General features: G+C 42.0%; 3 protein-coding genes across 5 annotated transcripts; all 3 read left to right on the top strand.

Annotated features, from left to right (window-relative positions):
* Nucleotides 1-24,295: 24,295 nt before the first annotated feature.
* On the top strand, nucleotides 24,296-40,650 carry LOC311519221 (radial spoke head protein 6 homolog A-like). 2 transcript variants are annotated; one of them, XM_084625507.1, is made up of 6 exons: nucleotides 24,296-25,219; nucleotides 26,491-26,725; nucleotides 28,483-29,241; nucleotides 32,309-32,450; nucleotides 39,629-39,746; nucleotides 40,381-40,650. In XM_084625507.1, exons 1-6 carry the CDS (start codon nucleotides 24,453-24,455, stop codon nucleotides 40,415-40,417), a joined length of 2,058 nt encoding a protein of 685 aa, XP_084481633.1. In that variant the 5' UTR covers nucleotides 24,296-24,452; the 3' UTR covers nucleotides 40,418-40,650. The 2 variants fall into 2 exon arrangements, with proteins under 2 accessions (XP_084481633.1, XP_084481632.1); XM_084625506.1 differs by having other exon boundaries at nucleotides 24,303-25,219; nucleotides 40,304-40,650.
* Nucleotides 40,651-43,343: 2,693 nt separating this feature from the next.
* CENPE (centromere protein E) lies at nucleotides 43,344-116,889 on the top strand. Of its 2 annotated transcripts, XM_084627034.1 has the most exons (46): nucleotides 43,344-43,493; nucleotides 44,871-44,965; nucleotides 45,827-45,916; nucleotides 46,001-46,119; nucleotides 47,879-47,998; nucleotides 53,160-53,241; nucleotides 53,443-53,510; nucleotides 53,593-53,661; nucleotides 55,244-55,295; nucleotides 57,241-57,328; nucleotides 57,602-57,728; nucleotides 59,089-59,208; nucleotides 66,886-67,044; nucleotides 67,708-67,852; nucleotides 68,976-69,067; nucleotides 69,397-69,453; nucleotides 69,536-69,703; nucleotides 71,117-71,191; nucleotides 71,447-71,569; nucleotides 71,981-72,115; nucleotides 72,882-73,059; nucleotides 73,621-73,775; nucleotides 75,855-76,169; nucleotides 77,830-78,141; nucleotides 78,335-78,493; nucleotides 78,973-79,185; nucleotides 82,001-82,159; nucleotides 83,528-83,749; nucleotides 85,124-85,267; nucleotides 87,712-87,933; nucleotides 89,134-89,283; nucleotides 89,974-90,195; nucleotides 93,235-93,384; nucleotides 93,654-93,875; nucleotides 99,626-99,826; nucleotides 99,913-100,059; nucleotides 105,012-105,224; nucleotides 106,638-106,847; nucleotides 107,529-107,738; nucleotides 109,092-109,313; nucleotides 110,384-110,587; nucleotides 112,006-112,118; nucleotides 112,612-112,709; nucleotides 113,711-113,873; nucleotides 114,382-114,641; nucleotides 115,965-116,889. In XM_084627034.1, exons 1-46 carry the CDS (start codon nucleotides 43,438-43,440, stop codon nucleotides 116,060-116,062), a joined length of 7,002 nt encoding a protein of 2,333 aa, XP_084483160.1. In that variant the 5' UTR covers nucleotides 43,344-43,437; the 3' UTR covers nucleotides 116,063-116,889. The 2 variants fall into 2 exon arrangements, with proteins under 2 accessions (XP_084483160.1, XP_084483161.1); XM_084627035.1 differs by lacking the exon at nucleotides 71,117-71,191 and having other exon boundaries at nucleotides 115,965-116,888.
* A 4,363-nt stretch (nucleotides 116,890-121,252) lies between these two features.
* On the top strand, nucleotides 121,253-140,372 carry BDH2 (3-hydroxybutyrate dehydrogenase 2). The gene is made up of 10 exons (XM_084627036.1): nucleotides 121,253-121,399; nucleotides 124,317-124,396; nucleotides 126,470-126,548; nucleotides 129,132-129,228; nucleotides 129,996-130,104; nucleotides 133,197-133,257; nucleotides 134,778-134,891; nucleotides 137,763-137,821; nucleotides 138,694-138,786; nucleotides 140,163-140,372. The coding sequence occupies exons 2-10, from the start codon at nucleotides 124,325-124,327 to the stop codon at nucleotides 140,214-140,216; spliced, it is 738 nt and encodes a 245-aa protein (XP_084483162.1). The 5' UTR covers nucleotides 121,253-121,399; nucleotides 124,317-124,324; the 3' UTR covers nucleotides 140,217-140,372.
* The last annotated feature ends 3,807 nt before the right edge of the window (nucleotides 140,373-144,179 follow it).

Here is a 144,179-nt window from a genome sequence, read left to right as displayed (position 1 = left end):
ACACTGCTCACGCATGCCTCTTGGAGCTGTAGATCCCAGTCAAGGCTTTTCTGAACCCTGCTATTTTCCACACCATGGTCTTGTTCTGGTCAATGAGAAGGCAGAAACAGTCTTGTGTCACTGGAGCTGGGCCTCCTCTTTCACCAGGACTGGGACCAAGTGCTGGACTTTGTGGCTTCCCAGGCCCATCTGGGGCTCAGGACAGGACCAGCCTAAATTCTGGTGGCGTTGTGTGTTGCTGGGGGAGCTGTCTCTGCAGTCCCCCAACAGTAATGGTTCACTTACCAGATCTGTAGAGGTGAGGACAGCAAGGAGGAGGAGGGAGGGAGCTGCTCAAAGACAGGGTTGCAAGGGAAACAGCAGAGGAAGAGGATGGTGCAGGGGTTGTGCCGGATGGTGCTGGTGTGGACTATGGTGTTCCAGGGAGCGTGCTCTGTTTTACTTGAGCACATGCATTCAGGGTTCCAGATGTAGATGGTGAGGTGCCAGGTCGTGCATAAAGGGATGAAGCTGAGGCCACAGAGGTTCCAGAGTTGGGGAGGCCATACATAGAGTTGGGGAGGCCATACATAGGAAGAAGGCGGTGAAAGGCTCCGATTCTGTGCTGCTGGGGAGGCTCATTGTCCTGGAGAGAGGGTGTCTCCTGATGATGTGCTGCCTGGGAAACAGGAATCCACTAGACTGTGTACTTGCTTGCTTGCTTTCCGTGGTGTGGACCTCTATCAGACACCCTAGAGTGTGCAACCACAAGACCAACACTGGGGTGACCTATGGATACACTTAACGTCTTTCTCGACCTGCTCTTCCAAGACAGGGAACGGGAGGTGGGATGGGTGGTGTAGGAGGAGAGTGGAAGGTGAGTGTGCAGGGGCTAATAGGAAATGGAATGATAATGCTGCTTTGTGGCTATGGTTCCTCTCTGGACAGTGGGACACATGTGGTTCCTCTTTCATATTGTTCCTCTTTCATAATATGTCACACACATTCTAGATGTTCTGATTAATGTCTCATGGCTCTTACATAATTTTTCTGAATAATGAATTCCATTTTACAAGACATACCTATTTCATAGTTCAGTCCACACCACTGCAGAAGCTTTAACAAGAACTTTCCCAATATCTCTATTAAGCATCAGGACTCTTCTTCCATGAATAGCATTTTTCCATTTTTGTCATGTTCAGTGCTAGACGTCAGATAGGTGAAGACAGAGCCAATGGGGGTCAGTAGATTCATTACTGGTTTTGCCTGTTCAAGGATAGTGCTCAGATCACAAAATTACAAACTATACTGTTAGGGTTAAAATCTGGCTAAATGTACAAAGCAATAGGGATTAAATTAATTCCTGTAGAGAGGGGCAGCACAAGGCCTATGTACCACGAAAATGTCTCTTGAGTCCTATATTTTGGGTTTAAGTGGAATTTGAGTGGTGTATAAACCTTGTGCTGGCCCTCTGAACCAGGCTGAATTTCACCATCTGTCTGTCTAATGGACACAGCACTTACAAAGTTGGTGGATGCTAATAAAAGTTCCAGGAAGCTTATCATAAAATAGATGTTAACATCACTATAGAAAGAGGAATGTTAACAGGATGTTATCTCTTGTGAGTGAGGGGAAGAAATAAGGCTGATCTCCCAAATAGTACATAAGTTAAACCAAATAATTAGCTGGAGATTCCACAGCCAGGGAAACCTTTTAAATACCAGTGACATGAATGAATTAAATCATTACACTAATGTTTTCTCTACTCCTTTCTAAGCAGCAGCCATTGCAGCACCATACAGCAATTTTGAGTTGAATGAGTTAATATGCTTCCAGTGTCATCCCTCATGATTTATAGAAGCTATTGTTAGTTGCAAGGTTGGGAGATTAGTAATGGTATATAGTTTGGGCATGATAAGCTTGCTGACCTCTTTTCCTATTCATGTAGTTAAGTTTCAACCTGTAAACATCCTATTTTGGTGGCAATAGATTTTAAGGCACAAGGCCAGATTCTCTATTGCTTTGCACCTTGTGTAATTATTTATACCTGTGCAAAAGTGGATATGAAACTACCATTCTAGTTTTTAATAGCTTTGATAGTTACACCCATGTATGGGATATAACTAATATGAGATTGTTTCATGCTGACTGATAAGAACTGAGAATTCTGAGCTAGATCCTCAACTGCTCAAAGTTATGGATACATCACTGACTCCTGTAGAACTTCACTGATTAACTAACATCAGATAAGGAAATGTCAGTCTGGAGAAGGCTATGTTAACTTGGTGAGGCATAATGCAATAGCTGATCAACTGAAGATTCATTGTTTGGACTAAAAGAAAAGGAGTACTTGTGGCACCTTAGAGACTAACCAATTTATTTGAGCATGAGCTTTCGTGAGCTACAGCTCACTTCATCGGATGCATACCGTGGAAACTGCAGCAGACATTATATACACACAGAGATCATGAAACAATACCTCCTCCCACCCCACTGTCCTGCTGATAATAGCTTATTTATTTAATATTTATTTATTTATTTAATAATAAATAATAATTATTATTATTATTTATAATAATTATTTATTTATTTAATAATAGCTTATTATTATTATAGCTTGTTTGGACTGAGATTCTTCAAAGGTAAATCTCAAAGACATCATCAAATATTAAGGCATTTTGGCTTTTTCCCTCTTAGTTTGCTTTCAGCAATAATTTTGTATTAGAGATGAGTGATGGCTTTAACTAATTATCTTCATTAGTGCACTGACGCTTAAGAAAGAATGCTTGCACCAACATTCCAGGATCTTCCATCTTCTCACTTAGTATTGCTGAAGCTATATCTGAGAAACTGAATTTTGAAATAGGTGTCTCCTATTAATTTGAAAAAAAAACAAACAAATCATGTCACAGGCTAAGCAGCACTGAAAGTTTAAGGGGGTAGCATTAAATAGATGGCAGTGAGTTACATATGACAGGGGTTCTCAACCTTTTTCTTTCTGAGCCCCGTTTCCCCCCACCTCCCTCCCCCCAACATGCTATAAAAACTCCACGGACCACCAGTGCCACCACAACTGTTTTTCTGCATATAAAAGCCAGGGCACACATTAGGGGAAGCAAGCAGGGCAATTGCCCAGGGCCCCATGCCACAGGGGGACCCACAAAGCTAAGTTGCTTAGGCTTTGGCTTTAGCTCTGGATGGTGGGGTTCGGGGCCCTGGGCTTCAGCCCCATGTGTTGGAGCTTTGGCTTTCCGCCCTAGGCCCCAGCAAGTCTAATGTCAGCCCTGCTTGGTAGACCCCCTGAAACCTGCTCATGGCCCCCCAGGGGCCCCTTGTTGAGAACCACTGACATATGATATAGCTCTTATGTATTTGTTGCTGGACAAATCAACGGTACTATCAGAACTATAGTCAATGGGTTCCTACATCTGAGTTGTACCATTGCATTCAGTCTGTTAAAAGATGGGGGGGTTCCAATTCTCCATTACAGTGTTTCTGTTTTTGGTGCAGAAACGGGAGTAGAGAATGGGGCAGGAACACCTTTTAAAGCACCTTCTTGACTGACAGTATGTATTTGCTTTTATGGAAAATATAAGAAACTGTTGATAAAGATGGGACTATAGAAACACAGAGCTCAGACTAAATGAAGGTATGAACAGGGCTTCTATTTTAAAAAACTGAAAAGAAAATTTTGGTTTAGATTGAAGACCTGTGAGTGCTCTTTTCCAGAAGACCTCTGCTCTTTCTTTTTGGAGGCCTGGTCTACACATAGAAGGGCTTTATATCCATTGGAAGTGAAGACATGAGACATTAAGGAGGAAGATTTTTAAAGGCACATATGGGAGTTGGTCACCTTGCTGACTTTCACAGAAATGTAGGGCTAGAAGAGATCTTGAGAGGTCAACTCTAGTCCCCTGTGCCAAGGCAGGACCAAGTATACCTAGACCATCCCTAACATGGGTTTGTCTTACCTATTCTTCAAAACCTCCACTGATAGGGATTTCATAACCTCCCTTAGAAGCCTGTTCCAGCACTTAACTATCCTTATAGTTAGAAACTTTTTCCTAATATCTAGCCTAAGTCTCCCTTGCTACAGATTAAGTAATTACTTCTTGTCCCACCCTCGGTGGACCTGGAGAATAATTGTTCACCACCCCCTTTACAGCAGCCTTTAACAATATTTGAAGACTTTCATGGTCTCCACTCTCCCTCCATATTTTTTTATCAAGACTACACATGCCTACTTTTAAAAAAAACCCTTTCCTCGTAGGTCAGGTTTTCTATACCTTTTGTCATTTTGTCACTCTTCTCTGGAGTCTTTCCAACTATATCCAGAAATGGATATAGTACTCCAGGTCTCACGAGTGCTGAGTAGAGCAGGACAGTTACCTCCCATGTCTTACATATGACACTTCTGTTAATACTGCCCAGAATATCAGCCTTTTCTGCACCTGCATCACATTGTTAACTCTCATTCTATTGTGATCCACTATAACCCCCAGATCCTTCTCAGCCGTACTACCGCCTAGCCACTTTTCCCCCCATTTTCTAGTTGTGCATTTAATTTTTCCTTCCTAAGTGTAGTACTTTGCACTTGTCTTTAGTGAATTTCATCTTGTTGATTTCAGACCAAGTCTCCAATTTGTCAAGATCGTTTTTGAATTCTAATCCTGTCCATTTGCTGGATCAGGAAGAAAGCCCTGCATCAGTTTAAAATGCAGGCTTTTATCCAAAGTCCTCTCTTTTTCCGTTGGTCTCTAGAGAATCCAGTTTGAACTAGTATTTGCGTATCTCTCCAGTGGCTTCAAAGGCTGATGACAAAGGAAGTACATTAGCATCCCACCTCCCTCCTAGAAAAGATACACATAATGTCACAACACCACATACATAATTGCATTTTTAATACAATGTACCCCCAATGTATTAACCCTAATTCAATAAGGGTAAACTTAATTTCATAAGATTTGTTCAGGATATTGTTAATCTGTCACAGCATCCTCCCAGTTTGACAGCAAACTATTGATAACTTCTCTTTAAGTGGTCTTCCAACCAACTGTGCATCCACCTTATATTAATTTCATCTAGACCACATTTTCCTAGTTTGCTTATGAGAATGTCATGTGTGACTGTGTCAAAAGCCTTACTAAAATGAAGGTATTCTAAGTCTACATCTTCCCTCTCCCCATCCACTAGCCAATATCCCTGTCAAAGAAGGAAATTAGGTTGGTTGGCATTTGTTCTTGACAAATCCATGTGGGCTATTCCTTATAACCCTATTTGTCAGGCTTTGGGTTCTAGTCAGTCATCCCTGGTGGTTGGAGCAAGCCATAGAGTCAGGAGCAGGCCGAGGGCAGCACTTAATCCAGGGAATAGGCAGTGGGTCAGGACAGAGGTAAGAGTCCATAGTCAAGCCAAATCAGGGATCTTAGTTGGAGTCTGGATGCAGGCTGAAAGTCGAAGCTGGGTGGGAGTCAGTCCAAGGGTCAGCAGGCAGATGCAGGGCTGGAGCAAAGTCAGAGTAGGACTCGCACAAGGCTAATGTGGGTTGGAACAAGGCTCGGGCAAGGCTGCAGCAGGAACAGGAACCAGATCAAGGGCAAGCTGGAAACCTAGGGAGTCTATAACACTGCAAGGCATCAGGAAGGTTTCTGGCCAATTACTGCTGTTGCAAAGACTAACTTGCAGCTCTGGTGGGGGTCAGTGAAATACCTGTGCCTGGGGGTCCTCTAAATTTAGACCTTGCGCAGGGATAGGTGCTGCAGCATGCCTGAGGGATGAATAAGGAGACCAGATGTCCCCATTTTATAGGGACAGTCCCAATATTCTGGTCTTTTTGTATATATGTATGCGCCTATTACCCCCAACTCCTGTCCCAATTTTTCACAGTTTCTATCTGGTCACCCTACGGCTGAGTCAATATAGGCTGTGTTGGAGGGATGTGTCGTGGCAGTTGAGTGAGCAGCCCTGGTCTGGCTGTGGGTATGCCTTGCACTATTATCCTCTAGCTGCTTACAAATTGTTTATTAAATTTGTTCCTATAGCTTTCCAGGTATCAGTTAGGCTGACTGGTTTCATAATTCCATGGCTCCTCTCTGTTTCCCTTTTTAAAGATAGATAATATGTTTGCCCTTTTCCAATCCTCTGGGACGGAGTGGGCAAACCGCGGCCCAGGGGCCGCATCCGGCCCTTCAGATGTTTTAATCCAGCCCTCGAGCTCCTGCCAGGGAACAGGGTCCGGGGCTTGCCCCACTCCAGTGCTTCAGCCGGGGGTTGCCCCACTCTGCGTGTGCTGTGGCTCCACATGGCTCCCAGAAGCAGCAGCATGTCCCCCCTCTGGCTCCTATGAGTAGGGGCAGCCAGGCGGCTCTGCATGCTGCCCTCGCCCTAAGCACCACCCCCACAGTTCCCATTGGCCGGGAACCACGGTCAATGGGAGCTGCAGAGGTGGTGCCTGCGGACAGGGCAGTGTGCAGAGTCACCTGGCTGTGCCTCCATGTAGAAGCCAGAGAGGGGACATGCCGCTGCTTCCAGAAGCTGCTTGAGGTAAGTGCTGCCTGGAGCCTGCACTCCTGACCTCTTCCCACACTCCAACCCCCTGCCCCAGCCCTGATCCCCCCTCCCACCCTCTCAACCATAGAATCATAGAATCATAGAATATCAGGGTTGGAAGGGACCTCAGGAGGTCATCTAGTCCAACCCCCTGCTCAAAGCAGGACCAATCCCCAATTAAATCATCCCAGCCAGGGCTTTGTCAAGCCTGACCTTAAAAACTTCTAAGGAAGGAGATTCTACCACCTCCCTAGGTAACGCATTTCAGTGTTTCACCACCCTCCTAGAGAAAAAAGTTTTTCCTAATATCCAACCTAAACCTCCCCCACTGCAACTTGAGACCATTACTCCTTGTCCTGTCCTCTTCTACCACTGAGAATAGTCTAGAACCATCCTCTCTGGAACCACCTCTCGGGTAGTTGAAAGCAGCTATCAAATTCCCCCTCATTCTTCTCTTCTGCAGACTAAACAATCCCAGTTCCCTCAGCCTCTCCTCATAAGTCATGTGTTCCAGACCCCTAAACATTTTTGTTGCCCTTCACTGGACTCTCTCCAATTTATCCACATCCTTCTTGTAGTGTGGGGCCCAAAACTGGACACAGTACTCCAGATGAGGCCTCACCAATGTCAAATAGAGGGGGACGATCACGTCCCTCGATCTGCTCGCTATGCCCCTACTTATTCATCCCAAAATGCCATTGGCCTTCTTGGCAACAAGGGCACACTGCTGACTCATATCCAGCTTCTCATCCACTGTCACCCCTAGGTCCTTTTCCACAGAACTGCTGCCTAGCCATTCGGTCCCTAGTCTGTAGCTGTGCATTGGGTTCTTCCATCCTAAGTGCAGGACCCTGCACTTATCCTTATTGAACCTCATCAGATTTCTTTTGGCCCAATCCTCCAATTTGTCTAGGTCTCTCTGTATCCTATCCCTGCCCTCCAGTGTATCTACCACTCCTCTCAGTTTAGTATCATCCGCAAATTTGCTGAGAGTGCAATCCACACCATCCTCCAGATCATTTATGAAGATATTGAACAAAACCAGCCCCAGGACCGACCCCTGGGGCACTCTACTTGACACCGGCTGCCAACTAGACATGGAGCCATTGATCACTACCCGTTGAGCCTGACAATCTAGCCAACTTTCTACCCACTTTATAGTGCATTCATCCAGCCCATACTTCTTTAACTTGCTGACAAGAATACCAAGAAAACCCCTTGGTCCCAGCCCAGAGCACCCTCTGCACCCCCAACCTCTCATCCCCAGCCCCACCCCCGAACCCATACCCCCAGCCGGAGCCCTCACCCCCTCCTGCACCTCAAAACCCAATTTTGTGAGCATTCATGGTCTGCCATACAATTTCCATTCCCAGATGTGGTCCTCGGCCCAAATAGTTTGCCCAACCCTGCTCTGGGACCTCACCCATCCTCCAGCAGTTCTCAAAGATAATAACTAATGGTTCCATGATTGCTTCAGGTAGCTTCCTGAGTACCCTGGATGGTATTTCATTAGGCCTTGCTGACATGAATATAATATTCATTTAATATTAATATTCTTTAACCTGTTCTTTCCCTATTTTGTCTTGCATTTCTTTCCCCACAATATTGATTGTGTTTAATTATCTGGTCAGTGTCAACCTTTTTAGTGAAGACTGGAGCAAAATAAGCACTGAACACCTCAGCTGTCTTGATGTCATCAGTTATTAGCTCTCCTTCCCTGGTAAGTAGAGGACCTACACTTTCCTTCTTCTTTCTCTTGCTCCTAAGGTATTTAAAGAACCTCTTCTTACTGTCTTTTAGGTCCCTTGCTATATGTAACTCATTTTGTGCCTTAGCCTTTCTGATTTTGTCCCTACATGTTTGTGCTATCCTTTTGTGCAGATCCTTAGCAATTTGTTCATGTTTCCACTTTTTGTAGGATGCCCTTTTTAATTTCTGGAAGAGTTGGATGCCTGCCTTTTGCCTTTGAAAATCTTCCCCTCAGAAAATGTTTGAACCCCCAAATGCTTCATAAACTAATAGAGATAAAGCTAGATTTCTCTTCTGTTTGTTGTTTCTCACTCACACCATGAGATACATAAAATGGCTGCTATTACCGTTATGTCCTTCAGTGATTATCTCATAAACATAGTGCAATTAAATTATAAATTCTGTAGATGACTCTAGACAGAATATAAATGTACTGCACTCAAAGGCACTTGAAATTCTCACAATAAACAAGGCAACTACTACAAAACAATGATGACATCTTCTCCTTCATATTATATATGTGCCTGGATTTGCCATTTTGATCTCCTAATTACTTTGACAGTGTCTTTCACAGTTAAGGATAAATGTCACCATCAGTATCTTGTGTTTCTGTACAAAAATCATTGTACGCTATTTTAAATCTAAATTCCTGTACATAAATGCTTTTTGTTTTTGGAAAAAAGTAATGCTTAAGGTGAAAATTCACGTCTATGATGGTGGCATGAAGGTGAATGTGTATGGAAAGCAAGAAGAAAATGTGGCCATTTTGGAGATATCTAAGCATGAGAAGAAATACTTTTTAACTGTTCAGAAATGTTTCACATCTCTTTGTGCTCAGCAAGTGCTTCATCCAAAGTCCACTGAAGTCAACAGAGAGACTCACATTGACTACAGTGGATTTTAGACAAAAGCCATAATGCAAAAATTGTACTTTAAAGAAAAATTCATACTTGACATGATTTTGGACCTAATCATTCAAGCTCTCCGTGCATAAAAGCCTGGAGTCATCATGGACCTAATTTAAACATGTGAGTAGTCCCAGTGAAGTCAAAGAGACTATTCACTTGCTTAAAATTGGCATGTTCTTATGTACAGTGACGAATTACTGCCAAAACTCCTAATAATTTCAATAGTCCTCAGTGAGAACAAATACAATCTATATGTCTGACGGAATTTCATTTTGGAATAACAGTTTATAAACACTTGTCAGACAGCATCTTGTGCCTGCCCATTGGGATCTCTTCTTGTAATTTTAAATCATAAATATGTTGGGTTTGATTTTTCACTCCTTACATAGATACTTACCACAGTGAAAAGTGGGTGTAAAACACTACCCTCTCAAATGGTAGCATTGCACCCCAGTTTTACACAGGTGTAACTGACTATACAAGATTCGTGGGAGTGGAGAATCAGGCCCATTTTGTCTACAAAGATAAGTCTTCAAACAATAAAGATATCTTGAGGGATAACAAATTGACTGAAATTTATAATAATTCAAATAGTTGAATTTTGCTCAATATTTATATATAGTGGCTTTGAGACAATTGCCTGAGCTCTATTATAAAGAATCTGTTCAATCAGTTTCAGAACTACTCTCAAAAGACTCATCTTTCTCATTCTTTAATTTTGGAAGCTGAAAGGTTTCCCTCCACCACATAACAATTTAAAAAAAACCAAACAACAGTTTGTATTAATCTAAGTTTATCAGAAGAGAACAGAGGCAAACAACCAAGAGCAGAAACACTTTTTTACATTTATCATCTGTAATTTTAGATATACAGAAAGACAATAAACATACATTAAGAGATTAAAAGATAACACCACTCAATCTAGGGAGAAGGGATTTCATGCCTTGGTTCTCTAGCACCACTTTTAGTTGGGATGTAGGGAGTGTTTAATGAGGAAAAACCTGGAATCCAGCAGCCATTTCTTTTAAATTAACAATGTGTGGAAATGCAATGCTATGTATATACTTATGTCATGAATATCTAGAGCATCACACACTGAAATACGAAGTGAACTAGTTCAGTTGGATAAAGCTATATGCCATTAGTCTGTTTCATACAAATACCTCCAGCCATCAATCCTTGAGTCTCTTTATGTCATGCACATTTCCTTAACGTACTTATTTGGATGTTCAGTCATTAGACCACACATGCACTTCAAATTCTCACACTCTAGATCTGTACACTGCAGAAGGTACTGCTCACTCCACAGCATACAAAATTTGAAACTGCTGTGATCTAGCAGAAGGACTAGCAGGCAATACACTTTCCAATGCTATTAAAATTAATGAGTGGATGAGATTTTTATGATGACGTGGGACAGTCCCAGACTATATGAAATTTGAATAGCATGTGTGTTGTTTTGAATTATGTACAATTGCAGAATCAAATTACGCCTTTTTTTTCATGTTCTCCTTAAAAACAACAGCAAAACGCCACCAGCAGCAAAAGGCAAAAAAATTATATAGAAAAACTTGTTCGTGGAAAATTATAGTATTTCATACATGCAAAAATTAAAAAACTCTAAATCATGCTGTCCACAGCAATTATAAGTCAAACACATTATGCCCATAATGGCAGAAAGCGTATCACTACCTGCTGTAATACAAATGCTGTATACTCAATAACCAAGTTCTGGTTGCTATAGGAATAATGAATGTAATGTCCTTCATTCTGTGAGACCAAAATGTCAACCATAGCATGGTAATACATTGTTTTGACATATAATTTTAACCAGACCTTTGCACACAATTTAGGTTTTGCCTGCATGGTTCTTAAATCCAAAAATGGTGCAATATTTTTACCAATTAAAATGAAATTGGCCCTGAAGATTTGCCAGTCTCTTTGACAGCACATCTATATTTATTTATCCTGAATGTTTCTCCAAGACACTCAGTGACTATTCTCTATTATGACACAGTTGGATGCAAATTACAGGTTTTATATACATTTAAACAGAAAGTGATGCTCACCTTCACTATAGCAGAGCTGGCACTCCCCTTTAATACAGTCCTACATTTGCTTTGTTGCCTAACCTGATATATGGGGGAAACACCAGTGAAATGGTAAAGAGCCTGATACTACTACCGCTGAAATCTGTGGAAAAACTTCCATTGACTTCAATAAGAACAAAAGCCAACATTAGATCTCTAAAATGGGATTATTAATCTCTTTTCGGCAGCAGCTGTGCTTCCTGTCAGCCCCCTACAAAGGGGAGAGCTCCTTCCAGCTTTCTAATAACACTGCTTCATAGGACTGAGTTTTTGACTGCTAGCAGCAATCTATCTTCCTAAGGCCACTGAAGGACTACTATTTGCCTCAGTCACTTGAGTTAAATTAATGTAACCTAAAGTGGAGGAGAACATCAGTCCATTTGAAAAGAAGAAATAATACTGGAACAGTGACACTGATCAGTTGTTAATACCTTTCTGATTAGCTGTGATTAACAAAAAAAAAAATGTCATGCCATGTTTTAAACTGCTCCAGTATCTTCTCTTTAGATGATGTACATCTAACATTCACAGAGCACTATTTGCTTCTGTATATACGGCCACTGACTTAGACATGTAAAAGGAAAACATAGATAAGAATTATATAATCAGAGAAGAATTTGAGTCACAGGAAAAATCATCCCCTCAAAATGACAGAGAAACACATATTGATGCACCAGGCAACATTTTTGAAAAGATGCTACTGGTAAAAGTCACCGCCATGCACATAATTGGGCATGGAACTTATATGTGCCTGTTAAAGTTTTCATTGGGTGACCCTTAATGTAGGCCAGAAGAAAGAAGTCTTACCTGTTTCTGGACAGAGAGAAGAAAGTGAAAAGCTAGGTTTCTGTATACAGCATTCACATTGATTTTGGAAGGTTAGAAAGTGGTAAATAAAAAGAGAGCCTGCATTTCTAAAGCAGCTTTCACCCCAAAGTGCTTTACCAACAGATAGATCAATATCTGTGTACGCAGACATGTACTATAAAGGGATTACTTTGCCCAACTCTGAAATACAGCCTCCTCTGGAGTGAAACACAGCAACTGTTTTAACAGAGCACAACACCACGACACAACAGTTTAAAGTAAGACATTAAGAATATTTTTTCGGTTGAAACTACAGAATAATACAGCTATGCAGAATATAATTAACATAGTAGCTAGCCAGGACTTTAGGGTTAAAACCCCCACTCTTACAATGTGTGTCATGGATTCTATAATGAGAACTGATTGTCAAGACCTTAGTTTTACATTATTCAAAATGTAAAGAGTAAAATTTTCCAAGGCACATAAATGACATTGGAACCTAAGTTCCATTTTCAAAAGTGACTTAAGATATGTCCACACTGGAGATGGATGTGTAATTTCCAGCTCATGTAGACATACCCATACTAGCTCTGATCAAGCTAATACACTAAAAATAGAAGTGTAGCTATGGCAGCTTGAGCAGCTGGGAGGACCAGCCACCCTATTTGAACCCTAGATACATACCCTGAGCAGCTAGTTCATCCTTCTAGCCCGCAATTCTATGTATGTCTATCCAAACTGAAAATTATACCTCCAGATCCACTGTAGATATACCCTTATGCATTTAAACCCAGATCCACGCTTTCTGGAATGGCTGATGACTGTGAGTGCCAACCTCAGGGCATGCTGTCAAGAAGCAGGGCAAAAACTGCAAATTGGGTGTATGTCCTATAATTAGATTTCACCAACCCAGTAAAAAGTGTGAACTCCTAAAGCACTATAACAGTCTTACGGAGTCCCCTTGGCATTCCAGTCTATCCTGCCACCCAGGCAAGCTGGATTTTGTGAGAGATGGTCACTTTACACCAAGGATCACAACAATATTCGGGTTACTCCCATTCCCAAAGGACCAATCACTTAGCCTAGGTCAGCTGAAATCAGATCTCAACCCAAAGACAAGACTTGTAGCCAATCCTGTAGCAAACTAACTAAAGGTTTATTAACTAGGAAAAAGAAATTTGGGTTATTTACAAGGTTAAAGCAGGTAAATATACACAGACAAATTAGGTACAGTCTTAGGTTCTAAAAGATGACAGTAGCTGCTATAATATGCATGCTTTATAAGTCCCCATGGGGACTTAAATAGCTGGGGACTCCTCGCTTACGCTTAGAAATCCTTAACCCTCAGAATTCAAGCAGCAGAGGAATAAAGTTTCTTCCGGTCAAGCATTTTTATTCCCTTTCTCCAGAGTGAAAACTGGTAGAACAAATGTTGGTGCCTGACTCCTCTTCATGTGAGTAGTGAGGGCAATCAACCAAATTTTTGTCCTTTGATGTTACACAATGGCTCCCTGGGTTGCAGTGGACCCTCTTGTCTGCAGACCCAGCACTTTACCCTAATTAATGCTTCTTTCCCGTTTGTTGAGTTACACAATTATAGAGGTTTACAATGGAAACATTTATCATTCTGTGATACGGGGTACAGATAAGTAAGACTAAGGGCAAGTCTACACTTAAAAAAAAAGTATACCTAAGTTCCATTGGGATACAGCCACTGCAGTAATTAAATTGTGTTTTCATGTCTACACTATGCTTCTTGTGTGGGCAGTGTGCATCCTCACTAGCAGCGCTTGCATCGATGCAGAGAGCAGTCTACCATGGGTAGCTATGCCACTATCTAGTGCAGGGTGTTTTGGGTAGGTTTTGCAATGCCTCATGGGGCCAAAATGAGTCATGCAGGGGTGACTGGGAGCATGATTTCAGTGTCCCATAATGCAGAGTTCTCCATCCCATAATTTCATCAGCATCCCATAATGTTTTGCACCTCTTCTCAAAATTCCTGTGAGCCCACACGTCCCTCCTCACTCTCCACCATCTGTGTCAGAAGCATGGCTCATACACAGCTCTGCATTATTGTGATGAGCATTGAGAGCACGGGGCACCTGATCCTGTAGTGTTTTCAGAGCTGCCAGAGGAGCTGTGGGGAACATGCCAGGTCCTTGGAGGCTAGGTTGCTGTAGGACATAGAAACAATTCAAAGTTGTTGGCAGCATTCATGGAGCAGCTGCAGATGGTGAAGCGCCAGTTCTGGGCCTGAGAAATTAGTACTGACTGGTGGGATTGCATTGTCATGCGGGTTTGGGATGACATGCAGTGGGCTAGGTCCTGAACTTTCAGATACACAAGGCCACATTCTTGGATCTGTGTGCAGAGCTTGCTCCAGCCCTTCAGTGCAGTAAGACCAAAATGAGAGCTGCACTAACAGTGGAGAAGCGGGTGGTGATAGCTCCATGGAAACTTGCAACACCAGATTGCTACCTGTCAGTCGGGAATCAATTGGGAGTTGGGAAATCCACCGTGGGGGCTGTTGTGATGCAAGTGTGCGGGACCATTAGTCACATCCTGCTACAAAGGACTGTGACTCTGGGTAGTGTGCAGGAGATACTGGATGGTTTTGCAGCAATGGGATTCCCTAACTGTGGTGCAGCGAGAGATGGCATGTATATCCATATTTTGGCATCAGACCGCCTTGTCACAGAGTATATCAACAGAAAGGGCTACTTTTTATGGTAATATAAGCACTGGTGGATTACCGGGAATGCTTTACTGACATCAACGTGGGCTGGTATGGGAAGGTGTATGACACATGCATCTTTAAGAATACAGGACTGTTCAGAAAGTTGCAAGGGACTTTCTTTCCAGACTGGCGGATTACTATTGGGGATGCTGAAATGCCAATAGTGATACTGGGAGACTGTAGGGAGCCAGGGTGGCTCCCCTCCGAACCAGAGGGTAAAGAGCCACCCTCTGAGCCTGAGTGGGCGGGGCCAGGCCAAGATTCCGCCAATCCCCGGAGGGGGGAAGGGTGGGACAGGAAGTACAAAGGGCAGGGCCCTCTGCCCAGTGAGGAAAGCACCAGGGAGGGAGACAGACACAGGCTGCTGGCTGCTCCCTTGCGATCCTGCTGCTGACCCAGGCGAAGCCCTGGGCAAGGAGGAGCCTGACCGGGAGGAAGGCCTGTGGCAACCAGAGCTGCTGGCCACTGAGTACCCAGAGGACCTGGAGGGGCCTGACCGCAGCCCAGGCCAGCGTGAGTCCGATACCGAGGGGGAGCAGGGGTGGCCCGCAGCGGAATACCCGGAGGAACCGGAGCTGCCCGCAGCGGATTACCCAGAGGAGATGGAGGATCCGGAGCTGCCCGCAGGGGAATACCCGGAGGAGATGGAGGGACCGGAGCGACCCGCCTGAGAGAGACCGGGTAGGAAGTAGCCCAGGGGCCCAACTACACCGTGGGGTGGGTGTGTTTGGTCAGCCGGTGCGGATTGCCCTGCTGACCCAGAGGCGGGACCTTTGCCTCCTGCCACTGTCAGGGCCCTGGGCTGGAATGCCGTGGAGTTGGGTGGGCCTGTGTTCCCCTACCCCGGTGCTCCCCGGCCGGAGGGGCGCGCTACTGACCCTTGCCGGCGCTCCCCGGCCGGAGGGGCGCGCTACTGACCCTTGCCGGCGCTCCCCGGCCGGAGGGGCGCGCTACTGACCCTTGCCGGCGCTCCCCGGCCGGAGGGGCGCGCTACTGACCCTTGCCGGCGCTCCCCGGCCGGAGGGGCGCGCTACTGACCCTTGCCGGCGCTCCCCGGCCGGAGGGGCGCGCTACTGACCCTTGCCGGCGCTCCCCGGCCGGAGGGGCGCGCTACTGACCCTTGCCGGCGCTCCCCGGCCGGAGGGGCGCGCTACTGACCCTTGCCGGCGCTCCCCGGCCGGAGGGGCGCGCTACTGACCCTTGCCGGCGCTCCCCGGCCGGAGGGGCGCGCTACTGACCCTTGCTGACACACCTTCCCGCTAATTCCCCAATGCCCGGGAGGTGGGGCCGAGGCCTGCCACGGAGACCATTGCTCTCCATCACCCCTAGGGGCTCGGAGGACCGACCGACGCCTGTCGCAGAGACCCAGCCTACCCCTTACTCACATGGCTCATGAAGCCATATACCAGTGACTTTGACAGCACCAAGGAGCACTTCAACTACAAGCTCAGCAGATGCAGAATGACCATTGAATGTGCCTTTGGTCATTTGAAAGGTCACTGGCTCTGTCCGCTCATGAGTTTGGTCCTCAGGGAAAAAAAATCCCAATAGTTACAGATACCTGCTGTGTCCTGCGTGTCCAAAGTGGGGGAAAGTTTCAAAAGTTTCTGATTTTGAGCAGCCAGATACCAAGTCTGTAAGAAGAGCTCAACGCGGAGCCCATTTGGCTCAGAGAGCTGTGGAAGACCACTTCAATAGTGAGCTATAGTAATATATGTTGCTGAAGTGTACTCTACCTCATGGGCGCTGACTCCGTGTGTGCTCCAGGGCTGGAGCACCCATGGGGAAAAATTAGTGAGTGCTCTGCACTCAGCGGCAGCCAAGCTCCCCCCTCCTCGCCTCCTTCTCCCCACTCTCACCCCACTCCAAGCGCGAGAAAGAGGCAGGGCAGGGGCAGGGCCGCGTCAAGCACCCACCAGGCAGAGGGGAAGTCGGCGCCTATGTTCTACCCGGCATTGCTCTAAGTGTAGACACTTATCTAGTTAAAAGAAAAGGAGGACTTGTGGCACCTTAGAGACTAACCAATTTATTTGCTCATAAGCTTTCGTGAGCTACAGCTCACTTCATCGGATGCATTCCTGGGACGCCCTGCCCTATCCAACCTCCCCTGCTCCTTGTCCCCTGACTACCCCAACCCCTGTCCACACCCCTGCCCCCTCACAGACTCCCCGAGACTCCCACACCTATCCAACCCCCCTGTTCCCCGTCCCCCCAGAACTTCCACCCCATTCAACCACCCCCTGCTCTCTGTCCCCTGACTGCCCCCTGGGACCTTCCGCCCCTTATCCAATCCCCCCACTCCCCGCCCCCTTGCCACGCTGCTCAGAGCAGCATGTCTGGCAGCCGCACTGCCCGGCCGGAGCCAGCCACGCTGCCCAGCAGGAGCTCACAGCCCTGCTGCCCAGAGCACTGGCGGTGTGGTGAGCTGAGGCTCTGGGGGAGTGGGAGGGGCCGGGGGCTAGCCTCCCCGGCCGGGAGCTCAAGAGCCAGGCAGGACAGTCCCGCGGGCCGTAGTTTGCCCACCTCTGTACTAGGACATTCATATATATATATATATATATATATATATATATATATATATATATATATATATGTAGTACTGCTCTTCTCTCCTAAGTGACATGTGACTTTCACTGATGGTGACGGTAATGAATCAACTAAAATCCTTAGTTAACCCCTTTAAAGAGTTATCACCAAAGCTTGTTCTAGGGATATTCCAAAACTGCAGTTGCCCATGGCACTTTTTTGCCTATGTCACCTTTAGCCGCTAAGGAGATGGGGTTGTTTTCCCTCACCCCCTCCACTTGCTTGTTTCACCCACTTACTGTGGCCCAAATCCTGCAAAAAATTAGGCAAATATAACTTTACTCACACAAGTAGTCCTATTGACATTAATAAGACTACTCACATGAATAAAGTTAGGCACATGCTTAAATGTTTGCAAGGTCAGGGCCTTGGATCGTAAAATCACGGGAGCAAGGATCATTTCTTCCATATGTTTTACGGTACCTAGAACAATGGCCTCTGTCTACGTGGGATTTCTGGATACTACTTTAGTATTAATAATATATATAAAAGAATGAAAAGGCTATAATTAATTTACAGTACTTTCATTATATGCTATGTCACATGGTCCCTATTCACTAAATGATTTCAATGCATGCTTAAAGTCAAGCACATGATTATGTCCCATTGACTTTAGTGGGATTTAAAAACATGTTAAGTTCTCTGTTGAAATGGGCTCATAATCGGTAAAAGTCTGATCCTGCACCTATGGAAGTCTAAACAAAGTTCTTCTTGACTTCCACGGTACAGGATCAAACACTAAACAGTCCAAAACATAAGCACATAAGTCATATGTATCTTACCATCTTTAAGTAAATTTTTCATATTTTATAGTTGTACGAGGGGAGAAGAGCATAGCTAAAAAGAATGTTGTATATCTTGTCTGGACCCTTTTAGACCATTATCATAACTGACTCTGACTCAGATTATGTAATGAGGAATTAGCTCATTTTTGCATTATAGTGACATTTACTTGGTACAGAAGAAATTATTTCTGTGACACGAACTCTGCATACAGTTAGCACTGTATCACACAACACACTAGAGGGCTTCAAAGGCATATTTCACTTATTATTTTCCTATAATAAAAATGATTTTGATTATTAGATTTGCAGAACTAAACAGGCTCTCCCTCTCTATTTTGACAGCATTAGTCTTTTTCCGCTCTGCAGGGAAAGTCTAAAGCTAAGATGCAATTGCTCACACTAACGCAAGGGTCAGCAACTTTTCAGAAGTGGTGTGCCAAGTCTTCATTTATTCACTCTAATTTAAGGTTTTACGTGCCAGTAATACATTTTCACGTTTTTAGAAGGTCTCTTTCTATAAGTCTATACTATATAACTAAACTATTGTTGTATGTAAAGTAAGGTTTTTAAAATGTTCAAGAAGCTTCATTTAAAATTAAATTAAAATGCAGAGACCCCCGGACCAGTGGCCAGGACCCGGGCAGTGTGAGTGCCACTGAAAATCAGCTCGTGTGCCGCCTTCGGAACCCATGCCATAGGTTGCCTACCCCTGCACTAAGGCATAATAATAACAGCATGTTGGACTGATATAAACAAGTCATTTTCATTGATACACCCCCAATCTGGTATAATGTAGATCAGTTTTTAATTCAGGATCATATAAAGTTTTGACAGCCAGCTGATTCTCAGAAAACAATCTTTTCTTCCTCCAAAAAGAACACACTCAGTTGGTGTCTGATAGCAAGAGTATGATAAAGCACCAGTGAAGGATGATTGAATCTGCTTGGAAGATTAAACTGCATTTTCTGCTGTACCTGCTGAGAACAATGAGGGAAAATTAACGTCACACATTCCTTATTAAATCAAAGTCAAGCAGTTGATGATTTATTCTTGTGATGTCTTCATCAGAAAGATAAAATATATTTGTATCATCAATGTTCAAGACACAAAATGTTTTAACACGATCATTGGCATTATGGCTCATGATTGAAAGGTGATATACAGTGCTTGAAGATCTCACCAGAAAACCAAACAAATAAGTGAGAACTCTGTTCCTTGGGCAGCTAAACAGAGACAGGCATTCCAGTTAGCTATGTATCACAGAGTTTTCATACTATCAAATATATTAACATTTTCACACATCCAAAAGTGAAAAATATGTGAAGTGCCTATACGTGGCAGATATTAGTGTGGACCAATGATACACAAATAATAAACAGCCCAATTTTCAACCATGGACAACCAAAAAGAACATCAAAACTGCACATCTAGATGCTCATAACAGCTCCTACAATCATAAGTTCCCCTTCTTACTCAACTAAGTGCCCATTTCAGCACGAAAAGGGACAACTTGGGTGTCTAACTACTTGTCCATGTTTAAAATTGGGTGCACAGTTTTAGAGTTACAGTAGCATTTCTAGACTACAGGCCTTGTCTACGATAGGTTTCTTTGCACTACTATAAATCCCTACTGTTGACACTCTCCACTGGAGTAAAAAGTAACTTGCACCAGTATATCTTACTCCAGTTTGAGTTACACTAATGTAAATGTGGAGAGAATCAGGCCTAATGGCATTACGTCCTAATTTAAGTCACTGTGACTGAGAACAGAATTTGGCAGATAAGTGGCAGTGATTCCAATGTGAAAAATTGTACCTGTACTTATGTATTTATCATGGAACTTTGAACATTTCATCTGCTTTCTGTCCATTAATCCATATCCAGCTGTACTATTTCTAACGTACCAAATCTCTCAACACCTTCATACCGCTATCTTTGTAAAAAGCAATAAATGAATGAATAAAGAAAATCACCGTGTCAGAAAAAATAACCTTTTCCTTCAAAATGTTGAATTCCTCCATCACTAATGTGTAAGTCCCTTTGTTTTCAATTTAAACTGATTTTTACAGAAAAAACTGGGTTTTACAAAGAGTATTATTCAGTTGTTTCCGATTTTCACCCTAATTTTGTCTCATTCAAATATATTAAAAAGTACTTGTTTCATTAGGAAAATACAATACATTGCATGAGATTTATGTATTATGATAATATATTAGTCTGCATGTATATGCAAAGCTGTCTGTTGAAATAAGGCTATATGTATCAGTCTAGAAGATACACACAACAAACAGGCACACACAATCTCTGAAGTGCATGCACATCTGAATGCACTGATGAATCTCACACCCACCACATACACATTTCAAGCTGTTAGCAGATAACGCTTTAAAGATTTGACATACTAAAATGGGAAGAAAATAAAAATCTGTATCAGAATGTTTCAGAACACAAGGAAGTATTTGCAAGTTAAAAAAAACAGGAGAAAAGGATGAAGTTGATTGTATGTGCTGCAAATGGTGTGGCCCAATTATTAAATGTAAATATTTATAGGCTAATAGTTCATAGAATCATAGATTATCAGGGTTGGAAAGAACCTAAGGAGGTCATCTAGTCCAACCCCCTGCTCAAAGCAGTACCAATCCCCAACTAAATCATCCCAGCCAGGGCTCTGTCAAGCCTGACCTTAAAAACCTCTAAGGAAGGAGATTCCACCACCTCCCTACGTAACGCATTCCAGTGTTTCACCACCCTCCTAGAGAAAAAAGTTTTTCCTAATAACCAACCTAAACCTCCCCCACTGCAACTTGAGACCATTACTCCTTGTTCGGTCATCTGCTGCCACTGAGAACAGTCTAGATCCATCCTCTTTGGAATCCCCTTTCAGGTAGTTGAAAGCAGCTATCAAATCCCCCCTCATTCTTCTTTTCTGCAGACTAAACAATCCCAGTTCCCTCAGCCTCTCCTCATAAGTCATGTGCTCCAGCCCCCTAATTATTTTTGTTGCCCTCTGCTGGACTCCCTCCAATTTATCCACATCCTTCTTGTAGTGTGGGGCCCAAAGCTGGACACAGTACTCCAGATGAGGCCTCACCAATGCCAAATAGAGGGGAATGATCACGTCCTTCAATCTGCTGGCAATTCTCCTACTTATACAGCCCAAAATGCCATTGGCCTTCTTGGCAACAAGGGCACACTGTTGACTCATATCCAGCTTCTCGTCTACTGTAACCCCTAGGTCCTTTTCTGCAGAACTCCTGCCTAGCCACTCGGTCCCTAGTCTGTAGCAGTACATGGGATTCTTCTGTCCTAAGTGCAGGACTCTGCACTTGTCCTTGTCGAACCTCATCAGATTTCTTTTGGCCCAATCCTTTAATTTGTCTAGGTCCCTCTGTATCCTATCCCTACCCTTCAGCGTATCTACCACTCCTCCCAGTTTAGTGTCATCTGCAAACTTACTGAGGATGCAGTCCATGCCATCCTCCAGATCATTAATGAAGATATTGAACAAAACCAGATCAGTTCTAAGTCTCAACAGTTTACTGTTTATTCAAATGAAAAGTTTTATTTGGCGATTATTGATATATTGTTTAATTAAACTCAGAGATGGCATTGTGTTTTGAGTTCTGTTTTAGTTTTGCAGCAAACCACATTGAATTCCATTCATCAAAACATTAATCTACTGAATACTTTTTCCCCATCCTTCCATCCACCAAAATAAACCCCAATATTTACCGAGAAAAAATAATAGTTTTTCTACCGATTTTCACCCATTTTTGTTGTAGAAATAAACACCGATAAATTCCTGGGGAAAATTAAATAAAATAAAAACTAAAAATGAAGGGCCCTACTAATGTGCTATCCTGGATCAGTAACAAGTATAAGATCAGATAAATCAAAATTCCTTCAGGGCTAAATTATTGGAGTAGATCCCCTTAATAAAACATAACATTTTGTAATCTCCTACTAATCAGTTAATATTCACAAATATTACTAATCAGTTAATAGCCCACGAAAGCTTATTCCCTAATAAATTTGTTAATCTCTAAGGTGCCACAGGTACTCCTGTTATTTTTGCGCATACAGACTAACACGGCTGCTACTCTGAAACCAGTAAATATTGTTATTTATTATAATTATTTTAATTCCAGTAGTGCCCAGAGCCTCCATCCCAGATCAGGGCCTCATTATGCTAGACACTGTACCAAGATGGTCCCTGCCCCCAAAGAGTTTACTTTTGGATATATGTTTCCAAATGTTTTGAAGGCCGTGTTGACTTTGGATGGATGGGGTAAGAACAAGTGATGGAAGGTTACTTGATCGTGGGAAACTAGCTGGATCTCTTAACTATTTATTTCCAAACGTTGCAACACTCGGGCTTTTTAAAAAGGTGTATGTTTTTAAAAAGGAAAGTGTCATATTCCTTTTTGGGTATAAGCTGGACTCAACAGAAAAAAAATGGTGGGTTAATGGGGAGGCAGATCTCTCTTTTTCGTATTACAAATTTCCCGGGGATTTATTTTAAGTGAACATCCAAATTTTAAATTGAGTTAGTATATAAGGTTTGTAGGAGGAGAGCTCTGCTCTGCCAGATCTTACAAGGCGCTCCCAAGGAAGGCTCTCCTCCTACAGATGATAACATCTGTATCTGGTATGTGTAGTGAGAATTTTTACCTGATTGGGTTATGAGGGTAGTAGTGGATAATGAAAGGCAAAGGAAAAGGACACCGGTTCGTATATAGTATAGTAAAGTGCTCCTAGTGTGGACACAGTAATACTGGCAAAACTGTGCTTTTGCTTGTATAACTTATTTCCCTCCCACCCCCATCAGCAAAATAAGCTACACCCAGCAAACATGCAGTTTTGCCAGTATAACTACATCTACACTAGGTGAGAGAGGCAGGGATCAACCCTTTTCATGCCCCTGACCAACATAGCTATGCCTGCAAAAGTTTGTAATGTAGCCCTGGTCTGCCTCTTCAACAACCTGGGGGCATTTGCTTGAAACACCCTCCCTGCCACCCCTTTGAGAAATGTAGATTCTTCCTGTCTTTTGTACGTACACTGATGAGCAGTGAAATAGTTAACAATGTTGACATTTAATGTATCATATTGGTATCTTCATTAGCACTATTAAAATGAATGGTGCAGTTCAAGTCTCTGCTAGAGATTCAGGGCTTTTAACATGAAAATCTTGTACTAGTTTAATTTGAGGCTTTGAGCAGGGGCTGGACTAGATGACTTCCTGAGATCCCTTCCAACTTTGATATTCTATGATTCTAAGGTGTGCTTTTAAATCAGTTTACTTACACTGGTGCAGACCCCCTTTGGACACTCTTATTTTGGTTTAAACAAGTCCTCCCCCCCCCCTTTATTTTAAATCCAATTAGGGATCAATTTAAGAGAAACCTAAATAAACCACTTCCAAAATGAAATATCTAAACAGGCATTTGCACCAGTTTTAATCAATTTAAAACTCAGTTTAAGTAAAACTTATGCAACTTGGTCATGTAGCCCAGGCCTTTTTTTAAAATGAAATCTGAGGCTCTGTGGACAAATTGAGAGATCATTTCATGTCCTGAGGCTAGTCCTTTGTAACCCTCAGGAGGGCACAACCCACACGTTAGGAAACACTGTGCTAGGCAACTTGACAGGGATCAAGTGGAAGGGGTACCGCACAAGAGCAGAGAAGTGGCGTGATCAAAGTGCTGCTTGGCCACATCTCCGCAAACTCAGACTGTATGTGTACGTCCCTATATACGCATTCTTAGGCTGTCAACTTTTCAGGGCTAGCCCTCCCGCCATTTTGGCCTTGTATTATCAAGGCCACCCCTCCCCAAAGATGCTCAGTACATCTTGAAAAACAAACTGTAACACAAGACCACACACCCTAGCGAGCCCAGCGTGGGTGCAACCCGCAAAGACGCGCGGGGGAGACGGGGGGACACCAGCGACTGGAGTTGGCGCTGGGATTCTCCGCCCCCGCCATCGCACCCTCTCTGACAGCCAGCCTGCCCGGCTCGCCCTGGAGCCCGGCCACGCCCCGCTCCCGCGCCGAGTGGAGTCACGTGCTGCACGGGCGCCCAATCAAGTCAGCCTGGCAACGGAGTCGAGTTTACCGTGGCAACGCCCCGCCCGCGCCTCCGCTCTGGGGCTGGGAGCTGTTGCTTGGAGACAGGAGAAGCCGGGAGTCCAGGCGGCGGCGGCGGGGCTCGGCGGGACCCTGGTGCTGAGGGACCGATAGCCCCAGCCGGCAGCCAGTGGCATGGCGGATCCCTCCGGAGACCCCCCGCCCGAGGCTCAGGGGTCCCCCCCTTCGGAGCAGAGCTCCGAGCGGCTAGGCCAGGACCACCCACCCGGCCAGGGGCCCTACCAGCCCACCGAGCCCGGCCAGGAGCCCCCACCTGCCCAGGGGCCCTACCAGCCCACCCAGCCCGGCCAGGGCCCCTACCAGCCCACCGAGCCCGGCCAGGAGCCCCCACCTGCCCAGGGGCCATACCAGCCCACCCAGCCCGGCCAGGGCCCCTACCAGCTGACCCAGCCTGGTCAGGGGACCCCACCTGGCCAGGGCCCCTACCAACCCTCCCAAACAGGACAATCTCTTTATGAACCTTATGAATCTGGACAAGCCCCTTATCAACCTCACCAGCCGGGCCAGGATACCACACCAGGTCAAGCTCCCTATCAGCCTCACCAACCAGGACAATCTGCCTATGAAGCCCGTCAAGTGGGACCCTTATCACAAGAGCCGAGACGAAGCATATACCAGCCACATGCCCTGGGACAAGACCCCTATCAGCTACAGGAACCAAGAGGAAGCCTTTATCAGCAACAAGAACCTATGCTTGGTCCCTATCAGCCTTTTGTATCTGGACATGGCCCTTATCAACCACACGAACCAGGCTATGGCCTTTATCAGCCAGGATACAGCCCATATGAGGATGAAATACCTGATCCTGAACCTAGAGCACTGGCAATCCAGAATGCAAAGGCCTATCTAATGAAGAGCAGCACAAAGTCTGGCCTGAACTTGTGAGTGTGAAAAGAGGGGAATAACATGGGCAGGGGAAGGAGGTATGAGTGGAGGAGAAGACAGTGTGAGTGGAGAGGACAAAGAGGTAAGGAGGTATAGGAGGGGAGGGAAGGGAAAGCATGTGGGGAGAATCAAGGACATAAGGGTTAATCCTTTTGTAGTAGTCATAGGTTCTCAGCAGCACTCAAGATCAGACCTACCAAAAGGAATTTAGAGGGATTAAAGCAGAGGTAGGCAAACTACGGCCTACGGGCCCATCCTGCCTGGCCCCTGAGCTCCTGGCCGGGGAGGCTAGCCCCTGGCCCCTCCCCCGCTGTCCTCTCTTCCCCGCAGCCATTCTGCTGCGCGAGCAGCACAGCTTGCTCCCGCCCACCTACCTCCCAGGCTTTCCAACAAGCCTGTCCTGCCACTTTGAGAGGTGTGGTAAGGGGGGGGGGGGCAGGAGGTCCCAGGGGGCAGTCAGGGGACAGGGGGCAGATGGATGGGGTGGAGGTTTGGGGAGGAGGGCGATCAAGAGACAGGGAGCAGGGAGGGTTGGATAGGTGGTGGGTTCTGGGGGGGGCAGTTAGGGGACAAGAAGTGTGGGGGGGAGTGGATGGGTCAGGGGTCCCGGGAGGCCTGTCGGGGGCAGGGGTGTGGATAGGGGTCGGGGCGGTCAGGGGACAAGGAACAGGGGAGCTTAGATAGGGGTGGGGTCCTGGGGGGTGGTTAGGGGCGTGGGGTCCCGGGAGGGGGCGGTCAGGGGACAAGGAGCAGGGGGGTTGGATGGGTGGGGGATTCTGAGGGGGGCAGTAAGGGGGAGGGAATTGGGAGGTGGCGGGGGCCAGGCTGTTTGGGGAGGCACAGCCTTCCCTACCTGGCCCTCCATACAGTTTTGCAACCCCGATGTAGCCCTAGGGCCAAAAAGTTTGCCCACCCCTGATTAAAGGGAGATAGACCCTATTAAGAGTTCTAAATCCAGCTTCAAACTGTAAGTGGAGAAATGGTGGGAAAAGCTATAAATGGAAAATGAACATGTTATTAGACGTACTACAAACAAGCTATTCCTTATGAATATTACCAGGTATATATCTCAGGCTTAATTTCCATAACACTCAGCTGACATTTTCAATATTAGAGCTAATTACTGTAGTGGTGGCTCTGGACATTAGGAGTTATCCCAGGACATATGCCTTTATCTTTGACATAAGAAACCAACTATGCTGAGTATTTGATATAGTAGGGCAGTAATATTCTTCCTTGGAGTTTTCAATCTCTTTTGATTTGACAGATATGATCATCTTGCTCACATGCTGACCAAGATCTTGGATGAACGCCCTATAAATGCAGTAGATATCATTGAGAATATCAGTAAGGATGTGAAATGGGCTCAGTTCCAGAAAAAAATGGACACCCTCCGTGATGAGCATGAAATGCTTCCAACATATGAGCTGGCAGAGAAATATAAGGCTCTGTTCCTCAAGGGGACAGGAGAGGGAGGAGATCAAGAGCCAGAAGAGGAAATAGTGAGTGACTGTTGTAGAAACAGAGATTAAAGATGGAAAAGGCATGAGGTTATCTTGCCCATCCCCTGGCAAGTTAGGATTTTTCCCTACAGTATATTCTAATCTTCACTGCTTTGCCCCTCACAATCTTAAATGATCCCTTCAGTGGGGCTTCCACCTCTTGTCCCTCTAGAAATGAGGGATGAAAAAGAAGAGTTACAGCATTCTCTTTTCCTTACGTAATCTAGACTGACTAATTTATTTTACCTAAAATGAAATTCATATGGGGATGCATGGGGAACAGGGTTAAGAGCATTGTGTTCAGCCACTACTGTGAGACAAAGGATGGAGAATTTTTAACTCCCTTTTACTCCAGTTGCAGTTTTGGTCCGTGTCCCAGTTAGAAAAAAGTTATGGTGACATTTGGCCTAAAGAACTGAAGTGTAGAACTGAAAAGGTATTTTTCATATAAAAGCAGCAAGGTACTTTTTGTGTCCCCTTACTTCTAATATGCTGAATATTAAGTTCCCAAATGGTTTTAAGAGAGCTCTGTGGTGAAAGTTAGAACCACTACATGGTGAAAGGTAGAACCACTAGGTTGAGAAAGCAAATACGAGTTGTTTGGAGTTGACCTTCATAGCAAGTCAACATTATATGTACAAGTAAATCATTGCAACTGAACATTAAAGATAGAAAGACATTAAGCCATCTTGTCCATGCTGTACCAGTCATCTTCAGGTCAGCGATAGCCAAGAACAAAGTGGTAACATGTCCTTGTGAGAAAAAGCAATGTATTTTGGAAGAAGAAATTGCATTTTTCATATCCTCAACCTAATTGGTTGATACTTAAAAGCTTGACGGTGTCAGAGAAATTCCACATAAACCAATAGTCACTCCACCAAACTATTCACCCTATAATACAGTATACAACTTCCAGTCTTACTTTTTTTGCTCCTCTATCTGATGTAGGTGGCTGGGGATGAATCTCCAAATGGTAAAGGGGTAAAGATGGCAAGACATAGGGAGACTTTTCAGAAAGGCTTGTTCCCACTGAAGCCAATGGAAGGTTTACCACTGATTTCTGAGTGAGCAGTACTCCAATGCTGAATGATTTGGAAAATCCCACATATAATATAGTCAATCTTAAATAATGCATGCTTAGAATACCTCTATATCCAGGTATCCAAAAGAGTGACACTAATATTTGGGAGGGATTGCTGGCTATATATGGAATTTCTCTGGTTCCTTCAGGCTTTTGAAATCCAACCAAATTAGCTGAGTATGTAAAAAGATTATTCTGTTCTTGCAAAATGCACCTGTCTTGCACATGAGGAAATATAGCCTCACTGTCCCTGGTCATCGGTGGCTTCCCAGCCAATTAGTGGCATTGATGTACTAGTATATGAGTGCAAGCACTGAGATCCCTTGTATAGATTGCTCATACTGTCCACCTGTAACTAGTTCTGACCCTGAATGTTTTGAAGTAGTTAAGAGAGCACTGGGAGTTTGGAATCTTGGATTCTTTTCCAGACTCTGCTACCTGAAAGCTCCATATTGTTTAAGCTCTCTGCCTCGATTTCTCCTTCTGTTAAATGGTATATTATTATCTTCCTCAGGGGATGTTGTGAGGCTTAGTTAATTAATGTTTATAAAGCACTTTGAAAGGATGAAAGACAATATATAAATGCTAAGTATTACTTTTAGTGAGTAATATACTTAACCTTTTAAAAATACCTTTATTTATACCTCAGCTTTAACTCCGGCAATTTCTTCCCTAGACAGATAGCCCTCTACCCAATGTGATGGAGACAGCCTTCTATTTTGAACAGGCTGGAGTCGGCTTGAGCATGGAGGAAAACTACCATATATTCCTTGCCCTCAAGCAGCTCGTTAGCATGCAGCCAATCCAGACATGTCGCTTCTGGGGCAAGATCTTGGGCCTGGAGATGAACTATATCGTGGCTGAAGTGGAGTACCGTGAGGGGGAAGAGGAGGAGGAGATAGAGGAGGAAGAAGTGATTGAGGAGGGGGGGAAAGAGGGGAGTGAGGACAAAGATGAAGAAGAAGATGAAGAGAAAGAAGAAGATGAGCCACCAAAGTCCACCTATAAACCCCCACCAGTGGTCCCAAAAGAAGAAAACCGGACTGGCACCAATAAGTTTATCTATTTTGTCTGTAATGAGCCAGGCAAACCCTGGGTGAAGTTACCTCCAGTGACACCAGCGCAAATTGTGGCTTCCAGGAAAATCAAGAAGTTCTTTACTGGAAGGCTGGATGCTCCTATTGTGAGCTATCCACCTTTCCCAGGGAATGAGGCCAATTACCTGCGTGCACAGATCGCTCGGATCTCAGCAGGGACCCAGATCAGCCCACTGGGGTTCTACCAGTTTGGAGAGGAGGAAGGGGATGAAGAGGAGGAGGGGGGAGGAGGAAGAGACACATATGAAGAAAATCCTGACTTTGAGACCATTAGTGTGATGGAACTTGTGGATTCCATTTCCAACTGGGTGCACCATGTACAGAATATTCTAATGCAGGTAATGCTCTATGTAATCAGTATTGATCTTGGATACCAATTACATGGTTATCAATGGTATCTCAGAAAGTAATCTGCATAGAGTGAACTGTTCACCACATTTGGGGCTGAGCTAGAATTGTCTCCTATTGCAATATCCTAATGCATATTGGCAGCAACTTTCTAGGGTTGTGGGGTTTTTTTGCAGGGAGTGGGGGGAAGTTGCATGCCTTCCTCTGGATAAATGTGCAGGAATAACCTGTTGGGATAAGGGAGTGTATCCCTCAATAATCAATTTCCTGTGATAATATGGGGTTGAGCATTGGTGGACTTTGATCCTTTCTGTCTAGTTTCTGTTTCTTGAAAGGCCAAGACAGTTTCTTTCCTGACTTGGCAATGACTAGGTATGCCTTACTAGCTAGAGTGCTAATACCAATGTAGGCTGTTCATAACTGTACATAAAGGGAACACTGTCCAATATTTTCTCCAGTTGAATTTTTGATGTTTACACTGTAAGTAATGCCATTACAGAAGCTTGAAAATAACACTTAACTCTGTTAATGTGGTCCCTTTGTTTCTTCTGAAGGAAAAGCTGTGTGTGACATGGTGTTTATTTCCTTGTTAAAAGTTAGCAGCATTAATAATGTCAACACAGGTCTGGGAAGAGTATTTGTTAACTTGATCTTTCTTTGCTGGGTGACTGACTGCCCTCTAGCAGCCCAACAATAATACTATAGAGTCAGACATTGAGTATTGGTGAATATTTGTTTCTTTATTTCTTGGCAACAGAATGATGGCTTTAAATATAAAATCAATAGATATTTAAAATCTTAAGGACATTTTGAGTTGTTCTTTTCAGCTGTTGGCCAGACATAACAAGTAACCTATGCAAAATAATGGACAGATTCATATTTCCAAGGCCAGAAGAAACTGTTCTGATCATCTGGTCAGCCCCTCCTCCCCGTATAACACAGATCATAGAATTTCCCAAAGTAATTCTTAGAGGATATCTTTTAGAAAAACATCCAATCTTGATTTTAAAAAAATTCCCCATGACAGAGAATCCACCATGACATTTGGTAAATTTTTCTGATGGATAATTACCTTCACTGATAACAATTTACACCTTATTTCCAGTCTGAAGTAGTCTAGCTTCAACTTTCAGCCACTGCATTGTGTGATTCCTTTGCTATATTGAAGAACCTGTTATCAAATATTTGTTGCCCATATAGTACTTATAGACTGATCAAGTCACCTCTTAACTTTCTCTTTGTTCAGCTAAATTGAGCTCCTTAAGTCTACTACGATAAGGCATGTTTTCTAATCCTTAATCATTCTTGTGGTTCTTTTTTGAACCCTCTCCAATTTATCAACATCATTCTTGAACTGTGGACACCAGAACTAGACATAATATTTCAGCAGTGGTCACACCAGCGTCAAATACAGAGGTAAAACAACCTCTCTACTTTTGCTTGAGATTCCTCTGTTTATGCATCCAAGGTTTACATTAGCCCTCTCGGTGACAGTGTCACACTGGGAGCTTTTGTTCATCTGATTATCCACGATGATCCCCAAATCTTTTTCAGAGTCACTGCTTCCAAAGATAGTTTCTCCCATCCTGTAAGTATATGTTCCTTTTTCCTAGATGTATACATTTACATTTAGTCATATTAAAATGCATATTGTTTGCTTGCTCCCAGCTCACCAAGAAATCTGGATTGCTCTTATCAGTGACCTTTCCTCTTCATTATTTGCCATTCTCCCAATTTTTGTGCAAACTTTATCCATGATGATTTTATATTTTCTTCCAGGTCACTGATTAAAAATGTTAAATAGTGTAGGGCCAAGAACCAATCCCTGCACTCCCCTGCTTGATGAAGATTCCCTGTTTACAGTTAGATTTTGTGACCTGTCAGTAAGCCAACTTTTAATCCATTTAGTGTGTGTCATATTCATTTTGTATCATACAGTCTTTCTATCAAAATGTCGTGCAGTACCAAACCAAACTCCTTACATAAATGTATTACATCAACACTATTACCTTTTTTAGCCAAACTTGTAATCTTTTCAAAAAACATATCAAGTTAGTTTGACAGGATCTGTTTTTCATAATCCTATGCTGATTGGCATTAATTACATTACCTTCCTTGAATTCTTTATTAATCAAGTTCCACTTTATTAATCAATTCTGCCACTTGTATACACAGTGGAATAGTACCATCACAGTTGGCAGTATCAGCAACAAGGCCAAGGATTGACTGGACCCATCCATAGATGAACCATCCTCTCATCCATAGAAAATAGTCCCTCCTGGTCAGGATTGAGGCACTCTGGCAAAACAGTGTGGAGATACAGACATCATTGCTGCCTATGCTTTCTCTGCTCTGGATTATAATTTGGACAACATGCCTCCACAGGGGAGGATGGAGAAGTAACACTCCTTACTCAGTTGTGCAGGCAACCTGGACCGTAGGTCCAGAAATGCAGGAGTATGTGGGTGCTATGTGTCTGCTTACTTCATGCCCCTATGCAGGGAGGGATGGGTAATACAGCACAGCTGGGCCAGAAGGTATTATAATTTGCTGCTGGTATAGGCCAGCAGCAAATTATTATCCCTTCACTGGAGGAAGGTGGAAGCAGGGAGCGAATTGTGCCTCCAAGGTGTGTCTTTGATGCATGGTGCCTCCTAAAGAAGCCCCTGGGGTGGTGAAGCCCTTGCTGGGCTCTGCCTACCAACACCATCTAGCTATGAATGAATATAGAATTTTAGTCTTTCGGTTTAAGTCCAGAATCTTTCACGAACACTAAGTGCACCTTTTTAAAAAATTGAGAACTCTAAAGCAGATTGAAATCTGATGACTGAAGTATAAGGGAATGAATTCTGAAGCAGCTAATTGAAGAAGGGATGCCTGGAGACCTCTGCCAAGTATACTTGTATGTCATCTATTTATCTATTTTTCTTTTTATATGCCACCCATCACCATGGTGTTTAGGCACCGTAGTGCTTCTGAACTGAATGTTTTAACTCACATCACAGCATTTCAAAGATTGCTGCACCTGTTTTATAACTCTTGGTACGTCAATTGTAGGGCCGCTGTTCCTGGATTAACCCCTCTCAAAAGTCAGAGGAAGAAGAAGAAGAAGGTGAGGAAGAGGAAAAAGCAGAAGAGCCAGATGAACCACGGCCAGAAGTGGGACCCCCTCTTCTGACTCCACTCTCTGAAGATGCAGGTACAGGCCACTCAGACTTCTTTGAATCCTTGATCTTTTTTTTACAGTGAACATCCATCTGGAGTTTTTAGCAGCTCTCTAATAAACATTCTAGAGTTTTGGGTCCCTGGAGTTAGCTTGGGATTGTGAGATAATCGCATTAACTGTATGTTTCTCCTAACATGATCAACAGGGAAATAGTTATCAGTGTTGACATTTAAACTGTCATGTCAAGGTTCCTCCCCCACTCTGAACTCTAGGGTACAGATGTGGGGACCTGCATGAAAAACCTCCTAAGCTTATCTTTACCAGCTTAGGTCAAAACTTCCCCAAGGTACAAAATATTACACCCATTATCCTTGGACTGGCCGCTACCACCACCAAACTAATACTGGTTACTGGGGAAGAGCTGTTTGGACGCGTCCTTCCCCCCAAAATACTTCCCAAAACCTTGCACCCCACTTCCTGGACAAGGTTTGGTAAAAAGCCTCACCAATTTGCCTAGGTGACTACAGACCCAGACCCTTGGATCTTAAGAACAATGAACAATCCTCCCAACACTTGCACCCCCCCTTTCCTGGGAAATGTTGGATAAAAAGCCTCACCAATTTGCATAGGTGACCACAGACCCAAACCCTTGGATCTGAGAACAATGAAAAAGCATTCAGTGTTTTACAAGAAGACTTTTTTAATAAAAAATAGAAGTAAATAGAAATAAAGAAATCCCCCCTGTAAAATCAGGATGGTAGATATCTTACAGGGTAATTAGATTCAAAAACATAGAGAACCCCTCTAGGCAAAACCTTAAGTTACAAAAAAGATACACAGACAGAAATAGTTATTCTATTCAGCACAATTCTTTTCTCAGCCATTTAAAGAAATCATAATCTAAACACATACCTAGCTAGATTACTTACTAAAAGTTCTAAGGCTCCATTCCTGGTCTATCCCTGGCAGAAACCAGCATACAGACAGACACAGACCCTTTGTTTCTCTCCCTCCTCCCAGCTTTTGAAAGTATCTTGTCTCCTCATTGGTCATTTTGGTCAGGTGCCAGCGAGGTTACCTTTAGCTTCTTAACCCTTTACAGGTGAGAGGAGCTTTCCCCTGGCCAGGAGGGATTTCAAAGGGGTTTACCCTTCCCTTTATATTTATGACATGTCACCATTAGGTTTCAGAGTTAACAATTCCACTAAAGCTATAGAGTTTAAGGCCAGAAGGGATCACTTGTCTTCCCTCCTTTATACCACAGGGCACCAACCCCAGCCAGGATTCACATACTAAACGCAGCATCTGAAATGCGACCAATATAGTATAACCTACAGGAGACTAGACTACTATGTGCCACAGGCAGAGACTAGGAGGACCAATGGCAGGAAAATGATTAAGTGAGATATATCCAGATAATCCTGGCAAGTGACCCACACGCACATGCTGCCAAAAAACTCCCAAGGTCACAGTCAATCTGATCTGGTAGAAAATTTGTTCCTGACCCCACATATGGCAATCAGATGGACCCTCAGCATGTGAGCAAGAACTAGCCAGCCCAGCACCTGAGAGAGAGAATGCTCAGTGCCCCCCCACCCATGTCACATCTCCAGCTGTGGCCATCCCTAATACTTCAGAGAAAGGAGATTAAAAAACCCTCCCAAAATACACCGGGTAGGGGGAATCCCTTTTGATTAGGGCTGTCGAGTGATTAAAAAAATTAATTGTGATTAATCGCACTGCTAAACAATAGTAGAATACCATTTATTTAAATATTTTTGGATATTTCCTACATTTTCAAATACATTGATTTCAATTACAACACAGAATACAAAGTGTACAGTGCTCATATTATATTTATTTTTGATTACAAGTATTTACATTGTAAAAAAACAAAAGAAATAGTATTTTTCAATTCACCTAATACAAGTACTGCAGTGCAATCTCTTTATTATGAAAGTTGAACTTACAAATGTAGAATTATGTACAAAAAAACTGGATTCAAAAATAAAACAATGTAAAATTTTAGACCCTGCAAGTCCACGCAGTTCTACTTCTCGTTCAGCCAATAGCTCAGACAAACAAGTTTGTTTACATTTGCAGGAGATAATGCTGCCCGCTTCATGTTTACAATGTCCCCTGAAAGTAAGAACAGGCTTTTGCATGGCTCTGTTGTATCCAGCGTCACAAGATATTTACGTGCCAGATGTGCTAAAGATTCATATGTCCCTTCATGCTTCAACCACCATTCCAGAGGACATGCGTCCATGCTGATGATGGGTTCTGCTCGATAACTATCCAGAGCAGTGCAGACTGACGCATATTAATTTTTATTATCTGAGTCAGATGCCACCAGCAAAAGGTTGATTTCATTTGTTGGTGGTTCAGGTTCTGTAGTTTCTGCATCGGAGTGTTGATCTTTTAAGACTTCTGAAAGCATGTTCCACACCTCGTCCCTCTCAGATTTTGGAAGGCACTTCAGATTCTTAAACCTTGGGTTGAGTGCTGTAGTTATCTTTAGAAATCTTACATTGGTACCTTCTCTGAGTTTTGTGAAATCTGCAGTGAAAGTGTTCATTTTAAGAAATGAACAACATATGCTGGGTTACCATCTGAGAGTGCTATAATATGAAATATATAGCAGAGTTCAGGTAAAACAGTGCAGGGTACATACAATTCTCCCCCAAGGAGTTCAGTCACAAATTTAATTAACACATTATATTTTTAACAAGCATCATCAGCATGGAATCATGGCCTCTGGAATGGTGGCTGAAGCATGAAGGGGCATACGAATGTTTAGCATATCTGGCATGTAAATACCTTGCAATCACAGCTACAAAAGAGCTATGCAAATGCCTCACTTTCTGGTGACATTGTAAATAAGAGGGCAGCATTATCTCCTGCAAATGTAAACAAACTTGTTTGTCTTAGCAATTGGCTGAACAAGAAGTAGGGCTGAGTGGACTTGTAGACTATGAAGTTTTACATTGTTTTGTTTTTGAGTGCAGTTATGTAACAAAAATAATCTACATTTGTAAATTGCACTTTCACAGCAAAGAGATTGCACTACAGTGCTTGTATAACGTGAACTGAAAAATACTATTTCTTTTGTTTATCACTTTTACATTGCAAATATTTGTCATAAAAAATAATATAACTTTGATTTCAACTACAACACAGAATACAATATATATGAAAATGTAGAAAAACATCCAAAATATTTAATAAATTTTAATTGGTATTGTATTGTTTAACAGTGTGATTAAAAACTGCAATTAATCATGATTAATTTTTTTAATTATGATTAATTTTTCAGTTAATCACATGAGTTAACTGCAATTAATCGACAGCCCTACTTTTGACCCTTATCACCACTTCCTGGTGTGCTCTTTTCAGGGGTCTCTGCTGCTTCTCTCTGGCCCCCCTCAGTTTGCCCCCAGTCAGGGCAGTTCTTGGACCTTCATCTCTAATTGAGTCTAGCAGTCTGCTTCAGTCTCTTGGCTGTGTTTGTGGAGGCAGTCTGGTGCAGGGGCATTACCCCTGTGCTGCCCCAGGGCCCTCTGCCTCCTCTTCCTTCTCTGTACTCTTCCCTTTATAGCAGTCCTTGTTTCTTCTGTGGGCTGCAACTTTGGGTGCCTGCCTCCATGATTGGCAGCGATGGGGGGAGGGATAGCTCAGTGGTCTGAGCATTGGCCTGATAAACCCAGGGTTGTGAGTTCAATCCTTGAGGGGGCCGTTTAGGGATCTGCAGCAAAAATTGGGGATTGGTCCTACTTTGAGCAGGGGGTTGGACAAGATGATCTCCTGAGGTCCCTTCCAACCCTAATATTCTATGATGGCAACTGCACGGGGTGTGCTCAAGCTGCTTGCCTGTAAACCTGAAAAGCTCTCCTCCCACTTCTTTCTATGCTCAGTGTGGGGTTCATATACCCCATTTCACCCCTGCTTTAGGAACAAAAGACATAAACTAAAAGTGAGTCCCAGGGCTCTGAGCCCTACTCCCTACTATGACAAGCAACTCTGTCATACAACTGCATTCATAAATTTGTCCAGCTCCCTTTTAAAACTAATTAAATTGTTTGCCCCCACCGTAGGCACTGACTTTGGGGCTGGAGCACCCACGGAGAAAAATTAGTGGGTGCTCCACACCCACCGGCAGCCAATCTCTCCTCACCCCTTGCCCCACCTCCTCCTTCTCCCACCCTGAGCGCGTCGCGTCCCCGCTTCTCCGCTTACACCCCAATGCTTCCCATCCAGCCACCGCCAAACAGCTGTTGGCAGCATTAGCACGCTCCAGGAGGGATGGGGAGGAGCAGGAACGTGGCGTGCTCAGGGGAGGAGGCAGGGCCGGGGTGGGGATTTGTTGAAGGAGTTGGAATAGGGGCAGGGAGGGGGCAGAGTTGGGGCAGGGACTTTGGGGAAGGGGTTGTAATGGGGGCTGTGCAGGGTGGGAAGATGTGGGGCAGGGCCTCATGGAAGGGGTGGAGTGGGGGCGGAGACGGGGGGGGGTCAAGCACCCAGGGGAAAGAGGGGAAGTCAGCGCCCATGGCCCCCACAACTCCTATTCAGAGGTTGTTCCAGAATCTCACCCCTCTGATGGCTAGAAATCTCATAATTTCCTGCCTGAATTTGTCTACGGCCAGTTTATATCCATTTGTTCTTGTGCCAGCATTGTCCTTTATTTTAAATAGATCTTCACCCTTCCTGGTATTTACCCCCCTAATTTATTTGCAGAGAGCAATCATTATACCCTCTCAGCCTTTGTTTCGCTAGACTTAAAAAGCCAAGCTCTTCCAGTCTCATAAAATAGGCCCTCAATTCCCATGATCTTTCTAGTAGCTCTTCTCTGCACCTGTTCCAGTTTACATTCTGCTTTTTTGAACATGGGTCATCAGACCTGTAAACAGTTTTCCAAATGAGGTCTTACCAATGCCTTGTACAATGCCATTAATCTGTTTCTATCTCTACTGGAAATACCTTGCCTAATACATTCTAGGATCGTATTTGTGTTTCTCACAGCCCCATTAACTTATAGTCATCCTGTGAATGGCCCACACATCCAGGTTTCTCTCCTCCTCTGAGCCCCCAGCTTGTAGCAGAAATCCTTATTATTAGACCATAAGTGCATGATCTTACACCTTATATTATTGAATTTCATCCCATTTCTGTTACACTAGTCTTCAAGGTCATCCAGATCTTCCTATATAATATTCTGATCCTCCTCTGTATTGACAATGCTTCCCAACTCTGTATCATGAGTAAATTTCATTAGCACACTGCTACTTTTTGTGCCAAGAACATTAATAAAAATATTGAATAAGATTGGTCTAAGTCCAGGCATGTCTGGTGGGCATTGCTGAGTCACCAGGCAAGGTTGAGCAATTCCCCTGGTTTGGCCTTAAGCAGGTGAGTCTTTGAATTGTAGCTCCCTTGCTGGACAATGGCTGCTGATGGTTATTGGGGCGTTGGTTATCCCTCTGGTTATTGTCTTTGGGGAGCTAGTATCTGGGTGCTTCCCAACTTGCAGCATGTTTTAGTGACAGCCATACAACACAATCTCATAACTTCATATGCACTAATGATATACATATTTAGACAGAACAATGACTTTCGGCAGATCGTAACCTTTCCCGTGATACCTCATATGGCTTGCTTTATATGCCATATCACAGTTATATACAAATGATGAATATGGGGTTTACAGGGCACTGCCTTGGGGTACAGACTGTCACACCCATGTTGCACTACATCCCCTTTATCATATATGCATGTGAATGTAATTATTCTTTCATTCACAAATTTGTACTAAAACCTTGCTTACTACTGAGGTTAGATTAACAGGTCTGTAATTTCACATATCACTTTTTTCCCCCTTTCTTAAATATAGGTATGTAGTTAGCTGTTCTCCAGTCATGTGGTACTACCCCCAAATATATAGATATTTTAAAAGACCTTCCCTACCAGAATAGCAATCTCATGTGCCAGTTCTTTCAGTATACTAGGATGGAAATTTTCCTGTCACCTCAATTTGACTGCATTTAGATCTTTAAGTTTTTCTTCCACCTCAGGTGTGGTAATTTCCATTTCGAGACAGTGATTTCCATCAGCCTTACTGCCTTCATGCACACATTCTATGTTGTTATTGTTATTGAAAACTGAGGCAAAGTATTCATTTAGTTTTTGGGCCATACCTAGACTGTCTTTAATCTCCTTTCCGTCCACACTGCATAGCGGCCAAACTTCATCCTTCCTTATTCTCTTTTTATTTATATAACTAAAAAAACCTCTTATTATTTGTTTTAATTTCCTTGTAAAGAGCTAATTCAGCTTGACTTTTAGCAATTCTGACTTTATTCCTACATTTTCTAACCTCCATGATGTAGCTTCCATGGCATATCAATCCCTTTTTCCATTATCTGTAGACTCCCTACTTATTCCTAATAACCTTTTTGAGGTGGTTCTTCATCAAGCTGAGTCTGAAGCCTTTCCCTACAAGTTTTTCCCCTTGCTTGGGGTACAAATTTCAGATAGTTTTTTGTAAAGTTGATTTGAAGAAATTCCAAGCTTCCTCCACATTGAGAGGAAAGAGGGAATTTCACCTCTCAGAGCTACTGTCTCAGGTTCTCTGCAGGTTCAGGAAGACAACACTGCATCAGTTACATTGAGTTGATGTTTTCGTCATTATCTTATGCTAGAAAAAAAATTACATAAAAGTTTAGATCCTAGAGCACAATACTGCAGCAAGTCATGGACAATGGTACAACCAGTCCATTCTTAGATTAAGGTCATGTCTTTGTATTATTTGGATCTGGGTCTCCCAAATTTATCAGTATGGGGTCCACAGTGTTCTTTGCCTGGGGAACTGGTATTGAATTAAGTACCACTGAATTTCAGGAGCTGTGTGTGTAACCTTCTTTTCTCCTGTTCTTCTTACTACACCCTTGAATTAATAACTCTGTGACTATCAACCAGTGACTCCACACCAGACTTTATATTACAAGGCTTCCACAATATTTAAAGCTCTTGCCCCTTGTCTATCAACTCCTTTAACATCCATTTTAAAATCCCTTTTTAGGATACATCAATTGCTTGGGTTTTGAGAACAACTGTATAGAGACGAAATCCTGTCCTCTACCTAACTACCAAATATTTCATAGATGTTCATGAGTCAGGTAATTCACGTAAGTGTGTGTTGTTGGTTTTTTTGGCAGAAATTCAGAACATTCCTCCTTGGACATCTCAGTTATCCACAAACCTGGTTCCTCAATATGCCATTGCAGTCCTTCAGTCCAACCTGTGGCCTGGAGCGTACTCCTATGCTATCGGCAAGTAGGTAGCTCTTACTTATATAGCTAGACTGGTTAACCTTGGTATCTCACAATATTCACTCCTATTCCATCTTAAACTGGTTAATCACAGAAACCTATTTAATTCATTCAGTTGAAATGTTTGTTTTGGTGATTTTTAATCCACTGACTTCTCCCACTACTAAAATGTAGCCACCTCGAGAGTTGATCATGGAGGCCATTTAACAGTGCACAGCAAAAATAACAATAATTTAGGGCAAGAAGTGAAGAATACCATCTTCACTGGAACTGTAGTGGAAATCAGATTTATAGAATGTAATTATCCAATTAGTATTTGGCCAAAACTTCAGGCTTAACACCCCTATTCTTGCAAAAAAGTGCAATGAGATCTTTAATAGCCACATGATACATTCATCATTATTTACATTAGTTAAGTGCAGATGCCATTATTGAATATGCTAGCTATAGAAAATATGTCCCATATTGGTTTTTGTTCAGTGAAGTGGGGAAGCCTAATAGGCAGAGCCCTCAGGGGTTTTTTGCCAGGAAGTTGTGTGATCTCTTGCTTTTTTCCCTCAGGAAATTTGATAATATCTATCTGGGGTGGGGTCACAAATACAGTCCAGATAACTACTCACCCTCGATGCCCCCACCAGTGCAGACAGAGTACCCAAGTGGGCCAGAAATCACTGAAATGAATGACCCTACTGTGGAAGAGGAGCAGGCACTCAAGGCTGCACAGGAAGAAGCTTTGGCTGCAGCTGAGGAAATGGATGAGATAGAGGAAGAAGAAGAGGAAGATGAGGATGATTAAAATGCTACAAGAATCAGATTTGTGTAAAAGTTCTTTTAAAAAATAATACATCATTTTAATACATTTAGTATATTAACCAAGTCAATCTAAAAATAAATGTTTATTTGAACTAGATGCCTTTGTTTTTTCTGCTCTAGTAGACTCTCCGTATTTAGAATAAATACGTTGACGTTAGAAAAGTGTCTTCACTTATTAAATATTAAGGCTCGCAGCAGGGATTCTGGGGCAGAACATGTAGCTGAGAATTCAGTGGGATTAAATTGCTGCCCTTGTTAATAATCCTTTGTTTAAAATGGTAGTGGAAACCTTTGCCATTTTCTGTTAGAAAGCCCTCCCCTAGATTGGTATTTTCAATCCACTTCCTAATAGACAATTCTCATCCTCATATTCTACCACCTTGCCATACCTGGTAACAGACCCATCAGAGGGACTATGGACTGAATGGTCATGGGTATGGAAATGCCCTCACAGGAAGGCAAGGTTCCTCTAGGTCAGAATTAAAGTACTCGTTCTCTAGTACACTAAGCAAACTCGGTCTCCTTCATGTGTCTCAAAGCTAGCCTTCCATCACTACCATTCACCCTGCTCTCATGCCTCTCCTTATAGGCTTTGACGTAGCCTGCACTTAAATACCAATATAAATTATAATATCAAAGTAAAGAAAGGAAAAAAACCCACCAAAGTTGGAACTAATAAGACGGGTGCAAACTCAAAAAGCAATCATACTGGTTTTGGTGCTACATCTAGTTCTTCTCTTGTACTTTTATCTAAGTTAGTTTGTAAGCCATTTGGGACAGGTATTACATGTTACATGTGTGGACAGTACCATGTACACCAATGACATTCTATAAATAACAGCTATTAATAATATAAAATGGGGGTGGGTTTGGAGGGGAAATCATATAGTTTCCTAGAATAATATAGCAAAGTCTCCACTTTTTTGAGAAATTTAGAAATGTCATTGTGAGCTTCTTGCATCCCCATCACTCCCAATGAAAAAATCATAGATTTGTCCCTGTAAAAAATGTGTTGAGCAATGTAAATTGAGAAACATTCTAAATATTCCTTTAAAAGTCATATGCGGCAAAAAATTATATGTGTAAATCAGTCAAAATTGGATGCTTGGAGCTAAATATTTCAAGGTGCTGAGCACTCGCTGATGGTGTGTTCAGCAACCCAATGCTTGATCCACATTTGTAATAGCTATTTACCTTGATCTATGCATATATTTACAACAGTTTCAGAAAATCTCTAGTAAGTTGCATATATCCCATTTTTATTAACATGTTTCTTTATGAAAAATGGATCATAAAAGCTGATTAGGGTCTCCTGTCAAACTCTGGAAAACACTATTCCGAGACAATTTTGCTGATGTAGCAGGTTTTCTGTTTTTTCACACCACATTTTCATTAATGACAATATTCTGAAAAATCTCTGTTGTGTGAGATGTACTGGCATTTTCTTGCCGCTTATTTCTCTGTTACAGGGAACACCGGGAATTTTCAAAAGTGACTATGTTCAAAAGAAGCAGTTTTAGGGCTGCACCTACATTAGAAAAATTAGGACCTGTAATTCACTACCAGATCATCGACATCTGTATTATACATACGCTATTGAAAGGATACACTTATAGGCCTGTTCTGCATTAGGACCTGCAAACCAGTGGCAGCAAAAGTACTCTGATGTTTGTATACCAGTATCATCTAATACTGGAGGTGGTAAAAATACCTGAGCTCTGTTGACCTGAATGGCTTGCAGGATCAAATATTAAATTTGTGACATCATAATAACTGGACAGTTAATTACTAAAGACTTACTGTCTATAACAAAATTACTGCAAAAGAATTTAGGGCTCAGTTCTGCTCTTTGTGCAACCAATGGCAAAACTTACATTAACATAAATGATTACGACCCTACCAAATTCGCAGTCATTTTGGTCAATTTCAGGGCCATAGAGTATTTAAAATAGTAAATTTCATGATTTCAGCTATTTAAATCTGAAATTTCATAGCATTGTAATTGTAGGGATCCTGACCCATAAAGAAGTTGTGGGGTGGTTGCGGTGCTGCTACCCTTACTTCTGCGCTGCTGCTGGCAGTGGCTCTGCCTTCAGAGCTGGGCAGCTGGAGGGCGGCAATTGCTAAGGGGGAAATCCAGCTCTGAAGGCAGAGCCATGACCAGCACCAACGTAAGGTAAGCGTGGCACGGTAGGGTATTGCTACCCTTACTTCTGTGCTGCTGCTTGCGGGGTGCTGCCCACAGAGCTGGGTGCCTGGCCAACAGCCCCCACTCTCCAGCCACCCAGTTGTGAAGGCGGTGCAGAAGTAAGGATGGCAATACCGCAACCCCCCCCCCCACACACACACACACTAAAATAACCTTGTGGAACACCACACCACCCCCACAACTCTCTTTTGGGTCAGGACCCCCAATTTGAGAAACACTGGTCTTCCCCATGAAATCTGTACAGTATATAGAAAAAGCACGCCATAGTATAGTATATAGTAAAAGCATGCCATAGATCCCGGCTGTGGGAGGGGTCGGAATAAAGGCTGCAGCTTTGCACGTCGAGAGCCGGAGTTTCTCGAGCCACAGCCGTTTCCTGGACTGTAAGAACGTAGCTGTTTGACCCCCATGGAACGTTCCTGCCCTTTAAACCTCATAAAGGGACTGTCTAAGCGGGGCTTGTTCCACGCGCCTCCCCAGGAGCGTGGTTGACAGTGGTATAGTCCGGATTCCGGAAGTGCCTGTCAGGGAAGGACCAATAGGAAACTAGCCCGAGAGGAATTCAAACCCTGGCGGCAGTTGGAGACGCAGGCGGTAGCTGGTGGACGCGGTTGGGGTTGCGGAGCTGAGAAGGGCAGCGGTTTGTTCCAACGGCGTGAGGCACAGCGGGGCGATGGCGGACGAGGGAGCCGTGACGGTCTGCGTGCGGATGCGGCCGCTCATCGCCAGGTGACTGCAGGGAACCGGAGCCCTGGGCTCGGCCCTGCCCCGGGACCCCGCCTTGCCCCTCTCGGCGCCCGCCCCTCCGGGGACCCTTCGGTTCCCTTTGGGAAGCGGGGCTCGGCCCTGCCTAGAACTGCCCCCGGCGGGGCCTTCCCTGCCCCAGGCTCCGCTCGCCCGCAGCGGTGAGGCTCGTGCCCCGAGCCCTGCGGGCCGGGTACGCCCCGGGGAGGGGTTGGGCGCCCGTGTCAAGCGCTCCGCGATGTGCTGTGAGAAGGGCCGTGGGGGAGCCGGTGTGAGCGCTGTGGCACTGAGCAAACGCTCCCATAGGGGACGGGGGTAGTTACAGCTGGGGCTGGGGTCTATTATACGGGGCTCTCGACTGCCACTTTGCTGAGCGCTGGCTCACATCTTGAAGGGGAGCTTTTGCAACGCGACGGCGTGAAGACTTGCTAGCTGAGCTGCCAGGAGCCGGGGCTTTCCCAGCTGCTTGCCTGCTGGGTTGGCCCCTCACCTGGGCATTGCCCCAGATAAAGGGGGGGGCCCTCCTTTTAGTTTAGCTCGCTGAGTGTCTGGTGTACTCTTCAAGCCTTCTGTAAAAAGGGGTGTGAATAGATTTGGTGCCTCTTATGTGTTGGGGGCAGAAATTGATGAGATAAGGGGGGATTTGGAGACCAAGTATGATGCTTGGAGGAGAAGTGGGAGAGGCAAAACCTAGGTAAAGAGGCAAAGAAAGCAATGTGCCATGAAGCTGGAAAGGGATGTCAGGGTCTGTAGGGAGAAGAGAAAATGAGGAAGCAGACACTGACCACAAAGCAGGAAGAAAAGAGATTGTCCCGGGGGGGAGGGCAAAGTTGTGGAATAAAGAAGAGAAGATGAGACCCAAAGTATGGCAGACATAATAAAACTTCTAACAAAAGTATGAAATAGAAAGTTGACCTTGTGAATTACAGAGCATGGCTGTCTTATTCCTTAAATTACAAATTGTTAGAAATATTTTTGGCTAGTGGACTGATGTTTGGGCTCGTAGATGTTGGATAAACTTCATCTCTGAGTTTCGTTTTTTTTTTTTTTAATTTATTGAGAGAAGAGTCTGAATTGCAGCAATTTATTCATGTTATAAGCTTGTGTGCTGGAAAACAGGGTCATAGATGCGCAAAGAGTCAAATGTGGAACTTGTGTATTCTTGATTGGATGAAGTAGGTAGGTGACAATGATTTTATGCCTCTAATCTTCTGTTGATGAAAATATGTTCAGTTAAGCTGAATATTACTTACCTAGCACTAAGGGAATTTCTTTAAAAGGAAAATATATGTACAAAATGAAGTGAACATTTTTTCTGTTCTGATCTCTAATAAGATTAGTAAAACATCTCTTCCTTTTTAGAGAAAATGAAGCATCTGGAGATAAAGTACAGCTTCACTGGAAAAGTGAAAATTGTACAATTTTACAAGTGGATGGTACAAGAACTTTTAATTATGGTAAGATCTTAAGGAACATCTATTTAGGCGCTTATATGGTCCTCATCACTGTAGTATCTGAGCTCCTCACAATCGTTAATTTTATCCTCAACACCCCTCTGACTGCAGTATAGCATGCTTCTCAAGGTTGCTTGAAGATTGCTGGCCAGTGACTCTCATGTGTTGTGTTTACTATTCATAATGATGTGACTTTTTTTACGGTGTTCTGTTCTATGAAAATAATACAACCCCTGTGTTGGGAAGTATAATTGCCATGTTAGAGATGGAGAACTGTGGCATGGGCTAGAGTAATGCCTGGTCTACGCTACAGTCTTGCCAGCATATCTGTGTCTGCTAGCAATGTATGTGGGGGGGGGAGAGAATCACACCCCTTAGAGCTGACATAGCTGTTTCTGTAGATGCAGCTGTGCTGACGAGTGCTTCTGTCAGCTTAGCTAATCTCATTCAGGGAGGTGGTGTAGCTGTGCCCTAAGATTTACCCTAGGAAGTCTGGCATAACCAAGAGCTGGATCAGATATTCAAGTCTGACTTAAATGACTTCCTTCCTTGCTTCAGATCATAGTAAATAACCTAGTAATTATCATGGTTATACTATTTAACTGTTTATAGCATCTTTTCAACTCTATATCCAAGTTTCCCGCACTTTACATATTACATTGTTATATTCTATTTTGCTTCAGTTTGGTTTTAGACAATCAGTTATATCCTGCATAAAATATTTTGGCATCATCCTGCAGAAAAGTTGGTTTTGGGGCATCAAGGTCTCAGTCCTATTGGATGAAAAGCTGCCAAAATTGAGTGTGAGGGAAGTTCATTTTTCTCACTCTTTGTGCAGCTTTTAAAAAAAAATTTCTTTTTAAGATTGCGTCTTTCATTCGAATGACAGCACCCAACAAGTATATGAAGGTGTAGCTGTTCCAATTATAAAGTCTGCTGTCCAAGGATATAATGGTAAGTTTCATATTGTTTTTTACATGTACCTTATTTGTAGAAAGTGTTGGGTAGTGGTCAGTTAACACTTGTTCCTCTTTTTAGGCACTATTTTTGCCTACGGGCAGACTGCCTCAGGAAAAACGTATACAATGATGGGGAGTGACAAGTCTATGGGCATTATACCTAAAGCAGTTCAGGATGTCTTCAAAATTATTTGTGAAGTAAGTAATACAGCTAAATTATTGTCACTTGGATCCTATACAAAAATATTAAGGAGGGGACTTGATAACTTCAAACGGAAACAAGTTACATGTGGTAGCATGTGTTGCAGTACTTTGCTGTGATACGTATCCTTGCATGAAATTTGGGAAAGCCCTCCCCTCACACTAGTAGCAGGGATACGATCCATGCACATCCCGAAGCCAGCTCTATATTTCAATATCTGTTTCCCACTGAACCTTGATTAAAACTTTAAATAAAATATCAAGTTCTGTGTCTGGTAGTTATGAAGACTGGGTCTCATGAGGATCAGATTAGTACACTCTAAACTCACCTCTTTAAAGAAATTTTTTCTAAAAGATGAAAAACCAACAGTGGAAGAAGTACTCAGCGGAATCACAAACTACAGAGCTTTGCATAAGAGGTTCAGAGACTCCTAGATTGAAGGCCAGCAGGGACCATTAGTGTTGTCTGGTCTGACTTGCAGAACACAGGCCACAAGTGTGCTGGAGAGAAGGTTTGTGAGGAGGTGCAATGACTAAATAGTGAAAACTGCAGGTGTACTTCCTGTGCAGCACAGCTAGAATACCTTAGGGTGTGCATGCACTGGAAAAGCAGGCCAAGAAGAAAAACTTATAGTGCCATGTGTGCCCTTGGAAGCTAATGGGGGGTGGCCATAGTTATTTCTCACTCAGATGTGCCACACTGGCAGCCCCCCTTGTACTCATGAAGCAAACAGTACTGCTTCTTAAGCATGTACATCCAGACCTATAGCCTGCAGGCCAACAACTGCACCTGTGTGGAGTCCCATTGAAGTCAGTGGGGCCTGGACACAAGAAGCTGTTTGGATTGGGCCTCAGTGTGATGCAAGAGATTCCTGGTGCCGTTTATGGATTGTGGGAGAGGGCATTAATAAATAATGGTTTAGTCTGAATTTGACGGCATAAGAGCACCCACATTATGAGAAGTCAGGGGAAGATATAAACTAAAAAACTGGTTCCCAAAACATGATGCTTGCTTGTGGTTTGAAGAGCTAGTGGGTAACATGGTACAGGATGCTACTTCCTCACTCATTGCCAAGAGCCTTAGGGCCTGGAAAAGATGAAACTTGTCATGGGTACCAGGGCACCAGTGGGACTTAAGCTGTTAGCCATCAACAGGAGATGAATGTCTGTGGGGGAGAGCGGAAGAGGGAAGATGGCTGCTGGAAGGTACATTCAGTCAAATGGAGGAAGAGGAGGACAAGATGGCTGGAGAGAAGGGACGCAAATAACAGGGAAGGAGATGTGGAGCGGAGAGTCACTCAACATGGGATTAGGTTTAGAAGAAAGAGCAGGAGAAGGTAGTCTAGCAGCAGGGAAACATGTGAAGAGGGGAGAACGAATACCCAGCTCTTAAATAGTGTTTTTCATCAGTAGATCTCAAAGCACTTTACAAAGAAGGTTAGTATCTTTATTCCCACCTTACAGATAATGAAACCTGGCAAAAATAGAGTACCAGATCTTTTTTTTTCAAAAAGGGGTAAAATACACATTGCATTAAAGATAAAGTACCTAACTACTTCTCCTTGCAAGTGATTATGGGACTATGTACCAGAAGGGAGATGGTGTGCACATTTGCAAAGAGAAAAGGAAAAGTCAATGAAACAAGCTATGTAAAGATGTAGTCTAAGACGATGTAAAAAGCTGAGCATTTTTCCATGAAAGCACCTTTTTCCCCCCTCCAACTTCTGATCTGATGATGCTTGTCTTTAATCTTTAGATTCCAGGTAGAGAGTTTCTGTTGAGAGTTTCCTATATGGAAATATACAATGAAACCATAACAGACTTGCTCTGTGACAGCAGGAAAAACAAACCTCTAGGAATTCGAGAGGACTTTAATGTAAGTAAACCAAGGTGACATAAGACACTTTTTTTCTCTTTATTTGATGCAACAAACCACCTCTGTGGGCATGGATTCAAATCATGAGATGCTGATCTAAATGGAGTCCATGGCTGAATGTTTGCCAGATTGTGTAATCTTGATTGAGCTAGATTAAACTATAAGGATGCTGCAGAGCTGGATTTAGGTGCCCTAGCAGAGGGATGGCTCTTTGAAGTTCCTGTGGTTATTCTTATTTGGGTTGAACTGGCCAGTGCAACTCAGATGGTGGAACATTCTAGCAATGCTTGTTAGAGTGCTCACAGGCCACTTCTACTCCACCCCTCAGCCTTCCTGAACATTTTATGGGTGAGATGTGACATCTGCTGCCTCAGTTCCTTCCAACTGCAGCAGCAGATACATGTGAACCTCTCTGGATCTGGAACCCTCTAAATAATCTTAGTGCCTTTTATGAGATACTTGAAGTTATTCTTCATTCTGGCTTCCAATTTAATGGCTGATCCAAAGGTGAAGAGACCTGGTTTTAAATACTCCTGAGGGAATTCTGCACCAAAAAATTAAATTCTGTGCGCAGTATTTTAAAATTCTGCACATTTTATTTGTCAATAAATAAATGTGACTCCAGCCTGGCAATGGGGAGCATAGGCCACTGGCTGCATTGAGATTGGAGAGCACCCTGAAGCCCCCACTCCCCCAGTACAGAGACTCAGCAGTGAGGATGCACCTGCACAGTGCGAGGGCTGGGCCTACCCCAGAAACACCCTGTGGCCCTATCCTTCTACACCAGGTGTGGGTGGGCAGGCTCAGCCCAGCAGGATCCAAGTGTGGAGGGGCTTAATGTAGGGGGATCCAGGTGTGGGATGAGAGGTTTCTGTGTGGGGCATTCTGGGTGCGGGTGGCACAGGGGATCTGGGTGAAAGTGTTTGGGTCTCAGGTTTTGGGGGGTGGGGCTGGAGTGGGACTGAGGGAGTGGGGTTTGATGGGGTGAGGGTCCAGGTGCAGCTGGTTGGGGAGGGTCTGGGTGTGGCTACAGTTTTTGTTTTTTTTTCCCCCAGCATCATTACTGTGATAGCAGAAGTTCGCTGTATAGATTTGCAGTCAGGTCACATACAGGAACAATGATTCTCCCTAGCTAAAGAGGAAAGCTCCTGCAAATTACCCTTTTCTACTCCCAAGAAATGGAGAAGATTGGATGAGCTCTCTCACTGTTCTACAGAGACCTCCTTATGCACCATCAGGTTCAACAACACTAGATAATAGATGGAATTCAGTTCTAATTTAGCTCATGAAGCCTCCATTTGAACCTATGGCTGACTATTTACTATTCCATTTATCTATTAAAATTAGGGCTGTCAATTAATCGCAGTTAACTCACTCGATTAACTCACATTTTTTTTTAAAAAATTGCAAGTAATCAGTTTTAATCACACTGTTAAACAATAATAGAATAACAATTGAAATATTGTTAAAAATAAAATAAATAAAAATTAAATATTTTTGGATGTTCTACATTTTCAAATATATTGACTTCAATTACAAAACAGAATACAAAGTGTACAGTAATCGATACTTTTTTTGTTTTTCAATTCACCTCATTAGTATAGCAGCCTAATCTCTTTGTCAAAGTGCAACTTACAAATGTAGCTGTGGTTTGTTTGTTTTTTTGTTACATAACTGCACTCAAAACCAAAACAGTCTAAAACTTTAGAGCCTACAAGTCCACTCAGTTCTAGTTCTTGTTCAGCCAGTTGCTAAAACAAACTTGTTTGTTTACATTTAGGGAAGATAATGCTGCCCTCATCTTATTTACAATGTCTCCTGAAAAGGACAACAGACATTTGCATGGCACTACTGTAGCTGAAGTTGCAAGGTTTTTATGCTAAACATTCATATGCCCCTTCATATTTCAGCCACCATTCCTAAGGATATGCTTCCATGCTGATGATGCTCATTAATAAAATAATGCATTAAATTAAATTTGTGACACAATTCTTGCTGCCAAGAGTTCAATGTCTCCTGCTGTCTGTGTTACCCACATTCTGCCATATATTTCATGTTATGGCAGTTTCGGATGATGGCCTAGCACACGTTCATTTTAAGAATACTTTCACTGCAGACTTTACAAAATGCAAAGGTACCAATGTGAGATTTCTAAAGATAGCAACAGCACAGGACCCAAGGTTTAAGAATCTGAAGTGCCTTCCACAATCTGAGAGGGATGAAACATGCTTTCAGAAGTCTTAAAAGAGCAACTCTGAGGTGGAAACTACAGAAGCTGAACCACCAAAAAAGAAAATCAACCTTCTGCTGGTGGCATCTGACTGAGATGATGAAATGACTGTATCGGTCTGCACTGCTTTGAATTGTTGAGTAAAACCCATCATCAGCATCGACGCCTGTTCTCTGGAATGGTGGTTGAAGCATGAAGGAATATATGAAACTGTAGCACACCTGGCATGTAAACATCTTACAACAGAGGCTACAACAGTGCCGTGTGAACACTTGTTCTCAGTTTCAGGTGACATTGTAAACAAGAAGCAGACAGCATTATCTCCCGCAAATGTAAACAAACGTGTTTTGTCTGAGCGATTGGCTGAACAAGAAGTAGGACTTGTAAGCTCTAAAGTTTGTATGTTGTGTTGTGTTTGACTGCAGGGTTTTTTGTACATGATTCTACACCTAAGTTTAATTTTCCTGACAAAGAGATAGCACAATAGTACTTGTATTAGGTAAATTGAAATACTATTTCTTTTTTACAGTGCAAATATATGTAATAAAAAAATATGAAGTAAGCACTGTACAGTTTATATTCTGTGTTGTAATTGAAATCAATATATTTGAAAATGTAGAAAACATCCACAAATATTTAAATGGTATTCTATTATTGCTTAACAGCCCAATTAATCACGATTCATTTTTTTAATTGCTTGACAGCCCTAATTAAAACTCTTAACTGCCATAACATCAACCAGAGGAGTGAGTGAGTGAGTCACGTGTCCTGATGGCAGATTTGCGTTCACTATTTCACAAAGACAAAAGGTGGAGTTTTTCACCCTAACCCTGGAGTCTTACCCAAAGTACTATAGAGGGGGTTTTGTGTGGTTTTTTTTGCCCCAGGTTAACCAAACTATAAATTTGCCAATTATCTTCCCTCAATCACACGTTAATAAGGGTGAATGAAAGTTACATGCTCTCAACATTGTAGGGTTTGCTTCCACAGAGACTGTGTGTGGCCATCTGGTGCATAAATTGACAGCGCTCTAACTTGCTGCACACGTAACTGGCCATGATGACCCTGCTCCTGTACACTAAAAGTCCTATAGTGTGCTTTACCCTGCTGTAACAGCAGTATGTCAAAGCACAGTATAGAACTTGTAATGTACAGAGCAGGGTCTTTATGGCTAGTTAGTGTGCAGCAGGTTAGAGCGCTGTCAATTTACGCATCTGCTGGCCACATATTCAAGTCTCCTTATAGGGAAGCCCTAACAGGGCCCTAGCCTACTATCTAAACAGGGCTCAGGAATTTCACAGGTTCCTCCCCCCCCCCCCCCATCTTCTTTTTTAGGATCACCTTTGATTGTTTAATCCACCTAAGGTAATGGTTGTGAAGTGATAGGCAAACAATATATAGAAGAAAGGTATAAACTGGATGTCATTTTGGTCCTTGCTATGATTAAATCATATTCTACTGCAGCAATGTCTATCTCCATTGCATACTTTAAACATGTTCTATTCACAGCAACCTGTAGGACTGCCACTTTAAGCTCTATGTATATACTTACAAAATACAATGCTTTAGAACCTCGGGTCCAGAACAAATGCCCCGTTTCATAGGCAGTACTTCAACCCTTATTCAAGTAGGACCCTGAGTTCTAACCTCAGCTGATGAGGTATTGCTTGCCAATCTGACCCATGAGTGCTGAATACACAGAAGACTCTAAAAGAAGAAATGAAAGTTACTTACTTATAGCAGAGTCCAAGATGGCCTCTGCCTGTTTTCATGCCTCACGAGCCACCTTCTCCTTTTCCTCTGGTTCTTTTGAGTTCATGATTTTGAAGAGGTGGTGGAAGGAACTGAGATGGCATATACTATAGGGCCATGCGCCCTTTGATATTTGCCCTTGAAAAACTAAGGGAAAAGTAGGATGGGTATGTGAATGCAGTAACTGGCACTGCTAAAAGAAGGTTCCACTATCTGAGCTGCACTTGCTGTCATATCCAATGAGTATGAATATACAAAATCCCTTTTGAAGAGTGCAAGTAGAAGTAAGCAAGCTTCACGTTGTGCCTAGAACTACTGCAAAGCTGTAATCAGCCTTGTTATTTTCTCTTTCCTAAGCATTGGAATGTATTTAGTCTCTTAAAATATATAACCTTGAGCAATGTGGGAGCTTTTGGGGGTGGGGTGGGGGCTGTGAGTGTCTAAAACACTTCTACAAAATCTAACTTCACACTTTAATTTATTGTCGAGGTTGCAAAAATGCATCTGCAGTCAGCACAAAAAAGAACCTACACCATTTCCTCAGAGAGTTGCTTTAACACACTTCACCATCATAATACATTCAAAAGGGATACACCATCCACCACTTTTACACCTACATCACAGAACTATCAAATTAGAATTGTGGCCAATATGGTGTGAGCGGAAGTAGCTTGTTGCTGTCTTCAATTTCACTACGCTAAAGTTTTGCTTGTTCTTCTTGTTAATGAGCACCATTTGTTACATTAACTGCTTTAGCAAAGCTTTTGGAATGGGGGGGTTCTTCTAATCTGTGTGGGGCACAAAATGTAGATCCTCCATGAATAGTGCTTTTGGAATTTTTGTTTCTCAAACCTTTGAAAAGTACAAATTTCCTTGAAAGATCTAAAAGCCCGAGGACCTTTCCCTGCCAAATCATATACATTTTAAAATACATCATTTTGTTGGATCTCAAATGTTTGATATTGTCTCCTTAAAGTTACAGTTGAGATATGTACGTTAAAAATTTGTACTGGCAGTGTTCTGACTTTATTCCCCAGATAGATTTGTCTGTCTTCACACTGCTGTGTGGCTTTTATTAATACATTCAACTGAAACCAGTGCATAATACAGTATGCACATCTATTTCTCATTTATTTTACAGTTGGGTGAAATTTGTCTTTAATTCTGTTTCTCTTGCAGAGAAACATCTACGTGGAAGATCTGATCGAAGAGGTGGTTGTTAATCCAGAGCAAGTCATGGAATGGCTCAGAAAAGGAGAAAGTAGGATGATTAGCCTCTCCATTGTTGATGCAATTTTAAAACACATGACCACTCTTCTAAATTTAATACAAGGCTAAAACTACAATCTCATAAAAACTATTATTTTAGTTTATCAGTTAGACTACTTTTGCTTACAATCTTAATATTGTCTGGAGCATATGGGGTTTTTGGATAACAAACACCATGACTTTACTTTGACAGAAAAACGACACTATGGAGAAACAAAAATGAATGAACACAGCAGCCGTTCTCACACCATTTTCAGAATGGTAGGTGGCTGTATAGTCGTGTTTTTTGTTATGTATTAACTGAAAAGATGTGCAATAATCTTATAAGGCTTTCTTCTTTTAGATTATAGAAAGTAGGGAAAATGATCCTGCCAACACGAACTGTGATGGAGCAGTAATGGTATCTCATCTGGTAAGTTATATTTGAAAAAGGTTGTCGGGTACAAGGGAAGCATTAACGTGGAAACTTGCAATTTTAAAAACAGCTAAAATATTGGACACCACTAAAATGAAATCCTAAAATCAGAAATTCTCTCCCATCATATTGAGAATGAAACGCTCTGAATGGAAAAACTTGGGTAAAGGAGAAATATTGTACTGTTTTAAGACTATATAACAATATATATGTAAAAGTCTACTAGATATTGTGCAGACAGAGGCTGTGATGCAAAGTATCCCTGAAGGTAGTTTACTCACTACTTGGGATTTCCCTAGTGGAAGGGAAATCCCCCTAAGGGTCTTAGAACTCCTACCTAACCCCTTCTGGCTGCTGGGACAGAAAGAGGTATGACGTGGGGAAATCTGGTTGAACACACAGTTGCCATAATTCTTCATAAGAACCTCTGTCAGTTGGTGCAACATAGAGCAGATTTCAGGAGCCAGGTGTCCTCAGGACTAGAGGAACATAATGGGGGCTTGCAGCCACTCTTGCTGACAGATTCAATAGCTGCTGGCTGTGATCCCTTTTCCCCTTTGTTTGATGTATTGATATTAGCAGTATGGCAGGGATCCAAAGGAGGGAATGAATGTTTGGTCTATCGGTCTGTATTTGGGACTTTGAGAACTAGATTCTGTGTGCAATTCCTATTTAAAACCTCTCTAACATCTTGACAAACTACTGCCTGCTTTCTACTTTCTGGTAAACTGATTAACGGAGGTATTCACTAGTCATCTCTAATTTCTCCAGTATCAAACTTTGACTACTTGCATCTTGATCAGACTAGTCTGATCAGTAGTGGGCTATCTTCAGATGATAGCCTATTTCCTTCAAAGCAGTGGGTCTGTCAGCAGCCTTTGATACCTGGTGTTTATTGGTGGCTGGGTTGTACTCTTTGGTGGAGTTCGGTCAAGTATATCTTCAGTTTTTGAGCTCTCTCCTGAAATTGGAGGCCTATAAAGGTGACGGCTGGTTGCTAGGCATCAAGCAAGTCACCATCAAATGATACTGCAAGCTCATAATCCCTGTTACCTACTAGTTGCACCACATACAGGTATAAGGGATTAGGAGCAAATATTGGTATTTTGGTACTTGACCTCTTCCATTGACCTCTTAGATTGGGTAGGGGGAGATGAACAGTTGGTGTAGGCTCAGTTCAGAGGAGGATGAAGGTAATGCTTATGTATTAATGGAAACTGAGGACCTGGCAGATTGTTTGTGCACTTCTGTTATTCAGGGTGAAGAGAAGGAGGTGACTGCTTGTGAGACAAACTTGTGTTTAATGGGAATTGAAATGTTTTTTGAAGAGTACATACTTTAAAAGTTGCAATGCTAGTTTACGAATAGTGGTCGCAATATTGGTAATGGAGTCTACCGTGATATTTTAAAGCCATTTTCCCCATGCAACTTAAGAAAATATTGGTCTCACTGTGCAGTTGGTATATTACTATAGAAATGTCAAAGGCTTAACTGAACTTGGATTGAAATTAGCATTGAGAGCATTTAAAACTGACTTATCTGCAAACTGTGCCTCATGAAATCTTTAATGAATTTGCAGAACTTGGTAGATCTGGCAGGCAGTGAAAGAGCTAGCCAAACAGGATCAGAAGGTACGTACGGGGCGGCAGGTTTGTATAATTTTTGGTGGTGCCCAGAATGGGTCCAAGTCCCTCTCTTCTCCCCCCCGCCTTCCCCACCCCCCCAACTCCTGCCTAAGGCTCTGTAAGGGAGTTTGGGGTACAGGCTCTGGGAGGAAGTTTGGGTGTGGGCTCTGGGACGGAGTTTAGGTGCAGGCTCTGGACTAGGGTTGGGGGTACAGGAGGGGGTGCGGGCTCTGGGAGGGGGTTTGGGGTGCAGGCTCTGGGAGAGTGGGTGCGGGAGGGGTGCGGTCTCTGAGCTGGGACAGTGGGTTGTGGTGCAGGAGGGGGTTTAGGTGCTGGGTACAGGCTCTGGGCTGGGACAGAGGGTTAGGGTGCGGGGTGTGGGACTGGGCCAGGGATGAGGAGTTGGGGGTGCAGCAGACAAGCTTCCCTGGTGTAGGGGGCCAGAGAGGAGGATCCCCTTCCCCACCCCTCCCCCCCAGCATGACACTCACTCACCCAAGTGCCCATCTCCCTGCTATTTAAATGCTAGCTAACATTCTAACAATCGGGAGGTATTATACCATAGAAGAAATTATCTGTCCATGAAGTGCTGGGTTCTAAATTTTAAATAGAACCATTCAGGAAAAAGAAGCCAAGCACATTGTAGACAATTCAGTGTAAAACTCTGCTCACTGTGAAGTTGCAGTTAAACTAAAATCTTTATAAAGCTTAAGAATGGTATAAAGACTGTTATAATTGTTACAGTGCTATAACTAACCTAATAGTACACATTTCCCTGGAATATTGAGTGCAATCCTAGCTGGCCAGTTGAATATAAGAGCAATAGAAGGATTCAGACATACATAACAAATTATTAGAGGCATGGAGGAACTCGTAGATGAAGGGCTGAGGAGCAAATAGATTGGGATTGTTTAGAGAGGAGATGTGATTAATGCTTACAAAATAATGAATGGTATAGACCAGGTAAACAGTAGTGCCCCTCTCACAATACTAGAACAAGGGGTTTTTCAAAGAAATTAAAAGGCAAATCAATTTAAAATGTAATACTTCTTTTGTTTTTACATAACCTATAACTAACCTGTGGGATTTATCACTGCAACCAAAAACTCACTGAGATTAAGCATAATGAGAGTATTCACAGTTTGATTAGATGGGATTCAGATTTTAGCATGGGTACAAATCTTGAGGGCATCAGCCAAACACTGACTAGGGTCACAAAGAAATGTTTCCTCCTATGAGAAGCTCATTCCTTAATTGTCCATTTAGGAAACGGGGTGGGGTGTGGTAGGTTAGTTGGCTGCTTGTTGTGGGTATTTTTGTTGTTTTTTGGTGGGGGGCGTTGTTTGATATCAGGCGTCAACAACCTGCGGCATGCATGCCAAAGGCGGCACACAAGCTGATTTTTAGTGGCACTCTGCTGCCAGCTGGGGTCCCGGCCGCCGTCCCCGCTCAGCCTGCTGCCAGCCTGGATGGACGGAACCCCGGGCCAGCAGCGGGCTGAGCGGGCCAGTGGACGGAACCCCGGCCGGCAGCGGGGGCTGAGTAGCTCAGCCCCCGCTGCCGGTCTGGGGTTCTGTCCGCCAGCCCCTGCCAGCCAGAGTCCTGGTCACTGGCCCCACTCAGCTCGCTACCAGTCTGGGGTTCCGTCCACTGACCCCTGTAAATGTAAAATGTATTACTGGCACGTGAAATCTTAAATTACAGTAAATAAATGAAGACTTGGCACACCCCTTCTCCAAGGTGGCCGACCCTGTTTTATATATTCCTAAAACATCTGGTACTGACTGCTGTCAGACAGAATACTGAACTAAATGGACAACTAGTCTGCTCTGTTATGGCAATTCCTAGGTACCTAAGACTGCTTAACCTTCTCTGAACAGTTACTCTGACTATTATGTAGGATAAAAGTGAACTTTTGTGAATAAAAGCAGTGTTTTTATGTAATATCTAGGTCTTCGACTCAAAGAAGGATGTAACATAAACAGGAGTCTGTTCATCTTGGGTCAAGTGATCAAGAAACTCTGTGATGACCCATCTGGGTAAGCATTTCCAGAAAAGATACTACAAAGATAGTTGTAACTCTCTACATAGTTGACTAGTTATCAAGCCTTCAAATCCATTCATATTCTTAATATTGATTTGTCCTTATTTCCTTACATCAGACATATAAAACATGAAGAGAACTGCAATTTCATACCAGATGTTGCTAAGTCAATCTGTTTTTGCAACTGATATAGTTATATTCACCAGTACAAGAACACTAGTCTTTGCTTCATGGTTTGTTTGATGTTTTCTCTTTCCCTCCACAACAGTTTTATAAATTATAGAGACAGCAAGTTGACACGAATTCTCCAGAACTCCTTGGGAGGAAATGCTAAGACAGTTATCATTTGCACAATTACGCCAGTTTCGTTTGATGAAACTCTTAGCACCCTTCAGGTAAAATTATTCCGTTCCTTTATTTTTTCCAAGCGTTAACATGTTTTAGCTAACTAGGTCAGAAACCCAAGTTTCTCAGCTTTAACAAAATTGATTACTTCATCTTTCTTGAGGCCTCCTGTGGACTTGAGAGCCATTGAAGTGCACTGTTTGATACTGTGAGCCTTTACCCAGGCACCTTCTGACATATGTTGTATGGACTTTACTTCTTCTGACAGGCACATTTTTCATTTCTCCTTGTTTCCTCCATCTGTATAATCTGTACAGTCTCCACTTTCTCATAAATTCCCCTTTTCAGAGACTTCATATATGAAATATAGTCAACAATTTAAAAAAAAGAAAAAAGCTGACAACTTCAAATTGTTGGTGTCCCCTTTTAACATTGCTATTGGAATAATTTTCACTTCTGATTTTTTGGGGGGTTCAAAGTTAGTCTCTCTCTCTCTTTCTTTTTTTTTTTTTTTTCCCCCCCCATGCAATCTGACTTCTTCCAAAATTAAGGCACATTTGGAGGTTGGGACTACAGAACAGCAGAAAATACCTACATAGTTCTGTAGTAATATAGGAAAACCAGAACTAAACCAAATGTGAACTTCTTGCTGTGCATGTACAAAAGATAGCTGAATTTAACAAGCAACTGCTTCAGGATTCATAATATGTGAAGTTCAAACTTAAGGTCAGGCACTCTGAGCTAAGTGCAAAATGTTTTGGCTTTTTTTTTAAATTTATTTTTAATTGGAAAAGTGCTTTAGGTCTGAACCTACACCCTTACTCGAATGAGTTGTCCCATTGAAGTTATAAGACTACTCAATTTTTACTCCTCTGTAGGGTTGGGTTTGTTGTATTTCTTGTGCTCTCCAAAATCAAATTTAGTTGGATAACCTCTTTGTTTCATCTTTGGGCTGATACCAAGCAATGGAAGCTTTCAGCCCCACTCCTTCCTTTCCACACACACACACACACATCCTCCCCACCACACCTCTTCCCTCCCCAAAAAAGAACAAGTTATGAGTAAGTGGAAAATAACAAGGCTTAACGTTGAATTGCGGCCTTATCTAATTTGGCGCTTGCTACTCAAATAGTAAATATTCATTTTGCCTTCTAGTCATCCTGTTATGACTTTTCACTCTAATAGAAAACTATAAAGATTTATTTACTTATTCGCAAAAAGAAAAGGAGTACTTGTACTGTAGCTCACTTCAGCTTATGCTCAAATAAATTGGTTAGTCTCTAAGGTGCCACAAGTACTCCTTTTCTTTTTGCGAATACAGACTAACATGGCTGTTACTCTGAAACCTTTACTTATTCTGTAACTTCTGCTAATGGGAAGCTTCACTGTCTTGTATGGTCATTCTTCCAGTTTGCCAATACAGCCAAAAGAATGAGGAATACTCCAAAAGTCAATGAAGTCCTGGATGATGATGCCCTTCTGAAACGATATCGCAAGGAAATAGTGGACTTGAAAAGGCAGCTGGAAGAAGTATGTTGGAACATATTAAGCTAATCATATAGCATTTAATATAGAAAGACCAAAAATGCCAAATAAAAGGCAACTAAACTTAAAGATAAACTGCACTTGCTTTTAAAATACTTTGGACCATAGCTCACTTCTCATACAACAAGCTGAATTGTGTGAGGTTAACGTGGTATAACAACACAGCTCATGATGGTTATGGGTATGTCGTTACTTCCATATGTGAAACTTCACAGATTCAGTGCCGTTAACCTAATAAGATCCCATGTGCCCATAGGTGTATGGATAGAGGCATGCAGATCCCACTTCTAGTTCCTGTGTTTTTTCTCATTTAGCTATCACACTTCTAGAATTTTCTTCCTTTTGCATTTGAAGAATCACTAACCTAGAATTTCATAACCTACTATTATAAAAACTCCTAAGATTACCGTAACTGAGATTGGAAAATTTTCAGACATTCATGCTGCCGCCGCCACCTCCACCCCCTGTCTCCCCCGGTGCACTTGGTTCCATGTCTCCTGACTATACATGACATACACTGAAAACACAGGAAAATTTCTAAACAATAATATCACTTCTCATGCCCAGCAAATCCACTAATGCAACCCCATAATCTCTGGCTGATGGATTACCTGATACGAGAAGGCAGAATAGACATTCTCTTGATAAATTGAGGCAACAGCAAACTTTCTTCAACTGGCTTTACTCTTACAGTGTTTCTGCTGTACAATCAGTTAATTCTCATTCTGTTTTGTACACCTAATATAAGACATGCGGACTGTAAGGGCTTTTATAGGACAACTCAGATATAATTGTTGTACCTGAAACTGTTTATAATGACTATATTTCAGGTTGATAGTGTCACTCTTAAAGATTCAGATTTTATTAAAAGGCCTTGTTCCAGTCTTCTACCCTGAAAAGCCATGTAGAATGGAAGTTTGCTCTCAAATCCTGAATATGCCTTGAGAGGTTGAGAAAGAGCACAATGTTTAGCTCCACCCTGGTACTTCCTTTTTAAAATAAAGACTCTACTTCTTTGCATAGCTGTCTTAAAGAATCATTAGTTACTTTAAGATCCAAAATGTAAATCCAAAGCATTAAAAACTATACATAGAATAATAACAACATGCTATGCCTCAAAGCCTATAAAATCTATGCAGAATTTTTAGGGGAAAACAGAAGCTTGTGGTCATGTGGGAAACTTCCTACCTAAATCTACCTAAGTCCTCCGTTTTAAGAGACCCAAATTTTAAAACCCTACCCACAGACCTGCAGAAGCATACAAGTCTTGCCCACTCTCTGCTGAGATGATCAATTTCTTTTTATTCTAAATTTTGAGGAAACAGTCCTATTTTTCTGCATGGCTGTGGTATTTAGAGCAGTCATGGTAGTGCCATCACACTAATTCTCAGAGAAGAATTCTCCGGAAATGCCACTTAAAACTGTACACACTTATTCTTATGGAGCTGGAGTGATCTGGAACATCTCTCTGAATATCTGACAGTTTAATCATGGGTATGTCTTTAAGAAATGTCTAGCTTAAACTCTTGTATTCAGTGTCATATATGTCTAGCATTTGGAGGAATTTATGTTTCTTCTTTAAGTGTTGTCCCTGTGGGTGCTCCACTTTAATCACACTGTTTAATAATAGAATATTATTTATTTAAATATTTTTGATGTTTTCTACATTTTCAAATATATTTATTTAAATTAAAACATGGAATATAAAGTGTACAATGCTCATTTTATATTTATTTTTGATTACAAGTATCTGCATTGTAAAAAAAAAAAAGAAAAAGTATTTTTCAATTCACCTAATACAAGTACTGTAGTGCAATCTTTATCATGAAAGCTGAACTTAAAAATGTAGAATTATGTACATAAAATTGCACTCAAATAAAACAACGTAAAATTTTAGAGCCTGCAAGTCCATTCAGTCCTCCGACTTGTTTAGCCAATCGCTCAGACAAACAAGTTTGTTTACATTTGCAGGAGGTAATGCTGGCCACTTCTTGTTTACAGTGTCACCTGAAAGTGAGAACAGGTGTTCTAATGGCACTGTTGTAGCCGGCATTGCAAGATATTTATGTGCCAGATGTGCTAAAGCATGAAGGGGCATACAAAAATGTTTAGCATATCAGGCACTTAAATGCCTTGCAGTGCCAGCTACAAAAGTGCTATGCAAATGCCTGTTCTCACTTTATGGTGGCATTGTAAATAAGAAGAGGGCAGCATTATCTCCTGTAAATGTAAACAAACTTGTTTGTCTTCGCAATTGGCTGAACAAGAAGTAGGACTGAGTGAAACTTGTTGGCTCTGAAGTTTTACATAGTTTCATTTTTGAGTGCGGTTATGTAACAAAAAAAATCTACATTTGTAAGTTGCACTTTCATGGCAGGTTGCACTACAATACTTGTATGAGGAGAAATGAAAAATACTATTTCTTTTATAATTTTTACAGTGCAAATATTTTTAATAATAATATATATTGATTTCAATTACAACACAGAATACAATATATATGAAAATGTAGAAAACCACCCAAAATATTTAACACATTTCAATTGGTATTATTTAAGTGTGATTAAAACTGCGATTAATAGTGATTAATTTTTCTGAGTTAATCGCATGAGTTAGCTGCGATTAATCGACAGCCCCAGTTTAAATAGCTAGTTATAGTTAGCGTTACTGTTAATTTCATTATTATTATTATTTTATTATTATTATTTTTAAAATTATTTAGTTACCCTCTCCTCTGGAGACGGTTAACCATTAAGATTCCTGGCTCCCCAAGCTTCAAGCGCTGCGGCTCCTGCCACGAAGCAATGCCCGTTTTGGACGGGCATTCGTGCGTACAATGTCTTGGTGAGGTGCATATCCCCCCAAAATGCACCCATTGCAGGAATTTGAAAGCTAGAGCCCGACGTGACCGGGATCTCAGGCGAAAAATGATTTTTATGGAGAAATCCCTCCAACCTGAATTGGACACGCAGACTGCCTCTCCGAGCACTCCTCCAACAGAAAAAGGAAACTTACCATGCAAAAGATTAAGGAAGAGGGCTCAGACATCTCTGCAGAAAGCACTGCAGAAACAGCGGTGGTCTCCTGCCAGGTCACTACGCCCATTGTTGACATATGCTCAGGTGAGCACCTATGACGCTCTGGGTACCTCCAGAACCGCTGAGGCCCTAGCAAAGGAGACAGAGTCAAGGCACAGACATGCCTCCTCCATGGCACCGAGTTCACCTGTAAGGGACTCTGCACCAAGTGTCTCCTCAGGCACCATGCCTCCGCCCCCAGCACAGGCAGCTCCAGTGGAGAAAACCGTCTGTACCAATCACACCGACCAAACACAGGCAGCATCAGTTGGCTGGCACGGATGAGAGTGGACCCTGCGGCACCAACGGTTCCGACATCAGCACCGACACAGTCTCTGCCACACCAGAGAGACTTGATGATTTCGTCGGCACCACACTCCCCAATGCTTGGTACCGAGGCTCCCCCAGTAGCTCTCATGAAACGGCACTCATCTAGTGAAGATGATGATGAGATGCAGGAACAAGGCACTTTCTCACCGCACCATTCCTCAGCGAAAGAATGCCAACCACCTTGGAGCCATATGCGGCTGAGATACTATTACAAACAGATGGCTCAACTATGGTGCACACCGCTGTGCATGTACCTGCCAATGGCCTTCCCCACGGCTCATAGAGCTGAACTACTGTCCAACCCAGCATCTCCTACCCCACAGCAGCTCAGGAAGTTGGGGATGACACAGAAACGGGCACAGACCAGGAGACTACATCTCCTGCACAATTCTTCCTCCTCCCCAGGTGAGGCGATTATGCCACCGCTGCCTACTTCAGGAGGCGATTTCAAACAGTTCCAGGAACTGTTTAAATGGGTTGCCCAAAGCCAGGACATCCCTTTTGGAAGAAGTGCAGATGAACCAGCACAAGCTGGTACAAATATTACAACCATCATCTGCCTCCAAGATTGCTCTCCCCATCAATGATGCCAATTTGGAATCAGCAGAGACAGTCTGGCAGACACTGGCCTCAATTCCGCCAACATGCAGAAGGTTAGATAAAAAGTATTATGTCCCCGCAAAAGGTGGAGACTTCCTCTTTGCCCATCTACCTCCCAATTTGTTGGTAGTCGATGCCACTAACCAATGCGGCAAGCCAACCCAGTTTAGATTGACACCACAGGCTCGACCTGTTTGGGCACAAAGTTTATTCTACAGGCTCGTTACAATTTAGAGTCGCCAACTATTCCGCCTTGTTGGCAAAATAAGATTGATAACTATGGGAAATGTAGCTCGTTCACAGCAGAGCTCCCCAAGGAGAAACAGTCACATTTCAGGCCATTGTAAATGAGGGTCAACTAACTCATAGCCAAAACAGCCCTCCAAGTGTCCCTAGACATCGCAGACATGGCAGCTAGAGCCACAGCCTTAGTGATGTGCCGGACATCCTGATTGCAGGCCTCAGGCATCCCTAGAGAACTACAAACAAAAGTAGCAGACCTACCTTTTGATTGAAAAAAGTTGTTCTCGAATAAAACTGTTAAGGTGCTCCACTCAGTGAAGGACTCTCGGGCCACTCTGGGGATTTATACCCCAGCTTCAAAGAGAAGAAGGTAGCAACCTTATCAGAGACTCCAACAATCTACAGCAACAACGGCCTGACGATAATCAACGGCAACACTCACGGCGTCAGAGAGCACCTAAATCGCAAGTGCCAACTTCCCAATCGGCTCCTCCAAAACCACAATTTTGAAGATTTGGTCGAGGGTTTGAACAACCTCCCTCACCAAGCAGTGCCTATGCCCGCTCTGTTCCCATGTTTTGGTCATCACCTTTGCCCATTCTGTCAATCTGGGCCTCAGTAACATTGGGCCAATGGGTTTTATAAATAATCCGTTCGGGGTATACCATCCCGACCACCTACCCTCCCCCCCCATCCCTCTTCAGGGACCCTTCTCACGGTACCTGTTACAACAAGAAGTTGATCATCTTCTACAAAGAGGTGCCCAGGAATGAGTGCCTTCACAATACAAGGGGAAGGGATTTTACTTCCATTATTTCTTGACCCAGAAGAAGAATGCGGGAGGGAGATCTATCTTGGACCTCAGGAAGCTCAACAAGTTCATACGCTTCCAAAAGTTCAAAGTGGTCACACTTGGCACAATACTTCTAGTGCTGCAACAGGGGGACTGGTTTTCAGCCCTTGACCTCAACTATTCTTATTTCCATACCACCATTCATCTTGCTCACGGAAAATATCTGTGATTCACAGTAGGACATGAACACTTCCAGTACAGTACTATCATTCGGCTTATCTACTGCTCCAAGAGTTTTCTCCAAAACCTTATTGGTAGTTGCGGCATATTTACACAAACAGGAAATAGTGATCTTCCCTTACCTGGATGATTGCCTTCTCAAAGGACCGACTCAAAAATAAACAACGGACACAGTCCAAACCACTATCACACTATTCAGGGATCTAGGTTTACAGATAAATGAATGAAAATCCATTATAATCCCAGTCCAACAACTGGACTTAATTGGGGCACATCTCGATGCCATAGAAGCCAAGGCATCCCTGCCCCTGACCAGATTCACAACTCTGACATACATTATCTCAGAGGTATGAGTCAGCCCTCAAATACCTTCTCATACTGTCCTGCAACTGCTGGGACACGTGGCAGCCACAACGTTCATGGAGCGACACGCAAGACTACATATGTGTGCCTACGGGGCTGGTTAAGAACGATATACGTACCCAGCAAGCACAGCCTGCACAAACAGTTTACAGTACCACCCAGTGTCCTTGACTCTTTACACTGGTGGACAAGACCAGAAAATGTTTGTATGGGCATCCTGTTCCAACAGGAACCTCCATCAATTGTGATCACCGCAAATGCCTCGCTGATAGGATGGGGCACCCATATGCATCAACACACAGTTCAAGGTAAACCGTCTCCTGCAGACACTCATTTACACATCAATCTACCAGAGCTGTATGCAGTCTGCAATGTCTGCAGGCATATCCTACCTCATATAAAGAACACATTATGACAGACGTCGTTTCATGCATGTTTACATCAACCGCCAAGGAGGTGCTTGTTGATACTCGTTATGCACCAAAGCTAAGGAACTGATGCATACAACACAACATAAACATTTCAGCCTCCTACATGCCTGGCTGTCAGAATGCAACGGCGGACACACTCAGCATGTACTTCTCCCAAGACAACGAATGGGAGATGAATGGGGGAGTTTTGAGATCCATTTTCTGCTGGTGGGGCATTCCACTCATCAACTTGTTTGCATCCACAATGAACCGCAAATGTGCAATGTTCTGCTTGAAAGCAGGACAGGACCCCAATCACTGGGGGACACCTTTCTCATCAAATGGGATGCACAACTAATGTATGCATTCTCACCGATTCCACTGATATCACGTGTGATACACAAGATACAGACAGACATGGCCAAGGTTATCCTCCATAGCTCCGACGTGGCCCAGACAAGCACGGTACCCTTACCCGATGCACATGGCGATATGTGCCCCTCGAGCTCTCCCTAGTTGTCCGGAACTGCTGTCTCAGTATAACGGTCGCACTCTTCACCCAAATCCAGAGATACTCCACCTGCAAGTGTAGCTCGTATATGGTTCCATCATGATGAACTAGCCTGCTCAGAACAAGTTGGACACTGCTACCGAGCACTCGAAAGGAGACGCAATATCCACTCAGATTGTCTAAATGGATCTCCACATGCCTCCGAATTTCCATCATATTCGGAACACAGACCCTCTTGTGCACATCAGAGCACATTCTACTATCCATTTCAACCTCAATAGCGTTCCTACATAATGTTCCAATACTAGAGATTTGTAAGTTGCCACTTGGGCTTCCATCCACACATTTACTGAGCACTATGCAATCACTCATGACTCCAGGGCTGATGCCATAGTGGGCCTAACCGTACTCACCTCAATGACTCAAACGAACCCAAAGTCCCTTCTGCCTTCTATGGTGCACTGCTCTACAGTCACCTAAAGTGGAGCACTCACAGGGACATCATTTGAAGAAGAGAAGAAGGTTACTCACCTTGTGCGGTAACTGAAGTTCTTCAAGATGTGTGTCTTTGTGGGTGCTCCACTACCCGCCCTCCTCCCCTCTACTTTGGAATTTGCAGTTGGGACTCTGTGGTAGAGAAGGAACTGGAGGGCTCGGATCATGCGCACACTAGACATGGCACCAACAGGACCAGAAGATGTCTACTGTGCAGGTCATGCCTGCACAGTAGACACTGCTACCATACATCTCTGATTGTCGCTGGGATGCATCAACACCTAAAGTGAAGCACCCACAGGGACACACATCTCAAAGAACCTCAGTTACTGCACAAGGTGAGTAACCTTCTCTTCTTTGCTAGGAAACACTGGGTTTCCCTGTTCAACTCTCATAAATATGAGATTTTTAAAAGTAAACTAAAGGCTAGATTATTCCATCAGGAAAACTGACAAAGTATATGGAAAGCTGCTCCAAGTTAAAGTTTTTTAAAAAGGTGGGGAGGGGCCTTACAGGCTAATGTTATGTGTCTATATAAAATAGTTGTTACTTGAAGGAAGAAACAAAGCTAGCACTCTTTCTTTTTTTTTTTAATGGTAGGTGTCTTCAAAGACTCATCTCCACGCGATGGAGAAAGACCAACTAGCCCAGCTGTTAGAAGAAAAAAACTCTCTTCAGAAAATACAAGAAAATAGAATACTCAATCTAACTGAAATGCTTGTCACCTCCTCCTCGTTTACATCCCAGAAAGATCTTAAAGTAAGACTGAGTTACTATTCAGGGTCACACAGGACACCTGGAAAATCTTAACCTATAACTGGAGAAGGTGTTTTGTGCGTTTTTCCTTAGATCTGTGAAATATTATGAAAAGTGGCCTTTTCTGTAAAGCTTATGAAATGACTAATTTTTAGACTTTTGGTTGACACTTCACTACAGTGATAGGCTATTTAGCTGGCCTTGCAGTAAACCAGCTATAATAAGATGCAGAAGATGGCCCAGGGAGTAAAGCGTAGGACTGGGATTCAGAAGAGTTGAGTTCTAGTCTTGGCTTGGTGGCCTCTGTCATAAGAATTTATTCGAATCTGGGTGAATTACACAATCTCTTCCTAAGTTACCTAGTCTAAAATGAGGATAATTTTTTAAGTAACAGGGTTGTTGTGAGGTTCAGTCCATTGTCTGTAAAGTTCCTTGATATCTGGTGCAAAACTTAAAGCAGAAGAAGTTTTGTGGAAAACAAACTGTTCAGCTGAACCTCAATTTTGGAAAAACTGCAATACAGACAAAACCATCCCCTCTAGTTATCTGCTTATACTGTTATGGGAACAACGAGGTGTAAAATGAAGGAAAGTAACCTTTATTATTAATGCTTCACTTGACTGTTATTCTAACATGACTTCATTTGTGTCCTCTCCCCCTTTTAAGGCCAAAAGAAAAAGAAGAGTTACTTGGGCCCCTGGGAAAATAAATCAAGGGGACATCAGCTATTTTGCAAATTTTGAAAAGCTAAAGCCAACTGATGCCAAAAAAATGAAAACATTGGCAGAGAAGCTTCCAGAGATGGAGGATTGTGAGTACATGTTTGGGGGAGAAGACACTAACAAGGAAACTTGATTTAGAAGGTGCCCACTGGTTATCCAAATGAAGACCTTGAGATGGGGAGAGATCTCTCCAATATAAATGGAACATGGAGTAAAAGAATTTACTCTTAGCATAGCAGCTGTACTGGATGATACAATGCGAATGAGTTAAAATAGAGATACTGCACGTGAATAATAGCGAACTAGAAAACTTGCTTCTAGGTTTCCTGACAAAGGGGTAAAAACAGCACTCCAGTGGGGCAAATAAATGGTAAAAGTATCCAGTGATGTTCCCATACTTGGCTCAAGGAAATTCCTTAGCCCTGTCTCAGATTTTCAGTTGCTACCTATTTCAGAAAAAGGGTAAAAACCTAGACCCATGGTGTCTCGCCAAGAAAAGTCACCCCAAAATGGTCCATTTGAAGATTAGCTATATATTTCACATACTGACAAATCATTCTTTACAACAAAGGGTCCCTATCAAAATTGCTGAGTTTTTTTTTAAAAATCTAAATCTGTCAGCGAGAATGGGTGAAGCCATTGTCAAAATCAACAGAACCACAGTGGTCAAAACCCCACAAGCCTCATTAGAAGGGCAGAGGTTCACCCCTTTCTTCCAGAAGGCCTGAGCTGGGGATAAGAATACTTGGACAGAGTTGTTGTTCAATGGAACTTGTTCCCTCCTGCTTCTCCACTCCCCCCAAAATCCCTTTCTAGGATGAGCACACCATTTTAAAATTACATAATTCTTTTCCCCCTTGGGTTTCCTCTAAAGGCAATATTTTTCCTTACCTGTAATTCTTGTCACTTCATAACAGGAAAATCCAATGAATTCTCTCTCCTTATGTTAATATTTGTTAGCTTACAGGATGTTGGGTATTGAAGACTGAACTGTGTGGCATAGTTCCAGGCCATTTATAGAAGGATCACATAGGAGCGAAAATTTCTTTCCAGTTAGCAGTATTTGCAGATATGGCTACCCAGTAGTTGGTTATGGACTGATGGAAACCTTTTTGTGAGAAAACAAATTTTACCATCATGGACAAGTTGCTGTGTCTTGTTTTGTTTTTAAATGCACCTATCTTTTTTCTTGTTTTTTTTTTTTTCCCCAAGCTATGTTTTCAGAGTATTCTGAATATGATTATCTGCCTACCCCTGATGCAATCTCAGAAAGCGAATGGAATTCTGGAGCGAATATGAACTGGGTAACTTTCAAGATTGATAATTTAATACAAGATCATACACAACTGAGGGAATTTGTTTTTTATAATTTTTTCATTCTGCAATCTGCTCTGGCCAGGCTGACCTCTTGTGTGAGATCAATTATGCTTCCTATATCTCTAAACATTATACTAACCACTGGTGTTCTCTTCATCTTAGCAGCCTTCAGAGTGTGGTTGTTAAAAATAAATACATCTGAATTTGAGGGTTTATTTTATTTATTTCAACTCTGGCTACCCATACAGTACTAATTTTTTTAAACAAAGTCACTGGATCTTGTAAAATGGCTAACAGAAAGCATTTCTTTTTCTAGAGTCAAAAAGACTTTGCAGATTCTGTCCAACTCTGTGAAACACTAGCACTAGAAAAGGTAGGTCAGCTCAGTGTCCTAATAGAAATTAGCTTAAAATGCAAGTAAGCCCTGTTATAACACATCATTCTTCCTTTTTAAGGATATTGCTAGAAATGAGGTGGATGTCCTGCAAGCTAACTTTGACAACCTAGTATTAGAAAACGAACAGCTGAAATTGGAGATAAGTGAATTGAAGGAGAAACTGAAGGAAAAGATAGAAACAGATGAATTTGAGGAACTGGAAAAACAAACCCAAAAAGACTATGAGGTAAGATGTTAACATGAAAGTTACAGCCTGATAAGACTTCGGAAAACAGACTTCACCTCATTTTTCAGAGAAGTGTGTAATATAAGACCTTATTCCAAATAACAGGCATGTTTTTAGAAAGTCATATTGACTACCAAGGATCTTACAAAGTATGTCCAGACTAGTTTAGGGATTGTGGAATTTGGACGCTAGGTCATGGAGGAAAAATTTGCTTCAGTTTTCTGACGTCAATATGCAGGCAAGTTCAGGGTTGCACTCCTTAACTGAATTCCAACTAAATACGTAACTTGGATAATGTCCACAGTAAAAATTGAATTTACTAATCTGCACTTCACATTATTTTGGATTTTGTCAAGAGTGCTGTTGTCATTAAAGTTAGTAAACTGCTTTCTAAACGTTGATGATTTAATAAAGTTAAATATTTAACTCAAACATCTTAAACAGAAGATCTTGCTTTAGTGCATTTCTAAATGCACTACTTTTATAGGTCTGACATATAACTATTCAAGTCTTGTTTTATGAATTAAATGTCACTGTGAGACTCAGCAGTAATATCTGTGGGAAATTGAAATGCTTGCTTTTGCTGCATGATACTATGTCAGCAAAGAAACCTAAGAAAAATACTTCAATGTACTGGGAAATTATATAGAATTGTAAATAATATAAATTGTATAGAAGGAGCTGGCTTCCAATTCACGGCAAGTATGAAAATATAAAATCACTTATGCTAAAGGTCAAAAATAAATCTTGCTTGATTCTTGCCAGCTGACTGCTAATAAAAGCATCTTTTGACAGTTGTAAAACATGCTCTGAGGATTTTATTTATTGAGGTGAACAATTTGTGGTTGGGAGGAGGGAGTGAAGAATGAGCTGCTCATTGACAATAAACTGGTTGCTATAAAAACTGCATTTTCTCTAAAAGTTGCTGAATTAGCTTTTACTAAAAGTGTGAACCAATGCTGTAATGATAAGTTTTTTGAGGAGACAGTCTCATATCTAAAACTTTCCCTGCAGTCTTGGGAACCCAAACTCAATAGCAACTGATCTTATAAAAAAAAATTACTTAATCTTAAGGATTGAATTTCACTTTTTAAGTTTTTCCTGCATGAATCGCTTATTTTGCATCACATTGCATCCTGTGTTTGGGCTATGGCAGGTTGAGGTATGCTGAAATCCTTGTTAAACTTTTGGGAAGCTAAAGTAAAGGGCTGTGACTTTATGCAACTTTTCTTCCTGCCTTAAAGCGGATGTAATAACTTGTTTCTTAACCATAGTAAACAACAACATATTGTCTTGCCAAACCCTGGGGAAAATTTAAGGTAGATCTTGCTTATTTTCATGGTGATGGCAACTAAAATTAATGGATGGGTGCTTTCTAATATGCTCTGCAATTTTGCTTCAATTGCTCCACAGATACAACTAATACATGAAATTACCAACTTACAGAATATAGTTAAAAATGCTGAAGTATACAATGAAGATCTGGAGGTGAGCTTGGCTGATGGTCTTCTGTGTAACAAAACTGGATGACTGTATAGAATGAAATACATAATTTTGTATATATCAGATCTTAACCTTCTAACTTTTTTAATAGATAAAATAATTGGGCTCTGGTCAGTTTTACTTATGTGTATGTGTAAGTGTTTATAATTGTTTTTTGTTAGTGAGGTTACCTGTAAAACCAAATTGTATACTTAAATTGTTCACCTACTTATGCTGCTTTTCTCTAATTCTTTTTCTCAGACTGAACTAAAATCAAAATTGGAACAGCTTAAAGAAAAAGAAAATCAAGTAAAGGATTTGCAGAAATATGTGGAAGAACTACAGAAGGCAGGCACGGGGAAGAAAGATGTGTCTTTTTCAATGGTAAACTTGAGTTCTCCTCTGATTTTTAGAGCTAATTCGGTTATAATAGGAGAGCCTGAACTCCTTCCAGAGGGAAAAGACAAAAGCTTAGAAAAACTACAATATAAGAGCTGATTATTATGCTGACAACTTATTACTAGTCAACACATCTGAATTTTTGCTGGGCAAATACCGTTCATACCGCATATATCAGTAAATGTATTTAAGGACGATTACTAGATAAACTGCTATGTGTTCTATTTTTTTGCAGGAAAAATTTCCCGCTATTGTGGCACTTAAACACAACAAACTCTCCAGGACTCTTAAAACCAGTATGATAGGATTCCCACATAGCCAAATAGCTAACAAGATCATAGTTGCTTTATCATAATTTCTGATTATTTGTGTTTAATATCTGTCTCATTCTTACAGGGAGATTCTGATAAACTACTTGATGAAATTCAACAAATGAGCAAGTCTCTTGTTGATACTGAAACTGTAGCCCTGGATGCTAAGAAAGAATCTGCATTTCTCAGGAGTGAAAATCTAGAGCTAAAAGAGAAAATGGCAAGTAACTTATTATCTCAGCATAAGTGATATGCTTCTGGCATATAAGAAACTGTTATAGAGGCTCTCCTTGTTCCAGAGAGACTAGTCAAGGAACAAATCTGGAAAGATAAGACTCAGGGGAAGTTACTACTTAATCTCCCTTGTACTTGTGTTTTATAATCATGGGGCTGCTGGATAGTAAGATTTCAGGAAGGATTTGACTATGGAGGGTAGAGGCCTGGCACACTGCGGCTGGATGGGTGCTCCGTGCTTGGGAGAGGATGAAAGAAAGCAAAAGAACAGAATGGGAGATATAGGCTGGCGTTGGTGGTGGAGCAAAGGGGAGGAATAATAAGAAGGTGAAGTCAGAGGTGTGAGATTTGAAAGTGAGGATAGGGACAAGATACTGTAAGGGGCAGGATAGACAAATGGAGTGACTTTAAAGGGGATTGAGGTGGTCTGGGCCTGAAAGATCAGTTTGCTCAGAATGCTTCAGACAAAGTCGAGGGGATTGATACAGGTATCAAGCTGGAGAGGAGGCTACGGTAATCCAAATGGAAGGCAAGCATTAGTAGCTAGAACATAAAGAAAGACCTGATATTTGTTAAGAGTTGATGAAGAAGCAACAAGACTTTAATGACCAGCTAGATATGTGGGGAGGATAATACTGGGACAATTCTGAGAGATTGCAACGGCGAAAGGAGCTTTGCTTACTACTAAATTCTTAGTTTAATTTGTCACAGTACTTCTGTGACTAGAATAATCTTACTCTTTTTTCCTACAGAATGAGCTCTTAAATGGTTACAAGCAAATGGAAAAGGATGTTCAATTGTATCAATGTCAATTAGAAGCAGGAAAAGTGAGCTACAAAAAAATGCAAGTTGACTTACAGAAAGAGCTACAATCTGCTTTTCAAGAAAACACAAAGCTAACCTTGCTCTTGGAGGGTAAAGTTCCAAAAGGTACCATTACAAAAAAAAGATGTTCTGAATGACTTTGTAGATCTCCCCCTTTCATATTGTTTTGACATAGTAACCTATAAAAGTGTACGTTAATAGTTTGGGGGTTTTTGAGAGGGGAGGGGAAGGTATAGAGCAAGAGCTATTGAGCTTTACTTCATTCAAGCATTTAGAAGCTTCATTGTTCACCAGCTTGGGACCACTGTTTTTTCTGATACACATCAACTGCTTAAAACATTCTTATGTTCAGCTTTTCCCACTCACTTCATGATGGGATTTTTGTGTTACATACTGCAATAAACAGTGAAGTTAACTTTTTTTTATATTTGGGAGAAGCTGTTTTACAATAATCTGGGATTGATCCAAACAGGTAGTGATAAAATAACTAATTGGCAGCTTGACTTCCTCCTTCATTATCAACAGGTCTCATTTTAATCAGTCCAAAAAGTAAATCTGTTTAAAACCTGGTAATGTTCTCTCAACCAATGTGTGCATCTTCTACCTATTAAACAATCAAAGTGGATCTTTGGAGCTTTTTATTACTGTAAATCTTTCAAACTCTAGATTTGTTGTCTCTTGTGGAATTGGAAAGAAAGATAGCTGATTTAAAAAATGAATTGGATAAAGTGTTAGAAGAGAACACAGTTTTACGAAAGGAAGTAGATACATCATCAGAATTCAGATCTCTACCTGATAAAGTTGAGATGCTACAGAAACAGGTAAAAATTCAAAACCTCTTGCTCTAATAATATGCTGAGATTATGAAGGCCGTACACTAATTCGACAATATCTGTCTGTATGTAATCTCCCAGACAGAAAAAAGGGGTGGGGGAATGGGTGCATGCATATAGTCCATGACATGAAGGGAGAATGGGGGACAACTGGGGCATACAGACCCCCCTGCAGGAGGGGAGCTTTGGGGAAGGAGGGGACATATAGAGCCCATTGTGAGGAGTGGGGGAATGGGGAGAAGTGGAAATAAGTGTGCACAGACCTGCTGGCATTGGGGGGACCCTGGGTACGGGAAGAACGGAGAATAGGGGGGAAACAGAACCCCTGGAAGGAAGAGATGTGGGGGAGTTACAAGATGTTCCTGAAATGGAGGGGGATAGAAAGCAACACACAGGCTTGTGGGGTGGAACTGAGGGATGCAAGGAGGCTCTGTGGTGTGCAACGATCTCCTCCTATGGAAGCTATGAAGTGTGACACTCTATACCCATACACTCACCCCTTCCCATGTATATTTCTTTTAAGATCTTAAAAAAGTAACAAGTCATCTGTGCATGCATGCTGCTACTTAAATGATCTGCATATATTTTAAAAATATTAGGGATGTGCTGACTGCCTTAATATATACATTGGTGATAACTATTTGAAACTTTCTAGGGAGGCTCTTGAGCTTAAGACAAGCCTTACTTTTTTCAGATGTTCTCTTACTATTTTACACTGAATTTTAGAGGCTTGGTACATTGATGGAAGGTTACTGGATATCCAGTCATACTGTCAAAAATTGCCCAAACCTTGATTAGAACAAAGGTAAATCAAATAGATAACGTTTGGTTGTTTTTATAAAAAATTATTTAATATTTATATTTCAAAACTTAAATGTGAAGTCATCCAGTTTTTTCCAAGTTCTAAAACACATTTTAGTGACTTGTAAGTAATCCATAAAACCATTGGACTGCCCAATCCGACTTAGAGGTGACCACGCCAGGTCAGGGTTGAGGTGGGATTTGGAGCTTTGGCTTAGTACCCTAAACTTAGACATGCCATTCATGGCCCTGAACAGGATTCCACTGTCTTAGATAAGAATGAAATATTTAATTTTTGAAGTTAAAGCAAAGTCTCGGGGCAGGTTTCAATTGCTTAACCTTCCCTTAAATATAGCTCAAGGAATTTATTTTTACATGGCTTTTCTAAGGACTTCTTTATCTTCAAACGCTTACTAAAATTACATGCCAAAATATGGACTTAAAAATATCCAAGGCACATTTCCTCCGTAGAATCCTGATCACAAACACCCACCCCAAAAAGTCTTCAAACTTTAATAGCACAGTGATTACCAAAAAGTCCTCCAAATTAGAGAATAACAATAGGCTTTTGTACCTATAAAATCTGTCGTATGCATATCTCTTTAACAGAATATTTATAGAGGAGACTCTAATTAAGAATATCAGCCTAAATTTCTGAGGCCTGGTCTACACTGTGGGGGGGGATCGATCTAGGTTTCGCAACTTCAGCTATGTGAATAACGTAGCTGAAGTCAACGTACTTAGACCTACTCACTGCGGTGTCTTCACTGCGGTGAGTTGACTGTGGCCGCTCCCCCATCAACTCTGCCTGCGTCTCTCGTGGTGCTGGAGTACAGGAGCTGACGGGAGAGCGCTCGGGTTGATTTATCGGGTCTAGAATACATGTGATAAATCAACCCCCTGCTGGATCGATCGCTGCCTGCCGATCTGGTGGGTAGTATAGACGTACCCTAAGAGAGACATGTCTTAAAGATATTTAAAATATATATCTGGGGGCAGCCCAAGGAATTTATAGGGGGTTAGAGAAGGGAGTTGAAAGCAGCAGGTTTTAGACCCCATTCTTGTATTTGTTCTCACTCAGTTTTTTGTGGTTTTTTTTGTTTGTTTGTTTTGTTTTTAGTTTTGGCTGTTGCCTGGGTAAAACGTAGTCTCCTAACCACTTACGGATCTAATCCAGCTTTCATCCGCCTATTTTCATTTCTTGCCTTTGCATATGGGGATGTAGCTACTGTAGCACATGCACTAATATTCCGGTTCCCTTGGCAGATATTTGAGAAATCAGAGGAGTTGTGTTTATTAGCATCAGAAAGAGAGAAGCTGCTCTCTGAAGTGGCTGATAAGGAGGCTAGACTTCAAGGCATGACTGAAGAAATCAGAATATCAAAAGAAGACCTAGCCAGTACCCAACTGAAGTATGTAAAGGCTGATCAGGAGTACCTAGAGCTCAAAGGCCACCATGAAGAACTTGAGCAAAAATTGTTGGCTGCATCTGGAGAAAGTGAGCAACTGAAACACCAAGTAGAACATCTATCTGACGAAGCCCAAAAGCTTAAAACTATTGTGGACAATGTGAGACTAGAGGTTAGTGCCTTCCACCTTTTCTATGGAATAGTCACTGAACAACTCACTCATAGTAAAGTCCTCCTTGAGAAACTCTTAAACTGAAGTTGCACAAATATATCTGTAATAGCTTCCACAATCTGTGACAGAAGATTCTATAATAATTGGGTATTTCACAAAGGCCTTTACTGCACCTGACCTGCTGGTACTGTGGCTATTTTTGAACACTAAAATTGGATAAAATAGATGTAATAATCTGGAAAGTATTTTCTTACTAGCTGAAGGCCTACCATAGAGTATATTGTGATCAATAGACAAGATGTTTTGGTTTGAAATATGGAGTTTTTTCTTTTGTTTACCTAACAACAACTTGGATTTGTCTCCTAAACACTCTATACAGTTGTTTGGGTTTGTTTTTGTTTTGTAAATAGATCACCAGGCTTGTATACCTCTTTCTTCCTTCCCCAAACAAGTTCTTCAGATATCTGGGGAATAGGGTAAAACTTTTTGCCTTTCCTCTCCCTCACATTTGGATTTGTGCATAGCATAAGAGGCAGAAAATGAACTTAGTAAAGCTTTACTGCTACAGCCTATTACTTTATTAAACTCCTCACCTCTTAATACAAACAATTTTGCAAGGGTTTGATCCAAGCAGGATTAGCCATTGGAGCCACCTGACTGATAAACCAGCCCATCTAAACAAGGTCATGAAAAGATAAGTGTGCAATAGTGCAGCTTACCAATGCCAGTGGATGGGTGCTCACATGGATGTGTAGTAACACCATGATTTTAGCACTGTGGCAGTATTTCATGGTGAATGGATTTTTTTTTTATTTTTTTTTACTACATATTAAACACTCTGTAAGCCCTCACTACAAAGCAGTCTGTTAGTCAATATCCCGTTGAAGTTTATGGGAAGGACTGTGCAGTAGGACTATGATGTCACACAGATTGAGTGGCAGAGATGAAACATCTGCTTCCTCTTTCATATACCATACTCTTCTTCCCGTCCCTTCCCACAGTCTTTCCTTTAAAATATTTTCATCTTTAACATGATTGTGTGGACAGGCCATCTTGCAATATGCTAAGCAGTTGTCTCCCATCCTCCCTGCCTCCACCCTGACTCCCACTAAAGTTGATAAGAGTGGAGCCATCTTAGCTCCTCACAGAATTGGGCCTCTACCTGCTACACAATTGGTTTTTATTTAGTTAAAAAAAAAATAGAAACTGAGGTCTCAAACTTGAGAATGAGTGCATACTTTAGTGCCCTACATGGCTAAAATCCATAATCCTATTATACTACTAAAAGTATGCTATCGTAGAAAGAGGGGGAATTTTGCCAAAAGAATGGTCAGTGGCATAAAGATATGTATAGATGTAATTTCTATATAGCCAAAAAAAGCTCAGCAGACTAATATGTCCAGACACCATGCCCTAAATTGTGGACTTCTGGCACTGAAATTGATGCATGATGTCATGTATAGGAATGCACTTTTTTTTAATTTAGATTGGGCAAGAATGTAATCCAGGAACTAGGATGGACAGGACTCAATTGTCAGCTAATGAAAGCTATGCTTTTTATTAAAAGGCAAATACATACATGGTTGGGGAAGAATGTTTGAACACAGTATTTGACTCTCCATTATAACCTTTAATATGCTTGGACTTCCTTACATTAAAGCTCTCCAGCAAGATCCAAGAATTGCAAGAAAAGACTGCTGAGCAGGAACAACTTCTTGGTGTGAAAGAAGAGCTCAGTCAAGCTCAGCAGAAGTTGAGTGAAATGGAGCAACTGAAAGAGATATCAAAAACTAATGAATCTAGAATGGAGGCCGAGAGGATGGAGAAACTGGCAATTGCTCAGAAACTCCATGAAAGTCAAGAAGAGGTCAAAATTCTAATCCAGGAAAGAGATGACCTGAAGCAAAAACAAGAAACTCTTCAAAGTGAGACAGACCAACTCAAGGAGGATATACAGGAGACAATTGCAATGGTAAGAAACTGATGTTAATCAAAATGAATAATTGTGCAGCAGTGCGGAACGCTACAGAAATGCCTAGAAATAGTATTGAAAGATAAGGAATAGTGGAGGAAAAGGAACCTGTAATAAAACCTCTTCCATCAGAATAGTTACTGATATGTCGTGAGTTCATTTTGATGTGTATAATTCTCCTTCTGTGTGAAAGAACATCCTGGCACAGGAAGAACTGAGAAATGCGCAAAGCTCTCTCAAGCAGTACCAGAAGACTATTGAGGAGTTGGAGAAAGATATTTCAGAGAAAAGATCTGAGATTCTAAATGCTGAAGATTCTCTAGGAGAAACTGTTGGTGAGCTAGAGCTCAAGGTAAGATGTCAGATCAAATTTGAAAATAACACTGTCAATTCACAACTTGGTTTAAAATTTTAGATATGTGAAAATAGGCCGCCAATGCCTATCTTGCACAATCTCCTCATCTTAACCATTGTTCTTGAAACCTTCTAGTCAGTAACTGGGATCAAGAAGGGAGCTCCCTCTAGGAGCTGAACCTCTACTATTTGCTCCTCTGGCTCTTCCCATATTCTTCAAATCATGAGGTCTTCAAACAAGATGTAGTAGTAGTAGTAGTAGTAGGACATCTGTTAGCTAAACTGTGAGGTAAGGCTGTGGAAGGTGATTGAGCAACTGAGGTGTAAAAGAAAGGTGGTCCAGGTCTTTATATCATTCATTGGGGTCAAATTCCTGCCTTGGTATTAAATAGCAGAGTGAATAAATGTCATTCATGTTTAATTTTTTCTCTAAGTCTTTGAGTGAATGGTATTCTTTTGGATACCCTGTCTTTTTAGATTTTGCAGCTGACTGAAGAGCTAAAACAAGTCACTTTACAGAGAGACCAACTCCTTGAAGAAAAAGGCTATATTAAACACCAGGAAGAAAGTGATCAACTTCCTTTGCTACAAGAACAAATCCTGTCTCTTATCCAAGAAAAGACTGTATTGCAGCAAAAGTTGGAGAGTCTACAAGTGGAAAAGAAACAGTGTGAGGAATGCACTTCACCGGTAACTATTGAGAAGTCTGATTTCCTAATAACTATTTTCCAAATTTAGCTAATGTTTGATATTATTTAATCTCTTATTTGAAGAGTAATAACAGCATTCAAAACACAAGACCTTTTTCTCCTTCTAAAGGAGTTAACTGTTCTCCAAGTAATTGTGCACATATACATTCCAGTGTAAGTGTACATGTGCCCAATTCCATCAAGTCAGAGTTTTGCCAGCAGTTCCATTAGATTATGGAGGTGCCCCTGCTCTGCTCATGTGCTGAGCCAAGGGCATAAAAGGGGCATGTCTGCCACCTCCCTCTGTTTTTTCTCACTGCTCATAGGGAAAGTTGGTCCTCCCAGTAACTATTGGCTTTGGTTCACCAGCTTTCAATTAATCTTGTTTTTTTGTGGATAGTTAGTTCAGTGGTATAAGTTAGCAAAGTTAGTTTAGGTAGTCTGCTGGGTTTGGTGTGGAAAAAATCCCAAGTCTTTAAGCAGCATGCCTATGCGTGTGGCCTTTTGTCACAGATAAGCACAGAAGCTGCTTAATTTGTCAAGGTGAAGGGCATGGGCGGGAGATGGGCTTTATTTGTACCTCCTTCCCTACCAGAACTTAAAAACAGACGGATTTCTACCTCAAAGTTCCTCTTATGAAGTGGGCAACTCATCCCTCTTCAGAACTGGACCCTGATCATGAGAAGACTAACTCAGCAGTGCCCCTGCAGCTGCTCTGGATTCAAAGCACAAATCTGGAGACAAGTGCTGCTTTTTGTCCTCTTCAATGACCGCCTCAAAGTGTTCCAAGCATCCTTCCAACTCTGACAGGCAATTGAATCCCAGCCTTCACTTCATAAGAAGGCTTCCAGCAGGTCCTTTGGTGGAGTATCAACGCTTTCTCATAGGTGTAGTCACTCACCAATTCCACCTGGGGCAATACCATACACTTTGCCTCCTTCAGGGGGCTGTTTTAAGACTGGTGTCTTCACCTTTTATGAGGTCCCTCTTCAGCACCCCCGATTGAGAAGCTGTCAGCACAGCTAGCAATGTTGTCTGAACACCTTCTTATCTTAGTGCCTTTGACTCCATAGGCCTTACTGAATGCCGCGAATCTTCTGTGCCTTACCTTACTGGACTCTCCATGTTGCACCCACAATGGCAGCTGCAATGTGTTTGGTACTGGCAGCACCGTCAGTGCCCTCAACATTTGTAGGAACAGTTCAGTTCTTTGCTAGCACTGCCAGCTCCAATCACCTCTCTGACGTTCCAGCCACCTTGTTCATTGGTTTTGTTGGATGCTTTTGAAGTACACCCACCTTCATAAGCTTCAATGCTCGAGCTGCAATTTCAAAGCACTTGGCAAAATACAATTGAAGTTTTTCCCTTTTGAAGGGTCTTATCTCAGAAAACAGATGATACCATGCCCACCTTAAAAGCTCCCAAGTGACTCTATCCATTGGGGTCTGCACCCCAACAACAAAGAGGAAACTGTTTGGACCTCAAGCTTACTTTAGATCTTCCTTTTAGCAGAGGTCACAGGATGCTGCCACGAGACGGTCTAGGCCTCCTTGATGTCACAAGTCAGCATCATCTTCAGGAGGCAATTCTCACCAGACATTTTTTGACTATGAAGCAATAATTTTGACTGCTCAGTTGAGGATAGTACCCCAACCACATCTCTTTTCTCCCTTTGGGAAGCCCCTATCCCTCTTTGAAAGTTTGGAAAGATTGTCAGACAAGTGGATGCTCAGCACAGTAATGGAGGGTATGTTATCCAATTCACCTCCCTCTACTTTCCCGACCCACCTCCTCTATCCCTTTTGTGACGCAACTCATAAGAACATATTGCTTCACAAAGTTTGGTCTCTGAAACTGAGAGCAACAGAGGAGGTCCCCAGCCAGCTCACGGGGAAAAGATTGTATTCTGGGTACTTCTTGGATCCCAAAAGACTAGTGGGTTTTTTTGCCCTGTTCTAGACCTTAAAAAACTAAACTGTTTCATCAATAAATCCATGCTTATCACTCATCTTCTCTACAGTAAAGTATAAGTGGATGTGAATGAGATGCCATCTATATCATATCCATCTCTGGGAGATGTAAATGTGTATACAGTATTGCCAGAAATACACGACCAGCCAACCTGTTTTTAAACATTGTAATTTTAGATTTTTCCTTTATGGAACAGTTGTCATAGGAAAAACTTACCTGGTTTATGAATAAATGTCTTGACTCCATTAAGAAAAATACGTGGCAATAAAGATTTAATATCTTTAAGAGATTCAAAATGTTGATTAACTTTCATTTATGGCATTGAATGTGACAAATAGTCCATCCAATATACAAATATTATAATCTTTGACCTCTCCAAATGAGTTGTTAAAGAATTGCTTTGACTTTTCTTTTTGAATAAAACAAAAAAATCAAACAAACCCAACAGCTGCAACAAAAGTCTTCTTAGCAGGGACAAATACTTGGCTTGAAAGAAGAGTAGAGGCACTCAGAAGAGGCTGCATGAAATAGAGGAATTGAAAACCAATAAATCTGGAAAAAAGTTTTCAGAGCGCTCAAACTTCAGGAAACAAAAATTGTCAGGAAACAAAAACTGTAGCACAGGAAAGAGATGATCTGAAAACACGAGAGACTCTCCAAAGTGAGAGGGACCAGTTCAGAGAGGCTATCCAGGAATCAATTACAATAGTAAGAAATGTCCAATTTTAAAACTGTATTAAAAGAATTTAAAGTATCTTTATGAACACTGGGATAGTAAGGTTTTTTTGAACAGACACTTAATGTTCACTTACAACAAATCTTTTTTTCATGTCCTATGCTTAAAGAATGCAGAGATGCAGGAAGAACTGAGAAATGCTTACAGCTCTCTCAAACAGCATCAGGAAACTATTGAGGAGTTGAAAGGAAATATTTCCGAGAAGGAAACTCAACTCTCCAAAGTTCAAGAGACGCTAGGGAAAACAATTAATGATCTGAAGCAGAAGGTAAGATGTAACTTATATTAAAAATTTGTTTAACACTGCCTTCTGTGTTCTCTGCAGACTTGTATATAGCAAATTTATGATCTGTGGAATCCTAATTTCAGTTTGTAACTTCACTAAAATATGTCTTTTCCCAACATGGTACTTTGGGTGCTGTCCAACAAAACAAAATACTTCTGAAAAATGTAAAGGGCAGTGAAAACCTAATATAACTAACCTCACAGCTACAAATTGAGTAGGAATTGTAGTAAATAAATGTAACTAACAATTTTGGGGTGAAATTGTGGCTCCATGTGAGTCAATGTTAAAACTCCCATGGACTTCACTAAGGGCCCGGATTTCACCCTTAATATGTATGAGAAGGCTTAGATTTTTTTCTTAACTATCTGGAGGAAATCTTTTGATGTAGTTCTAGATCAATTGCCTACATATTATAAATATTCTTTAAACTATTTTAAAAAGTCCTTTTTGACCCTCAAACTCTAAGGTTATCACAGACAATCTCAAGTTTCTAGGAGCTTTTTAAATTCTGATGCATACATCTAATGTGGTAAAATGAAATCTGAAATATCTGAATATTCACTAGCATAAAGCCTGACAGTAGTGTGAAAAACTATAAATGGGCTTGGATGGATTAGATATTTATCAGTAAATGTTAGTAAACATCTATTTCACACACAACCAACAAAAAAACCTTCAATAATCAAAATTTACAGCTAAGTAAAGTAAGATGACTGTTGCCTGAGAACTTATTACTTTGATTTAAGGTTATTTACTTTGTATATATTGACGTGATGTTGGCAACTTGTTTTTAAGTTTCAAGATTTAGCTTTTTGAATCTCAACGTCTGTCATTAAATAACTGATCCTCCACACTATTGTCTGACACATACCCCACAATTTCCTGAAACTATGAAAATTTAAATCAGTAAAAACTGAAAACATGCTTAAAATACACTTCTGTCAATATAAAAAATTGAATTCTTCTAAGCCTAACCATAAACCACTTTCATGTGACCATAAAATTGGACTGTTGATTTTTCACCCATAAATTACTCAAATAAATCCTATTGAAAACTTTTATTGGGCTGTGATGAAGTCTGTCAAATGTTGCTTTATTTTACTATCAAAGGTTAATAATAAAGGAAATGTCTCATTTAATAGGGTATAAAAAACACTATTGGTAACAAGCCAGTGAACTTACCGGTAGATCATTCCTATGAAGTGTGCACCAAACATGGATTTTTCATAACAGAATCGGTATATTAGGTCGAAAAAAGCTTTTCTCACTTAAAGTAATCACAGAATTTAATGAAGCTTTTTTTGTGTGCTATACCCTTGATGATCATTCCAATTCTTGTTTTCCTTTTAGGTCATTCAGCTATCTGAAAACCTGACTTTTGTCTCTTGTGAACATGACAAACTACTAGCGGAAAAAGAACGTATAGAACAAACAATGAATGAACGTATATGTCCGCAGCTGCAGGAGGCCTCTTCAGTTACTCAAGAGAGAGATGAGTTTCAGCAAATTCTAGCATGTGTTAGAGCAGAAAGAGACCAGTTAAAGGCGGACATAGAGGAAAACAAAGAGAGGGTATGTATCAAACCTCTCTTTGGGGCTTAAATTTACTTGCAAATGTTCAGAATGGTTTAAACTGTTTTACAGTTGAATTCCTGAAACTGACTCTTGGCCAGGTTCGCTCCCACAATTACCACAGGTTGTGTTTTGCTAATGAAGATTTGACTCTGGCAGCAGTGTTTAGGCATGTTCTTCTACCTGTTAAACAAATGTTCCTAAAACTTTAGAAGTACACACTTAGTTTCTATAACAGCATATAGCAACAGTGATTCTGCATTTAACTTTGAATACAACTATGTAGAACAATCCATGTTTAACGGTAACAGGAGATTTGAGCTCCTGGATAATTCAGTCCAGGTTGAGTTGGATTAGGGGAGGTTAGTCCGAGGAAGGAAACCAATTGGCAACACATTTTCCCCCCTCTATATTAGAAGTAAAACAATGCCATGGTCTCTCAAAGCACAGCATATGTATGCAGCAGATGCCAAAGCTGATGCTCTATTTTATCTGTGATTGTGTTGTACCTGGCTTCATCAATCCTACCTTGTCTGGAAGCAGGTATTCGTGAAAGGCTTGTTATTTTGCTCCCATTAACTTCAGAATCTGATTTTCATCATTTGCAAGGTGAAGCTATTTTCTATAAGTTCAATAAACTCTGGTCAGGAATATAGGTTTTAAGTAAACTTACCAAAGACTGAACTGGAATCACTGATTATAACAGGAATGCTAGTACCCTGACTACTTGGGGAATTGGAGTATCCCAAGTATTTCAGTAGGGTAGCAGACTAGAACTCCTGATGGATCTTAATGGCTTCAAGCTTTAAAGCACTGAAATACTTTTGTACACACTACAGGTGCAAGTGCATAGACCCAAGTAATCAAATTATTCTTCCATTCAGATATTGATCTTAATAGAACAGCAATTGTAAGTACATACATACCTGTTCCATGAAGTGTACTGTGTGGGATTCTTTGCTACTTACCCAGCTTTAGAACATTGAGCTTGAGAAAATTCTTGCTGTGATCACTAAGCATGGACTCAGCAATCTCTTCTATTATATTCAGAAAACTATCTGAAAGGCAACCTCCTCATACCCAAATTTACTAGTCTGTCTTAATTGCACATCTATGTTCTTATTTGCCTTTTGAAGTTGGCAAGGATTACATTTCCAGAAAGAGAGCCACCCATGTCCTTTTGGAATGCTTAGAGGTGGGAGGTATCGATAGAGGCTAAACTGAATGTTCATGGCTTTCAAATAACAGACTTAATAGGTATGTTCTCTTTTAGAACCCTTGAACAGTTGTGATTACCGTTCCAATTTGATAGAATACAGTGAAGTCACTTTATAAGTATCATGTAATGTCTTGTGTTTGTCTGTGAAAATTCAGGCAGAAATGGAAAATCTACAGGAGGAGCTGAAATGTCAGAAACAGCAGGTTGATGCCCAGAAGAATTTGATTGTAGAGAGAGAAAAGGAGTTGTTGAAGACAGAAGAAAAACTAACAGAAGAAACAACACAACTTAAAGAGAAGGCAAGTACTGTAGCAAGACAGCAAGGACTACTTTCCAGGATAAAGAACACTTACCCAACATACCGGACAAGTAGCTTTTTGGTTATCTTTGCTAGTACTAAAAACTTCTTATGGGCGAGGTTCAAAAGTCCTTGGCATGTTTTCAGGACAATGGGAGCTGGCTGGATGCTGGACAGTCCTGAATATCTGCCTCACAACTGTCTTCATCCTGATACCTTGGCAACTCTTCCTGCTTGCTCATATAGGAAGATCCAAATCCTGAGTTTGCTGTCAGTGTGTCATGAAAATGATTGAGGTGTCACCCACAGATGACATGAACTATGGGCACTTGGTTAAGAAGCACAAAAATGAAAACTTTCATTCTTATGTTTCTTAGCCATATATAAAAATATAAATAAATCTGTTGCTTACAAGAAGTTTCAGAGAGAGGAAAAAAGTAGTGTCTAACGTTAAACCAGACAAAAGAATGGCCCTTATCCCAGGGAAAATATCTTCCTGGTGTTTAAGGACTCTCATCCTGTGTCACCTAGTAGTTTCTATTCTGACTACGTCCTCAAAGATAAGACTAAGATTGAACAAAAGCATAACAAAACTGTAATTATAGTGCAGGCAATCAGATGCCAGTGCATCAGTACTCATGCTCACAAAAGATACATCCATTCCTTCAAAAGGGAACTTTTGTTTCCAAAGGACCTTGTAGAACAAGAGATAGGAAGTACTTAGCCCTCATTCTTTTTAAAGGTAAAAATGTCATGGTGCTGAGAGTTAAAAGTGACTGTAGTGAAGTATACCTAGTTGGCAGCTTCCTACTTGGAGACTGTATCCTGCAGCAAGGGTGATATCTTCTAGTTAGCTCCTCAGAGGTCAGATGTGGTTAGGACAATGGACAGGAGAGAAACACTCCAAAAAAGATCAGTATAAAACAGTTGAACATGAACTTGGGTATCTGACTCTTTTTTCTCCTTCCTTTCGATTCTGAAACTTCATTCCTTCAGAATATGCAGTGGTGTTATATCCTGGAACCAACATGGTTACTAGAGAGAAAAGGTGGGTGAGGTGGTTACCTGAACAATTTAGAGCCCCTCTCCTTTCCGTAGGTCCAGTGGCCCTCTATGGGTTAGTGGGACCTTTTCACAATGAAAGAGCCTTCACACAGTAATACCCTTAATCTATATTTATTAGCAATTAAGCAACAGAATGCACATGCCAAGCATTCCAGTGATCACAACTCCGTAAAGCGGACGGAGTTCTCCTGATGGCCAGTCAGGATCAAATTGTCTGGGGCTCCGGCTTCTGCACAAGTGTGGTGTCATGCAGTGTATCAGAGGTCTAGCAGTTTGTTCTTGAGCTGTCTCCCAGAGTTAAATTCCAACAAACTTTTCTTCTGATTCTTGTGTAATTAAAATGAGAGTTTTTTAATCTGTACCTTAACCAATTATTTCACTCAAAACGTACCTATTAAAAAATACGAACCAATTATTTTACATAATATGACTATACAGAGGTTCACGTGCCTAGGACCTGCCTACCCATATATCTTTTGCATTTTTCAAAGTTTGTTAAAACATCTCAAGGTCTGCTTATTTTTATGACTTGTATGCTTGTTGGTGGGATGCACTCTCAGGGTAGGAATGTTTAATCAGCAGTAGATTGTGACTCCCTACTCTTTCAAATATTCTCTCTTATTTCTCAAAATAACCCCTAATGGGCTATTTCCCTAGCAACAGCTACACCTCATACTTTTTACTTATCCTCAAAAGCAACTTCCACCAAGAAACCCTCACAGATACCAGTAAAAAACTTGCTGAAACTCAAGTTGTATCTATCCCTCTTAGTAATGTTGCAGCTGGCATTTTGTTTTATCTGCCTAAGCCAAGGCCAAATTTTCGTGACTATAGATTTTTGTTTCTAATTTATAGTGGCTGAGCATACAAGATGACTGGGGGCGGGTCATGTCAAGTCCAAGTCTCTCCCAACAAGGTAATACCTTTTATTGGACTGACTTCTGAACCTGAAGGACCTGAAGAATAGCTCTGTATAAGCTCAAAAGCTTGTGTGTGTGTCTGTCTCTCCCCCCGCAAAGGAAGTCAATCCAATAAAAGATTACCTCACCAACCTTCTGTCTCCTTCAGAATATGGCAAAGACATTAAGTCACAGAAAAACGCCTTGCCCACGCCTTGCCCACTGTGTGTAAATGTTTTTGTTGGGCTATCAATACTAGTTAAATTTCAAAGGGTAATCTGGTGTAGCAACTTGATTATGTGTTTATAAAGAAAAAGAGAGGTAACATTTATTTTTAGACTTTGACTGAATGTTTACATCTGTTCACCATGCTGCTTCCTGTAACTTTTACCTGAATGGTGAAATTTGGGGGGTACTATTTATATGAAAGTTTGTAAACCAAACAAAATTACAATATGTATTCCTTGTATGTTTTTAATAGATAGAAAAGTTGAATGAAGAACTAAACTTAGTCTCTGGTGAAAGGAATCAATTGCTGAGTGAACTGAGAGAAAAGACAGAGGGCGAGAATGAACGTATTCAGCAATTGGAGGAACAAAGTTCCTCATTAACAGCAGAAAGAGACAAACTCCAGCACATGCTGGAGACTGTTAGAGCAGAGAAGAACAAACTCGAGGTGGACCTTCATGAAAGCAATCAGAAGGTACAGCAAGTGTCGAGTAAAGTGTAAAAACATTTAAGTGTGTTGTGTTTTGTTCTTGCAGCCCTCCCGATAGGCCTAGAGGCATCTGACACCAATACCTATGTTAATAGTAATTGTGCTTTTAAGAATGCAGTAGTTAGAGATGCTTTCATCTTTATCTAGGGCTCAATACCTAATTGAGAGCATTGGTGGAAACTTAAAAGGTGTGGCAGGCTTAAGGTATGTAAAATTGTGGAAAATCCTTTATAGTGAGACATAGACTGGAAAATATAGTGATACGCTAAGGTTTGTGTTGAAATGATGTTTATGAACACTTCTGCAGCTGCACAGCTTCTCTCCTTATTCATGACCAACAGGTAATGCTTCTCATCTATGCAGTTCACCCAGGGTGAAAACAGGCATGATTCTGTACATCTTTAGCATGGTAGTAAAATTTTTACCAAAAAGATCCAATAGTTCATTACATCAGTTATTTCCTGGTAGTGGACATCCATAGCCAATTGTCTCTAGCAATTGGGATTGCTGGTGCTGTGCATCAGTGCCCTATGAATGGGACTCATCAGGGTGTGTCTTCAGAATGTTCTTTTGAGGACACGCGCTCACTTGCCAGATGCAATGCAAAACTAGGTGTGTCACCCACACTTTGCGTCCAAATGTTACTTTGTGGGCAGGTATAAACAACTAACATGCTGACAGCCAATCCAATTGACTCTCCATTCCCTTCCAACTTACTATCGAAGCAAGTGTCACAGGATGGGGAGAACACCTGGAGGACTAACTTACTAAAGCTCAAGCACACATCCTTTTAGATCAGTTTAACTGCTCTCAGGTGTGTGTCTGAACAAAAACATAGACATGACCATAATCGGATAAGCAACCTCTCACCAATCATTCTTCCTACTTTAGGCATACTCTCTCCCAGTCACTATCCCTTTCCTCACTTGCCTTGCAAAATTAGCTAGGATTGTATTTGCTAGATGAGTCAATGTCCTTTTGGAATTCCTAGAGGAACTTAGGGTGGGAGGTGTCAGCTGAGAATAAACTGAATTTTCAGGGTTTCCAAACAGCAGACTTAATGAGCACGCTGACTTTTCTCTTTCAGAACCCCTAAAATGAGCACAATTGTTTATCTTTGTAGTTCCATACTGGTAGACTACAAGGAAGTCTCTTAAATATCATCATGTAATTCTTGTGTTTCAGTCTGTAAAAATTCAGGCAGAAATAGAAAATCTACATGAGGAGCTGGAAAAGCAGGTTGATACCCAGAAGAACTTGATGGTAGAGAGGGAAAGGGAGTTGCTGAAGACTGAAGAAAAACTAACAGAAGAAAGAACACAACTAAAAGAGAAGGCAAGTATGATACGAAGAAAGCAAGGACTGCTGCCTAGCTTTCTTTTCCAGGATAAAGAATATTTATCCACTAATGACAGGTTTCAGAGTAGCAGCTGTGTTAGTCTGAATTCGCAAAAAGAAAAGGAGTACTTGTGGCACCTTAGAGACTAACAAATTTATTTGAGCATATGCTTTCATGAGCTACAGCTCACTTCATCGGATGCATTCAGTGGAAAATACAGTGGGGAGATTTATATACACAGAGAACATGAAACAATGAGTGTTACCATACACACTGTAACGAGAGTGATCAGGAAAGGTGAGCTATTACTAGCAGGAGAGTGCAGGGCGGGGACCCTTTGTAGTGATGATAATCAAGGTGGGCCATTTCCACCAGTTGACAAAAACGTCTGAGGAACAGTAGGGGGGGAATAAACATGGGGAAATAGTTTTGCTTTGGTAACACCCATTGTCTCTAAGGTGCCACAAGTACTCCTTTACTTATCCACTAAGTTACTTCCTATAATTTACTAGAGATAAAACTCCTGTTCACTCTACCTATTGTTAGATGTTATGACTGAATGTTTGCCTGAATTTGTTCACAGTGCCATTTCCTGTAGCTTATTAGAGTGGTAAATTTGGGGGATACTGTAACTTGGTTTGGTTTTTACAAAGTTGTATGTATTCTTTTTTTGATGTTTTTAATAGATAGAAAAGTTGAATGAAGAACTAAACTTAGTCTCTGGTGAAAGGAATCAATTGCTGAGTGAACTGAGAGAAAAGACAGAGGGCGAGAATGAACGTATTCAGCAACTGGAGGAACAAAGTTCCTCATTAACAGCAGAAAGAGACAAACTCCAGCACATGCTGGAGACTGTTAGAGCAGAGAAGAACAAACTCGAGGTGGACCTTCATGAAAGCAATCAGAAGGTACAGCAAGTGTTGAGTAAAGTGTAAAAACATTTAAGTGTGTTGTGTTTTGTTCTTGCAGCCCTCCCGATAGGCCTAGAGGCATCTGACACCAATACCTATGTTAATAGTAATTGTGCTTTTAAGAATGCAGTAGTTAGAGATGCTTTCATCTTTATCTAGGGTTCAATACCTAATTGAAAGCATTGGTGGAAACTTAAAAGGTGTGGCAGGCTTAAGGTATGTAAAATCGTGGAAAATCCTTTATAGTGAGACATAGACTGGAAAATATAGTGATACGCTAAGGTTTGTGTTGAAATGATGTTTATGAACACTTCTGCAGCTGCACAGCTTCTCTCCTTATTCATGACCAACAGGTAATGCTTCTCATCTATGCAGTTCACCCAGGGTGAAAACAGGCATGATTCTGTACATCTTTAGCATGGTAGTAAAATTTTTACTAAAAAGATCCAATAGTTCATTACATCAGTTATTTCCTGGTAGTGGACATTCATAGCCAATTGTCTCTAGCAATTGGGATTGCTGGTGCTGTGCATCAGTGCCCTATGAATGGGACTCATCAGGGTGTGTCTTCAGAATGTTCTTTTGAGGACACGCGCTCACTTGCCAGATGCAATGCAAAACTAGGTGTGTCACCCACACTTTGCGTCCAAATGTTACTTTGTGGGCAGGTATAAACAACTAACATGCTGACAGCCAATCCAATTGACTCTCCATTCCCTTCCAACTTACTATCGAAGCAAGTGTCACAGGATGGGGAGCACGCCTGGAAGACTAACGTACAAAAGCTCAAGTACACATCCTTTCAGATCAGTTTAACTGCTCTCGGATGTGTGTATGAATAAAAACATAGACATAACCAGATGAGGTCAAACCAATGGCCAGTGGAATTCAGTATGCCGTTTGACAGTGGCCAGTACCTATTGCTTCAGAGAAAGGTACAAGAAACGATGACTTAGGGGGCAGTTATGGAATAACTTGCCTTTAGGACATGTTTGCTCCTACATTCTGTTGGAGATTAGTTTATCATATCAAAGCATGAACAGTTTATCTTCTATCCAAAACCAGGGTGTAACCACAGTTCAAAGCCTCTTGCTAGAAATGGAAATAATTTACAGGGCAAAGACAAATCTGCTGCCTTTTAAGGCAGTTCACATAAAGGATAGAGAAAAGAGAGCTGAATTCCTCCACTGGCCTAGAAGGCACTTGTTTGGGTTTGATACAGTCAAGAAACATCCATTGTACCTGCAGAAAAGATCAGATCTCTAGAAGCAGGGACCCCTTCTTCATCTGGGTCTGTGCTACCTAGTGTTAATAAAATGGGAGGTTGAACACAAGAATGTTGTTAGCTTTGGCTCACTGTTGCTTTATGCTACCTAGACAGAACTCAATCAGGAAACTTTGTTCATTGAACTGGTCGTATTTTGTTTCTAGGCTAAGGAGAAACAAATCTTTGTTTGTACAGTGCCTGGCTCAGTGGGAACCTGGCCTGTATATGTTATTGTAATAAACAAGTTCTGGTGATGTCAGCTACACTAGTTTCTCTGGGATGGTTGATTGGAGTCCCATAACCAAGAACTATAGAAGGTGGGTAACAGGCCCTAGCAGTGTTCTTTTAGGTAGGCACATCAGACTCCCCATAAAATCAGTTGTCAAGATGATGGATTAGACAAGCGTATGCCTAGCCTCTCTAGTCCTAACGGCAGGGTGTAGAATAAGTTCTATCTATATCAAAACCACACTGCTTCTGTTGTGAGGAAGATTGTCATAGCTCCAGAAATCTTTTGACCCAAAATAAATTCTTCTTTCCACAATTCCTATGAAATATTTCTCCCATTTTGTTCCAGTCCTTTGCACCCCTTTGGAAGTTTGTGGCATCAGAGGGCCTTCTTAGAGCTCCAAAAATATATATCAAACCTATTGAGCACATGTGACAATTGTAGCACGTTGATCTCATTCTATCCAAAAGGCCAGGGCCTTGGCATCGCTGCAGGTGAGAAATTGAAATCCTACACCAGTTGGTATGGATCTGTAAGCATATGGAAGAACATCCCTGGAATCAGGACTCCCTATATAGAGTCCCTAGTGGCATTTTGGAAGTAGGGGGTGTCGGAGCATGGTCCAAGAAAGACTTTACAGAGTACACTTCAATTCCTTTGTAGATGCATCCTTTGTTAGGAAGGGGCTACTGGATTCATTCACAGATTATTTCTTAAATTATAAAGGTTTTGCTATGTATGTATGTGTATGTACTTCTATTTCTACCTGTTATTCCACCATAATGCCTGTTAATCTTCCCACCCCATTTCTGGGAATCACTGCTTGCTACTTCCCATTAGTGATGAATAAAGAGAAATTGTGCATCAGAATGAGAAATTTCATATATGATTTTATCCTGCTTCTCTCCGTCAACCCAGCTGGGTGGTCTGGCAAATGTCCGGAATACAATTTGTAACAAATTCCTTTTAGATTTCAGACTTAAACATATAGATGCCATAAGGTTAGTTAATTTAATTTCAAGATGTTGCCCTACAAATGCTGGTGACTGAGTTGAAGGCCAAGACTTAGTCCTAGAGCTTCCAGTAACAACCTTCAAATTACATGTGTAAGCGGTACTATCCACTTTTGTAATGAATTTAGAGAAGCGACTAACAGAAAATTATCAAGAATTTTTTTTATCTCTTCTGATACTTACAGAGAACAATTGGATAAGTAACCTCTTATCTATCATCCTTCCTAGTCCAGGCATACTCTTTTCCAGTCACTATCCCTGTCCTCACTTGCCTTGCAAAATTAGCTAGGATTGTATTTGCAAAATGAGTCAATGTCCTTTTGGAATTCCTAGAGGAACTTAGGGTGGGAGGTGTCAGTTGAGAATAAACTGAATTTTCAGGGTTTCCAAACAGCAGACTTAATGAGTATGCTGACTTTTCTCTTTCAGAACCCCTAAAATGAGCACAATTGTTTATCTTTGTAGTTCCATACTGGTAGACTACAAGGAAGTCTCTTAAATATCATCATGTAATTCTTGTGTTTCAGTCTGTAAAAATTCAGGCAGAAATAGAAAATCTACATGAGGAGCTGGAAAAGCAGGTTGATACCCAGAAGAACTTGATGGTAGAGAGGGAAAGGGAGTTGTTGAAGACTGAAGAAAAACTAACAGAAGAAAGAACACAACTAAAAGAGAAGGCAAGTATGATGCCAAGAAAGCAAGGACTGCTGCCTAGCTTTCCTTTCCAGGATAAAGAACACTTATCCACTAAGTTACTTCCTATAATTTAATAGAGATAAAACTCCTGTTCACTCTACCTATTGTTAGATGTTATGACTGAATGTTTGCCTGAATTTGTTCACAGTGCCATTTCCTGTAGCTTATTAGAGTGGTAAATTTGGGGGATACTGTAACTTGGTTTGGTTTTTACGAAGTTGTATGTATTCTTTTTTTGATGATTTTATAGATAAAAATGTTGAATGAAGAATTAAACCTAGCCTCTGGCGAAAGGAATCAATTGCTGAATGAACTGAGAGAAAAGACAGAGGGTGAGAATGAACGTATTCAGCAACTGGAGGAACAGAGTTCCTCATTAACAGCAGAAAGAGACAAACTCCAGCACATGCTGGAAACTGTTAGAGCAGAGAAGAACAAACTCGAGGTGGACCTTCATGGAAGCATGGAGAAGGTACAGCAAGTGTTGAGTAAAGTGTAAAAATATTTCTAAATGTGTAGTGTTTGATTCTTGTAGCCCTCCTGATAGGCCTAGAGGCATCTGACACCAATACCTATGTTAATAGTAATTGTGCTTTTAAGATCACAATAGATGCTTTCATCTTTATCTAGGGCTCAATGCCTGAGTGAAAGGATTGGTGATAACTTAAATGTGTGGTAGGCTTAAGGTATGTGGAAATGTGGAGCGTCCATTACAATGAAACGTGAACTTGAAGTTTATACACTGCTATGGTAAGGTGTGTTGAAATGTGCTTATGAATAATCTTTCAGAAATACTTTGTTTGAGGCTGTATTTTCAGGTATTCACTTAAGTTGCAGAATAGGGCAATATACAGAAGTTAAATTGATTTTAAAACATCCAGTGAGTTTTATATTCACTTCATTTCTTTTCATTAAGTGAGTTTAGTGTTTATAAGTGGCAGATGTGTAGCACTAGGAGCTAAAGCACTCTTTTTCATCTACAAAACACATACTGGCCAGGCAGAAGTTTCCCATCACTGTTGTGGAGAGACCATCCTTTAAAATTAGGCTATTTCAGTTTTCGTGCGCAAACATTCATTGCGGGCCCTCTACTGAGATGGCCAATTAGAATAGTTATAGACTCAAGGAGCCCATCTATTTAGCTTAACAAAGAGGAGATTAAAGGGTGAATCAATTAGTGTATAAGGACCTACATATGGAAAAATATTTAATAATGGCCTCTTTAGTCCAGCAGTGAAAGGTGTGACATGATCTAATGGCTGGAAGCTGAAGGTAGACAAATTCAGATTGGAAATAATGCATAACTTTTTTGACAGTGAGATTTATTTATCATTGGAACAATTTACCAAGGATCCTGGTGGATTCTCTATCACTGCCAAATTTTAAATCAGGATTGGGTATTTTTCTAAAATATATACTTTGACTTATTTTGAAAGTTTAGTTATGGGCTGTGTTAAACAGGAGTTCAGACTAAATTATCGCAATGATCCTTTTTGGCTTTAATCTATGAATACAAATTGTGTGGATACTGTTTGTCCCGAATTAGGGTCATACCACTAGATAGGTGTTCAGTAATAACTTCAGATCATTAATGACATCACCTTGATTTCTGTCAATAATAGCAGGCATGCTGGAATCCTGTTTAGTCTTCTGAGCTGTCCAGTCCACCTAATGAAGTCTATTTTAAGTCAGTTGGGTTGTATTATGTAGATACTTATTTGCAGTGTCTCGGAGGATTAATTATAATACTGCACTATAAATGCCTTTTATTTTTATTAAAGTAAAGACATTTTAAAGACCACCTGGAGAGAACACATGATCAATAGGATTAATATGTGACTCGAATCAGGAACTTCAGGGTGGTACTGACTTGTTGTAGGGCCTTGGGCAACTTGCCTTGTCCCACTGCCATACATCACCCATCTGTAAAATAGTGATGAGTACTTCTCATTATATCCCTGGGATACAAGTCAGTCTTGTTTGTAGAACATTTAGCATTTGTATAATTCTTTACATTGTCTAAATATTACTTACAGCTGTTTTCCATTGGCATTTTGTTAGTTGAAGATTAAATTAAATCAAAACTGGATTCTTATTCCACTCTAAAATGGCAGGCCAGCCTAGGAAAGCAAAGTTTGAGCACTGTTCACACTCTGAGGCATGCCTGCAAAGAGTCACTGCAGACCCTCAAATCTTAGTTGCCAGACTGCTTAGAGTCCCATATTCCAGCACTTCACTGCAAGTTGCCTACCTTTTTTTCTTGGTTCAAAATCCCCTCAAAAGTTTGACACATTTTATATACTCTTCACACCCTTATGTTTAACTCAGTCATACCAAGAAGTACAAGAAATCAGTATTTGTTTATCACCTACAGTGCAAAAGGTAAAGCCATTGGTAAACTTTGACTGGCAGATGGATTGGGTGTTGTTTAGCATAAGCATACAAAGCATCAGGAAACAATGGGCAGCAAAGGCTACTGTACAAAGGACATGTAATTCAGACTTAGTGGAAATGATGCAAGGCCAGTGTGGCTGTCTGGTGCTACAAGGACAACCTTCAAACATCTGCAGGTGCTTCTTTTTTGTGAGAGGGGTTCTCTAATCAGGTGGGCCCCAATTAAATCCCTCATGGCTCTTGAGGGATCACTTTCTAGGTCTTCTTTACACCTCCTTCCACTTCCTCCTCCCTCCCCCCATCCCGCCCCCATCACTACACCCCATGCTGGAAGACTAGTGGAGTTAATATGAGTGGAAAAATTCTTACTTACTAACTTCTTGTAAAATGTGTCTACCAATCCATCTTGCCCAATGCCAGTTAACTCTCTCAATAAAAAGAAAAGGAGGACTTGTGGCACCTTAGAGACTAACAAATTTGAGCATAAATACATACAGCTCACTTCATCAGATGCTCACGAAAGCTTAAATAAATTTGTTAGTCTCTAAGGTACCAGAAGTCCTCCTTTTCTTTTTGTGGATACAGACTAACACGGCTGCTACTCTGAAAGCTGTCTCAATAAAGACTTCAAGTTAAGCTAATTCCTTTTTTCTCTGGGTGGTGTTGATACGTTGGGGGATGGGGAATCGCATTTTGAGACCTGACCTCATACTAGGAACAGACTGAAGTTTCCAATTTTTTTCCTCTGGTTTAAGAATCTTATACAGCTTTGGAATCACTTGTCAGGTTGGTAGGACTAATGTCCCCAGTGTCAACTTTCAAATATTTGAGCTGCACTCAGTAGGTGAGGAGAGGACAACCTCTCAGGGAGGTAGAGGAGACATTACTAGAAATAAGGATGCTTGCAGCTAAGAACTGTTCTAATCCAAAGCACAAGTATACAGTAACTCCTGGCTTAACGTTGTAGTTATGTTCCTGAACATATGCTACTTTAAGCGAAACAATGTTAAGTGAATCCAATTTCCCCATAAGAATTAATGTAAATAGTGGGGGGTTAGTTTCCAGGGAAAAAAACTTTTGCCAGACAAGACTATATTTTATATACACAGTATAACTTTTAAACAAACAATTTAATACTGTACACCGCAAAGATGATTGTGAAGCTTGGTTGAGGTGGTGAAGTCAGAGGATGGAAGAGGGTGGGATATTTCCCAGGGAATGCCTTACTGCTAAATGATGAGCTAGCACTTGGCTGAGCCCTCAAGGGTTAACACATTGTTGTTAATGTAGCCTCACACTTTACAAGGCAGCACAAATTGAGGGAGGGGAGACAGCATGACAGAGAGAGACACACCGAGTGTGTGAGAGACGCGCATTGCCCCTTTAAGTACGCTGACCCCACTCTGAGGACATTGCCTTTTTAAGTAGATCAGCAAGTTGAGACAGCAGCTGCTGCCAGCAAGCTCCCTCCATCGTGAGCCTTATTGTGTCCCTCCCTTGCTCGGTGAAGATGGGGTGTCCCCCTCCCACTCCTATACCCCAACATTAGCACCTCTCTCCCTGTGAGCTCCTGTGAGCATCTCCAAGGCAGTGTGGGGAGGGACAGCTGAACTGCCTGGCAACTGATAGCCTGCTTGGGCGGCTGCTGCACAGGGAATGTAGGGGAGCAGGGAGCTGATAGGGGGTCTGCCAGTCCACCCTGGTTCCAAGCCTCCACCAGCTAGCTCCAACAGGCTGCTCTTTCTGCAAGCAGTGGACAAAGCAGGCGGCTGCCAAACAACGTTATGAGGGAGCATTGCACAACTTTAAATGAGCACGTTCCCTAATTGATCATCCACATAACAATGAAACAACGTTAACCGGGACAACTTTAAGAGAGGAGTTACTGTACTTCCTTGTGAAGGCAAAACTATACCAATGTTAATGGCAGATCTATACATTTTTGTATATTTCTATATTTTTACCCATTCAAATTTAAGAAGGCACTGTGAGGAAAATGTGATTTTTTTTGTTTTTCCTCCTTCAGGCATTTCAAAAATCTATTAATCACGGTGTCTCAGTGCCTCAGTGGGTCACAACTGAGAGTGCCAGATTCAGGACAAACTGCGGAGAAATAGGGCAGACTCACCCCAAACTGGTGGTTATTTTATCATTAGTTTATTCTAAGCCAGTAACAAAAGTAAACTTCTGTCTTATCACTCTGGTTAAGAAGTCAGAAAGACAGTCTCCTTAGGCATCCCAGCCCTTGTCTCACTACCGTAACCACTGGACTTTATGATGAGTGGTTACTGAAAGCCAATTTCATCTAATATAGGGTCCTTCCAATCTCAAAAGATGAAGCACTTGGCCAGGTCGGTATATAACTCAGATCTTGCCCAATAATCATGCTGCTGCCAATCCTTTAGTAAATAAAATCAAAAGATTTATTAAGAAAAGAAAAGGAGAGTTAAAATGATTCAATAATGGCAATATCCTTACATCAGGTTTATGGCAGTGATGTTAGACTGCCGACTTGTAAAGTTGCTCTGGCAACTTCCAAAAGATTGGAAGGTCCGCAGTCCAATGTTGTAAATCCACAGTTCAAAGAATCAGGGCAGGAAAGAGGCAAAACGGAGTTATTCCTGGAGTCTTTTATACCCTTTGCCATGTGCCTGGAAACTTTCTATTTCAAACAAAGCTCACAGTCCAGTCTGTGGAAAGTTACTGGCACAAGGTGGAGTCCAGGGTCACTTGAGTATATCACATGTCCTTGCAAAGCTTGACTCTCAGGGGGTAGACACTGGCCCCTTGGAGGCTGAGGCCGTCTGCAGGAAGAGCCATCTGGGCAGAATGAGTTTCTTCTATGGCCCATTGACAGCAAGGTGTCTTTGATGGGCCATGAAACTTGAATAGTCCATTAACAATGTGCTGTCTAGACTGGATATAAACTATCTTGTGGGTGTTACCCCAGGATAAAAGACAATTGTGATGCAGGTACATAGCCAGTATTCATAACTTCAGATACAGTGATAACTGGATTTAAATAGATAATATTTAGCAAGTCATAACTTTTCTATTAACAGTTTTTATATGACATACATACTTTGTACAAGATTTGTTGCAATTGTCTAACAGTGGTAGCATCAATGATATACATGGTCTCATTTCAATCATATAACGTCACACAGGTACTCCATGGGAGGACCAAAGAGCCAGGAATAGTCAAAGCAACACTAGTATAGCTTCTCCATACACTTTTTTGCCTCTTCACTTCCATTTTGACCTGTAACATTCAAGCTATTCAACTTGTGCTATCTCCTCAGGTGACACACAGCTCACAGAATAGTTTTTCATTTGTAGTGGCTTCATTCAGTGGAATATATGGTGTAGATAGGCCAATAAAACCAACTATAAAAATCTATACAATCATCTATCCCTCCTTCTCCTTTCTTATTTCCTTTCATTATTTGTTCTGAGTTTGCAGTAGACGAAGATCCAGTACACTGAAGGTCGGTTGTTTTTGTGTTTTTTTTTAACCTCCTCTTCACTGGTGACCCAAGTCAGGATTTAAGTCTAGGTCTCCAAAGGGGAAATGCTAACCCACAAAATTGATATGATTACTTCAGCTCCAATTCTTATATCACTATGAGAAGGAGAAGGTTTAATTCTGAAATGTCTTTTGTTTCTAATTATCTTTAAATCCTACCTGGGAAGGAGCAACTTAAAAGGTGGTGTTGGATGGGTGTTTGTATGCGGTATTTGACAAAATTGAGTGAATGCTCTACTCTAATACTGAAAGTATACATAATTGGACCAACTCATAGTAATGTTGTTTAACTGTTTCTGTAGGTCAACCAGTTAACTGAGGCATTAAACAGTGTTTCACATGAAAGACACCAGTTAGTGGCTGAAAGAACTAATCACTATCTCCGACTTCAAGATCAGATTTCATCAATTAATCAAGAGAAAGATGAGCTCCAACAAATACTTGAAGGTGTAAAGTCTGAGAGAGACTTGCTCAAGACTGAACTGCAAAAAAATATTGACATGGTTTGTGTCCCAAATACTATTAGATACTAATAGAAGTCATATGACTGTAAAATTAGAGTTTTATACTTGTGCATTTATTTTTTCAGTGCACTGAAACAAATGCAAAACTTGAATGTGCTCTATATGAATTGAAACAGAAGAATCTGAATGATGTGGCAGTTCAAGCAAAACAACCAGATGTCACAGAACTGAGACATGCAGATAGCATGAAAGCAAAAGCCTTGGAAGTAAAGGTAAATATCAGTTACTTAAGTAACTGATGTGTGAAACTGTAGAACTATTCATTCCCTGGTACAATTCTAGAGCAGTATCTTTGTCTGTCTACAACATAATTAAGGTTAAGATGTTGTCACTTTTATTTTTAGTAAAAGTCAGACAGGTCGTGGACAATAAACAGAAATTCATGGGAGCCCATGACTTGTCTGACTTTACTAAAAATAACCAGAGGGTAGGATCGGGCCGGGGGGAAAGGGGTACGTGGCCCTGGCTGCAGGCACTAACAGCTGAAGCCAGAAGTCACAGAGGTCCAGTAAAGTTACTGAATCTGCAACTAAATTGTGTCCTTAAACATAACATATAATTCTTTGAGCGTTTGCACGTGTCCATTCCAATGTAAGTATGTGCATGCCCTGAGCACAGTTGCTGGAATTATTTCCCCTAGTGATATCTGTCGGTTCAGTGCCAATGCCATCTGGTGCCACATGCTCCTAGCGCCGATATAAAGGGTCCTGCTGACCTGCTACCATCTGTTCCTTCTTACTGCCCGTGATGGTTGCTGGAACTCCTCATTGCTCAGGAAATTTTCTCCTAGGGACTCTTCTATTTCTTCAGTGTAAATAGTTATAGTAGTTAGTTTTAGATGCCCCCCATGCTTAGTGGGATCATCCACATCCTGATGCCGGGGCATGCCTTGGTCACCGGGTTTCAAGTTCTGCGCTTCCTGTGATAAGTCTGTGCCTTTTAGTGACCTGCACTCGAGTTGTCTCAAGTGCTTGGGGGAATCTCGGGGGAAAGATTGTTGCCAAATCTGCAGGAACTTCAAGCCCCACACCAAAAAGGACCAAGAAGCAAAACTGAAGGTCCTCCTCATGGGCGCAACTTTAAGACCTTCCTCAGATCCAGACTCTGACTTGGCATGGGTCAGGAATCTCTGCACTAATCTTCTCCGGTGCCTAAGAAAAAGCACCGTAAACGCCAAGAGAAAAGCCAATTTCTGGTGCTGAAGGTGAGCAGACAGGGGGACCGGGAGAGAGCCAGACCCATGTCTGGCTGCTCTTCCTCCATGGCACTGCAACATCAGATGCCTTCAGCTCCAGTGCCACTGCAAGCCCCCCTGACACCAGGACAGGAGCCACCTCCTCCAGACAGACAGCATTCTAGCCAGTTTGCGGTACCTTTGACTCCAAAGGCATTTGCAGCAGCCAGGGACCTGCTTTCCATACTGGTACCAGCATCTCCAGACTGTCAGGATTTGGCACAGCTGGTGACAATGAATGGCAAACAGCTGTCGCTAGGATTTCACCCAGTACTGCGGCTGCCATCTAGAGGAAAACCCCTGTTGGCAGCCTCATCACGATCTTCCCCTCAACGTTGATTGCCAGCACTAAAGGGAATGGCACCGCGTTGGTCTCTACACCACAGTTCGTTCTCTTCATCAGACTTGGAAGTGGGATCTTACTCCCCCCGCATCACCACAGCCGCCACGCTGCTCCTCAGGCCATCCCTATGGAACCGCAGCCCCAAGTACAGGGGTGGCTCCAAACATTTGGCCACCACGTCATGGGGACCAGCACCTATGTAATGACTGTTTTGGAACCATTGGTGGTTCCCCTGCCACAGGGCACCAATGCCGGCCTCGTCCTATGTTCTCTTATTTGAACCAACGGCAACATGCTCCTGTGTTTGCTTGTCTATGAACATAGCACTTCTTGTTGCTATCACCTCTGCCTGACAGGTCAGCGAAATTGGAGCCCTTATGGCATACCCCCCTGTATGCAATTTTTCATAAAGACAAGTTACACCATGTCCGCCTCCCAAAGTACCGTCCTCTTTCCATCTTAATCAACCCATTCACCTTCCTTGCTTCTTTCGAAAGTCTCAAAGCAACCAACAGGAGGCAGCATTGCGCACCCTGGACATCAGACAGAACACATTATGCCATCACCCAGCAGGCTAGAGAAGAAGCCGGCTCTGGCTGCGCAGTCTTGCAGTCAGCCTGTCATTGAACTACAAACTCACCTCCTGTACAATTGCTTGGGAGTCGCCTACATTGGAATGGATATGTGCAAGCACTTGAAGGGGAAAAAAACAAACAACTGTTGAACAATCAGTTACAGAAAGGTTATTGAGATGTGTTTCACATGTCCATTCCAAAATGAGCCTCCGTCCCCTCTCATCGGAGGCGGTCTGTAAGAAGAAATTGAAAGGGAGCAGGTTGGCAGGGCCTTTTATACCAGCACTATGTGTGCACAGCACCAGGAGGTGCTGGAGCCAACTGATACCACGAAGAGAAAAAATGTTGGCAACTGTGCTCGGGGTGTGCACACAGCTATGTTGGAGTGGACACAGGCAACACATTTTGAACCATTACAGAAAGGTCAATAACCAGTTTATCCGAAGTGATTTTAAATTGTCCTTTTTAGCAGGGTTTTTAGCCTTATAAAAATATTGAGGGGGTACATGTGTCCTAAAATGAAGTGGTTAAAAGCTCACAAACCATTTGGGAACACTGGTAACAGCTTGTCTGCAGGTAATCTGAGAGACTCTTGAATTGAACTTTGCAGTTAAAATGTCTGATCTTAATTATGGGAACAAAACTGTTTCATAATAGTTTTTACTGAAAAGTTGATATACAAGCACTCTGACTTTGATGTTCTGTAAAACTCCTAGCTTTATTTGAAAATTATAGCTCATATTTAATGAAGCCTTTCTCCTTTCAAAACAGAATAATCTTCTAATCTCTGTAAAACCTTGCTAGTGAGAGGAGCATTTGTACAAAACCTTGGGCAGATTCTGGGGCGTTGCTGATGTGCATAGATCAGGGGTGCGAAGATGCATGGCTTAAGTGGCTTATAGCTTACCTTTGTACTTCCCTGATTCTGCTGCAACTGTGCACAGGGTTAATCTGAACTACATTAGAGAGGCCCAAAGGGCTTCTCCAATTTACACCAGATTTCAGACACTCACATGCTATTGGTCCCTGACCTTGCTTGAAACAGTTGAGTTCCAGTGACGATGCTCTCATGTTGCTGATTGCTGTTCCTTCCAGTACTGTTCTTAACGCAGCTCAACAATCCCACCTGCTGGCCAACTATGTGTCGGATGGTTTGGTTTCAGCAGTAGCACTCATGTGGTTCCTCAAACTACCATAGAACTGGCTTCTGTAAAACATGTATTTGACATAGATAACATTCAAAACCTTGAATGTGTACATGCAAGATGGTGCACATTGGAAGGAATAATTTGAACTACTCATGCACTCATGATGTTTTTCCTCAGATGTCAGTTAATTTACACCTGGGCAAAATTGTAGACAGCTCAATGAAGACCTCTCCTTTTTTGGCTGTTGCTGCACATTTAACATCATTTTAGGTTCTGTAAGGAAGAGAATGATAGATACTGAAAACTTGAGAACACATCACATAAATCAGTGGTACGAACTCTCATTAGAATACTTCATGTTCATTTTTGGTCACCCCATCTCTCAGAAAGATACAATAGAAACAAGCGCCTAAACAGGTGATGAGAATGAGGAATGGAAAAAGTTCCATATGAAGAGTGTGAGAATGAAAGACTGTGACTGTGATGAATAAGTTGGTCCAAAGAGAGAAAGTAACTAATTTATGTAAATAAAGTAAACTTGGGTACTTCTATTCATCCCATCCTTTTTCATAATACAAGAACAAGGAAACATTTAATGAAACTGAAATACAATCAATTTTTAACTGATGAGGAAAATAGGAATTGCCATACTGGGTTAGGCCAATGGTCTAGCTAGTCCAGGACCCTGACTGACCGTCTCCAGCTGTTTTGAGGAAAGGATAGCTGTAGCTCACGAAATCTTATGCTCAAATAAATTGGTTAGTCTCTAAGGTGCCACAAGTACTCCTATTCTTTTTTGCGGATACAGACTAACATAGCTGCTACTCTGAAACCTGCGGTAGGTAGTTATTGAATAACCTGACCGACAGGAGAAGCTTCTTCCTAGCATCCATGTCCTGAAGACTTTTTTGGACCCTCTTCTTCTAGAATGTTAGTAATTTTTCTACGATTACAACACTGGATATCTGATATCAGTATTGGTATACAATCTCTTTTTTGATAAAATTAACACTACATGTAATTAGCCTGTGCAATTCATTTCCACAAAATGTCATTGGGGCCAGGAGTTCATTAGTAGTCAAAGGGTTGGATGTTCGTATGGTTAGTGCAAACATCCAGTGTTAAAGTAGTAAAGATTTTTGTTTAAAGATTTGAAAGGGAAATATCCTTCATGCTTTATGACATAAACCAACATCTAACTAATAGGGATTAGGAAGAAACTTCCCTATGGGCAAGTTATTTAATAACTGCCTGCTTTAGGGTTTCTTGCACATACCACTGGAGTGTCTGATACGAGCCAGATTAGACACAGGATAATGGTCTGATATGGCAATTCCTGTTTTCTCTGGGGGATTGAAGTATTGGGGAATCTAACATCTTGTTTAAATATAACTTACAGTAACCAGAGACATGGAAGGAGACAATGCCAGTTAGTAAACTTTGATTCAGTGCACATTCTTGAAATGTTCACTGTGTACTGAAAAATATATCGAACATATTTGATAGTTCAGCATGGGGAGGGGGGGGGAGTAGAGGTATGAAGATCTTTTTGAGTCTAAGTCATGGAAACAACTTGAGCTCATTTGAAAGCATATAATTGAGTCTGGGGCTCTGGCTCTTTTTGGAGAATTACCAAACTCTCTGCCTTTGTACTGTCTAACCTAATTTGTGTCCCATTTCCTTCTGTGGTGAGTAGTGATTGGAATCTTACTCCATAGTTATTTCTCTTAACATTATAAAACCAATAAATTCCCTAAAGAACACATGGAGTCTGATGGGCTGTTAAAGCTTGATCACTTTGTAAAATATTCTTCAAGGATGCTTTATTCTTTATTGTGGCTGATTCCATTTCTCCTTATCTCAGGAGCTTCTGGAGAAATTCCTAATGATGGAGAAGAAATATGAGTGTCTCGCTACAGTGTCTCTAAATCTGAAAAGTGAACTCAGCAGTCAAAAAGCACTAATAGCTGGGATGCTGACACACCTTTCACCTGAACAGGCTAAACAAGTCAAAAGGCTTCAAACTGAAAATGAGAAAATAAGCAATCATCTCCAGAGCTTGTTGAACAAACTTAAGGTACAAATTTCAAACAGTGGTTGTGTGGAGGGCTTCATGTAGCTCTGCTTTTACATTTTATCCAACATACTAACACAAATGCTCATGGAGCACTATGGTTGTGAAGAAATTCCTAACTAATATGCAATGTTGGGTTTGAGCTTCATTCCTGAACGTGTTCTGCTGTATGCAGTTGTTGCAGAACATATATAGTGTGTGCAATGTAAACTGATATGTAATTGCTGCATAAGCCCTATATAACAGGGCCAATTAAAAACCATAGAATTGGCCTTAAACTCTGAATATAGTTCAGCTACTTTGAATAGTCTAATACCCTTAACATTTCTTTAAAATGTTGTAACTGGTTAAAGAAAACTTGATCCGTATGCTAGATGCTCCAGAAGTAGAATTGTGGATCATTATGTAAACCTCTTCAAAATACAGGTTGCTTTTGTAGCATAGCCTTGTCCCATGGCAGGTGTTGATTTGAGACCTTTATTGGGTAGCTTTAAAGTTTCTGGATACTTGCAACACTCGCCCATCTTGCAGTTGAGTGATTGACTGCATTCATTCTTAATCACTTAAAATGAAGAGGAATGGGGGAAGAGAGGAGCTCTACCATATGAGTAGATCAGGTTCTATCATGCCAATAGGTACAGTAAATGTAGTTTAACATGTTAATTCTCTTCTGGGTCTTTGTAGTTGTGATTCCAGGCAATTTTCTGTTACTGGGGACAGTAGTTCAAAGAAAACAAAATATTGACTAGGCCTGAGAATGTATAGCTGTCACTTTTTGTAAATGTTTGTTAGCTAAGAAATTAAACAAATGTTCCATAGAGTGTGATCTCATAACTTCACATCAGCATTTGCATTTTTGGAGTCGTATGTTTAAGTTCTCGTTAAATTGTTCATAATAATTGTTGGTCCTTTTTTTCTTTTATAGTCTTCCTTCGTTTATTTACTTTGGGGGGACTTTTGTGTGTATGTAGTAGTTTCAGCCATTTAAAAAATAACAAACTTTAAACCTGGCAGATTGAGGCCATACTAGATGTCATAAAATGAATACATCAGATTTTCACTTGATTGCATTGGTGCAAATCTAGAGTAAGTCCTCTGAAATCAAGGTATTTTAATTTGCTTGGGTCCAAATTCTGCTCTTTGTTGGATTGCAAGCTATGTAGTATATGTTCCCACCACTAGTTTAGTATCTCAGTCAGTCTAGTCCAAATGCCCTGAAATCTTTGAGCTTTTCTAGAGCTGTGAAAAATATATTCTTTACAAACATCATGTGGAAATAATTGAGAAGAGGGTTTTTTACGAGGCCTCTTACTATACATTGTTTTTAAATTTTTTGCGTATGCATGAAGTGCTACACAGCTGTCTACACAGCTAAATGCAAGGTATCCTTAATGCTGACCTTTTCATATTCAACAGTTTCTGTTCAGCCGTGTTTGCCAGAAGAAGGCAGAACACTATACTACCATAAACAACCATGAAATGGAATTGCTTGATGAGAAGAGAAAACAGGATGAGCTACTGTCTCAGATTCGGTGTCTCAAGAAAACTTGTTTGAAACAGGATGAAACAGCTTCCCAAGAGTTAAATGTCCACGAATTGCAGCAGAACTTGGACATCCACATCGAGGTAGCACTCGGTATATTGATTTGACTGAAATAGACATCAATATTTATATTTTGGGAAATATTTATATTTTGGGAAATATCACAACATGAATGTGCTACTTCACTGTGGAGTTGCTTTTATTTGCAGGTGACTCGCGCTTTTGTAAGCTATAGGAAAATAATTGACAGTAACCTTCACTTTTAAATATAATCTGTTTTATCTTAATTTTCTGATCTGATCAGAATTAAATTTTCAATTTATGAAGTGACACAATAAGTGAGCTTATTATATGCAAGATATTCAGCCTGGGATCTCTCTATGTTGGTCTTATAAAGCACCTACAACTCCATTTGTAAAAATCTCTTGCTTGATTATTTTAAATACTATATATATACCGTTGAATGGCACAACTGTCCATTAAGTTAAGGATATTTTTATGCTATTAACAAAGGGGGTCGAATGTAAAATAAACTTTGAATCTATACTTCAAATATAGCGTAACTAGAAGCTAAGAAATATTCCATATACAACATTTTAGTGTAAGACAACAAATACAGTGTTTACTAACAATTTTTAAAAAAATTACTATAACAATATTGCGAGTAAAGTTATTTGAGCCATTCAGTCAATGAAAACTAATGTAGTGCAATCAAATTGGTAAATTGCTTGTTTTCATTTTTTTTCTTTTTTTTTTTAATGCAGCACATTCTCAGAGACATGTCAGAAACAGAAACTGAGCTTCTCAGCATAGAGACTGAGTTACAACAGGAAGAGAATACTAGAAAAGAAGCAATGCAGTTTTTGGAAACATGTTCAGGAAATCATTGTGATGTAGAAAAACTTAAAGAAGGAATAAAGCAAGACAACGAGAGGCTTTTACAAGTGATTAAATTCTGGACACCTAAAGTAAAGGTAAAAGTTCCTGCTATAACAGTACATCATTCAACTTGTCTTTTAACACAGCTCTGAAATCTATAAACCCACCAGATTTTTTTTTCTGGGAGTCTTCATGTGTTAACAAGTACTTGTATATTGGCAAAGCATCTGATTTCCAGTAGTATCTTCATATTGTACTAAGTTGTAAAGTGAAGCTCTACTTGGAACTTTTACAGGGTTTTTGTTTCTTCCTTTTGGTTTTTCTCACACTTCTGCAAGTTCTTGGTCCACATTGACCTTCAGGCCAGATGGAGCCCTAAAGATTTTTCATTCAGAAAATTGTTTTCTCCCCTGCCTCCCATGAACGTTCTTCTCATCGTTTCTGTGCTTTTTACTCTGTAATTGGGGTGGGGAAGGGTATTTTTTAAAAAAAGTCAAATAGTCAGTGCTTGGAGCACCTGTTGTTATTTACGCCCAGGCATCTCTACGTATCAGAGATGTTTCTGTAGCTATGCACTATAAGCCCGAAATGGGGCATATGTCCGCAATACTACCAATTCTCTGTTGGAGCTAGCCTGCTGAAGACTTTTGTCAGACATCCCATCTGAACTGTCTTCTGTCTGAAACTGTAACAGACTTTGTGTCTTGAACTTGAACAACGAGTTTTTAATGCAGCATGAAAAGATGTTCTAAAAGTTGTGGTCCAGTGTAATACTATACTCTGTATAGGAGCCCAACAAAAATGAATTTACACGTAAAGCTATTTCAGCAAAATTAAACTAAAACGATGACCGTTTCATTTAGAAATATGCAATCTGTATAAATGTCATGGTTTAATATGGCTGAGACTTCAAACTCTTCACCTAGGATACTATTTTCTTGTTTCTCCAACACTACTTCAAGACTTGATACAATAATCTGGTAAAACTTTGTTCAATTTTTTCTCTTTTCCATACCTTTCCTACCTCAGAAAACTCAAACTATGTTAGTGGGAGTAAAAGTTTAAGGACAGGACGTTCTGGGTTCTCTTATGAAGCAGTTCTCTCTCTCCTTCCCCACCACGGTGCCACCCCTACTTTTTATGGTTCTTGAGGCGAATCATCCAAATCTGGAAGTCCAGTTTGTACCTCAGGAAGGTTTTCAGGACTGGCTCCCATCGTGTATATTAGAAATTAATATATTCTACATGCATACATTTAACTGCTTTTTAAAGAGTCAGTTTCCTGCATAATTATTTTGCCATTTCCATACAAGTGGATGTATGTACTCTGACAAATTAAATATTTGGGTTGGTTTCTTAGCATATATCTTTATGGTATTTTATTTGTGGCTGGGTTCTAAAAGCTAATAGTTTTACAATTACATGCATGGCACTATTTAATTTTGCAGACACTCCTTCAAACGTCATTGGAAATGGATACCAGAACTGCCAACTATTGCAAGGACTCAGAAATTGAACTGAAACAAACAAAAGGGAAAACTGAGGAGTTACTTGAGCAACTGAAGACAGTTAAGGAACAGTTGGCACCTTGTGGTGTTGCTAATCTTGCACTAGAAGAAGAAAACTATAGACTTGGTAACCAATTAAAAGCCACAGAACAAGATATAAAGGTATATAATCTGATATGTTAATCAATTTAAATCAGCAGAAATGCAAAACCATCTGTAAACGAAGTAGAGAAATTTCACAGGGTACTTTAAACTGAGTTTAAAAAAAACAAAAACTAAGAAAATAAGAGACTAGATAATTAATATCTAGGAGGAGGGATAGCTCAGTGGTTTGAGCATTGGCCTGCTAAACCCAGGATTGTGAGTTCAATCCTTGAGGGGACCATTTAGGAATCTGGGGCAAAAATTGGGGATTGGTCCTGCTTTGAGCAGGGGGTTGAACTAGATGACCTCCTGAGGTCCCTTCCAACCCTGAGATTCTATGAGTGTAAAACTGCTGTACACACCACTGGCCCAGACTACACTTAACTTTTTTGTAGCTGTTTCATTATCCAAAAATAAATTAAAGCAGTCTTATTTAGAATGTGAAGAGTTGACGCTGTAGGTACAGGTTAGATTTACAATAGTGTATATGAATATTAACCAACTGAGAGCATTTCAAATGTGTTTAAATATATTTAAAATATTGTGCCTAACAGTGCGATGGCTGTAAGGCTACATGTGGTCATACAATCCTTATGTCTGTTAGACTAGAGATTGGCACAGAACTCAAAACCAAAATTGAAGAATTTAGATAATAATTCAGAAAGGTCCTATTGGATCAGGACTGAACTGGGAAACTAGATAATGACATGGGTGATACATCAGTTCATAAACTTTTAGTAGAAATGACTAGGTACTTGACTATAGTGAAGAAATGAAGATATCTGGTACATCTTCAAGAATGTTAAATTAGTGTAGGACAATTGAGTAGCTGATCACTTATAATCAGTTGTCAGATGCACTTGTTTTCTAAAGTTTTGAGCACTCCGGAATATCTGGAAAAATGTTATGCTGACAGCCCTGGAGTCTGAAGTAGTTGCCACAGGTAGGCAGCACAAGCCTTCTTACATTTTTCAGCCAACAGAATGAGACAATATTTTATTTCCTTGACCTCTAATACAGCTGATAAGCCTGCCAAATGTAGTTGTAATTGCTAGGATAACTTCTAATAACTGGATATTTTTCTCAAGATTATGAAAACAACAATCCAAAAGTTGGAAGATGCAGTAAATGAAGCAGGAAAAAATGTCAAGGAGAAGGAAGAGAAAATATCCATGTTACAAACAGAGATTAAAACTAAAGCTGCTGCAAGTGAACTTAACCAACTTCAGGCTAAATTGAATGAGACAGAGAAGTGTCTTAGAAATGCGTTAACAGAGAAACAGACTTTCAAGGTATGTTTCATTGTAAAACTTCAGTTGTTTAAGCAAAATGTCACTCCTGTTTTCCACTTGAGAGCTAGGAGGAAATCTGAGAAGGTTCTTGAGGGCCAACATGTGGAAGCCAATCTGTTGCACTATATGGTATTGAAGTGATGCATTCTTTCCCTAGGGTTTAGCCTGTATCTTCAGACATTCTCGGTGCAGCAGTGAGTGACCAAGCTTGGAACCCAAGTTATACTCCTAGGAGAATTTTGTGCCACTGCGCATGCGCAAAATTTATTTATGCCCCCCACAGATTTATTTGCTTCCTCACAGAAAAATGACTTTCTGATGGGAAGCGAATGGAAGCCACAAGAGTGGTCATGCAGCCCTCCCCAGCAGTATGTTTCGGGTGCCCAGGGCAGCCGGCAGAGAGGTAAATCACTGTAGGGCAGGAGGCGGAACTGGGGAAGACCCAGCTGGTGGCTCCTGCCCTGTGTCAGGCTCAGCACCTGGGCTGGGCTGGATGGGACTACTTCTTCCCCTGCATGGCACCCCCAGATTTCTCTCCTGGCTTCAGGAAGCTCTGTAAACTCCCTTTCCACACCTCTGCTTCCTGAACTCATCGCTCCTCAGCTGCAGCGGGAGGGATCCCTGTACAGGGAGCTGCTCCCCCATCTGCCCAACCACTGTGCATCCAGACCCCCTCAATTCCAGACCCCCCTGCACTCAGAACCTCTCCTGAGGAGTCCCACTCGCGCTGCACCTGGACTATCCTGATAAGCCACCCACACTCAAATCCCCTGCTGAGCTCTACCCCCCGCACACCCAGGCACCCCCACTCCATGGCACTGAGCTCTAACCACCTTCACCTGGACCCCCCTGAAGAGTCTCATTACCATTGCACTCAGAACCCCCCAACAAACCCCTGTGCATCCAGATTCTCTCTGCACCCAGATTGCCCCACACAGAACCCTCTCAACCCCCACCTGGATCCCCCCACACTAAGCCCCTCCACATTTGGATGCTGTTTTGCTGAGCCTGCCTGCCCACACCTGATGCACCTGGCACAGAGGGGCAGGGCCTGGGGTGTTTCTGGGGCAGGCCAGGTCCTTGCAGTGTGTCAGGGTTGGGTGCAGACTCACTGCTGAGTCCATGTCCCTGGAGCAGTGATCTCACAATTCTGTGCAGCCAGTGGCCTATGCTCCCCAGTGCCATGCTGGAGCCTCCACATTTATTTGACAAATAACATTTGCAGACTTTTGCAGAATTTTAAAATATTGTGCGCAGGATTTTAATTTTTTGGCGCAGAATGCCCTCAGGAGTAAAGTTATATCATTAGAATAAGAGTATTGCCTCTGCAAGATGGTATTTAAATATCCCTAATTAACTTTAACAGATCTAACTTTCTTATCACTAGATCTCCTCTTTTCTCCCATCCAACATATTAGGCGAAATTAGATAAAGGTGCCACGTTATATAAAGAAGAAATTGATCATCTCAAAACTCAGTTGGTGAAAGCTGACATGGAAAGAATGAAACAATCCAGAATTTTTGAACAGGAGTAAGTTTAATTTTTTTACTGAAGTATGATATCCTGAAATTTTCCAGTTCTTTTTTTGGAAAGCATAAGGTCTGATGTTTAAAAGTATTTTTTTATACAGGTTGTTTCAAACATCCTACCTAAACACTTCAGATATTTCCCAGAAATAGGTAGAAACTGCACTGAAAATACAAACCTGATTGGATATTTGGTGCTCAGGCATTGTTTCGAAGAGAGCTCTGAGTGTCTTTAATCTACCCAGAAACTATAGAGCTATTTTGTCGTAAGGCATGCGGAGTGGCAGGCTGTGTACATTAAATATTTTGTGCTTCCTTGGTGAAGAGTTCTAGTTTCTTAGCTCTGATATGTTTGGCTATTTTATCGGTATATTTGGATCCTGTTGCTATTTGATTTCTCATTTGGAGAGAAACAAACAAATTAAAACTGCAAAATGTTGCAGAATTACACAATGGCAAACTGCTAAAATAGTGGCTTCCTCTTTTTCCTTATGCAGAATTGCTACTACAAAAGCTCTTGCAGAACACAAAGAGGAACAGTTAAGAAAATTAAAAGAAGAACTGAGAAGAGCACAGCAAGAACAAGATGTTACTGGTAAATATAAAATACATACAAGGGATTTTTTTCACAATATCTATACAAACAAAACATAGATTTGAGGCTGTGGGTTGTGCATAGAGCACTAGATAGGAAAATGTTTAGTCTTTGGTCCACAGTTGGTTTAAGGAGGGACAGTACTTTCTTTGGGACATACGGTAGGTGAGGTGTAGTGAGAGAGCTCTTCAGACCCCACTCATTAACTCTGGAAATCACAGTAATTTGGCACGTAGAGTTCTTCCATGTGTGACTGCAGCAGCGACGAGGTATGAAAGTGCAGACCTTTAATTTTTTTTTTTTTTTTTTGCTTGTCATATCTGAATGACATGTCTGACTATTTCTGTAATTGGCCCCACACCTTCATCAAACACTCCTGGACAGAGTGGTACAGTTTGTATAGCTTTTGCAAAACTAGAGGCAAAAGGGAATCCTCACTATATCAAGATGTGAGACAGTGTGGCCTAGTAGATAGAGCACTGGGCTGTGACTGGAAAGACCTGGGTTCCGTTTCTGGCTCTATTCACTGGGTTACTTTGAACAAATCACTTCCTCTCTCTAGGCCTCAACTTCCCCACCTGTAAAAGGGGAATAACAATTCTTTCCTCTTTTTGTAAAGTGCTTTAAGATCTACTGCTGAATAATTCTATGAGCTAGGTATTATGGTTATCTCTTCTAACCATAACTGATATTATATTACTGTATTTTGGATTTGTCAGTTACATGCAGTAGATCATGTGATTTACTAGAGAACCGTTTGAATTTTATACTAGGTAACTGGCAGTCTGTTTGAATTCCTGTGTAGAAAGATTGAAGCTGTTGTAACCGTATTTGTAACCCATACAGTGAACACTTAATCCCAAAAGGGAATTTTAATATAATTTTCTAGTCATAAAACACTTCTTTATTTACTTTATGAAGGTCAACTTTACTTGATTTTTTGTATTGTCCAAGATATAGCAAACAGCTTCTAATATATATTCAAATAATTTTTTTCCCAGTAATATCAGGAAAAGATGTTCCTCAGGAATCCCATATACCCCTGACTTGTGGTGGTGGCAGTGGGATTGTGCAAAGCACACACATGCTCATTTTAAAATCTGAACAAGCTAAATTACAGAAAGAAAACCTGCAGTTGAAGAAAAACAATGACCTTCTAGTAAAGTAAGTTTTTAAAAAGCTGATCATCAGAGTCTAGACTCTAGTTTCTGATTTAACTGCATACATTACTATACTTGCTGTTTGATTTACAGTCAAATGCAGTAAGAGTTCATATTTCTGGGGAGAATCCGAGAAATGAGAAATTTTGAAAGATCCATTTGTTTTGATGAACTTTCTTCTCTTTGTGGCTGGGGACTTGTGCCTCTCACACATCAGCGGTTTGAATTCGGACACCAACAGTGGTGACGTTTTATCATTCAGTCTCTTCCTTACACCTTAGGAAAGGAGTTGGCTTCCCTTCTTAATATAAACTTGCTTACATGAGTTGGCAGTAATTGGTTGTCTAACAGTTTTGCAGCAGACAGTTGAATGGGTATGGAGACTTAACTGCTTTGATTCTAGAGATTGTCCCTTGAAGTTAGGATCAGGACACATTGATACGGCAGTGTGAGGGAACTTGCATTGTCATGCTTCCAGTAGTTTACACTCTTATCATTTTTCTCTTTTTAAGCAATGAGCTTCAGCTGAAAGAAGAACTAACCAAATGGAAAGAGAGAGCACTAAAAATGAGAGCAGAATCCTGTAGAGACACCACTAAGGAGAAGATACAGAGGTCTCCAAGGAAGACCACACCTCGTTCAGTTAAAGAGCAAATGCCTTCTCCCTCCAAGGAAGTTTCTTCACGAGAAATTCTGCCTCTGGATTCACCAAACACACTGCCTCTTACTTGTCCAAATTTCTTTGATAATTCAAGCTTAGGCACACTTACAGGTGCGTAATGCAATAATGTTTCTGTTAGGAACACCTATTCAGTAGAACGTTAAGGGGTTGGCTAGCCAGACCTGTGAAAGGTCTAGGGTAGGTACACACTACAGTGACTTCATATGTACTTGGGGACTTGAATACCTAAATTGAGTGAGTATTCAAAAGATTGGGGTAGCTTTTATTGCAGTATATACTGAACTTAGTGATTAATAGTAAGGATGGACAAATGAAATATTGTGCAATTGTACAGTGGATATATTGGGCTCTGAGAGGGGTTTTGTATTTTTTATTTACATTATTTAATTTATATAGTTTTAGTTCAGAAAGGTTTGGAAAGGGTGAATTCTAGACCTGGTTGGGATTTTTTTGGATTAAACAGTTCTTTGTTGTAAAGTGCTAGTTTGTTGAAATAAAAGACCCTGGATTTCCCGTATCATAGATACTTCCCTAACAACTGGAATATTGGCTACTCTGGGGTAGGTTGCTCTCTTGTTTTTTGCCACAAGTTTTAAAAGGTCTGAATTTCATCCCAGTCTAGAACAAAACCAGATGCTGAAACCTCAAAACTTTGCACAAAATGGCATTCTTGTCTTCTAGCCAGCCCGAGTGAATTCTCCAGCATTGGCCCTCCACCAATGCAGAGAGCTATGAGCTAGTTTCACCCGCTTGACTCTAGAGACGGCATTTAACCAAATTTCTGTCTCCAAGGCCTAACCTTTAGTTTCAAGAGCAAGTTTTGCACCCAAGCCACTAGTCTCTCCACCTCCAGCTGCAAAGATGGCAGCCTGGGCAGTGTCTCCTTTCCCATTCCCTCTACCCTCCTTTGGTCTGCTTCTCTTCTTTCCTGCCTGTCTCAACAACCCTTGGCCGGCAAATAATGGCTTCTCTGCTCTTCTCCACGCAGGCACTTTTTGTGGGGGAAGCCTTTACTGGTGGCCTGCATTACATCTTAACAGCACCACTGCAGCCACTATTAGCGGTTTGAAAAACCATCAATGCTCCCCGGCAGTGTGGTGAAGCACTAGGTCGCTGGAGCAAGTTTTGACATTGTCACCACTGTTCAGTGCATGTGATCTAACTTGTTCCTGATGCTTCTGCCAGCAAATCTCCCCATGTCTGAGGTCCGCACAGAATTTCATGTCCCAGCCCAACTGCTAAGATCAAAGAAGCGCCTTGTCTAGACTAGGATTTAAAGATATTGGTTGGATCATGTAGTCTAGCTCAATCCTTTGAACACCTTCTAAAAGTCTAGACAAGGCAAAGCAATTGTAACTTTCCCAGTTTAGCACATGCTAAAGTAAAAGTCTTTCTATTTTCTCTCTTATATAGACATGCGACCTGCAGGAACAGAATGTATAGAAGATCGCTTTAAGCACTGGTTTGGAGCATCAGAAAAAGATAAAGCACCTGACTGCACAACCCAGTAAAACGGCCTGTTATTGTTTACTGTCCTTGCTAGTGGAAAAAGTCAGAGATTGCATATAGAGAAGACGTGCTACAGAAGTAGCTGGTATGTTTTAACTCTAGCCAGTGGGAAGAAGTTTTCTTGGAGCAGGAACTAAGCAAATAACTGGAAAAGCTGGAATACAAAAATGTGACAATAGTGTTGCCTGCATCCAGCTGATGGTGCCCCTGTAGCGGTTCTCCATTGCTCCTCTTATGATGGCAAAGATAATGAAGCCAGCCAGCTGAAGAGGAAGTGAAAACTGGAATGGATCTCAAATCAGAGAATCTCTACTGTGAAACTTATCAGTGTTAAACTTTCCCCTCTCACTCCCAAGACAACCCTCCCAAAGGCAATCAATTTAATCTTGGAAGTCCATAAGGAAAGTGGAGGGAACTTTTTCTGCTACTCTTTTTCTAGTGTTCAATGTTACTTCAAGTTTTATATGTTGACTTTTCTTGGATGGGGAATAGCATTCTCATTCAGGTTTTTTTTAACCAGTTTCTATATAATATTCTATTTATGAGCTCACAATCAAGGCTGTGTTTTTAAAAAGTCTCTACTTCATATCTGCAGTGCACAGTTGATTCTGGTCTGAATAATTTCATCTTTTGTCAATAAAGATTGTTATATGCATACAGGCAATCAAACTAGAATTGGTCATTGTACTAGGCAACAAAGCTAACTATTGCCATTTCTTGTTGTGTCATTGGGGGACGTGGCAGGAGGCTCCTGCCTACTGGTCACAGCTGAGTGATGGGAGTCTCGCCTAGCAGCAAGTATGGGGTTCATATACTCTATCACACACCCTCCCCCTCAGGTTCTGCTGTGGGGCTTTATCAGGTAAATCCTCCCTGTCCTTCTCCAAAAAGAAATTGGCTTTCTTAATGTCTTTCCCAGCCCATTGAAGGATTTCAAAGCTATAAGGCTGTAGCAAGAGATACCATCTCATGAGCCTAGGGTTGGTGTCTTTCATGGTGTTCGGCCAATGTACCAGGGCACAGTCACCAATTTGAAATAGTTCCCCTGCAGATAATAGCTCAGCGCATCCAAATCCTGTTTCACCGAAAGGGCTTCCTTTTTTATGGCTGAGTAGGAAATCTCCCGTGGAAACAATTTCCTGCTGAGGTATACTGTGGGGTGCTCCTCCCCATCAATGTTCTGCGACAACACTGCACTCAGGCCCACTTCTGAGGCATCCATCTTGAAGGATGAACTCAGGGGTGAAGTCCAGATGGATGAGTATGCGTTCCTGGCTCAGCCTCTCCGTCACTTCCCGGAAGACCATTTCACAGGCTGCTGACCACGGGACCTTCTAGTGCTGTTCTTCACCAGGTCATTTAGGGGCATTGCGATCATGGCAAACGCTGGGATGAATCTTCTGTAGTACCTTGTGAGGCCAAACCTGGTGCACTTGCTGCTTGGTCGTGGAAACAACGCACTTTGCCTGGGCTTGTCCTTTGTTGACCAGGGACCATTTTTTTTCCTTCTCCCATGCGGTAGCGCAGATATGTCACCTCCTGCTGCCCCAGACGGCATTTGGCTGGGTTCACTGTCAACCCTGCCATCTTCAACATCTACAATACGGCTGTGATGTGTTTAAGATAGTCTTCCCAGTCCTGGCTGTAAATGATGTAGTCTATGTATGTTACAGCATACACTTCATGTGGCTGTAGCACCCAGTCCATTAGGCGCTGGAAGGTCGCCACTGCCCCACTGTATGCTGAAGGGCATTGCTATAAATTGGTACAGCCTCCAGGGTGTGAAGTGTTCTTCCGTGCTTTGTTTGTTGGGGAGGGGATCTGCCAGCAGCCCTTGGTTTGCTCTAGGGTGGAGAGGTAATCAGCAGCCCCCGGCCAATCAAGCAGCTCATCGACCCATGTTTTTGCCCATTTAAAAAATACAGGCAAACTTTTCTTTTTAGAAACTCCAGCATCCCCATGCTTTGGAGCAAGGAGTTGAAATTTGGCAGAGGTGGGCTATGTATCAGGGATGTGCCTTTTGCCATCCATATGAAAATCTGCCCAAATTTGGCCAAGTTAAGAGTCTGAAAAACTGCAGTTTGCACATGTTCCATAGAGATTTGCTAGGGCTTCACAACTTAATTTTCCCAAAGATTTTGTGTACTGTATGTTGTAGCCTGGGACTGAGCAGGACTCCCCCTGCATTTGGAATTCTGGGCCATGTTGGGTCCAGAACTGAGCAGGGAGCCTCTCTCTCCTGTGCTTTCAGTACTCCCCCTTCTGGGCTCAAGCAGCATGGAGGAGAAATCCACCTGAATCGAATGCAGAGGGGACAAGAGTGGAACCTGCATGGGCAGGGTGAATAGAGTGTGACAAGGAGCCTGGAGAGGAAGAGACTAGCATAGGGAGTGGGTGATTGGGACCAGCTGGGCAAGTTGACTGGGGATTAGGGGGCCAGGAGACAGGGGAAACATCTGATGAGGAGCCAGAGTGCAGGAGGAAGAGAACTGGGATTGGATGTGCAAAGATTGGGACATGGAGTTAAGCTGGAGGCCATACTGAAATTGGACATGGACCCCAAAAGAGATCCAGGAGGTAGTGGGGATGTGAGTGTTGGGGTGAGTTGAGGTGATCAAGTGAGCAGGGAGGAAAGAAACAGCTTGGCCTGAAGCTGGGAATAGTCAGGCAAGGATACTATCGGGGAGTATGGGCGATGAGATTTGGATGGCTGGCAAGGACGCTAGGGACAAGGAGCTGAGCAGTAAGATTGGAAACAATGGAGTGAGATGAAGGGGGGTAGACAATGCAAGGAGTCTGGGACTGGGATGAGAAGCCTGAGGACTGGGACTAGCTAAGTGAGGAGAATGAGCCTGGGAGGAGGAGCCAGGGCAGGGAAGAGGAGGATGGGAGCAAAAGAATGTGTACACACTATTACTCCCCTCCAGAGTCTGGAATGGAACACACATGCTTGAGTCTTGCTGTTCCTTTGCTTCCATAAATGGCTGTGAAACCCTCTGGTAAAGTGTCTCAATCCCTCTAGTGCTGGTCCACGTAGAGGATAGCAACTTACTACTGTTCTCAGTTACTCCATGAGCGCCAGTAGCAGGTTCCAATCCTGCGGATGAATCACGGCTCAATGCGATGCCACATGCTGGAATTTTTTCAATTTGCTTTTTTTTTAAAAAAAAAAACCTAGGAAATTACACATACAAAGCTACATTAAAAGGTCATTATTGAGGTTGCAGACTGAAGTATTAACTTAGGAAATGCCAGTATGAGCACCCATGTGTGAGGGTTCAACTAGGAGCATGATTCCCAAGGAGGAGAGAACCCCTCATAATCTATGGGGTACGTTTTCTGCAAACTCCAGAGGCTCTCCATCCCTCCCGAGCCCCGGAAAAAACTGGCAACTGAATCAATAACCCCCATCTCTGGTCTTCAGCTCACCCTTCCTGAAATTGTTTTTCTCCCTTAGTGCTCCCCATCAGCCCAGTCCAACCACAATATTCCCTCAGTCCACATTCCATATACAGGCACCCCTCCTTACTGTGGCCTTCCCCCCCCCCATGCTGATAGTAGGTTGTATTCCTGCCAGCCGACGTGGCCTTCCTCTTCTCCTGCCTCACGCTCAAGGGTCTTACTGCTTGAGGATCTCCTCTTTTTTTCCTTCTTCCCCCACTTGCCAGACCAGCCACTTTCCTTGAAAAATCCACTTCAACGTATCCCTCTGCCAGTTTTATCACTGCCTCCGTTGTCTCTGGGTGGTGTGTCCTCACCCAGGCCTCAGTGGTATCCAGGCGAGACTGCATAAACTGCTCTAATATCACAGTTTCCAGGACCGCTTCCACATTTTATTCTCTCAGCCTTAGCCCTCAGTTGGCCCAGTCATTCCACTTCTGCACAAACTCTCTCAGCCTTACCCCATAAGTCCACCTGGCTGTCCTAAATTTCTGCTGGTATCTTTCAGTTGCCAAGCCTACATGGTCCAATATGGCAGCCTTTAACACATTGTAGTTCTTGGCCTGCTTCTCACTCAATGACCTATAAGCAGCTTGGGCTTCTGCCACGAGACAAGGGGCTTAACCGTAGGGCCCGTAATCCTTTAACCAAGCCCGCACCAGTCACAATTCTTTTGAAAGGCCATAGGAACATGTCGGGATTGTTGGGGACACTGGGGCATGGCCGCTAGGTAACTCGAGGGGATGGAAGACCACGAGTGTCGATGAAGCCCCCTCGCACTAGGCCCAGGTGTCCTTGGCCCCCCTCCTGCCTGGAGGCACTCGCAGCAGCTCTGCGTACTAGGCCCAAGTGTCCTTGGCCCCCCCGCCTGGAGGCACTCGCAGCAGTTATGCTGAGAATCTGCAACAGTATGTTGCAGAGTCAGACTGCCTGAAACTAAGCAAGGCCAAACAGGGGAGATATGGAAGAACAATGCTGAATAAAGCAGCTTTATGTATAGTTTAACAAATGATACAGAGAATCAGGGAACTAGCTGGGAACTGGATTGGCTGGCTATATGGATACTTGGGGCAGCTTGCTATTGGATAAGTATGCTGGGAAAAAGGATGTATAAAAGCCTGTGTAACTTCCTGCTCTGTTGTGCAGGATTTGAGATTTTATTCTCCCTGTACCTTTTTGCAGCTGCAAATAAACTTTTCTGCTTCTCCACCCCGTTGTGATTATTGGGTGCAGCACACCGGGTAACGAGCCAACTTGAGCTGTTGTTCAGCCTCTCGGCACTGGGTGCCGGCAACAGGATCATCCCCAGAGCCCATTCCACCGAGTCCCAGCCCTCGCCGCCCCCAGCTTCTCTTTCCCGGAGGCAGGACTTGTCACGTTCTGTATTAACTGCTGCTGTACCTGGAACTGTTCCTTCCCGAAGCCCCCGCGGTTGTGCCTCCTGCCATCCCAGCCGGGCTCGCCATTGTGTTTGCTGGCTCTTCTGGAATCCATGCAGCATCCTCTGCGACTCCTCCTGTTGCTCCATCAGCAAAATGTCATCGCCGGTGCATTGTGTATTCTTTTCTCTCTGGGGTTCTGCGGACTGAAATACAGTCCATACAAATTACTGGGGGGAAACCGGCTCAGTCACTGTTGGGTTTGGGTTGGGTTTTTTGGTCAGAGTCGTTGCCCGGGCAAGCTGACAAACTTCACTTCTCTTGAGCGACAAGACCCGCTTTTGTATCCCCAGCCTCGCTAGATGGCAGCATCTGAATTTTCCGGCGGGGAACGGCCTTGTCTTGGCCAGCAGCTCCCCTGCGGAAGGATAGCGCCCAGCGTTCACACTGAAAGCCCGTACTTTGCTCCGCCACACGGGTCGGGAGAGCCTGAAGCCTGATCTCTGTGGCGATCCTGAGGTGGGTGGCTTTATTCAGCCTCGCACGTTTCCTCCTGTTAGTGTCGCCAGGAATAGCAGCCCGGAAAGCCGTGGCGACGAGGCTGAGAAACTGATTTGTGCCTTTATATGCTTGCCTGCTGTCGTGGTGGGAAATGGGCAGCTGTCGGAGTGCGCGAAGCCTTGAGAGCGGGAGACACGGTGTAAAATCTGACCTAAATCAAAAGCAAACGGAGCGGACACGATCCGTGTCGTTCCTAACGAGCATATCGTCTGCCAAGCTGCCGCGTTAGTGGCAGGGCTGCAGGCTTCATTGCTCCTGCCGGCCGAGCTCTGTGCCTTCTCCAGCTCCTTTTTAGCGGGAGTGGGAAGTATGGTGGGGGCTGGCGGAGTGGGAGGGAGCCAGAGGCAGGGCGTGGGTCGTTCCGGGACGCTCCAGGACGACCTGCGGGGACATTTTTGGAGGAGCTGGGGCAGTGTTCCAACGCTTCGGGTTCCTGAGCCACCCTCTCTCCTTCTGGAACCTAGAGCCGGGGCCGGAGCTCGGCTCCCTGCTCTGGAGGGAGAGATGATGGTCCATACTGGGTGGCAGAGGCACCGTCTCCTCATGCTGCCTCTGGGCCCATTCCAGAAGGAGTGATGGCAGCTTGGTTACCCAGCAGCCCTCTCTCCTTCCAGGGCAGGGAGCCAGGGCCAAAGGGGACCCTCCAGAGTCTGGACCTGGCTCAGCCACCATCGCTCCCTCTGCTCATACCCCTCCCTCACAACAGTATCTGCATCTCCAGATACAGGAAGCCCGGATTTGGGGCTGTTCTGCACATCCTGGAGAAGCATCCCACAGCTGAGCTCTCTGGGGCCAGCAGTCGGGAGCTGCCCAGAGCTACACCCACAGAAGCTACTTAGCTCCCTGCAAGGGAGCAGGGACCCTCTAGTCTCCCCACACAGAGCACAAGGGCCTGCTGTCCAGGCCCCCTTCGCTCCCGCTCTTCTGGCTGATCATGAGTCCCTGATCACTCTCTCCCCACCAATTACAAAGCCACTTATTCTCCCCTGACAACCAATATCCCCCTGCCCTCAGTCCCAATATCCTCATGCCCCAGACTCCAATATCTCCCCTTTTCTGCCCCCAGCTCTTAGCCCAAATAGATTCCTTCCCTTCCCCCTACTGCTAACCTGCAATATATCCTCTGCCCTCCCCTTGCTTAACCCTCAGTCCCCCTTGGCATCCTCCCCTCCCCCTCATAGCTCTCACTTGCCAGTTTAGAAATGTTGTCAATAGATGTAGCAAACGTCACCAGGATGTCACCAGGTTTGATTAAGGCTCACAGTTTAGTGACTTGTTGAGGAAAAGCTTGAAAAATCTCAAGCAGACCTAAAACGTTGCTGGACTGAGTGACAAAATTGCTGAACTGGTAACACTGAAATGGGAGGAGATTTTGCCCCTGCCTCGCGGTGTGCATGGCCAGTACCTCCATGAGTTCTGGGACTTCTCTTTTTAGGACCCCAGCACTGCCCAGGGGCCTGGCTGGGTGCAGCTCTGTTTTGTGTAAGCAAGGAATCCCGTGACCTTCTAGGAAGCTGCTGTCTGTTATCTGTATAGGCAGTACAGAGGGCACTAGAGAGCTTTGCCTGCAGCACCAAATGGGCTATCTGTGAAATCAGTGGAAATCAGGCTTTTCTGGTTTTTGGATTCTCACCACAATTCAATAGTGTTCTGCCCATTGATACCTAGAACATTCCCTGCAATTTTCAAATTGATCAGTTGTGGTTTTCAAAAGATATCCCATTACACCTCTGTAGACAGACTTGCTTCACTCGGCCTATGAGCTAGGAATTGTTCTGGGGAAGTTCTATGGCCTGTGTTATGCAAGAGGTCAGGCTACATGATCAAAATGATCCCTTCTGGCCTTGGAAACCTGGAATTTATAAAAGCCACCAACTTGGTATAACTGGTAAGTCTTCCCAGAACTGCAAAGAGTCCCAGGACATCGGGGAGCTTGCACACACACGTCCCACCCACGCTGGCTGGTCATAAGTACGCTTACTGCTTGTAATAAGCATTAAAATTCACTTTAACCTCTGATAGATTTATTTCAATTAAAATATCCTACAACTCCCTAAAACATGTCACTTCCTACAGAAGTGCTGAAAACTCTGCATTTCAGATTAATTTGATACTATCCTGAAGTCCAGGCATGCAGACTCACTTCATCTCGCTTCTCAAAAGTATGTATATTATTCATATCAACTTTAAGGTTGAGACTTTCAAACCCACCAAGGGGATTTGGACTCCTAATTCCTATTAAATTCTAATGGATACGGGGCATCCAAATCACTTAGGCATCTTTAAAAATCCCACCCTGAATTTGTCCTGCTGATATTAACTAATGACAAAATGTCTGTGACATATTATAGTTTCCCTTTATTGAAGGGACACCTCTAAAATAAAGCCATGGCTGAGATAACCAGGAGGTCTGGCATGATAATTCTCCCTCAGTTTTCAACTCTGATCTCAGATCCTTGGTCTCTTGAGAAACAGTCCACAGCTCAGACTGATTGCACATCCTGTTTGGTGATGCCTATATTTGTTGTACAGTGTCCAATTGCTCAGTGTGGTAGCCCATCAGGCATTTTGTTGATGATGTCACACTCTGCTAAGGGGCACTGGAGACTCCAGTCTGCCTACAGGGTTGAGGCAAGTCCTGTTTTAAAGCTTTTGCTTTAAAAGTTCTCATTTTATAAGCCAATGTATGACACAGCCATACTGAAAACTTTTCTTCTCTTGTGGGAAGAACAAGATACTTTCCAGTTCTCTCTAGTGATAGATGCTCCAAGTCACCTGTTCAGTTATAGACTGCATCTGTTTTTGATTCCCTGGAGCTGGTATTAACGCCTTTTCCTTTTGAGAGATGCCACAGAACATGTTTAAATACCTGCAGGGGGCAGCATGGGTCGGCTTGATGGGAAGGTAATATTGCTGTCTGCAGCCGCACAAGGGATTGGACGAGCAGCTGCTATAGTAAGTCTGGAAAGCTTCATTCTTCTTTTCCCCCCTCTTAGTTCCTTGCTAGCTTTGCTGTTTTGATTAGCTCAATGATACCTATACTGAGCTGTCTTTTATCAAACTGGAAATTAAATTAAAAGCTAAGTCCTTCAACTTTTCCATGAAAAGCACATGAAAAAAATGTTACTGGTACACCATGAGAGCCTTGCTTCCATTCTGGAAAAATTCATTCAAGAGTCACATTGTCAAAATTCCCTGGTGCTCTATAAATAGCCTTCCCCGAAGATCTTCACAGCTGGGTTGGCTGGACATACCGGTGTTGGCATCTAGCCATGAGTTGCTTCCTGCTTTGAAGAGAGCTGCAGCTGCTGCTTCTCGGGAAGGCGGCTATGCCATCAGTGACCTTCATCAAATATCTCAGCTGCTTTGTTTTGGGAAGGTGATGTCCCAGGGTTTCCTGTTGTATCAGCTTGGAGGTCAGACAGTTAGTAGATTGTCTGAAGGATCCCTGTGGCAACAGCACCAGGTGGAATGTGGTGGCCCCTCGTGTACCTTGTTAATTCATTTAACTCAATCCCAGTTGGTTCCGAATGTCATTCGTTGATCTGTGGGAGATGAAGGGAATGTGCAGATGCCAAGCCGTTCACAAGAGCAAGATCAAAAACTTCTGCCTGACCTATTTCTGTAACGTTTGGCCTTGGATTTTTTTAAAGACTCTTTTTTCGGAGACCATCTAAAGCTTTTGAATTTTTTTTGGCAAACTTTAAATGGAAAGATTTAGTCTGTTGCTCTATTGGTAGTTTTTGATTGCTCAGCTTGGTCACATTGAGATGTTTTTCCAAACCCTGAACATTTTCATTTAATAAAAATCCAGTGGAGAATTGAGAAAACAAAAAGTCCAAACCATTCTGAAAAGCAAAATGAAAAACATTTATGGATTTTTTTTCTGAAATTTCTGTGATTTTTCTCTACTTTTGATCAGCTCTACTCTCCACAGATGACTTTGCCCGTACTAAATTACGGAGAGGGACTAGGAAAGCTAGCATGAGACAGGCAATGAACGATACCTAGTCGTCACAAACCTTGATTTTCACAGGCTTTGCCAGGGGACTGCTAATCCTGTCACTTGCGTTAAAATACCCTTTCACTGGGAATAGCTAATTTGCAAAACAGATTCCTTTTCCTAATAATTGTTTTTGTAAATATGCAATAAGCTACAGATGGGAGTTGGCATGCCTGATCTCCTAAAGATACACCATAGTTGACGATAGGTACGCTCAGAAACTGCATTACTGCCACTTACTGGGGGTAGTGTGTCTGTCTCTGAGAGCTTCTTGCTTCTGTGATCAGCAGGTAAGTCTGTTGTATAGCAATCGCTTGTCAACAACGCACTCTGAGGAGCAGAACAAGTAGTTTTCTCCCAATAGACATCACGTAGGTGATGATGAGGGTCCCTAGTATTAAGGGGTATCTCTCAGGAATAGCTACCTGATTCTGTTGAATGTAGTGAGCAGAACCATTAATAAGTTGTTTCTTTATGTAGTGCACTCTTCAATGATTTGGATGTGAAGCACTATACAAAAGCACTCACTTTCTATCAACTGTGGGCCAGGTCCCCAGCGGTTGTAAATTGGCATAGCTCCACTGAAGTCTTTAGTGCTGCATTGATTTTCAGCACCTTAGGATCAGCCCCTCCACGTTTGGAACCTACTGTCCAGTACAGGTGCTGCCCTTACTTGAGACCAATGGATCAATCACACTCTTGTGTATATCTGTTCCTTCAACTGGGTTAAGTAATGGGACCCAGTGCTTTAATTACAGATTCCTGCTTTGAGGGATAAACCCAAATCGTACGTTCTGTTCCCCCTTCTCCTGTGTACGCTCTGCTGGAACCCGGGTGTTTGGCTAGGTAGCCAGGTGTAGATGCACGGAATTTGTTTATGCACAAAAAGAAAAGCAAGAGACTGGCTGCCTTCAGCCAGCTCCTTTTTCAGTCCAAGAAGGAAGTGAGAGGAGAAGGCAGCCTTGATTATTGGTAAAACCTAAAATATCTAAATGGTAATGGTTCCTTTTGCTTGTGGTGTTCAGGCTTTTGCAAAAGAAGGAGCAAAGGTCATTGCTACCGACATCAGTGAGCCCAAGCTGCAAGAACTGGAGGGGTATTCAGGTAAATGCTTTACAACCGACTTAAGTCCAACTCTCTTGTATTTTGTAAGCTGCTTGTAGAAATTTCATTGGAGGACAATACAGAATTCTAAAGGCAGTAGAAACTAATAATGTCAGTTACTCCTTCGTGTTGCATCTGGTCTTTTCCCTGCTGCAGCAGAATGTGGAGGCTTGGTGTAGGAATGCAAGTTTTCCACTGAAACTTCAGCATTTCAAAAAGAATATACTAGGTACATGGGGTAACCCCATCCATCTGATTTTACTAGGCACTAGTGAAGCTGTTAACTGCTGCCGCTCCTTACGATAGCATCTGTTTCACTGACTTGTCCTGGCCATTGGGCTGACTGACAAATCTAATTACCTCTTGTTTCAGTCATGGGACTTGAGCTTTGGGATGTTAGTGCTAAAATCACAAAATTCTATCATTTGAGCTATAGAACGTACTTCATTAGCTACATAAGAATCAGATTTAGTGCTCTGCATTTCAGTTTGACCAATTAATGGCACTAATGGCATCGTAGTTGTTCACTAGTGTGAATTGGTATATCTTTTAAATGTGAATTACACTGTCACTAAATCACCCCCTATTATATTTGCATAAATGCTCAGGACTAAGAGTTCTCTCCCTGCTGATACATACTCGTATGTATCAGCTACTCATGGTCACAAACTCACCTCATTGTTCCTTAGTTAGACACAAGGCAGGGAAATCGTTAACACAAGTTTATTTTTATGTCTAACATAAAAACTATGGGTGAAATCAATCCTGTATACACAATGAAACAGAACAAAAATACTTCCAAATTAACTTAGTGAATAAAAGTGATCTCTGATCCTTACATACATTCCTGACACTGAGAAGGCCGAATAACAATATCTTAGCCAGATTCACTGCAAACAGCCTCTAGGTGACTCACGGCATTCTGGGGAATTTCCAATTGATCCTCTAAGAATTTCATGACTTCTCAAACTCAGTAGGGTTTTTTACTCTCTGACACATCAGACAGAGTTGTGCTGGCAGGAACACCGGGAGGTGGAATCAAAGTTCTATGCAGTCCCTACCCCTCTAAGTCTTGGGAAAAGGAACTTCAGACACATGACTTGTTAAATCCCAACTCTTCCTTTGAGGACTGGAATTAGAATATGTCAGACTTTCAACTTAATACAGAAGAGACGACACTACTGTTAGTCAGCCTGCCAGGGAGAAGTTAGCTTTCTTGCTAACATATTTCCTAGAGAAATTACCAGAGGTGTGTTAGAACATGTACATGAACTTGTCCGTTTGGCTTCAAGACGTGCAGGTTTTTCCAGTGGAGAATGATTTATGATCTTTCATTAGCATTTTTCCACTCAACCAGGCTAACATCACAGTAGCTATTAAACTCTGTGTACATAGGTGTGGATGATAAAACCACAAAATAATGTATTTTCATCACAGTGCACAGGAAATGAATCATGGTGATTTAATGGGAGTTGTTTGCATGAGGGTGCTGGAATAGTGTGTAGGCTCTGGTATGCCTTTCTGGAGATCAGTTGTGAATTTAGGATTTCATTTTTTTGCTGTTTGCATTTCTGCCAGCAGATGGCATTTTATGCTTTCTATCTTATGGTAACTATGTTACAGTGGGGCTGGCTCTACTCTAAAGTGTTTAGAAGGGGGTCAGAGCAATCTCCATTTTGGAATCAACTGTGTTTGCCTGTGGATGTGAGAGAGAAAGTTAAATCACACAGGAAAGGGCCACAAGCAGCCTCTTTAAACAGCTCGGAAGGTGGATTAATATTTTTTCCAAAATAAACATTTTTTGTTTATAAATATTGGTAGGCTTATTCCGAAGACATCAACGTCACATTGCATACATTTTAAAACTAGCCAATATTCCCACACTGTGTGCATGCCCTGAGGGCTTTGACCATCAAACTTATGTGCTTCCCACTATCCCATTTAGCATAGTTATGATTCACCCCGTCCAGGTAACAAGATGACTAATGACTTACACAAGTCACGTATTCCTCATTAATGAGTTGTACAAGCCTGACTCGTAGTCCTCTTGGTTCCAAATAAAATACCACATGTGCTGTGATCTGGAGTCTAGGTGACACCCACAATGATTATTAGGTAACTGTGACCTGAGCTGTGGCTGCAATTGGTCAATGAGAGTTTGTTGTGGTCGTGTAATGGTCGTAATTCAGTACGGTGATGAGTGCTTTAGTGGGCTGAGTTTCTGTGAAATGGGAGTGGATTGGCATTAGCTCCACTTCTGAGAAGACACCTGCTCATGTGGTGGTTCTTCTCTTACAATAACATCAGTGGTCTTTTCTGACTCCCCTCTTGGCTCTTGAATAGCACTCCGTGCTCTTCTTATGATAGCAATTCAGTATTGGGACAATTTAACGAAACAGTGGAGCTTTGGGGTGGTGGGGGTAAAAGGCCATATTACCCAAGGGTACCCATGTTATGGTCTGATATTCAGAACTGCTCAGTACCTGTGAACTCCCACTGACATCAGTGGGGAACTGCAGACGCTCATCGCCTCTGAAAATCAGGCTATTAATTTTTAACAGTAAAACCATTTTGTTTTTATAGGCATTGAAACGCGGTTGCTGGATGTCACCAGCAAAAAACAAATAGAAAATCTGGCCAAGGAGATTGAAAGGATTGATGTCCTCTGCAATGTTGCAGGGTAACTAGAGCCTATTGTTTTAAACTCCCTTCTCCTTCCAGTGTTTATTCCCCAAAGGCATTTTGTTTGATTTTATGTCTATCCTCTCCTTTCCACAAAGGCTTTTCTGGTGTCTGCATAACAAAATCCTCCATCACAACTGGCCTTTTTGAGGGTGAGCTAAGTAGACAAGCCACAGACTCAATGGCTCTGGAGACTGAATTACCTTCTCACTGCTAGTGGCAGACCAGTGGGGGGAGAGTGCAACGTTGTCTGTGCTCTTCCTGTTTTGCAGAGAGAGGCCTTCAGCTTCCAGGGCTTTCTTTTGGGCACCCTTCATCATCACTACGTTGGATATGTTGGTGATAAAGGCATTATCTTCTCCAGACTGGAGAGCTCACATCATACATTGTTTTTTAACTTGGAAAAGATAAATCTAAATAAAAATATCTTTATACAGTACTATAGCACTCACTGAAATTTTTCAAATGTCAATTTTTGACCAATAATTTTGATGGATGATTTCAGTGACACCCTTTTTTATTACTAGTTCTGCCTATTACCAAATCTTTATGTATGCATATGGTGGCTTATTGTGACTGTCTTGAACTACATATACCAGGTACAGGAAACTTGTGCAAGCTGTATGTGCATTATAACCTCTGAAGAGTCTTGTCCAACCTTGCTTGATTGGAGGGGTAGTTACTCCAGAGGAGCACGAGAAAAAATATAAATTATACAGAAAAGGCACAGGAAATAATCCATTGCTTTTCATGCACTTAATCCAGTTTTGTCCATCATGGAACCATTCTGGAATGTGAGGAGACAGACTGGAACTTCACAATGAACCTCAACGTTCGCAGCATGTATCTAATGATCAAGGCATTCCTTCCCAAGGTAAGGCTCTGTCTGCAATGCTCTTTAGTGTAAAAGACATTGGGTGTGTTTCAAGCTGGGCAGTATTCAGTCATAGGCACTATCAGAGCGTGATGGTGGGTGAAAATATGGGGGGTGTGGCCACAGAGGGCCCTCATATCATATTTGTGCCTAGGACTGCTTTAATTCAGTCCTGGTTCAGAGTCTAACCTTTCAGACTAGCATATGGAGAGGGTTAATTCAAGTTTTTTACACTGTACAATTTGTATTTAGAATCATTTTCAAATGCAGTGCAGTAAGAGGCCGCATGGGAAAGCAATACTCTACAACATGGACGCAGACAATAAGGCTACACTGTCTCTGCAAAAATATTTGTAAAGATTCAGATGTAATTGTGTGACTTCTGCCCCACATCCACAACAGGAAGCTATCTTGCAGAGCTGTTCAATATCATCGACAACACACTACTTCAATAGGGGAGTACCCCTCCCATTAGATAAACAACTCACCTGTACCATTATACCATAGCTTGAGGATACTTCCTGTTTGTCACATAACCACCACGTTCTGGGCCACAGGCTAAGGTGTTTACAGGGAAGGATGGCTGTCACCAAAGTGAACAGGATGCAACCCTCCGGTGGTTATGATACAATTCCAATCCCTGCTTTCCTCAGACCCTCAGTTCCAGAGAGTATTGTGCTAATTACAGTGGCCTACTTGATTTGGGGTGCCTCAGTTCTTGGGGTGCCCAATGGGGGATGCCTAAAAGGACATGATGGTCAGAGGGTGGATGAAAATCAGGTGCCTTTAAGGCATCTCAAGTTGGGCACCCTTCCCCAAAATAATTGTTTTTAAAATTGTTGCATATTACTTGACTTAGGGAGAGACTCGCTCTAACTGGCAAACACCACCTGAGTCTGGTGCTCTGAAGCGGCATTGGGGAAGAAATCTCCTTATTCTGTCTAGGTTCCGCCTTTCCCTCCCCTACCTATCCCCTGGGTGCACATGCCAAATTAACCAACAAAATAACAGATATAGCTGAGTGGAATATTCACTGGGGTGGGGCTAAAACTTCCCCAAGAACAAGAAGGGTTGGGGTGGAGAGAGAGAAGAATTGAGAAATGAGTGGATTGAGAAGCTATGGTAGTCATGTCCTTGTTGGGCACCTGGCAAGGGAGTTATGAAGGCAGCAGTGAATCAGAGGGCAGTGGTTAGAATTCTGTAGGATTATACAAGCAATAGCTCGCTACAAGGTGCAATGAATATACCCACCCCTTGAATATGCTGGGGTACAAAGTGTAGGTGAATGCTTGAACATGTTTGTAGCAGGGGGAGTGTTTTGGCTGAGAAGCACATGCCCTGCTGCATGTATGTGGATTTATAGTATACAATAGCTTACTGAACTAAATGTTTCAAATGGAAACAATTGTATTAAATTTACCCAGTGCAATAGTAAGGAAGTAAATAACTACCCAGGGATGAGCAGAACCAGCAGTGATCAGTTTCTAAGGCTCTCCTGCCTTTTTCTTCCCCACCATGCAAACTGGAACAGAAAAGGTCCCAGAAAATTCACCTTTCCTGACAACTGACTGGGAGAAAAATCTGGGAGCCCAGCAAGCAGCGGGAGTGTTTTCCGTATCCCCAGCCTCACCCTCCATTTTTAAAAACACATAAAGCCCTGTTCCTTGAAACTGGGGAGTGGAGCTGGCATCAGTCCCACAGGGCTCAGCAGCTTCCAGTCTCTTCAGAGAAGATAGTGGAGCTCCTGGAAGTAGCCTCAGCCTTGTGGAGAGAATAGGTGAGAAACAGAATCCCCTCCTATCCTGCTCTGTGCTCAAATCATCTGAAAGAGTGGTGCAGAACCTGGATCGCCTTCCAAAATTTGCTTCTCCTCCTCTTTCAGAATCAGAAAGAGTATGTTTTGTTTCAAATATCTTCATTATCATGGATATCACTGATGAATATAACTTATGACAGTAGCATCTACAGACCCTAAGCAAGGTTCGGGTCTCCATTTTGCTAGGCATTGAACATACAAGTAATAAGAGACAGTCTTTATCCCATAGAGTTAATGGGCTAAATTGACAAAGGGTGGGAGAAAGGATTTATAATGATCCCCATTTGATAGAGGGGGGAAGAGGCACAGAGAGATTAAATGATGTGCCCAAGGTCCCACAGTAAGTCTGTAGCAGAGCCAGGAATTGGACGCAGCTCTCCCGAGTCCCAGTCCAATGCTTTACTATAAGACCGTCCTTCGTCTAATTTCGAACCTCATTAGATGTATTGAAATGCAATATACTGAACTTTTGTTTTTATTCTTTTTCATCAAGTTTTGAATGGGCCCCTAGCCTGGTGAATCTTGCTACTGGAGAAGCTTTTATTGTCCCAGGAGTGTCATTTTCTTAGGAGATAACTGCCTCGCTTGAAAGCGTCTTCATCTAGTTAGATCCCAGCTTTTATCAAAGCTATTCCATAGGAGAAAGACCCATCCATTATGCAGATCCCTATGTTGTGGCTACTAATTGCCCTGAGCCATTTTAGTTGTGAAAAGGGTACAGTTGTGTCAGTAACTGTACAGCATTCCCCCACTCTGATTGGCAGAGAGGTCACTGCAGTGTAATAACCAAGAATTCTCTAGTGAGATGAAGCTCAGGAGAGGGAGGATGCTCTAGTGTTAATTGTGAATCAGGGAAAGTGGATTCTGTTTCTAGCTCTGCTCTGGTACAGATTTTGTATTTGACTTTTGCCGTCACTGATCCTTTGTTTCTCCATCTCTAAAATACATACCTAGCTCAAAGGAGGGTTCTGAGGTTTAATTCATTGTTTGTAGGGAGGTGCTACGGGAGTACATAATAAAAAGTGGGTATTACGATTGATGAAAATGAGAGAGCTCAAAATGTAACATGGTTAAGACTGATCTGACTGGGTTACTAATTCAAAGCTGTGAAGCAGGAGCCAAACACCGTCCTTTGGGATAGTATTTTGACCTGCAAATCTGAGAAATTGCTTGTGGAAGAAAATACCACTTACTGTGAGGAATGGTGGCAGAATATATATAGGGCAGAACAGCTTTTGTTTGAATGGCTTGATGGTGGTTGTGGGTTGTTTTGCAGATGCTTGCACAGAAATCTGGAAACATTATCAACATGTCTTCTGTGGCATCCAGCATTAAAGGTAACAGACTTCCTAGAGGATTGTTTTGCCATATACATGCCTGCAATATTCCTAGGTCGTGTCCAAGGTTGACATTCTGAACCTGTGGAATAATATTTTGTTAGTCCAAATTTGAAAGCACCTATTTTAGGAGGGATGGGACTGAATACAGAAGTGTAAGCTCCTTTTGACCCCTTTGTGCATAAGCATTATGATGTAGCCTTTAATGACGTGATCACATACAGTTTTTCCTCACAGGACTCCCACCTCATTCAGTGAACAGAATGGACAGTGGTCTGGGGATGAAACAGGGCTGTGCAAGCAAAGGAGGCTGCTGTCTGTAGGGCCCCTGCCTCCTTTGTTGCAGAAGTTGAAGGTTGTAGTGAATGAGGGAGAGGACTGTAGGAAGCAAAGGGATTCTTCTGTGGTTTAGGAAGCTGAGTGCTACCATGGAGAGCTGGATTCTACCCGGTGTCTGTCACAGAATTCCTGTGTGATGCTGGGCGCAGGTAGCCACTGTGGGTTGCTCATTTTATGGGTATCCAACTTGACACTTGATTTGCAGAAGTGCTAAGCACTCACAACTGCAACTGAGGTCCAGGGGAGCTCTGCTCTGAACATAGGATGTGCTATAAAATGCCAAGTACTCTGCAAAACCAGGCCCTAGGCATCTCCAAGTGGGCACCCAAAATTTAAGTGACACTTTAGACAGTTTGGCTTTAACCTCTGTGCCTTAGTTCCTCATATGTAAAATGGAGATGATGATACCACCTTGCTGGGGTTTTGTACAAAGAAATATTGATTAATCTTCGTAAAGAGCTAAGTTGCTACAATGAGAGCACCATAGGAAAGCCCATGAGTAAATTAATAATTCTGTGTTCAGTGCAGGTTTGCATGGTATGCAGTAATTAAGGCATGGGGCCACAGATCTGAATGATCAGGATAAAAGGAATTGTGAATAGCTGCCCACCCAGTGAGCACTATCCACTGTGCCGTGAATGAGGTAGCGGTACTGTGGAAAAAACCATATGTGGTCATGTGATTAAAGATCATATCACAATGAATATGCACAAGATGGGGCGGGAGGGGTGGGGAATGATGCAATTTTTTGCCTTATTTAATGGTACCATAACACATTATATAATTTTTCTTGTTTTTCACTGCTTCCTTAGTACCAACTGCATAAGGGCTACCCAACAAGAGCTCTGTGTGTGAGGGGCAGATCATTCCCTTTCCTTTATAAATCTTCATGCAATTTTTAAAATAAACTTCCGAGGCTACTTCCCTCAGACATTTTCATTCAGTGCTGTTGGTCAGTACGCTGCTGTATCCTGGTTCTCGAATGGCACTCTACTCATGCAGATTCCTTTGTCTTGCAGTCAGCACTCTAGCCAGCTTGTCATTCATCCTCTGCTCAAGGAGATGCCGCCCAGAAAATGCTAGAGCCCAAAAGCAGATCCATATGGGAATGTAACCATTTTCTTTGGTTTTTAGTGTGATTTTTATTTTCATGTTACCCTAACACTAACCTCTTCTTTCAGGAGTTGTAAACCGATGTGTCTATAGCACTTCAAAGGCAGCAGTTATTGGTCTAACCAAGTCCGTAGCTGCTGACTTCATTGAACAAGGCATCAGATGCAACTGCATATGTCCGGGTAAGTACGTCCTGGCAACATTTTGTAAACTTAGAGCTGACACTGAAAAAACTCAGGTTTGTCTTTAGCGTCAGCTCAAAACTACACACCACCTGGCCTATTTAATGCTCCAGATTTAGTTTGAGGTTGTTGATAGAAAATGAAACTTGAAAACAGCCCAACCACCTGCAAACAGCTGCTGAAGGCATCAGCAGTCAAGGGAGAAACCACATTTAAGCTGAGTTAAACACTTAGCTGAGTTCTGTTTTCCAGCATCTTCTGGCATTTCCTGAAATGTAAAATTAAGAATTGCTACTTTTATAGCATTCCAATCTCTGTGGCCTATAATAGCACACCTACATATCCCCAGAGTATCTTGATGGTGTATTATACCAGTTGTTATTTGGACATGAAAGTCCCAACTTAGAGAACCAGATTGGGGGACGAAGGGGGAAATGGTGCTTTCGGTAGCTGATTAGGAATGCTGAAAGTATGATTGCCTCATTCCTGATGTCTTGCTATCGTGAGACAGAATTGGATGTGACTAGGTCTGGGTGATGTAAAAGCCAGTGAGGTGGGGCTTGCATGCCTGGTGAGAGTGTAGTGAAGTTAGTATGGCAGCGGCATCCAAAAGGACACATACCACAGGCATGTCCATGCACACCTACAAAATCTAACCTGCTTTTTATTTTTAAAGCATTAAAACTAGAGCTGCAAATATATATTTTAATAGTAATTTTCAGTGGGGTTTCATTAAACCCCAAACTGGCAAAATCAGACAAAAGGCCTGATTTTAATAGGTGATGAGCATCAGCAGTTCCCTCTCACTTTCCTTGGAGTTGTAGGTGTTCAGGGCCTGTGTAAGTAAGTCCCCCAAAGGTTCACAAACCATTTGTAAAATACTGGTACTGTTTTGAGTGACCTTAGGCCAGTTTGGGGTTTCCACTGCAGCCATGCAAAACTAAATGTCTTTTCAACTTGAAAACAGGCATAAACTTCGCGGTTTCATCTGAGTTTCCTGTTGAGCTTTGGGGGTTTGTTCATATAGGACTTTGGGTGAAACTCTGGGTGAGAAATCAGAAAACCTGCAGAACTCTTTGCACACCATGAATTGTGCATGGTTCTTCACATCCCACCAGCATCACCTTTTAACAATTAACAAACAGATAAGACACTTACTAGAGCCTAGGAGAGGCAGCATGTTCAGTCCTTGGTGTGGAAGGAGCACCTTACATTGGTCGAAAGTGCTTGTATAGCCAACTGAAGAAACCAACACAGATTCAAGAAGGTGCTTCATCCTTCCTCCTTGACACAGGGGATAGGACTGCATAATGGGATGGGAGTGGTATTTTGGGGGAGAGGGACAACAGAAAGGAGGAATGAGGCAATCTTGGAGGACTGCTTCCCCCTTAAAATTATTTTTAATTGGCGAAATCAAAGCACTGGTAATTCTGTGGAATGTTTTCCTCTCTGTGCCTGTGTGGAACAGAGGCCCATTAAAGCTGAGCAACAAACCCACATCAAAGAACACCTGAATTATGTAAGTGAGAGTATAACCCACTCACCTCCTGGGTGTGGTGTTCTGTCCCATCTAGTGGCACTGAGACCCCTTAGAGAGAGAGAGAGAGATAAAATGAATCTGCTCTACAGCCTTAGCTAACAGCCAGCTGGCTTTTAGCTCATGTAGTAGAGACTCATGCACTAAGCTCCAGAGGCCCCAGGTTAGATCCTGCCTGCCAACAACCAGGGTCTGTCAGCGTTACATGAGAAGCTGAGCAAAAACTAATTTCTTTGCTAATGCCAAGGGAGAAAGCTAGTCCTGCTGCTGCAGAAGATCTCAATGGGGAGTGTTTGAAACCTGGCAGAATTAAGAATTTATATCTATACAACCGCTTGCACAAGCCAAGAATCATCTCTGACTAGAGATGAAGCACATGCCTAGAATATAAAGGTTGAAGGTGTTCTCAGAGAGTTCTCAAGTATTGCCTGGCTACTTCATCACAACACTGATTTCCCACTGAATTCCATTCCTCCCCACTCACAACAACATTGGGGAGAAATAAAATACTACACAAATCAAGGACCATTTCCGAAACTCTTTGCAATTAAAAGCTAATCTCAAGATAGTGGTCACCTTAAACAACCCCCCCCCCCGTTCAAAGTGAAACCCCATGTCTTGTGCTGATGTTTCTCCGCATAGGTGCCTAGTCACTGCAATGGAATGGGAGGATACTCTGGGATCGGTAACTAGAAGTCCACGTTGTACGACGATAGTATCTCTCTAAGCCAAGAGAATGCCGCAATCTCTTTTTGAACTATTGATTTGTATTCTCATTTGTGAACGTTCAGTGGCATCAAACAAAGCTGCATCACCTATCCCTGGTGATGATCAGCACAGTAAAATTGCTTAAGAAAGTGAGCTGCCAGAAAAATACTTGATGGTAATAAATCATCTCGTGTCCTCTTGCGTAGATTACTATCAGTATAAAGATTCTCTTTGTCACTATCTGGAATAGTGAGGCAGTTTTAACATTTTGCTATTTCCATTCATATGCTTAGACTGTAAACACACTGCGGAACGGATGTTGCTCATTTCTTTGCTAGCTGTGGGTAACATTTTTTCAAAAGCACTTCTGTGACTTAGGCTAGTAAGTTCCATTTTCAGAAATGACTCTCAGCCACTCAAGAGTCCCTCTCTCATTGAAAGTTAGTGGGATTTGGAGTCCTGAATCTTTTAGACTCTTTTGAAAACTTTATCCCAATCTTGTTATGAAGTCATATACAGCCATAGCAGTATATAAATAATAGGATTAACGGTGATGAAGTCCTTTGTCATGACTGCTCATGTTCGGTGCAGTGGAGTATTTATTTTAAATTTTGAACATTGCTTAGGAACTGTTGACACTCCATCTCTACGGGAGAGAATCCAAGCCAGGCCTCACCCAGAACAGGTAAGCAGGCTACTTAGCTGTGTTCATGCACAAATATAAATTATGTTAAAGAATTTGGGAAAAATTGAATAGCATTTCTGCCTAAATCTCAGCATTCAAGACTAGCAACAGCAGTGATTGTGCTTTGGCTGCTTGGTCACCTGGTGCCCAGAGTGGCATCAGCAGGTCCTTCCATGACACTATGCTAAAGAAAACCACAGTGCATTTCATCCTGTGGCCTTCCCAAATATTTTACAGTCATATACTAGGTCTACAGCGCCAGTACAATACAACCACTTCTTGGGCATATGGCAGCAACAAACTGATGTGCAGTAAACTACACAACAGTGAAGAAGAGGAAGATTTTGGCAAACACTTAGCTGAGTTCTTAGGTTCTCATCTGCAAGACCTCTGCACAGAATTCTGTCTGCTGCAGAAGCAGAAACGGCTGAGTCGACCTTACTGGAATTTAAACCTCTGGTTCCAGGGTCCTGAGGTGTGTTGCAACTCTGAAGCTTAGACCACTAATGGTATTGTCTGCACAGGGATAAAAGACCCACAGCCATGGCTGGTCCAGGTCAGACGACGGGCTCACAGTGTCCTGGAGCTGAGACTCTAGCCCAAGCCCAAAAGTCTGTACAGCAGTGTTTCAACCCCGGAGCCCAAGCCCTGTGAACCTCTGTCAGCTGACTCAGGCTTTTTATCCCTGTGAAGATGTACCCTAAGTCACCCGGCCAGTGTTTTCTTTGGGCATCATATGTACTATCTGCACAGTAATCATGTTATGAGGTTGTGGCCATCTGACCACATAGCTTTTTAATGTAGCACAAAGTCATCCTGGCTACATATTTCAGTGTGTAGCGGTGAAGCATGAAATGTTCTGGTATCTCTAGGCCCTGAAAGACTTTCTGGCTAGACAGAAGACTGGTAGGATGGCTACTGCTGAAGAAGTGGCCCACATCTTTGTATATCTGGCCTCTGATGAAGTAAGTACTGTACAACAAAATCTGTTGTGACCCACAGAATCCCACCCCATCTTGTGGCTTCTCAGTAGAGGGAGGCTATTTTGCAGGCCCTTACACAGCGTTGGAGGCAGATTACTGCAGTAATAGAAGACTGACATACTTTGAGTCTAGCCCAAGATACAAACAGTGAACTAATTCCGGGCCATGAAAGTGAAGGTTAAGTCGTTATTTACGGAGGACCATATTCTGGACCTTGCATGAATTCTGAACAAACTGGCTGTGCACAGCACAGTTCTGGGAGGTATGGAGTCCTTTCCCATTGCCCCCACAAGTGCACCTTCAATACAGTAGAGTCAGTGGATCTGTAACCTGAATACAGTACGCAACAACAAAATGTTTGGGTGAGACAGTTAGATCTCTCAGGGACGGACAAATAATAATTATAGCTTTGGGGCCATAATCATCCTCAAAACAATCAAAGTCACCAGCAAGTGATGGTGTAAAATGAAGATGCAGGAACATGTCATTCTGCTACAAATATCTGCACTACAAACCCTCCCCTGTCTAGAGAGGCTACCTCCAGAGGATATAGTAGTGGCACAGGCCACATAGTGGACCCAAACCTGGCCACAAATAGCACCAACACTAGTTTAACAGCACACGTAATAGGACTAGATGCCATGGAAATTACCCAGTAGTTAGGACAATCTTTCTGAGTCCCACAGAATCGCTTGAGGAAAGTGTTTGGGTCCCAATATTTCTATCAATTGTCACTTTCTAAAGGTTCATATTGGCCACACGAGACTAATCCTATCAGTCTGATATTATTGGTAGAACTTATTATTAATAGGATATTTGCCCATATGTGGTCAGGACTTAAGTATTCGATCTGAACTCAATATGGTTTGGTATTGATCCAGAGGAAAGAGCACCTCCTACTCAACCAGCAACACCACTTCTTCCACCATCTGGGTTTTTCTTGTAGATCTCTCCTCTAACTTACTAACCAGGTCAGACCCTGCTTAGCCTATGAGAATTAATGATTTCTCAGTGCCAAGTGATATGGCTGCAGGCCAAATGTCATAACTCCACCTTCTGAGCATTCATGTGGTCCCTCCATGACACATTTGTGCCAACCATCTGTAAGAGTCAGAATTCCTAAAGCCGCGTGATAATGATTTGTTACTTTGCAACTGCCCACTGTGGTGGCTAAAAGCTTTTAGTTTTTAAGGTTCTAAATCCTTTGAAATTTTCAGAGCCACTGTTGTATTTGTGGAGATTAAAGGACTGTTTGTAGATAGAGGAAATGTTTTTGTTAAATTAACTGCAATAATTGTTAGCCTTTTCCTCTGTTTATTAGTAATAAATGATAGTTACTCTTCCTCTTATGATTTCAGTCTGCCTACATGACTGGCAATGAGCTTATCATTGATGGAGGCTGGAGCTTGTGACTTACAAAACTTTCATCTGAAGTTTTCAATGGAAATTCATAGTACAAAAGGCAAATAATGAAGAGATTATCACATTTCTCTGTTAATATAATTTGCACCATTTTAATGACTAAAATGATTGACCTTCAAATAAAAGTCAGTGTATTTGCACAGCCATGCAGTACCTCTTTTTCTAAATTACTTTGTCTGATTTTCTTTTGCATACTTTACACAGTAGCAATAAAGCACGCATCATTCAACTTTGTTTTTTGTGGAAGCTCAACTACACGAAGAACAGCAATTGGATGTTTAAGGTGTGCCAACAATATTATATGTAGAACAATATGTGAGTCTCAATGGAAAGAGTTAGATGCCACTTACTCTTGGCATCTGTCTCATTTGGAAGTGAAACATTCTTGTTTGGATTTCCTAGTAGCCTTGGGCAATGGAGGAAATGGGAAAAGGCTGCATTTGAGCCTGCTGAGCTGGACCTGAACTGTGCAACAGCAGCCCAAAGCAGAGTCCGTGGGAATATGCAGATTTAAAAGTCTGAACTACATGAAATGCAGACCAAAGTGTTTCTGGGGGTAATGGGCTCTTATTTCTTGCAATGGCATATTAATTCTTGCAAATCAAATGCTAGAACCCATCTCTCATTTTCCAAAGATTTAAATCTATTCCCTTTTCCTGTTCACCATCATTAATAACATGTTGTACAACCCTAAGAGCTGCTAGAAAGCAGCTCATAGTTCCTGAGACATTAGAGAGGAAAAGTAAATGTATTCCAAATACCTTAAAAGGCTGTGGGACAAACTTTACATGTAGCAGAAATGATGGGAATGAACCTGAAGCAGTGTTAAAAGACAAGGGTCCTGTGGTGTGTTAGTATACAGACTCATGATATGATTTTGCCATCAGTAAAACATTTTCTCCACTAATTACATTAAATATGTGTTACTGGAACCCAAGTGAGCTAGTTGATGTTAGCAGCAAAGAGAAGAACTGTTTCATTACTGCCATGGCTTAGTTTCCAAAAAACAGGCTTGGCTGCGTTACTACTCACGGTAGAGCATTCTATACCTTCCCTGTATCCTATCCCCTGCTGGCCCTCAACAAAACACCCATGTTACTATGCAATGGCAGAACTTTGTGTTAATCGCTTTAGGAAGAAAAACCACAAGAAACTCAGTGCAGTAAATTTGCTTTTACAATTTACTGAACACAGTGAGTTAGTTGTACAAGGACTAAAGGTTGAATTAATTGATTCTGCCACTGATCATGGAGATATTGTCAAGGGTAAAAAATGAATGTTATGCCAAAATTAGGTTTTCTCGTGCTTGAACCTACTGGCATGAAACTTCCTTGATTATGAAAGGCCAGTGGAATGCATGGTAAAATACTACTAAAAACAGCCAGTTCAGTCACATTGCAAAAATGACACTCATTCCATTGTAGCTGAGTTATTATTTATTATGATTTGTGGGGGGGGAAGCACGTAGGAGCACTAATTATGGACCAGGACCCCATTGTGCTACGTGCTGTACAAACACAGAACAAAAAGATACTCTCCGCCCCAAAGAGCTTACAATCGAAGTAAAAAAAATCGACCCTGCCATTACACTATTTCAGCTATGAATGCCTATAAATGTGGCTGCTTAAGAAATAATTGCTCTGTAATTATTAAAGAAAAATTGTTGCTGCAAAGGTTTGAAAAGGAATCTCCAGAAAGCATGGCTATGCACCGATACAAATCTATGGGGGGAGGGTGTTGGTATGTGGATGTGATGATTGCCTACGTCTCCTTTTAATCTTTACTCATGCACCAAAATAAGAGACCTGATTTTTGAAAGGTGCTGAGCAATGTGCAGGTCCAATTAAAGTTAGAGGAATTCAGTATGTTGAAGTGGCATCTCTTATAAGCACTAAATTCACTTGATATTTTTCCCCTTAAATTTTAAGGTTAGGTTCCTTAGTCATTAAGACTCGGATAGTTCCCCTGCATGGTGCCAGCTGGCAGTGCGTAAAGATCACTGTCTCAAAAACCAGGTATTTTGACTGGGAATTTGGTGGGAAGGGATTTATACGCATGGAGTCATACCTGCATTAAGATAGGAATGGCTGCCAAAGGGACATACTGCGGTAATATACTATTTGATCTTCGATCTAATTGGAAAATAGGTAATGCTTAGTAGGCAGGTGGGGGACAGGAGGTTTATACTTTCTATAATCATGGTTGATCTTCTGCACAGCAGATATTTGAAATATTTGACACAAAACAACCCCATTGGCTTGTGTGGATATAGCGTACAGATGAAGTGGGGTTTTGACAGATCTTCCTCCAGTCTCCAATTAAAAAGACCTCTTAAGGGGGACAGGTTAAAATTAGGGCAAAAAACCAACCTAGACCAAAGTGACTGGGTTAGACTTCACTGATCTGAACCCAACTGTTGCAAATTCAGTATGGCAAAACAGTGTTTCCACCGTTTATGAATTTATCATCAAGGCCGAAGTCCTTGTGCTGTGATAGCGGTCATGGCATAATGTGTGAGAAGAGGAGTGAGCTTCCTGTTTTAGCTCAGCATTGTGGAAGCTCATGTTGCCCAATCTGAAAATAAAAAATCTAAGTTTCGTGTGTGTGGTTTGGTTTTTTTTTTTTTTTCTGTTGACAAATGCAGAGGTCATTGAACTCTTGGAGTTCTCAGTCAATGTCCTTAGGCCACCTGGTGTTGTAGTAGCTGAAACCAGCTGCATATTAATGAATTTATCCTGGAAGCACTCCTGTGCGGTAGAGAAGTAGTAGTATCCCCATTTGACCAATGATGAACTGAGGTAGAGAGAGTGGTCATATGAGAACCTGGTGGCAGAACTTGGAATTGTATCCAGATAGTCCAAGTCCCAGTCCCTTGTCTTTGCTAGAAGTATCTTTCACAGATAAAGAAAAGGAGGACTTGTGGCACCTTAGAGACTAACCAATTTATTAGAGCATAAGCTTTCGTGAGCTACAGCTCACTTCCTCAGATGCATATCGTGGAAACTGCAGCAGGCTTTATATATACACAGAGAATATGAAACAATACCTATTCCCACCCCACTGTCCTGCTGACAGTGGGGTGGGAATAGGTATTGTTTCATATTCTCTGTGTATATATAAAGCCTGCTGCAGTTTCCACGATATGCATCTGAGGAAGTGAGCTGTAGCTCACGAAAGCTTATGCTCTAATAAATTGGTTAGTCTCTAAGGTGCCACAAGTCCTCCTTTTCTTTTTGCGAATACAGACTAACACGGCTGCTACTCTGAAACCTGTCATTTCACAGATAAGATAGTCACCACCAATATGAAATATATTATGAAATCTGAAGTTTTCTAGGCTTACATGGATGCATGCCTGTTCCAAAATTCATCACTTAAACCTGAGCTATGTTTATATTTTTATGGAGCTATGCAGACATTTTCCCCCCATGGAAAATTTTGACTTTTCATCAGAACAGAAAACCCAGAAGTTTAGACCCAAAATTGACTAGTCGGAATGTTCCGTGTTCCACAGACGCTTTCCATGGAAAACTTGATTTAAGCAAAAGTCAAGGGTGACAGAAAATGCATGACCTGCCTTAATTTTTCCATGAGAGTGACGAACAGCCCGGTTGTAACCTATTTTCTTTTTAAAATCTAGCTGAGCTTCCCAGCCGTTTGACACCTAATTTGCTGTGTGATTTTGAGACAGTCACAGAACTCCTGTGTCTCACTCCGTCACACCGAGTGGAGGTGAGGGTCTGCTAGCCAGTCTCTGTAAGGGCTAGCTGTGTTAGTCTGGATCTGTAAAAGCGGCAACGAGTCCTGGGGCGCCTCATCGACTAACAGACGTATTGGAGCATCAGCTTTCGTGGGTGAATTCCCATTTTGGCGGGGGCATTATGCATTCACCCACGAAAGCTCATGCTCCAATATGTCTGTTAGTCTATGAGGTGCCCCAGGACTCTTTGTCG

Source organism: Lepidochelys olivacea, assembly GCF_965140295.1.
Source record: "Lepidochelys olivacea isolate rLepOli2 genome assembly, chromosome: 4".
NCBI classification, from domain to species: domain Eukaryota; kingdom Metazoa; phylum Chordata; order Testudines; family Cheloniidae; genus Lepidochelys; species Lepidochelys olivacea.
The sequence above is the reverse complement of the archived record's forward strand: the minus strand, read 5'-3'. Positions and strand labels throughout refer to the sequence as shown.

Bases quoted from the DNA above. Each gene is read 5' to 3' on its own strand.
- CENPE (XM_084627034.1), top strand. From the start codon at position 43,438: ATGGCGGACGAGGGAGCCGTGACGGTCTGCGTGCGGATGCGGCCGCTC. The intron at 78,142-78,334 runs GTAAGAAACTGA...TCTGTGTGAAAG, and splicing joins TACAGGAGACAATTGCAATG to AACATCCTGGCACAGGAAGA. The intron at 93,385-93,653 runs GCAAGTATGATG...ATGATTTTATAG, and splicing joins GAACACAACTAAAAGAGAAG to ATAAAAATGTTGAATGAAGA.
- BDH2 (XM_084627036.1), top strand. From the start codon at position 124,325: ATGGGTCGGCTTGATGGGAAGGTAATATTGCTGTCTGCAGCCGCACAA. The intron at 126,549-129,131 runs GTAAATGCTTTA...TTGTTTTTATAG, and splicing joins AGAACTGGAGGGGTATTCAG to GCATTGAAACGCGGTTGCTG. The intron at 133,258-134,777 runs GTAACAGACTTC...CTCTTCTTTCAG, and splicing joins TGTGGCATCCAGCATTAAAG to GAGTTGTAAACCGATGTGTC.
- LOC311519221 (XM_084625506.1), top strand. From the start codon at position 24,453: ATGGCGGATCCCTCCGGAGACCCCCCGCCCGAGGCTCAGGGGTCCCCC. The intron at 25,220-26,490 runs GTGAGTGTGAAA...TTGATTTGACAG, and splicing joins ACAAAGTCTGGCCTGAACTT to ATATGATCATCTTGCTCACA. The intron at 29,242-32,308 runs GTAATGCTCTAT...CGTCAATTGTAG, and splicing joins TACAGAATATTCTAATGCAG to GGCCGCTGTTCCTGGATTAA.